Source organism: Mobula hypostoma, chromosome 12 (genome assembly GCF_963921235.1).
Source record: "Mobula hypostoma chromosome 12, sMobHyp1.1, whole genome shotgun sequence".
Classification (NCBI taxonomy): domain Eukaryota; kingdom Metazoa; phylum Chordata; class Chondrichthyes; order Myliobatiformes; family Myliobatidae; genus Mobula; species Mobula hypostoma.
Genome location: NC_086108.1, coordinates 68,370,443 through 68,514,621, shown reverse-complemented (window position 1 = coordinate 68,514,621; position 144,179 = coordinate 68,370,443). Strand labels below are relative to the sequence as shown.

General features: G+C 40.4%; 1 protein-coding gene and 1 pseudogene across 8 annotated transcripts; both read right to left on the bottom strand.

Annotated features, from left to right (window-relative positions):
* Positions 1-465, bottom strand: part of LOC134354532 (calcipressin-1-like) — a 705-nt pseudogene extending 240 nt beyond the window's left edge.
* Positions 466-36,651: 36,186 nt separating this feature from the next.
* Positions 36,652-129,128, bottom strand: elavl4 (ELAV like neuron-specific RNA binding protein 4). Of its 8 annotated transcripts, none has more exons than XM_063064315.1 (8): positions 128,992-129,128; positions 117,516-117,756; positions 82,040-82,057; positions 79,567-79,670; positions 72,897-73,050; positions 59,767-59,992; positions 40,108-40,146; positions 36,652-39,087 (listed from the first exon to the last, which is right to left on the bottom strand). In XM_063064315.1, the coding sequence occupies exons 1-8, from the start codon at positions 129,037-129,039 to the stop codon at positions 38,760-38,762; spliced, it is 1,158 nt and encodes a 385-aa protein (XP_062920385.1). In that variant the 5' UTR covers positions 129,040-129,128; the 3' UTR covers positions 36,652-38,759. The 8 variants fall into 8 exon arrangements, with proteins under 8 accessions (XP_062920385.1, XP_062920388.1, XP_062920387.1 ...); XM_063064318.1 differs by lacking the exon at positions 128,992-129,128 and adding an exon at positions 127,160-127,360; XM_063064317.1 differs by lacking the exon at positions 128,992-129,128 and adding an exon at positions 126,717-126,816.
* Between the last annotated feature and the right edge of the window lie 15,051 nt (positions 129,129-144,179).

Genomic DNA, 144,179 nt, shown 5'->3' with positions numbered 1-144,179 from the left:
GGAGATGCTGGTGTGGAAATGAGGAACTGGATGGGGTGGAGCCGGGTGTGGGATACCTTTACTGAAAACTTTGATCTGGATCTGAGCAATGTACAGCTTAATTTTCTTCCCATTAAACCCAGCTATGGCCTCTGTTGCAGCAATGTGGTTGGTAAAGTTAAACATTACATTCTTGTCATAGACCCTGACTGTCTCAAAGTCATCCTGGTACATGGCATCCATGAACACCCCCTTGTCCGCATTGCAAGTGATAGTGGAGGTAGGCAAGTTATCGAGCTGTGAGTCCTGTTGCCCCTGCCAGCTCTGACCTTTCTGCTTGGGCTCAGTGTCAGCCTGTAGCCCACTGCTGCATTCCCTGTCCACCACCAAATGTACCTCATTCTCCCTCTCCATGTCATTCACATTTACCGGATTACTCTTCTTTCTCTTGCTGTTACTATTATTTTTCTTCTCTGTGGAGTCCATTTATACTTTTCTTTGCAACATGTTCTTTGTATGTGTCCTACTTTGTTGTATTTTCTGCAAGTTTTGCCTTTGAACCTGCATTGGTCTGGTGTATGTGAGACACTACCACAATGGTAACACAATTTGTTGGGCCAGGCAGGTCTCTATCTAGATACAGCAATTTTGTTCTCACTCACTTTCATTCCAGACTGCAAATCACTTGTGTCTCTAGCTGCTGATGCAGAGATGTCAATTGCTCTTTTAAATGTGAGTTGTGCTTCTGTTAGGAGACTTTTTTGAATGCTTTCTTGTAAGATTCCACAAACTAAAAGATCTCTCAGTGCATCATTAATCCCATCACTGAACAGACAATGCTCAGATAACTTCTTCAAGTCAGCCATATAAGTAGTAATGGACTTCCCTTCATTTTGATTCCACTTATGAAATCTAACAGTGGTTTTGGTTCTAAATGCTTCTGCATTATATTCAAAATATTAGTAAAGGTCATTTTGGATGGTTTGGTTGGAGCAGACAAAACTAAACAAACTGCATGCTTTTCCACCTATTCAAAACTGGCACTGGTTTCTCATTGGCTATTTTATTTTCTTCAAAATATTGCTCTATTTGCTCAGTATACATCATCCAGTTATCTGTTGTGCAATCGAACGTGTTTATCTTTCCGATGTATCCAGCCATTTCTGCTTTTCACAAATTCAATTTCATTATCACCCAGTACTGTTCATGAACCCTTGAATTTTGTCCATTTTCTGCCTTTTTTTTAAACTCGCATGTATATTTCCCCTTCCAAAGAAACATGTGCAGCATTTTTTAAAAAAAACTGAAACATAAGACTATAAGACCTTAAGACATAGGAGTAGATTTATGCCATTTGGCCTATCAAGTCTGCTCTGCCATTCAGTCATGGCTGGTCCTTTTATCCCCTCCTCAATCCGATTCCCCAGCCTTCTCTCTGTAACCTTTGATGCTGTGTCAAATCAAGAATCTATTCATCTCTGCTGTTTCATGCTCAAGGAGATCTGTGTTTTTTTTTGTGAGAATGATGTAATGGTCTTTTGAGGGTCACCTGATGTGATTTTCCCATCGATGTGAGGTCACGTGATGACACGTGCACCATGGGTATATAAGGGTCGACCCCGGATGACGCAGTTGGGTTTTAGTTTGTAGATTTCCAGGTAGAATGTGCTGTGTCTCCGTTTCTGTTGTGTGTTTGTTTTTGTGACGCAGTTTCATCTTTAAAACGGAGTATTGCGTTCTGTTGCAAGATACCATATTATTGGACTGGAAATTTTTGCTAGATGTGTTGATTTACCCCATTCCAACAGTAGAAGGGAGAGTGAAGAATTTATCAAAGTGCAGGATCGAAGGATTGAGAGAAGTCGGCATTTTTTGGCAGTTTAATAAAGGATCGACCTTATTGAGTCTTCGTTGGAGGAGTAGCCACCTGTATCGAGGATAACTCTTGCCAAAAAGAGCAAGAAGTTCATGCAAAGTTTTGCTCTCTCTCTAAAACAATTTAAGGTCAGTTATTTTAAACTGTTTATTTTCGGCATCGTGAATCCTGTGAACAGAACCAGCAGGAAAGTCGTGTCTGTGAAGAAATCCTTCTCCAGAGAAGTCTCTCCCAATTGAACGTATAAATCTGTTGGACTTTTGAATTTATCGCTTTAAGAACTATATTTGACTTTATCGCTTTAAGAACTATTTTCGCATTTAATGCTTTAAGAACCAGTGCCGAGTGTCGATTTGTTGAACGGTTGCATATCGGTTAACTTCCGGTTAAAGTTTTCGTTTGTTTTTTTTTACCTTATCATTTATCCGTGTTTAATAAATGTTTGGTTGTTTTTATATAACCTGTCTCGATTGATATTCATTGTTGCCGGTTACATAACATTGCCTTAAATAAACCCAACAACCTACCTTCCACAGCTGCCCGTGGTAATAAATTCCACAAATTCACCACAGTCTGTCTAAAGAAATTTCGAGGCATTGCTGATTTAAATGGGCGCCTCTCTATTCTGAGGCTGTTCCATCTTGTCCTAGACTATCCCACCATGGGAAACATCCTTTCCACATCTACTCTTTTGAGGCCTTTCAACATTTGAAAGGGTTCAATGAGATCCCCCCCTCTGGGTCTGTACTTGCTGGAATTTAGAAATTCCAGCAAGTACAGACCCAGAGCCATCAAACGTTCCTCATAGGATAACCCTTTCATTCCCAGAATCATCCTTGTGAACTGCCTCTGGACCTTCTCCAATGCCAGCACATTTTTTCCTAGATGAGGGGCCCAAAACTGTTCACGATACTCAAGGTGAGGCCTTGTAAAGCTTCAGCATCACATCCTTGCTCTTATATTCAAGACCTCTTGAAATGAATGCTAACATTGCATTTGTCTTCCTTACCACTGATTCAACCTGCAGCTTAACCTTTAGGGTGTTCTACACAAGGATTCCCAAGTCCTTTTGCATCTCAGATTTTTGGATTTTCTCCCCATTTAGAAAATAGTCTGCACATTTATTTCTACTACCAGAATGCATGACCATGCACTTTCCAGCATTGTATTTCATTTGCCATTTTCTAACCCATTCGCCTAATCTGTCTAAGTTCTTCTGCAGCCTACCTGTTTCCTTAACACTACCTGCCACTCCACCAATGTTCGTATCATGCAAACTTGGCAAAAAGCCATCAATTCCATCATTGAAATCATTGATATACAGCATAAAAAAAATGGTCTCAACACCGACTCCTGTGGAAAGCCACGAGTTACTGGCAGGCAACCAGAAAAGGATCCTTTGATTCCCATTTGCTGCCTATTACCAATCAGCCATTGCTCTAGCCATGCCAGTAACTTTCCTGTAATACCATGGACTCTTACTTTGGTAAGCAGCCTCATGTGTGGTACCTGGTCAAAGGCCTTCTGAAAGCCCAAATATACAACATCCACTGCATCCCCTTTATCTATCCTACTTGTAATGTCCTCAAAGAATTCCAGCAGGTTCGTCAGGCAAGATATTCCCTTGAGGAAATCATGCTGACTTTGTACTATCTTGTCCTGTGTCACCAAGTACTCCATAATCTCATCCTGAACAATTGACTCTAACATCTTCCCACCCACTGAGGTCAAATTAACTGGTCTATAAATTCCTTTCTACTGCCTTCCCCTTTTCTTAAAGAGTGGAGTAACATTTGCAATTTTCCAGTCCTCTGGCAACATGTCAGCGTCCAATGATTTTTGGAAGATCATTGCTAATGCCTCCACAATCTCTAATGCTTCCACTTTCAGAACCCTAGGGTGCAGTTCATCTGGCCCGGATGACTTATGTACCCTTAGGTCTTTCAGTTTTTTGAGCACCTTCTCCCTTATAATAGTAACTGCACCCACTTCTCTTCCTTCACACATGACAACATCTGGCACACTGCTGGTGCCTTCTGCGGTGAAGACTGATGCAAAATACTCACTTAGTTGATCTGTCATCTCCAGTCCCCCATTATTATTTCTCCGGCCTCATTTTCTAGCATTCCTATATCCACACCCAGCTTTCTTTTATTTTTTACATTTGAGTATTTCTTCATTTTTGGAATACATCTGTCCTGTACCTTCCTCATTTTTCCCAGAAACTCACGCCATTGCTGCTTTGCTGACATCCCTGCCAACAGCTCCTTCCGATTTACTTTGGCCAAATCTGCTCTCATACCATTGTAATTTCCTTTACTCCACTGATATACTGCTACATCAGTCTTTACTTTCTCCCTATCAAATTTCAAGTTTGTATTCTTGCTCTTCAATCATATTAGGTCGCTGGCTCCTAAGGGCTCTTTTACCTTCAGCTCCCTAGCTGCTTCCAGTTCATTACGTAACACCCAGTCCAGTATAGCTGATCCCTAGTAAGCTCAACGACAAACTGCTTTAAAAAGCCATCTCATACGCATTCAACAGACTCACTCTCTTGGATCCATTACCAACCTGATTTTCTCAATCGACCCGCATGTTAAAATCTCCCATGACTATCATAACATTGCCCTTCTGACATGCCTTTTCTATTTCCTGTTGTAATCTGTGGCCCACATCCCAGCTACTGTTGGGAGGCCTGTAAAAACTGCCTTCAGAGTCCTTTTACCTTTGCAGTTTCTTAACTCAACCCACAAGGATCCACCATCTTCCGATCCTATGTCACATCTTTCCACTGATGCCCCTTCTGCCTACCTTCCTATCCCTCCGATATAACGTGTAACCTTGGACATTTTGCTCCCAACTACAACCATCCTTCAGCCACGATTCAGTGATGGTCACAACTTCATACCTGACAATTTGTAATAGTGCAACAAGATCATCCACCTTATTTCTTATACTCTGTGCAATGAAATCTAACACGTTGAGTGCTGTATTTTCTACCCTATTTTGATTTTGCTTCCCTAAAAGAAGGAGGAGAAGATGACGGCGCGACGCAGTGCACGCGGCTGTTCCGAATGAATATCGATTATGTGTAACTAGGGAGCCATGCACAATCTGGATTTGATGGAGACAGCCGTGAGAAGCGCAGAGGAACATCTGGAGTAACTTCTGAAATGCCCGCTTCACTGCCGCTGCTACTGTGCAATCGAGAATCTCCGGAGACGAAGGCCCCAAATCCTCAGCTTTGCCTATCACCTGTTGCGGGGCTGGGGTCGAAGCGCTCGGCAGAGATGGTGTTCGGTGCTCAGTGTCGAAGAGGTGGTCGGAGGCTCGGAGTTTTTTGGACAGACTCGGAGTTGGACTGTGATCGGATGCTTCCAGGATGCTGCATTGGCAAGTTGGCAGCGCTGGAGGTTTACTGTCTGCGTGAGATGATGGGACTTTCGAGAGACTTTGAAACTTTTACTGTACCATAGTCTGTTCTTAGCAAATTACGGTATTGCTTTGCACTGTTGTAACTATATTTTATAATTATGTGGTTTTTGTTAGTTTTTAAGTTGGTTTGTCACATGTTTTCGTGATATCATTCTGGAAAAACATTGTATCATTTCTTAATGCGTGCATTACTAAATGACAATAAAAGGGGACTGTGTGTCCTCATAATCATAATAATAATAATGCACTGATACTCACCCTGCTGGTTACAATTTTGCCCTATCATCTGCCTGCCCTTCCTGACAGTCTGGACAATCTCTCCCTTTTGAATAAAAACATGTTGCACTTCAGCAGCTAGATAGTCATCTCGGGTTCATTTTACAACTTCCTCATTGCCACCATTATGCTTTGTAATCCTAGAAACTAATCAAAGTAAAACACAAGAGCTGGGAATGTGTGTACTCAGTTTGTCTTCAGTGAGGCGCTCACATGATAGTGGCATAATGATATATGCCATTCATGTACTTCTTATATATAACCTATAATGAATTATGTGAACAAGCAGTGAATGATTAATCAAACAATATATTTACAATAGTACTGAAATGTGAAACACACTACTCTTAATTTACACGTAAGATTATTTAGCCTGTAAGATTCAAGATTCAAGATTCAAAAAACTTTATTGTCATTCTAACCATACATCAGCTCCGCAGGGCAGAATGAGACAGTGTTTCTCAGGGGCAGAGCAATCATAACATAACAAACGCAACACTAAATAATAAACATAACAATAAATAGTAAAACACAACAGCCACATGTCAGTTAAAATCAGTTATAACTGTTCAGTGCAAGTTAAAAGTGTCCAAAGCAGAGTCAGGTGGAGCAGCTATTTAGCAGTCTGACTGCCTGTGGGAGGAAGCTGTTTAATTTTTCTAAATTGCTAATTATTCCACTATTTTTTCAGGAATTGGAAAGTTTTAAATAGATTTTAATATTTTTGAATGTTCCTGAAAGATAGGAATATTTAAAATCATTGTCTTGACAGCTTTGTTAGTCCACTAAACCAGGAGGGATGGCTTAGTCACACAGTTTTACGTGAGGGAACTTACGCAGTTGGTAGAGGTGTATAAGATGATGAGAGGCATTGATCGTGTGAATAGTCAGAGGCTTTTTCTCAGGGTTGAAATGGTTAACATGAGAGGGCGCAGTTTTAAGGTGCTTGGAAGTAGGTACAGAGGAGACATCAGGGGGAAGTTTTTTATGCTGAGAGTGGTGAGTACGTGGAATAGACTGCCGGTGACGGTGGTGGAGGTGGATACAATAGAGTTTTTTAGGAGGCTTCTGGATTGGTACATGGAGCTTAGAAAAATAGAGGGCTATGTGTAACCGTAATTTCTAAAGTCTGTATATGTTTGGCATAGCATTGTGGGCCGAAGGGCCTGTACTGTGCTTTAGGTTTTATATGTTTCTATGTTTCTATCAGCTCTGTTGCAGCCATTCATCCAGTATGCTCTTTTCAAGAGATCTTCATTTGATGCTTTGCACACTGGCAGGGAATACATTTAAGGTAAGTGTGATGTTTTCAAAGAGGAAGCAAGCCGATTGCTACAACCACAAAGTCTGGCCCAATATGTCTTCCAGATTATTTACATATTTTAAATGTTTTAAATATTTCCAACTATAGACTATAGAATTAAGTATTAGCAGAAGAACGTAGTGATTAGCTGTTAGTAAGGTAGAATAAACACTTTAATTCAATGATTATCCTTTATTACAAAGTCAGTTACATGGCTGTGTTCCACTGAAGCTCGATCAGATGGTTAATTTTAGATGTGTTAAGAAGAATGTGTATATATAGAACACTCCATTCAATTTAGTCTACAGCAGCCTGCTGCAAAAGATCTTTTCCTTGTTCTAACAAGATTGTCCTGAAAAATTGTATCTGCAATGCTCATGTTTGAAGTCAGACAGGAAATCTCAACTGTTCTACTATAAATATATCAATGCTTACGGTAAATTGTGATTCCACAGTACGCCTTCTCACTGAATCACTGTATAATTTATATATTTTTGTATCACTTAAGTACACCATCACAGTAAAATAATAGAGGATATGCAAGCTAAACCTGCTTGTTCCTGTTTTCCTACTGCAACTTGTAGTTCAAGCTGAAGATGAGCATCCACTTTCACTTGGAACTCACCTCCTGAAAGATGAGAAAAGGGATGTTTATTTATTTCTTATCAACTTAAACTTCTTGGCACATATGTGAGTACGTTACAGAAAGTCACAATATATACTGTTTCCTAAAAACCAACCCTCCCTATGAGGGGAGTCACCTATGCAATGAATCCGACATGCAGCCAGTTAAACTTTGAACCAATTCTTCACTGAATAAATATGGAATGTATTAGAAACCATGAAATTTATCTGAAAATGGGTTCCAAGTTATTTCAAATTGCGGGTCTTATTAAACCCCTGATGCCCAAGGCACAGCTACTCTGATCAGGAAGCAATTGAAAACAAAATCACATAAGATGATAGTTGGATTGGTCCCCACTGCTCTACTGAGGACTTGGAATTGGGCAGTGAGACAAGATGATGACAGGAACACACCAAGTTTATCCTTTGGAGCCCAGAGGAACAATCTTCCTTCTTCTAGCACAAACTGAAAATTAAAAGATTGAAAAATACCTAATTTCTTTGGCTTCTTCTACCCCAAATTCTCCTTTCCTAGTGCTGGAAAACTCTTGCAGCTTACACTAGCACACCATGACATGAAGGCTAAATGTAAAAAAACTCGAGGAAAAAATGAACACTAAAATCAGTCAGCAGTTTAGGCAGCATCTGTGGAAAGAGAAACAGAGTTAATCTTTCATGTCAAAGACCTTTAATTATAATCAGAAACGTGAGAAAACATATTATTTTTAAGATGTGGAGAGGTGGATAGGCTATAAAGAATATCTGTGATAGGGCGAGGCCCAGATTTGCCTGATGCACATTGTATCTTGGGGCCTGGGGTCTATGTTGAGGATCCCAAGCGATCCCTTCCACCAATGCTGCCACCTCCAGAGGATCTGTTCTGCAAAAGAGAAAGTCACTTTTAGATATTGTGATGGAGGAGTCTGGCATATTATTAGATGTGATTCCTTGAGAACAATTACATCAGGCTGTTGCTTAACCACTCTATGAGACAGTTCTTCCAACTTAAGTACCAAGCCCCGGAGTTTTTGAAGTTATTGCAATGTTGATTGGATAGGGAATATTTTTTTTCCTGTCTGAGTTTGGTGCCCAGTTCAATGCCAGGTGGAGTATCTGATTTTATCTGAGCTCAGAATTAATGTAATGGTGATTGTACAGCTGAGTGAGTCATTTCACAGGGCATTAAAAAGTCGACCAGATTGGGTAGGTTTCAGGTCAGACATGTGCCAGACCAGATAAGGATTGCAATTTTCCTCCTCTGGATACTGATGGGTTTTTATTACATTTTTGTGATCATCTTTATTAAATACTAATTGTTGCTTTTCCAACTTTCTGATTACGTAGCAGTTAGTGCAATGCTTTACAGCACCAGCCGTAAGATTGAGGGTATAATTCCTGCTGCAGTCAGTAAAGAGTTTGTATGTCCTCCCTGTAACCTCATGGGTTTCACCTGGGTGTTCTGGCTTCCTCCCACATCCCAAAGTTGTATAGTTAGAGTACGCAGTCCTGTGTCATGCTCATCACGATCCGATTTTTCATCAACAGCGTGCAGATTAGTTCTCTTTTTAAAACTGAATCTTGACTTTCTATCTTTTTCTTTTCTTTATGCAGTCCATTTATTTTTGTCTGCCTGACATGCTCTTCATATATGACTTACTTTGTTGCATTTTCTGCAAGTTTCACCTTTAAATCTGATTTTTTTCATATATGTTAGCCCCTGCCACACAGTAACACAATATGTTCCACAGGGTGGTTTCTGTTTAGACATTGCAACTTTATTCATGCTCACTTTCATTCCTGACTGCCACTTAATTGCCTCTCTGTCTGTGGTTTCCATTGAAACAGCGATTTTCTACTGTTCTTTTTGAAAGTAAGCTGTGCTTCAGTTAGGTGCCATTTTTGAATACTTTCTTTTAAGATTCCACAAGCTAAACAATCTCTCAGTGTATCATTAAGCCCGTTACCAAACTGACAACGCTCAGACAATCTTTTCAGTTCAGCCACATATGCTGAAATGGACTCCACATCCTTTTGATTCTGCTTATGAAGCCTAAAGTGTTCTGCAATCAGCAATGGCTTTATTTCTAAGTGTTTCTGCATCACTTTTACAATAACTGCAAAGATGATTTCTAATGGTTTGGTTGGAGCAGTCAAACTTCAAAGCAAATTGTATGCCTTTAAACCTAATGCACTTAGCAAAATTGGCACTCACTTCTCTTTGGTTATTTCATTTGCTTCAAAAAACTGTTCCAATAGTTCAGCATACATGAGCCAATTACCTGTTGTGTAATCAAACTCATCAATTTTTCTGATGTAGCCAGCCATTTCTGATTTTTTAAATGATTATAATCACCCAGTACTCACTCTTTAGTCCCTGACTTCTTCCGTTTATGGCCTTTTTAAAAAAAGCTCAATCATGTCTCTTCTTCTGAAGCCTGGCTCTCCAAGTGCTGGGCTGTTTCTTTTAAATTCGACTGTTCCTTGCACCTTTTTTATAGTTTTTATGTCTCGCTCCACTTTAACAGGTTGGTAGCCGTCTTGCACTCATTTTAAAAACACCTCATTGCCAATGTTATGTTTTGTAACTTCAAAACATTAAATTAATTCAAGGAAACATGGAAGTCCGAAAATACGGGTGTAGTTTGAGTTTACTTTAAGTGAGACATGCATATTTCACGTGGTAGCATAATGGTGTATTTTTGTGTACAAACCATAATGAATTATTTAAAAAAAGGAATATTTAATCAAACTATATATATGTATATCACTGATTCTTGAGACCGGTGAAAACATGTCCCACTAAGAAAAGTGCTAATTCCATTGAAAATGAATAACATTTTCTTACTTAAAATAATCAGGGTTGATCATCTGAGGGTCTTTTGCACAAATGCAACATTTTTCACATGTTTGTTTTTAATTTTATAAATTATATGATTATATGATAGCCCAGTACCCACAAAATCAGTTGTTCTCAGACAAGAGATTATCATTTCAAATTGATAAAAAAGTGTGAACAAATCATTTAAAATGTATAATATATATGCCAGATAAAAGAGCAGAGTGAAAAACCTCTTTAAAACTAAAAGCAGTTTCAACAATATTTACTGTTATTTTGTGGTTGCTCAAAATGTATCCCAACTTTTTGTCAACACCATCAGATATTTTAAAAAAAGCAGTAAAATCAGGCAACCACATGGTCAACTATATTCCTGAGGACCCCCTTTCCACCCTCCACATCTGCTCAAGGCAACAAAGTCAAACAAGCTCCTGTAAGTTCCCTATTTTTTCAATGAGTTTTACATATTTATTGATGCTGCTACTGTCACAACCATGATGTGTCAACACTGTCTTTTTTGTATAGAAAGAATTATTTTAAGTTATGATGTAAATTTATGCATTTTAAGTAGAGGCCAGAGGCAGCCAGCAACAGAGGGAAAACAAGATGGCTCCTGTATACCACTCACACATGTCATGTAGAAAAGTGTGTTTTGTCACCACCCTCAGATATCAACACTGTCAGGTTTCCTGTCCGACAGTGGTGACACATAGTGGAGTCTTGAATATAATTTATGATTACAATAAATAGTAATATGGCTTGTAATGTTTCATTAACCTCTTTATTTATAATATACATAATTTCCCCTTTGTTTCTTCCACACACAGACCTACAATATTTCCTTGCTATATGTATCCCCAATGACTAAAACCATAAATGAATTTAGTTGCACCATTTCATAATCATTTTATAAAATGTCACCAAATTAAACATAATTATTTGCTAATGCCCCACCTCCCCCTCATACCCCATCTGTTATTTATTGATATACACACATTCTTTTTCTCCCTCTGTCCCTCTCACTATACCCCTTGCCCATCCTCTGGGTTTCCCCCCCCTCCCCCTTTTCCTTCTCCCTGGGCCTCCTGTCCCATGATCCTCTCGTATCCCTTTTGCCAATCAACTGTCCAGCTCTCGGCTCCATCCCTCCCTCTCCTGTCTTCTCCTATCATTTCGGATCCTCCCCCTCCCCCTCCCCCTCCCATTTTCATATCTCTTACTAGCTCTTCTTTCAGTTAGTCCTGACGAAGGGTCTTGGCCCGAACTGTCGACTGTACCTCTTCCTAGAGATGCTGCCTGGCCTGCTGCGTTCACCAGCAACTTTGATGTGTGTTGCTTGAATTTCCAGCATCTGCAGAATTCCTCGTGTTTGCATAATTAAATTCATAGTAATTTTGCACAATTTCATAGTAATTCCATTAAATTCTGACCTTCCTTTTATGTATTTTAGGAAGTTATGGCTAGGCAGCAGCTATCAGTGGAGGAGTGAAGGAGATGAAACAGGGAATACCAAAAAAAGTGGAGAGAGAAAATATATAGTGAGCCAGAGTTAAAGGAGGAATACCTGAGAAAGGAAAAGCAAAGATGGAAGAAGAGAGTAGAGGATGGGAAGATAAAAACTATCAGTGATGTGAATGAAAGGGAAAAGAGGAGTAAGAGAAAGGCATGGAAATGTAGACAGCAAGAGTCAACAGAGGCTAAGAGAAAAGGCCCAGAACGCCCAGAAACTCCCCCAGATAGTCCATTGGATCAGACTATACAGGAGCCAGCTCGCAGTAGGCAGTCTATAGCAGGGGAAAGGGAAAGAAAGAAAACAAGAGCAAGATACTTGAGAGAGATGAAAGCTTTGAAAAATAAACTTCAAGAGATAATAAAAGATAGGAACAAACTGAAAAAGCGTTGGCGACGAGAGCAAACTAGAAATAAAATGCAAGAATCACCAAGAAAAGAAACAGAGCAGATGCTATGGGGAAACAAACTCAAAACCCCCTCAATCAAGAAAACCCTGCTCTTCCACAACTGTCTCATTCAAGAATTTAATCAAAACAAAAATAATTTACAGTCGCCCTGAAAGTCTGCACAAAAATCAAAGAACTTGACTCTGTCAGGCGAGGTTCTAAAGAAATATCCCTTAGTACACCAGGCAAAGCAGTCCGGGCTGTCATACAACACACTGCGAAAGAGAGGGACTACTGACAAAAAACCCACTTACGTTCAAACAATAACCCCGATGGTTCAAGATTTCTACCATAATGCTGCACGAATAATGACTGACAAACAGGACATGATAATACAGAAGAAAATAAAGCATCACAGAATGATTCTGACTGACACAATATTCAACCTCCACAGGGAGTTCATCAAAAAGGAACCAACTGTAAAACTCAGTTATTCATCCTTCTGTGCTTTATGTCCATTCTATGTCACAGCACCAAAACCATCAGATCGAAAGACATGCCAATGCCAATACCATGAAAATGCAAAGCTGATGTTTGATGTCCTAAGAGCATATGGTATTGTTAAGTCTAGCAAATTGGAGGGTAGTTTTGAACTTGTGTGTTGTTCTCAGACAAGCGAGGCATGTCTTCTGCACTCCTGCACCCGGTGTCTCCACAAGCACACACTTGCCACCCCACAGCAAGAGTAGACCGATGTTGAGTGGCAGCAATAGGAATGAGTTCAGGACCAAACAGCAGATGGAATTCACTACAATACAAGACTTGTGAAGCACAATGGCACACTGGCAGAGCTCATCAAACTGTATGAAGACAAACTAAAGAGTGAAACAACAACATATGTGTGCTTGGTTCAGAACCAGGCCAGGGAATACAGGAGCATGATACAGAACTGCAATGAAAGCACTGTAGTTGTGCATGTGGACTTTTCTGAGACATGGAAATGCAAATATAGTTCTGAGGTACAGTCATGCCATTTTGGTTAGAACCTCCCACAGCTCAATCTGTGCACTGGCATGTACTACACAAAAGAAGAGAAAGCAGGATTTTGTACAATATCAGAATCCAAGCGACAGGATGCTTCTGCCATTTGGACTCACATGGAACCAGTCCTCAGAGATATTCATTTAAAATTTCCAAAAGTTGATACCATTCAATTTTGGTCAGATGGCCCCAGCAAGCAGTACAAAAAGAAAAATAACTTTTCTCTCCTCTGCAATGTCCCTCCAACACTGAGTTTCCAGAGAACAACCTGGAACTTCGCCACTTCACATGGGAAGGGAGCTCCAGATGGCATTGGGGAAAAGGACTGCAGACAGCCTTGTACTACGGGGGAATGACATTGTGGATGGCAAGATCTTCCATGAGAAGACTTTGCAGTACTCAGCTCTATCATATTGCTGAAAGTGACATGCAGACATATGATGCACTCCTTTCTCAACCACTAAAACCTGTATCAGCAACAAGAAAAATCCATCACGTTGTACCTTACGGAAACAGCATCCATTGCAGATCATTGTCATGTTTCTGCAGTGAGCCACAGATGTGCCAGTGTTTCAGCCCAACAACATTTCAGTTGACTGAAAGTACACATGCCAGGGTACAGGCTGAGGAGAATGATGGCTCTACCACAACGGGAAAGAACGGAGGGCCTTTGGCAATGCTGATGGAGAAAATGGGGCAGGAACCCCAGAGTGGTCCTGACGGGACTACGAAAGATATATCTGCTGGTGTCATTAATTGTGGGGATTGGCTTGCAGTCATTTATGACCAAAATTGGTGGTTAGCAAAGGCAGTCACTGTAGATGCTCATCAAGGTGTTCAAGTGGAGTTTTTCCACCCTCATGGGCCCAACACGCACTTCCATCCGAAGCCAGGTGGAAAGGATATGTGCTTCATGCCAGTTGAAGATATTCTGGTCAAACTGATGGAGCCATCATCACCGGGTTGTGCAAGCAGGACGAGGGAGATCTACCACCTGTCTGAAGTCATGGACTTCATAGAGGAGGAGCATATTCATCGTCTACTTCCTGATAAGGCTGACTGAACGTTTTCGAAGATTTTCAAGCCCAGAAATGGATGGAATTTTTTTTTAGTTCCTGGTGTGTTTTCTGATGTTCATGCTTAAACATTTGCAGTTGTACTGTAGTTTTTATTTTGCTGTTTACTGTTGTTAATATTTACAGAAGGATAAAATGTACATGACAACTTGTTATTTGTTGTACCAAATTGTTAAGTAGAGTTGTTAGGCGAGGAAGCATTGACTTGAGTGGTGAAAAAGTTGGAATTGTTTGTTGGAATTAGGCCACTGCCACCACCGTCAGATGGAACTTACTTTGTTTTAAATTAATATGCTTACAACCTGTTCCTCCGAAACAGTTGATTTGTTAAAGTAATTGTCTCTTTAAAATTAAAAATGTGTTTTTATATCCAAATTTGTTATTTTGTATATTTAATGCTAATGATAAAAGTTGCATGATGTAAGAGTTTTTAAAGGAGTACATGTGAAATAGTATAAAAAATGAACAAAAGTGAATATTCAACATTTAGCAGCATGTATGTGTACCTATGGTGTAGACACAATGATTTAAAAGCTCTAAATCTATATAAGGCTAAGTAAATAGGAATAAGACTAAATAAATAGGAATAATGAGTTTTTTAATGTGTATGACTGTGTTGACAAACTAAGTAATGACAGGAAAAACATATTTTATGAAAAAATTACAAAATCAGGAGGTTGCACTGAAATATTGCTTGATTGCTGAGACCTTGTTCTATAAACTTATGTTTAGATTTCTTAACATTTAAAATTTTTTCTTTTCAAAATTAAAATCTGTTTTATCCAAATTCTGAAGAATCAGTGATATATATAATCGCTCAAACATCACTTAAACATTAAATACACAACACTTCTAAATTAGTTTTATTTGCTCCTTAGAACATTTTTCATTCATCCTTGGGTATGGCCATCATTTGTCCTGAGGGAATGTGGTGGTGAGTCACCTTCATAAACTACTAAAGGCTGTAAAACGAAGGAGTCCCATGCCACTAGCATGAAGGGCATTCCAGATTTTTTATCCAACATCTCTGACAGAATGGGGATTTTGGTCCAATTGAACCAGGTATGGAGGGAAACGTGTAGGTGGTAGTATTCTTGTGTAGCTGCTGCCAATGCTGTTCTAGATGATAGAGATTGTAGGTTGCAAGGTGCATTGAAGAAGACATGAGGCATTACTGTGGTATGACTTTAAGATGGTAGATATTGCAGCGATATTGTGCTAGTTGGAGGGTTTCAGTGTTTAAAGTCAAGGATAGGGTGCCAATCAAGTGTGTTGTTTTGTTCTAGATGGTTGATGAATTTAATACAACATAAATTTTTCAAGACTCCCAATATGCCAGCTGTCAGAATGACAACAATAATAAATGCCTGCACTAATACATTAATTCTCCATTCTAGCCTCTTGACAAGTGAAGTTTTAGGTTGGTAGAAAAGCCTGTAAAATATATTCTTGTAGCATTTATTCTCCTTGTCATTCTGAGTGCAGACTGAGCAGACACACGATAAATGCATCAACACTAATGCAAATCTACCCAAATCTAATGTATTTTACATCCAGGCAATAAAATAGGCAGCACAAAATGCACTGTTATTCCCTTGGTATCTTGTAATAGCCATTGAGGATTTATATAAGTATTTGATTTTAATTGCCTACAGTTCTATTGGCACTTGTGTACTACAGACACTCTGGCAGTTGAGTCTTGAGACTGTTCACATGTGCAACACTTTTATTGATGTGCGTATTTCACAAAAATGCTCTATTTTTCTCACTATCTGCCTTAAATATTTTTGCATAGTGTGTCCACAGTGTTCTTTGTTAAGAGTCTATTAGTGGGAAAATTGTTAAATTTTATTGTTGAAAATTTGTTTCTTGTTTTCTACCGTTTTTTTCTTCAATCATTATAACCTCAACACAGTACCACACAAAATTCTGTTTATTTAATATTTCATTTAGGTGAAAATATTATATGGTATATGAATAAATACAAACAAGTTCCATGCTATCCTTTAAATTCATTGACAGCATTTAATTCTTTTCTAGTTTGGTATGTAGTGAAGATATAGTTCGATGATATGATCTATTTCTTATTGTTATTTCAGGAATCTGTAACTAATGGTTGTGCAAAGTTTAATCTGCATTTAGTTTGACAAATGTTACAAAGTAGCAAGTTTTCAATTTCTGCAGTCCAGTTTTCAATAAGCAATATTTTTCTACATGTGTATTTGCCTTTCAACTGTGCAGATGGAGAACTCTAACCCAAACCATTCAGATGTACATTTGAAACCATCCTTCCGAATTACATGATCTATCTTGGAGAAATTTGTTTTGCATGTTGGGTTCCTTTCCCTGTGGTCAGTTTGGTGTTACTGCTAGATGGCACTTGGCCACCTTCACTGGACAACACCCTTAGCTGTTGGAGGTCCGAATTATTCTGATGGTCAGGTGTCTTTGCAAACTTTTTAGTGAGTTGTCATCAGATGTTAGTCTCTGATAGTATCTCCTATTTCCAGTATCCCTACCATTGATTAAAAATACACTTGTATTTCTTTAAACAAGTACATATGTTTTTCTGGTCAGATTCTGTCGTCTAATCATTCAAAGCAAATTATATAAATTAGGGTACCCAAGCTTTTGGAAGCAACAATGAAGAAATTGCCAAGGCTGATGACATGTAGTTATCACAAGCTCTTGGCTTAAGTGCGATCTCATCACACCTTGCTCCTCATTCTATGGTGGGTAAGTCACTTACTCTTGACAGGTGAAGTTTGCTTTGTTCAGTCCACTCTTTGGCAGGTTCATCACTGGTTTTCTTGTATCTGCTCAAGGTCTAACTATTCAGTCAAATAGGAACTTCAGTCACCAATTCCATGAATACTGTGATAGTCTTTGAATTTCCTTAAATGCTGCCAGAAGTTAAAAAAAACTTTTTATTCTACCTGAAATGCAAACATTTTGACTCAATGCCTTTAAATTAAATCTAGAAACATTACCTATTACTAATAACCTTTTCATGTTATCACACACAAAGTATGGATTATTCAGATTTCAATCTAAACTATTGGAGATTTAATAAGTTTGAAAAAAAATGTCAATTTATTGAATGATGCAGGTCAAATATTAGTTTGCAACTGCACTGTTTTTGATGACACCTTACTTTTGACAGTGTGCATAACTGCAATAAATGTGTTTTATCTGATGCAGTGAGGGACGATCTATGAAGCAGCCCAAATCAACAGAAACAAGGTTTTATTCTAGTCATTATTCAGTGAATGATTCATTTCTAAACAGATATATAACAAAATATAGTAGCAGGTAACATTTATAGAATCAGTTCAACAACATTGTTAAGACTATTGAAGACCAAAAACACATAAGGTCGATTGAAACCTCATCAGATGCTGCAATATGGTTGAATTCTTTCATGTTTTTATGGAGCTGATTACCACTTCCATTCTGGAAATGATTCTGGGTCATACTCTGCACCAGGTTGTATCAAGAATCTACTATAGATTTTGTGTAGGCTTGATAAGGCTCCAAGTATGACTTCTAGTCTTTACCTGTGGACTGACCTATTCTGATTCTCGCAGAGCAAAACTATTGCATGAACTGTCTCTTTGTGAAACCACCACTTCTAAGCTGGTTGATGTAAGCAACAGATAAAGTGACAGACAGCCTTTAGAAAACAATATAGCAACTTTATTTCTTTTATTTCCAAGAGCTAACATTATCCACATTTTATTGTTATATCCATTGAGAGAATCCAAGCAATTTTAAACATTCCCTCAAATCCACCCTCCCCCAAGAAGAAATATTCAGCCTCAAGAAAGTCAAAATTTTTTTGGATTATTTATCTATGGAAATTTCCTTACACAACTGGGCAATTTTATAATGCAACACTGGACTCCAGCGGCACTTATTGTTGGGGAGAAATCACAAAGAGACCGATGGAACAGCTTTCAGCAAGTTCAATTGCTGTGTTCAGTAAACTTGGGAGTGCTGAACTTCTTAACACTTATGCATATAAATATTGGCTCAATAGACAATAGACAATAGGTGCAGGAGTAGGCCATTCGGCCCTTCAAGCCAGCTCCGCCATTCACTGTGATCATGGCTGATCGTCCACAATCAGTACCCTTTTCCTGCCTTCTCCCCATATCCCTTGACTCCACTATCATTAAGAGCTCTATCTAACTTTTTCTTGAAAGCATCCAGAGAATTGACCTCTACTGCCTTCTGAGGCAGAGCATTCCATTGATCCACAACTCTCTGGATGAAAAAGTTTTTCCTCAACTCCAAATGGCCTACCCCTTATTCTCAAATTGTGCCCTCTGGTTCAGGACTCCTCCAACATCGGGAACATGTTTCCTGCCTTTAGCGTGTCCAATCCCTTAATAATCTTATATGTTTCAATCAGATCCCCTCTCATCCTTCTAAATTCCAGTGTATACAAGCCCAGTCGCTCCAATCTTTCAACATATGACAGCCCCACCATCCCGGGAATTAATCTCGTGAACCTCCATTGCACTCCCTCAATAGCAAGAATGTCCTTCCTCAAATTTGGAGACCAAAACTGCACACAATACTCCAGGTGTGATCTCACCAGGGCCTGTATAACTGCAGAAGGACCTCTTTGCTCCTATTCTCAACTCTCCTTGTTATGAAGGCCAACATGCCATTAGCTTTCTTCACTACCTGCTGTACCTGTGTGCTTACTTTCAGTGACTGATGAACAAGGGTACCAAGATCTCGTTGTACTTCCCCTTTTCCTAACTTGACACCATTCAAATAGTAATCTGCCTTCCTGTTCTTGCCACTGAAGTGGATAACTTCACAGTTATCCACATTAAACTGCATCTGCCATGCATCTGCCCACTCACCCAACCTGTCCAAGTCATCCTGCGTTATCTCAACATCCTCCGCACATTTCACACTGCCACCCAGCTTTGTGTCATCTGCAAATTTGCTAATGTTACTTTTAATCCCTTCTGGCTGGGGACTTATTGGGGTTGCTGGACCAACCCTGTCCCACAGAGAAGTGACCATTTTATCCAGCGCCTGCCTCACTACCTCCTGCTAGATTCCCCGTAGCAGCACGTTGTCTGTGTAGTGGGTTTAAGACTCAATGGATTCCAACTGTACTCCCTGCAGGTCTTGGGCAATCACACCATGGCACAAGGTGGGACTGTGGACATATCACTGTGGGTGGTGGCAAAAGCTGTACTGCCTACTCTTACAGGTAAAACCGAACAGGTCCTGTGACTCTGGACTTGGGGTTGTTGAGAAGAAGGCAATGTCAAGGTCTGCTGGCATACACCAAGGCTTCCCCTCCCTTTCCCCAGGTCCTCAATAAGGGTCACCGTATCCGGGACAGCCGCTGTGGGGGGCGGTGCGTCTGTCTATAGATGATGGTCATGCGCCATGTGCCGCCCCGCCTTCCGCACAAGCCACATCGGGCTATTGTAGGGTGTTAACTAACTTGGCGGGCAGGATCACCTAAGGCTCCCACTTGGCCAATCCCATCAGTACCTTTGCCTCGGCCATCCTGAATGTAAAACAACCCCTACCCATCTGCAGGGACCTATGCCTCAGCACATTCATGCCCTGAATGCACTCAGGAGAGGCCGCCAGCAAGACAGTTATGGTTCTGGGCTGACCTGGGCAGGTGGTCACCTGCAAGGTAGTCTGCCGGGCAGGCAGAAGTGAGCCCCCTAACTTCTCTGTGGTAGCCCTCTAACGGCCCCCTTGCTTCTCTTTCCCTCCACATGCGATGAAGGGTGGAAGTGGGAACCTCACCTCCCTGCTCCCCTGGGACCCCGGATCTGAGCAATGCCAAAAACATTTCCTTATGGGTCAAGAGGGCCACACAGGTTACGCGGTAGGCTCCACCCACTGGCTGCTTAGAAACATAGAAACCCTACAGCACAATACAGGCCCTTTGACCCACAAAGCCGTGCCGAACATGTCCTTACCTTAGAAATTGCCTAGGGTTACCCATAGCCCTCGATTTTTCTAAGCTCCGTGTACCTGTCCAGGAGTCTCTTAAAAAACCCTATCGTATCCACCTCCACCACCATTTCCAGCAGCCCATTCCACACTCTCACCACTCTCTGCATAAAAAAAAACTTAGCCCTGACATCTCCTCTGTACCTACTTCCAAGTACCTTAAAACTGTGCCCTCTCGTATTAGCCATTTCAGCCCCGGGAAAAAGCCTCTGACTATCCACATGATCAATGCCTCTCATCATCTTGTACACCTCTATCAGGTCACCTCTCATCCTTTGTCGCGCTGAGGAGAAAAGGCTGAGTTCACTCAACCTATTCTCATAAGGTATGCTCCCCAAACCAGGCAACATCCTTGTAAATCTCCTCTGCACCCTTTCTATGGTTTGCACATCCTTCCTGCAGTCTGGCGACCAGAACTGAGCACAGTACTCCAAGGTCCTATATAGCTGCAACATTACCTCTCAGCTCCTAAACTCAATCCCATGATTGATGAAGGCTAATGTACCGTATGCCTTCTTAACCATAGAATCGACCAGCAGACTGCTTGCTGAACTTGTGCTCCTGACTACGGGGTCTTTCACTCATGTACTCTAATCACTCTAATAATCTGATAGTGGCATCCACTGTAACCCCTATCACAGGTCCCAATAAGGGCAACACCACCCCTTTTAAATGGGGAGCTGCTGCTTTAACTAAATATCACACCATGATTGAGATTAGCAATGACCCTCAGGTTGGGTTGTCCCTGTCGTGATACGATCCCTGTGACCAAAGCCCACTAGTGAAGGCTCTGATCCCTTCCTCCACTGTGTTCCCCTCCTCTGATGCTTCAAATCCCACTCCAAGAGCGAGGATACCTGAACTAAACTGTTGCTGTGACAGTTCCATAGCGATTCATCACTCCTGTGAGGGAGTGGGTGGCACCCTCAGGGAGTTGTAAATGATGTGGTGGGACGTCAGCACCCCCCACACAGGACACTCATCTTCCTGTCGGACAAACTCAGTCCGGCACACCCTGTATCCTAGATCCTCGGCACCCACGTGGGCGGAGGCTCCATCTATACCTTCCTCCCAACTCCTCCAATTCCTTAGCAGAGAATTCTGATGATAGTCATCTCAGTAAGACGCTCTGCGTTATCCCCCCTCAGGTCCCTCTCTCTGATGTTCCTCTCCCCTAGCCTGCTGCTTTTTCTCGCCCTGTGCCATGAAGGCTGGAAAGGCCATGGCCTGGGTCATGCCAGGTCTGGGACCTCGTGGCCACTGGTCTGGACTGCACTGGCGTGGCTGCATGGGGGAAGGTGATCACTCAGAGGAGGCTCTCTTCCCCATCCCCCAGTCCAGGTGTCAGGGTCACCTCCCCACAACATCAGGGCTCGGACCCTATGAAGGTCTAGTAGGCAGTTAGCCATGTGGGCAGCCTCTAACTGCTGCACCTTTCCTAGTTGACAGGTAACCTCTGTACTCCTAACTCTTTAGCCTGAGTCTGTGCTGACCCACCAGCCTCCCCATGGAAATAATCGCTGATTTAGCACTTCTACATTATTTCTCAAGCTATCTGTCTTTCTCCTTCTGTGAGATTGTTGCACACTGCTGCTTAACTATGGCTGCCAGCAGCCAGAACACACCCCATCCTCAGGGAGTCGAACTGAACTGAATTGACTTTATTTCTTACATCCTTCATATACGTGAGAAGTAAAAATCTTTACGTTATGTCTCTGTCTAAAGGTGTAAGTCTATAGTAATTTGTTATAAATAGTATGTACAACAGGACAGTCAATATAGCATAGAAATACAATTGTATCAGCATGAATTAATCAGTCTGATGGCCTGGTGGAAGAAGCCTGTTGGTCCTGGCTTTTATGCTGAAGTACCGTTTTCTGGATGGTAGCAGCTGGAACAGTTTGTGGTTGGGGTGAATCACATCCCCAATGATCCTTTGGGCCCTTTTTTATGCACCTGTCTCCATTAGTGTCCTGAATAGTGGGAAGTTCGCATCTATAGATGCGCTGGGCTGTCTGCACCACTCTCTGCAGAGTCCTGCGACTGAGGGAAGTACAGTTCCCATACCAGGCAGTGATGCAGCCAGTCAGCCGAACCCTATTTCATTAAGTACAGACACGATGTGGTGTCCCGTTCTCACCCTGCAGGAGTCCAGCTTGGATTGCTGTACTGTGGCCTGCCAAAAGGTTGGAGAGACTCCCAAATCCAGCACTGTTGTTGGTCCATCCTGGGACTCGGCAATCCTCACACGAGGGGTTCTCTGTCTTATTATGGCCTTTGAACATAATAATTTTCTGTTCAATCACCGAACCTTGTTCGCAGCACCAATTGTTGTGTGAAAGCAACTTTGCAGGTTTGGTGAGTGGGGACTGAGGACACTCACTACCAGTAAGTAAGTTAATTATTTATTTACAGGACAAGACAGACACTAAACATTCAGTAAACCCTTCAAGTTACACCCAGTTACAAATAAGACTATGATTAAAGGCATCTGTTAGTCTTGCGAGACTATGGATCTGCGCCTGGAAAGTCTTCACTCTCCAGGGCGCAGGCCTGGGCAAGGTTGTATGGAAGACCAGCAGTTGCCCATGCTGCAAGTTTCCCCTCTCCACGACACCAATGTTGTCCAAGGGAAGGGCATTAGGACCCATACAGCTTGGCACCAGTGTCATCGCAGAGCAATGTGTGATTAGGTGCCTTGCTCAAGGACACAACATGTTTCCTTGGCTGGGGCTCGAACTCACAACCTTCAGGTCGCTAGTCCAATGCCTTAACCACTTGGCCACATGCATATAGGAGCAGAAGTAGGCCATTCAGCCCACTGAGTCTGCTCCATCATTCAATCACGGGCTGATCCAATTCTTCCAGTCATCCCCACTCCCCTTGCTTTCACCCCATACCCTTTGATGCCCTGGCTAATCAAGAACCTATCTATCTCTGCCTTAAATACACACAGTGACTTGGCCTCCACAGCCACTCGTGGTAACAAATTCCCCAGATTTACCACCCTCTGACTAAATACTTACCTAAAATGTGCATTCAGACCTTCTCTCACTGCAGCACACTTCCACTGTTCCTGAGGCATTGGTTGTGACCTCCAGTCCATCAGCTGAGCCCCTTAAGCAAAAGAAACCATGTGCTTTCAGTGTGCTAGATTTACCAGGGGTGATTGATAAGTTCGTGGCCTAAGGTAGAAGGAGATGAGTTATTAACTTCAAACTTTCTGCATAATCACTCAAAGAGTTGAACTGCACGTGCATGTAACGAGAGCTGTATAACTCATCTCCTTCTACCTTAGGCCACGAACTTATCAATCACCCCTCATATTCTCTACTGGCACTGTGGTGACAAATAGCAGCCAGTGGAAGGGCTGTTAAGCTTCTTAAATGGGCCAATCCTGAGCTAGCATAGGGGAACAGCTTTCAATGAACAGGTAAGACTGGCAACCTACTGCACTGTCTGGGATTGCAAGACCCTGCAGCGGATAGTGAGATCAGCTGAGAAAATCATCGGGGTCTCTCTTCCCGCCATTACAGACATTTACACCACATGCTGCACCCGTAAAGCCAACAGTATTGTGAAGGACCCCACACACCCCTCATACAAACTCTTAACCCTCCTGCCATCTGGCAAAAGGTACTGAAGCATTCGGGCTCTCACGACCAGACTATGTAACAGTTTCTTCCCCCAAGCCATCAGACCCCTTAATACCCCAAGTCTAGACTGACATCTACATCATTTATTATTATATTGTAATTTGTCCTCTACTGTGCCTATTGTCTTGTTTATTATTTATTGTACTGCCCTGCACTGTTTTATGCACTTTATGTAGTCCTGTGTAGGTCTGTAGTCTAGTGTAGTTTTTGTGTTGTTTTACGTAGTCTAGTGTAGCCTTGTGTTGTCTCACTTAGTCTAGTGTAGTTTTGTGCTGTCTCATGTAGCACCATGGTCCTGGAGGAACGTTGTTTCGTTTTTACTGTGTACTGTACCAGCAGTTTATGGTCGAAATGACAATAAAAAGCGACTTGACTTGACATGCCTTATTACTTAGCATAAATATATCAGTCCCTACTGTCCCCCATTGTTTCTTTTGGCTTCATCAGACTTGGGCATTTTAATAATGATCTGTAAATGTTATATCCTCCATGTGAAATACTTGACCTTGCTAAGAAATCCATATACAAATATACTTAATAATTTTCTTCATTTAGCAAACCAGGATTTATTTTAGGGCTTAGACACCAATGCTCTTGAATGGAAAAACTAAAAAAAAAAGTAGTGGATTTGGCCCGGTCCATCACAGGTAAAGCCCTCTCCACCTCTGAGCACATCTAAATGGGGCACTGTCGCGGGAAAGCAGCATCCATCATTAAGAAGCCCCATCATCTAGGCCATGCTTTCTTCTTGCTGCTGCCATCAGGGAGAAGGTACAAGAACCTCAAGGTCCGCACCACCACAGCCAGGAACATTTATTACCCGTCAACCATCAGGTTCTTGAACCAGAGAGGATAACTTCACTTGCCCCATCACTGAACTGTTCCCACAACACTTGGACTCTCTTTCAAGGACTCTTTATCTCATATTCTTGATATTTATTGCTTATCTATTATTATTGTTCTTTTTGTATGTGCGCAGTTTGTTGCCTTTAGCACAATTGCTGTTTGTCCATCCTGCTGGGCGAGGTCTTTCATTAATTCGTTTGTGTTTCTTGTATTTAATGTGCATGCTTGCAAGAAAATGAATTTCAGGGGTATATGATGATGATATATATGTACTTTGGTCATAAATTTACTTGGAATTTTGAACTACTGAAACAAGATGAGAGTCAGTCAGGCCATTCCTATTCTCAGTAATCTATTTAATCTTAAACAATTCTAACTACAAATTATTGTCCAGCATGTATATGAAATAAATAGCTCTAATTAAAAAACAGATCTTTATAGATATTAGGGGAGGGAAAAGCCTCAACTACTTAAAAAACAATAATTAATATCAGTTTTTGCATTCATTTAAAAAACCATGAACAGAAAAGTTCATACCACTCTCTCTCCAGCATCTGCAGTCTCTTGTGTGTCCTTAATAATTACCAAAACAGCAGCCAGCAAATTTCCTAAACTGCTCACATTTTTTAATTGACAGCCTCATGTCAATTATTGTTTGAAATTTTACTTCTGGAGCTATATGGTAAATAGTTGTCAGAACAGAAAATAAATCACAGAAAGTAAGTGTTCAGTGGAAAAAAAGTCACAAAGTTGACTTATTCTTCCAACAAATTTCCCTGTGTGGGTATCTTGACTCTGATTTCAATTATATTCTTCTGTTTTCAAGCTTGTAATTGTTTTTGTTTATTGTGGGGAACTAGTCACATTAAGTTCAGTCTCTACTCTGATTCTGCTTTAATTCTGTCCATACTACACTTCAGCAACTTTTACATAAATAATTTCTACCTCAACTAAACATATCCTGTTTGTTCTCATGCTGCGTATGCTCAGACTTTGATCTATTCTCCCATAGGTATACACAGATGTTAACCTTTTTTGTCCTCTTCCAGCTGCCACTGCCTTCTGCCAGCCCAATGTCTAAGTTCAGCAGAATCTCCCTCTCTACCTTCCCTCAACCCCCCAGACAAGATCAGCTTCCCCAGCCCTGTTCCTAGCTCCAGCTTTCTGGCTCCCATTCTCTCTTAGCAAAATAAGAATCACAACACAGTAACAGGCCCTACAGTTCACCATATCCATGTTGGCCATTAAATCCTATCTATAATAATCATATTTACCTTCGATTTCTCAAACTTCCAGTAATGCCTCCTCCCACCCCTTCACCATTTCCCATCTCTCATGTTATCTCCTTGCCCACCCATTGCCTCCTCTGGTATTTCTTTTTTCCATGTCCTTTTGTCTCTTTCACCAATCAAATTTCTAGCTCTTTGCTTCATCCCTCCCCCCTCCAAGTTTCACCTATCGCCTGGTGTTTCCCTCTCCCCTCCCCCCACCTTTCTAATCTACTCCTCAGCTTTTTTCTCCAGTCCTGCCGAAATGTTTCAGCCTGAAACGTCAACCGTACTTTTTTCCATAGATACTGCCTGACCAGCTGAGTTCCTCTAGTATCTTGTGTGTGTTGCTCGGATTTCCAGCATCTGCAGATTTTCTCTTCTTTCCTATTTACCAGTACTTGGTCCATAGCATACAATGCCTGGGCATTGCAAGGGTCAAAATAGTCTTGTACCCAGTGATACATGCCAGCATTTGTCATATACTTTTCAGTGATCTGAAAATAAGCCCAAGATTTAATCAGCAAAGGAAACTGCTGTAAATGTTAAAAAAGATTAATAGACATACACAAGAGAAGGAAAAGCTACAATAAAGGATGAGACCATTAATGAAAGAAAGCAGTATGTTAACTTAAAATGATGTTCACAATCATTCCAATCAAATTTATATCATTGAGGCTATGCACAAAACAAAAACACATAATTAAGGCTCTTCTTGCAAAAATGCCATCCCCTTCTCGCATCTTGCAAAAATACCATCCCCTTCTCACAACTTGCAAAAATGCCATCCCCTTCTCGCAATTCCTCCGTCTCTGCTGCATCTGCTCTCAGAATGAGGCTTTTCATTCCAGGACAAGGGAGATGTCCTCCTTTTTTAAAGAAAGGGGCTTCCCTTCCTCCACCATCAACTCTGCTCTCAAACGCATCTCCCCCGTTTCACGCACGCAGATCTGCTCTCACTCCATCCTCCCGCCACCCCACTAGGAATAGGGTTCCCCTGGTCCTCACCTACCACCCCACCACCTCCGGGTCCAACATATTATTCTCCGTAACTTCCGCCACCTCCAGCGGGATCCCACCACTAAGCACATCTTTCCTTCCCCCTTTCTGCTTTCTGCAGGGATCGCTCCCTATGTGAATCCCTTGTCCATTCGTCCCCCCATCCCTCCCCACTGATCTCCCTCCTGGCACTTATCCTTGTAAGCGGAACAAGTGCTACACATGCCCTTACACTTCCTCCCTTACCATCATTTCAGGGCCCCAGACAGTCCTTCCAGGTGAGGTGACACTTCACCTGTGAGTTGGCTGGGGTGATATACTGCGTCCGGTGCTCCCAGAGTGGCCTTCTATATATTGGCGAGACCCGACGCAGACAGGGAGATCATTTTGCTGAACACCTATGCTCTGTCCGCCAGAGAAAGCAGGATCTCCCAGTGGCCACACATTTTAATTCCACATCCCATTCCCATTCCGACATGTCTATCCAAGGCCTCCTCTACTGTAAAGATGAAGCCACACTCAGGTTGGAGGAACAACACCTTATATTCCGTCTGGGTAGCCTCCAACCTGATGGCATGAACATTGACTTCTCTAACTTCCGCTAATGCCCCACCTCCCCCTTGTACCCCATCCGTTATTTATTTTTATACACACATTCTTTCTCTCACTCTCCTTTTTCTCCCTCTGTCCCTCTGACTATACCCCTTGCTCATCCTCTGGGTTTTCCCCCCTCCCCCTTTTCCTTCTCCCTAGGCCTCCTGTCCCATGATCCTCTCATATCCCTTTGCCAATCATCTGTCCAGCTCTTGGCTCCATCCCTCCCCCTCCTGTCTTCTCCTGTCATTTCGGATCTCCCCCTCCCCCTCCCACTTTCAAATCTCTTACTAACTCTTCCTTCAGTTAGTCCTGACGAAGGGTCTCGGCCTGAAACGTCGACTGTACCTCTTCCCAGAGAAGCTGCCTGGCCTGCTGCGTTCACCAGCAACTTTGATGTGTGTTAATTAAGGCTCTATATTATATGTAAATTAATGAAGTATTATTCTGAATCTAAAATGCATTTCTCTTTTAGGAAGGAAAATCATTCCTTTTTTCCAGCAACAACATTAGATAATTGTCTCAAATGCTTCAATGTAAAATGCTAATGATTATGCTTGTACTAACCATGTAGATATAGTGATCAAATTCTATTTGGTAGAAACTGAATCTGAAATACTTGGAAGTTGGAGTGATTCGTGCAAAATATACAGGGTTTGCTTCTGCAGTAGATTCAGTTCAGAAGCTGGAAATTCAGGATATGCGTGAAATGCTGTGAGGGCTATCAAGTAAATTGGCACAGTGGCAACTCTTAGCAATTAGCATTCCTATGCTCAGGCTTTAAATGGTAAATTGGTGCAGTGAAAAGCTTGCCTTGCTCATATAGATCAATTCATTCCAACAGTGCACTGAGGTAGTACAAGGTAATACAATAAATTATAATGTTTTAACAACAATAATATCAAATGCCGCAGGTATACTGTATGTGAGGAGATCCTGGTAGGTAATGCATTTTTCCAAGCATATTCCTAGCTTCTGGGGTTTGCCTGAACCCGCCAAGTGTGCTGGAGCAAGTCAAGCTTCACCAATAATAGAGGAACCTTGAGATGCAAGTCTAAAGCTCCCTGAAAATTGTAGATATGGTGGTAGAGAAGGCGTATGGTATACTCATCTTTACTGGTTGGGGCGGTGGTTAGAAAAATTGGGACATCATTTTGCGGCTGTCTAAAGCTTTGGTTAGGCCACAATTTGACTATGTGTGCAGTTCTGGTTGCGACATTTTCAGGAAGGATATAGAGGCTTTGGAGAGAGTGAAAAAGAGGTTCACCAGCACTTAGCCTGGTTTACAGAATGTTAGCTGAGGAGAGTTAAGTCAAACTCTGATTCAATTCTCTCTGGAGTGTCAGAGGCTGAGCAGCGACCTGATAGAAGTGTAATTATTAATTAGGAGCATAAATGCGGTATTTAGTCCACATTTATTCCAACATGGAAATGGTAATATACTAGAGGACCCAGATTTGAGGTGAGACGTGGAAAGTTTAACTGAGATTTGTGAGGCAAAGTTTCTCACACAGTGAACGTTATGCACCGGGAATGCACTTCCATGGTAGGTGATGGAAGGATGTATGATAGCAACATTAAACAGGCATTAACCAGGCACATGAACAGGCAGAGCATTGAGGGAAATTGATCATATGCAGCCAGATGGGTTATTTTAAGTTGGTGTCATGGTGAGTACAGACATCAAGAACTCTGTATGCAACACATTCCAACTATCACTCAAAGGAAGTTTCTTCATTTGCATAAGAAATTATCCCAAACTATGGTTAATTTACAAGCTATCCATTAAATATTGGTTTAACTTTAGAATATCTAACCTGCAAACTATTACTAGAATTTTCTTTTTTTTTTAAATTTCATATATCTGAGTTTATTAGCATTCAGGAAGGTTGTTGAATGAATTTTACACGAGCGATAATTCAAATGTTTATCATTTCCAAAGGCTGCTGGCTTTAGAATCAGACATGATGACACCATCTTTATAATTTATGAAATGTACGGTATTTGTTTTTGTGAATCCTTGATAACAGTAACACCAGAGAAATTCAAAGAATATAATTACATTCTACCTGTAGCCCCTCTTGAGTTTATTTAATAGCTTCCTCAGCACCTCCTGTCAGCTCACGGTGGTTTGAAAATTTTGTTGGAGTCCCCTACTTTCTTACAATACACTGGATTAGAGATTTTTGTCAATTTTTAGTCCACTTGCTGAGGGTTAACTACATGTTAAACTTTATATTTCATTTTTTTTATGGAGATCACTTGCTTCTTGGTAATCTAATGTAGCAATTAGTCTGGGAGACTGACCTCTTCAAATTATTGAGAGTTTTTCCATCAGGAAGTCTGGTGCTGCCCATTCTAAGACGCTGGTACATTTAGCTTGTGCTAAGCATCAGTTCAACACTATCTTCCCTATTTTGTGAAAATTAGTCTTGTGTGCAATACAGCTCTAATTGCACTGATATAATTTAATACAGTATGTGGATTGGTATATTTGTTTTATGTTAGTCATCCATATATTCTTAGATATGGATGCTCCCAAATGGCATTCAGTTTAAGAGATTATTTCTTTTCTTTTTACCTGCATTTTTGCAGTACCACATTGTAACAGGGCAGAAAAATTCAGAATGAAAATCCTGCCAAATTTTCCTTTCTTGGAGAGACTGTTCTTCTTTGCCAGATCCTGTTTCCTAACAACTCAAATGAGATCATCAATTTGACATTTAAGAAAAGATTGAATGCAATTAGCTGCAGTTGAATTGCTCAGAATCTGGTGCTTTATGCCATCTGGCCACCTTTACTTACTTTAAGTTAACAATTGAAAGCTTCTTTGAAAAAATAAACAAAATCCCAAATTAATTGAATTTTTATTCAGTCTTGATGAATGAAGTCTATTTAGATATAGAGTCATAGAAAAGTGCTGCACAGAAACAGGCCCTTTCGCTCATCAAGTCTGAGTCAGATGATTTAAACTGCCTACTCCCATCCACTTGCACCAGGCCCTTCGATACCCTTACCATCCATGTACCTATCCAAACCTTAGTGCTGAAATCGAGCTCACATGCACCACTTGGACTGGCAGCTCGTTCCACACTCTCACCACCCTCTGAGTGAAGAAGTTTCCCCTCATGTTCCCCTTAAACTTTTCACCTTTCACACTTAACCCATGACCTCTGGTTGTAGGTCCACTCAATCTCAGTGGAAAAAGCTTGCATGCATTTACCGTATCTATACCCCTTATAATTTTGTATACCTCTATCAAATCACTTCTCTATCTTCCACATTCCAATGAATAAAGTCTTAGCCTATTCAGTTTTTCCTGATAACTTAAACCTCCAGACCCAGCAACATCTTTGTAAAATTTCTCTATACTCTTTGAACCTTATTAACATCTTTCCTGTGGATAGGTGGCCAAAACTGCACACAATACTCCAAATCAGGCCTCACCAATGTCTTAAAAACGCAAACACGAGGAAATCTGCAGATGCTGGAAATTCAAGCAACACACACAAAATGCTGGTGGAACGCAGCAGGCCAGGCAGCTTCTATAGGAAGAGGTACAGTCAATGTTTCGGGCCGAGACCCTTTGTCAGGACTAACTGAAAGAAGAGATAGTAAGAGATTTGAAAGTGGGAGGGGGAGGGGGAGATCCGAAATGATAGGAGGAGACAGGAGGAGGAGGGCTGGAGCTAAGAGCAGGAAAGTTTATTGGCAAAAGGGATACAAGGCTGCAGAAGGGAGAGGATCATGGGATAGGAGGAGGGGAGCACCAGAGGAAGATGGAGAGCAGGCAAGGAGTTAAAGTGAGAGGGACAGAGGGAGAAAAAAGAGAGCGAGAAAGAAGGGGGTAAAACAATAAATAAGGGATGGGGTAAGAAGGGGAGGAGGGGCATTAACAGAAGTTAGAGAAGTCAATGTTCGTGCCATCAGGTTGGAGCTACAAAGACGGAATATAAGGTGTTCCTCCAACCTGAGTGTGGCTTCATCTTGACAGCAGAGGAGGCCATGGATAGACATATCAGAATGGGAATGGGACGTGGAATTAAAATGTGTGACCACTGGGAGATCCTGCTTTCTCTGGTGCACAGAGCGTAGGTGTTCAGCGAAATGATCTCCCAGTCTGTGTTGGGTCTCACCAATATATAGAGCCACATCACATCACATCCTATCTCCTGTACTTTATAAATCAAAGTCCAATATGACAAAGGGTTTCTTTACAACCCTATCTACCCGTGTTGTTGCTTTTAATTATGGACCTGCCTTCCCAGATCCCTTTGTTCTACTGCACTCATGAGAAATGTAATGAAAATGGCACTACAAGTGGATAGATAATGAAAGAAGGCATTTGGCTGGGCTGTGGATATGAGATAAAAGTCAAAATGTAGTATTGCAGCTGTACAAAACATTGATTAGACTGCACATGAGAGCATTAGATGTAGTTCTGGTCTCCAAAGTACAGGAAAGATGTGGTAGCAATAACGAATACAGGACAGAAGGCTGTAGTAATAAGGAGAGATTGGACAGGTTGGGTTTATTCTCTGTGAAAAATAATATGCTGGGGGATAATAGTACTGAGGTTTGTAAAATTATGAGGGACATATATAGGATAGATGCTCTATGGCAGCAGAACTCCGAGCTCAGGACCCAGGTTTAAGATGGGAAGGAGGAAGTTTGCAGATTTGAGAAGCAAGTTTCTTACAGAGGGTGGTGATTACTTGAAACGAGCTTGCCAGAGGTGGTAAAAACAGATGCAATTACAACACTTACAAGGTATTTGGTCTGTATTTAGCTGGGAAAGGCATAGTTGGATTTGGGCTCATGCATGCATAAAGGATGGGCATTATGGACAGTATGTTTCTACACTACCAATCTAATATTTTATTTTGGTTTCCAGTACTGTGATAGGCCTGATCAATGTTCACATAGTTGGTGGTTTTGTTCATCCCGACACAATGCTCATGCGCTGTCTCATATAATGGAGTGGTTCATAAGTAGCAACTAATCCTCAGACAGCAGACATTCTCTTATGAAAATTAAGGTAAAAATATGAATTAAAATGCAGACAAAAAATCCCATGGAAATTGGCAATCCCAACCAAATTGCTATGAATAAAACTGGGCCCAGGGACAAAGTGGGCTGAGTCCAGCAGCTATTGCATTTGAACTCAAGTGCAACTTATATTTGACACTGAGAATGCAGAAATGTAAGATGTGCTGAATAATACAGTGCAGTAGTTACTGCAAACCTGCTGCTAAGAGAGAAACACAATTCAGCCTATGTCTGCAGATTTATGAAACCATAGTTCATTGAAAAGCTCAACACACCACTGTGGACCAACTATAAATTTGTTGTTTTAATGTTTTCCATTCTAAAGAGTAATGAGAAGGAAATAAAATGCAATTAAAAGTTAGTTAACAACTTTATTTAAAGTCGGTAAAGTTATATCAGATTTCCACATTAAATATTAAACAAGTAACTTTGAAATAATTGCCATACAATAAATGTGTTTTAATTTGTTATTTCTAAATCATCGTCATTGGAGTATTTTTGCAGTGTCAATTTTTAATTTGATAATCTATCACTTGATAATTACTGTCCATATATCACTTTTCCAGATGCCATGCTATATAGTAAAGACATATTGCATAGGCAATATTGGATTAATTTCTTGATAATCAATTTCTAACAAAACTGAGTGCCATTCAGGAACTACTGGAAATCAGAATAATGGTTAATTTAGAAAAAGGAGTTTTAAAAAATATCAATAGCTATTGCTGAAGTGTTCATAAATCATTTTATAAAATAATTCAACAGTGCAGGTAATGTTATGAAAAGCCATGGGGAGCAATGGGAGTATGGGACATCAACTGTAGATCAGTGAAATCAATCTGCAGTGAGTTATTAGTTTGTGGGTAAACCTCCACTTAAGATACTTGAGCAAAATTGTTTGGACTAATAATTCTGTATAACACAAAGGGAGTGTTCTGTTGGGGAATCAGTCGCCTGTTTCAAAGGAGAGCAGTAGAGTAATTCTTCAGTGCTCTGGGCCAATATTTATCAACCAACAGCACTTGAATAGATTATTTGATCATTATTTTGTTTGCTAGAGTTTGCTAAACAGAAATTAGGTGCTGCCAGAATATCTTTTTAAACCCACTCTCTTACTGGCTGCATTTTTTCATTTGAACACACTGAGGCTCTGAATGGTACTCAGTATCACATTTATAATTCTTTATTCCAATTGTGGTTTATTTTTACAGTTCCCAGCTGTGAACAAACTGGAGTACTGTTTTTTTAATTAAAACTTTCAGTTATTCCAAGTGTGATTATTTTTCTAGACATCTTTGTGGTTACTTCTGTGGTTAATATTATCATAAGCATGGCAAATGATAAACTGTAAATGAAAACAATAAATGCAGATTGAGCAGGAAGAGAAAGAGAATTATTAATATTTCACGTCAAAGACCCGTTTGGCAGAAGATTGTCACCGAGTGCTTCAACCATTTTCTGTTTTTATTTCAGATTTCTAGCATCTGCTAGTTTTCAATTACGAAGGTGATTTGCCACAAATCTTGTGATTACTATAATTTATTGTGTCAAATAATGCTGGATATCATTACTTTCCTGAATAAGTCCATTTTGCCATCAAACCATCACAGCACAGTATATGATTGTATTACATACTTGAAATATTGCTTTGTTCTGCAGGTTCAGATTCAATGTTGTAATTTTAAAATATAGGTGTTGTGGTACAATTACATACACTTTTAGAACTACTATATGTAGTAAATTCTGATCACTTGCTATCTGACCATAGGGATATTCTGATGAGTGGGCATCTGGCTCACCACATCATCGTTATGTTTCCCCATTCTCTTACCAAAGCCTCCCTGTCCACTTGCTGGGGCCACAGCTAACATGATTTATTCCACTCATTGATTATAATTCCTTAAATAAACAATTCAAAATACAGTTATTTCTTAATTTACACAAGTGACTAATTCCCAGAAATAATTTGTTAATTTTCTGAATCAAAGACTGGTTGAAGTGCCTATTGGGAATTTTGGTACAACGTACTCCTATAGGGAAAGTGAGAAAATTACCTTGGTAAATCAACAATACTTACCCTATCAAAGAGACGATGATGTTAAGGTGAACATTTTTGTAAATTAAATGTTCACAAATTGAGGGCATCTTTAGATGATTTTAAATATTTTATACATATTTGCCCTTTCACTTTTTGACCTTAATTACAGATGTATGTTCTAACTTTTAACTCAATCTGTAAAAGACTCGATAATAACAGATACAATTTGTACTTTATGCTTCACAGGTTTAAATTTTCCAAGGCAGTAAATACTAAGAAATACAAAATGTGTCAGGAAAAATAAAGCTGTACTCTCATACGTGGATTGCTCTGTCCGTGGAAGTCAAAGTCAGCTTGACTCTCAATTCCACACCAGGTATCTGTAGCAGATCTCAGCAATCTTTCTCAATGGTCACAGCATTCACAAAGAAATCAATTCATATACAGTGGAACTCTGACAATCTGCTACAGTATTTAGAAATAGCCCTCAGGTGCAGACTGATGCGTAGTAGAAGTAAGTGTAGTAGCTTGCAGGGAAATCAATGCAGAATATCACTCGCTGCATTTCCCAACAGAGGAGGAAGGCAGTGACTGCAGTGGCTATAAGTGATAGAGATGATTTATTGCATTCATCAATCACTACAGTACATTAGGGCTTACTTACAGCAATTACCTGACCACCTTACACATCGTGTGAAATCGAATAAACACAAAGCAGTAGGAGGAAGCCCACGTGGTCATAGAAAGCATGTGCAATTTGCACCTAGCATCTTGGAACTGTGAGACAGTAGTGCTAAGCACTGTGTCTATTAATTATAATTATTGTAATTATAGTCCAGACAAAATCTCTGCATTCTAATCCTTAATACAACAGTGTTCCCCAGTAATTGAATGAGTATCCCAGATGACACTAGTGCTCTGTATCTCACTGATGAGGAATGATGTTCTCTCTTAAAGTCAGTAGCATCATGAAGGATCTCACACACCCTGCTCATGGACTGTTTGTCCCACTCCCATCTGGGAGGAGGCTATGTAACATCCACACCAGGACCACTAGACTCAAAAACACTTTCTCCAAGCAGCAAGACTGATCAACACCTCCACCACTACTTTATTATTTATTATGGACATATAATCAATCTTATGTATTTATATTCATTGTGAGCTTTTTATAATCATTATTGTGTTCTTTATCTTTTTTGGGCTATATTGGATCTGGAGAAATAATTATTCTGTTTTCCTTACACTTGTGTACAGGAAATTACATTAAACAGTCTTAAACTTAAACCTGCAGCTATCCCTATCTCACTTAAAGCTTTATTTATTTCCATATTTCTGGTACCTTGCTACATCTTTAAAGTTTGTTGCCCTTCTCAGATAGGTGCACAGAAGCTATGTTCATTTGAAGCTGTGTTCATTCTTGTACTTCTGGAATCTGCGCAAGTACAGTTTTACCACATATTCTAGTTGGTAAACTAATCTAGAATGGTTTATTTTGTCTTCTTGGCAAACCTCATGAACTTTTGTTGGGATTCCTTTTAGGCTTTATTACTGTACACAATTAAAACATACAAAAAAGGGTGAAATCTATTTTCTAAGCATGTGTTTTTTGACGTGTTCCACAGCCATTACTGACTGTAGTGATGGATTCTGAGTAATGATGTCAATTATTTTCCTCTTTAGCTCCTCAGACTAATTCATCGTCATACTTAGATGTTAAGAGCCATGGCAATAATGCCGAACATGTAACAAATCATTTCAGAAAATATCTCTGGGCTTCTGAAAATCCAAAGATCTAGCAGTCAATAAGTCAAGACCATAGAAACATAGCAACTAGGGCACTGTATTATGCACACGTCAGTTTATTGTTTGACATTAAAAGTACAAATAATTCAACACAACAGTTTTATGAAAAAACATTTACAGCTGTTTTCAGAAATAATCTAAATTAGCTATGCTAACATTTAAGTCATTCATAATTAGTGAAATTTTACTGCCTGGTCCTAGAAATATTTTAATAAACAAACACATTGTAGAGAAAAATTTACATGCCTTCCCCACTAATGCTTAGTAAATACAGCAAACTCTCCCAGCAATTCAGCTCATTCACAGCAGTTGTAATATAATATAATCCCTGAATACTGTTTGAGGGTTCTGTTAAAATTTTAGTTTAACATTTTTAAAGTAATGCATTATATGCTTGCACACTTGCTCATTGTAAGTCCATCTTCAATGTAAAAGTATTTCCTCTACATGCAATTAGTGGGTTTAGCATTGAAAAATGCACAAAATAAGCACATTAACCATAACAACGATACTAATAAGACAACTTTATTGAAAAGGTTATTAACAAGACAAAAGCAATAGCAAATTTAACTATCGACTATATTATGCATAGCGAGTTACTTTTCTAGTATCCAGGGAAGAGCATGACCTTTTCACTCTTACAAGCACAACATAACTAAAATTATCAGTGCACTGGACAAAGGAGCGGACTCCCTCAGCCATTTTGTTCCCTTAGCTCTCTGCATAATGGAAAATAAAAGCAATTTGTCCATCCCTAATATTAAAAGATATTCACAACCAACATGACAATATATTAAACAATATTTTGTATTTCTGCACTAGTAAATATTTAGATACTTTAGTTTCACAGTATCATTTGGAACCATTTTGCCATTGTAACAAAACAACCAAGTTCTTATAACCTAGAAATAAAATTAAATCAATCTTTATGTACATAAGAAATAGACACAAATATAGGAAGCATTTTTCTATTAGATATTGTAACCAACTAGCTAAATTTGGTTTGGCAGTATGCATCAGATCAGCAACAAAATAAATAGTTGATAAAATGACACAAATGCTAATCATATGCTGTTTGCCAAAATGGAATACTGAAGGCTAAAATGGAATCAAAGTCATCAACAAATTCAACACAAACAAGTAACATCAGTACGAATAAAACAAGAAATATTTTCATTTGGAGTCAAGATATGTAATCTCATTAGCACCTACCTACTGCTTCAAGGAAGTTTTGGCATTTATTTTAGGAAAAAAAAATCAGCAATTTTATGACATTGCCTCTTACTGATGACTTAAAAAAAATGTCTAGCAACGAATCTCCTTGCTTTTGGGTTTTGACTGTGGGGAACTGTGTGCCTGGGGAGATTACTCCCTGCTATTTTGTTACGAAAGATATGAACATCATCTGTTTTTTTTCCATCGTTCAGAAAAACAATCTACAGCCCAAATTTAAACATACATCTTGATCCTAAAAAGTATCAGTACAGTATGAATGTGACAAAATTGTTCTTTTCCCCTGTATTAGTCAGTCAAAATATTCATTTTCAAATCCAGATCCTGTAAAAATTCCTTTTTTTTTAAATATAAAAATAGATCTTTTGAAACCCATTTTCAGCAAAGAGACCAACTCTTTGGCAACATTGTTTAAGTTATGTCATCAGGTATCCCCCTTTTCCCTTTCCCATCCAGGTAATATTTTACGTTTACATGATACAAAGAAAAGGGAGTAACAAAAACATCTGCAAAAGCGCATCAGCAGATCTGTTTCTTTGAATAATGGGGTGGTGGGGGTGCTGTTTTAGTTAATCAATTTAGATGTATTCTGTTTTGAGATTTACTTTTTGTAAAAATGTCAAATTTTCTTCATATTTTTAAATTGTGGATGGATGACTTAAAAAGATCCACCTTCAAAGAAGGTAGGAAAAGTAGCAGGCTGTGTAAAAATTCCTGCACATGTTATCTATGTATATTTTGAACAACAACAGCTATGAAAGAACATTCAATGCATCGAAGTTTTCTAGCATTATAAAATCATTTCCTGCTTCATCACAGAATATTTTATGTTAATACTCAGGTGACAATGGCTTATTAAGTCCATTTTCAATATAAGCCTTTTAAAGTTCCATTTGTTCTTGATGTGACACTAACTAGGTACTTCAAGATTTGTGGGTTTTGTTGGTTTTAAATGATACTTGCAGAACTCTATCACCCAAGCGGTATCCATTCAGGCTTGCAATTGCCATGGCTGCCTCATCATAGTTTGTCATGGTGACAAACCCAAATCCCTTGCATTTGTTTGTATTAAAATCACGAATGACCTTGACATTGTTTACTGCTCCAAATGGTCCAAAAAGCTGCCAGAGAACACTTTCATCTGAGTCAGGAGAGAGGTTGTAGACGAAGATACACCAACCTGTTCCAGTATGTCCAGGAATATTCATTCCTACAAGACTGGTCATGCCATCGATAGTGATGGGTGAGAATCTGTCAAAATAAATTGTCGCCTTGAGATAAAATAAAACTATATTTGTTGCATTTGTCACATCAGATATATTTTAACATAAAATTTAATCAAGTTTTGACACTTTATGGTTAAGATTCTTTATATTAAATGCTATGATATTTTTATACAATATTAACCCAATAATCTGTTCAAATTTTCTTGCATCCATTTAGGCTGTTAGAATTTTATTTTAATATATATTTGATGTAATTTTTGAGACTGTTTGTAAAAATTCAGAAATCATTGCGAACATTATAGCTTGTCGAGGCTTCAAACTCAGCTTTAATATGTACAGGTATTTGGGTTGAAGTTTGTGGATAGTGGTTATGTAAATTATTGAAAATATGACAAAAATATAATCTAAATTTGTTTTAAATCAATAATTTGTTACTTCTGTTCCAATATCCCTGTCCCATAATATGTATACATCTTGCTTAAACATTAAGGTCTCAGTCTCACCTTAAATTCACTATTCTGTGTTTGAAGCTCTCACAAACCAGAATGCAATTTAATCTTACTGATGAAATAGAAAAAAAACTGGAAAGCACTAAACTGTAAAAACTCCAAACATGGTGATAGAGGTGCATACAGCCTTCTTTATTTAATTGAAAAATGATTGAAAATTCTAACATTTCCAATAAGAAATATCTTTGAAAAGAGATAAATACTTTTTAGAAGATTAATGCACGTTTGTTTCTCTGACTATGAGACATATGGGATCACTGTTTTTCCCCATTAAGCTCTGAAACAGCAGCAGTGGCCAATCTACTTGCTGATCAGTCTTTTCGCAGCTGTTGCACCTGAATCAACTAAATCGAACAACCTGCAAATTAAAGAAGTGTGCAAACAAGAGTTATGGATCTTTTTTAAAGAACCAAATGAATTGAACTCTGAAACAAAAGTTTAACATGCTGGTGGAAAGAAATTAAAATGTTAGTCAAAATAAATTAGCAACATCTGTGCCAATATGGACATCTGGCAGTCTGTGGAGTTCTAATTACCTCTTTACACCATAGGCCATATTAAGCAAATTGTCCAGTCTGAAAAGAGAAGGAGTCCTTGGGTTAATGTTTCACAGATGGCAACTCATTCAATGGAACGCCTGCTAAATGGTCCAGTTTAAGCAAGAAATCTAGAACTACCAAAGCACAACCTATTAACCACTTCTGCCCCAGTCAGATTTTCAATTCTGTGCAGTTGGACCAATTTCTATTTTATAAATAGCACTAAAGCCTAAATACTAGGTACATTTGAAATTTTACAATAAAACACTAATGTTTTCATTTGAACCGGATTGTACTTAAATGATCATTGGCTGATACAAAGTGATCTTTGTCCCATGTTAGATGATCTCAGGAAAGATGCAAGTCAACTTCTCACAAAATAAACTCTGTAAATTCCTACCTATGCCTTTGCAGCCTATTAAAGTTGTTGTAGCAACTCAATTCACATTCATTTTTCCAGTAGCTGCTCGCCTAAATACTTCTAGTCAAATTTTTAGCTTTGTCGCTGTGTTAAACACTTCTGTTCTCCAGTTTGGAAGATTCTTTTCTCTCTCCACAAATGATGCCTGACCTGATGAGCGTTTCTAGCAGGCTCGGTTTTTATTTTAGACTTCCACCACTTGCAGTTATTTGATTTTCTTTTCTATTTAGTTTTAAGCATAGAATCATCTGCAATTGATTCTTCCACTGAAAACTTATTTTTAACTCTGACATCTCCTAATTGCTCTTAAGATAGTAATGGTGAACTATCTTTATGATTGTTGTAGCCCTTTTGATGAAGGTACTCTTACATCAGTATTAAGTTCCAGGGTTTAGACCTGGAAATAGTGAATAAGCTGTGAATGCAGCAGTGCATGCTTAAGGCTTTAGTACTCTTGCATGCCCTTTTATGTTATTCACCTTCTGGCTATGGATTATCAGGCTTTCTGGTATCTGAAACCAAACCAGATTTTTATGTATATATCACTGATGTCACATCCTATTCCAAGACGCCCATTTCCATAGAGCATTGCATGATTCTGCCACTTCATCTTACTTGCAGCTACGCTTTTTCCTTATCTGTTACCTGTATTCCAGCATTTTGTGTGTGTCGCTTTGGATTTCCAGCATCTGCAGACTTCCTCATGTTTATGACCCCCTCATTCCACTTTTCTAAGTACCTTGCAAACAAATTTTGCAAGATCCTGATGAGAAGCAAGTTTTTGCTATGCTAAAAGTATTTTATAAATGCAAGTTATTGTTGAACTGTTGGAACAGTACTTTTAGCACCTAACAAACTTCTAAAGAAGGCAGCTTGTAGGTGGCATAATCAGCATTCATGATGTGTAAGGAAAGTTTGTTTTCTAGAATACTTGCAACCACACCTTTCAGGACCATGATTTGTAAATACTTCTCAAAGTTAACAGAATGGTTTACATTTTGATATTGGCTCTTTTTAACAATTAAAGGGAATATTTTCTTTCCTGGAGGACACAGTCCATTAAGGAGTCTCAGCAAAGAATGTATGAGATTTACATTCAGCACTAATTGGTGTCCCTTTTCCAGTATGCTTTTGACAATATGATTGTTTTTTTTTTGAAATAGAAAAATGCAAGCAGGAATAGGCCATTTAGCCTTTTCAGTCTGCTCCACTATTCAATTTTATCATGGGTGCCTCAACACCACATTGGTACTCTCACCCTATCCACTTGAAAGTGTTTAGTATTTTAAAATCTACCTACCTCCTTAAGTGTATTCTGCAAAGAACATTCAACAAATTGGCTTCCAATACTTTCTGTGGCAGAGAATTACACGAGTTCACCACATGATCCCAGTTCAACTTTGGAAGATTACAATGGATGCGTCCACAATTTTAATGCCTACCACTTTTCTACTCTCAAATGCCCTGGGGATCTATTGGCTTTCTATTCCATTACTTTCTTTATCACATTTTATTTAAAACAAATTTCCTTTAATTCCTTTTAATTATACTCTTGAATCCCCAGTATTTCTAGGAAGTTGTGTCCTCTTGAGAGGATGGAATCAATCTTCCAGTATTATGAATGAGTTCCAGTTTTAGAAACATCCTGAAGCCATTGTTGCCTGCAAGTCAGAAAATATTCAAAAATAACTCGATATGGTAACCACATCTCCACAGTATTATAATAAATGGCATAAAATTTGTAAGAATGATAAGAGAGAACAATTACAAAACATGGAGAGAAGAGACTAGGTCTGCTGCTCATAAGAATAAACGTATAACAGCAGATGCTGTATGCCAAACTTCTGTATTTAGTATTATTATGAGAGTGTGTTCAAATGTACCAGTGTGTGTAAGTCCAGGGATAGTCTGTATTGATTGAGTTGCTCTGCATTTCTTTGTTTCCCATTATAAATTCACCCATTTTTGGCTGCAAGGCACTTACATTTGTCTTCACTAATCTTTTACTTCTTACATACTCGTAGAAGCTTTCACAGTACAGTGAGTGGGAAAAGTGACAACTCGGTTAATATTCAAATAGTTTGTTTTCACAGACAAGATTCACATATGGTACATACTGCAAATGCAACTCAATGCTTATGTTCTATGGCATCCAACTATTCCAATACATGAACTTTCCAGCAACGTTACATGACAATTGCCAGGAAAGGCAAGCTAGAGAACTGAGCAAGAAATGTAGTATCTGTAATCATACTGTAAGACTACTGGTACTGACTTTCAGATGCCTGGAGGCATACTAGCATCATTCCTCCCATCTTGTTTAAAAATAAACACAGAAAACACTTAGTCAGGTTCCATATTAACTACATTGCTGACAATGGAGACTGGAAGCTTTTGTAAAATCAGAGTAGAGACTGAAATGCTAAATTTATTAATAATAATAAATTTAATTGTCTACACTATTCCATTTACCATTTTCTCAATAAGCAAATGAAGTTTCTTTTCTTATAAGCAAATTTCCTAAATTGACTGCTTATCTCCAGTATTAAAAGTTTGGTTTTGCTCAAGCTTACTTTTCATGTGAAGCTGGTACTGACTTTATGTGCTTGACTCACACAGTCCATCTGGAAACCACTGCAGCTTGGCTGCTGTTGCTACAGTCTGATCCAGCTGCCGTCGATAGTCAAAGGCAGGTACTGAAGAGGATGATGAATGAGCAAAGGCTCACTGCATTCATTATTCACTAGGACAGCAGATTGTAGAGAATATGTGACAACTTAAAAGTCCAATTCCAATCAGTCCACCCGTCACCCTAAAGAAATATCAGGTTCCTCAACAGAATCCATAGCCAGAATGGCAAATGGTTAAGTTTTCAATAATTTTACAGAGGCTGGATATTTTTCTGTCAGCTTGCATTCTCTGTTCCTGGAGTTGTCCAAACCCCAAAAGAAGATGGCAGGCTGGAAACCCACTCACCAATCATTTTACTTCAGCAGGTATTAAACCAACTGGTATAATTGCTTCCTTTTCCAGGCGAACTTTTTTCTTTCATGTCTAGGACCATCATCTCTGTCCTGTTCAAAAGAACTGAGAAAAACCTTTATGGAGGGGAATAAACAGTCGACGTTTTGGGCCGAGACCCTTCATCAGGATTGGAAAGAAAGAGAGCAGAAGCTAGAATAAAAAGTTTGGGGGGGGGGAAGGGAAGGAGTACAAGCTGGCAGGTGCTAGGTGAAAACATATGAAGGGAAGATGGCTGCATGGAGGAGGGGGAATGAAGTAAGAATCTGGAAGGGGAAGGTGGAAAAGGTAAAGGGTTAAAGAAGAAGGGATCTAATAGGTGAGGACAGTGGATCATGGAAGGGAAGATAGGGAAGGAGGAGCGGAACTAGAAGGAGTTGATGGCCAGTTGAGGAAACGAGAATAGTTGAGAGGGTAACCAAAATGGGGATGGAAACAGAGAAATGGCGGAGGCAGTGATCATATGATAGAATTCACTCTACAGGTTTGAGAGGGAGAAACTAAAGTCAGATGTATCAGCATTTCTGCAGAGTAGAGGGAATTACAAAGGCATGAGAGATGAGTTGGCTAAAGTTAACTGGAAGGGAACACCAGCAGGGATGACAGCATAAGAGCAATGACTGGAGTGTTTCTGGGATCAATATGGAAGGTGCAAGATAAATACATCCTAAAGATGAAGAAGTATCCTAAAGGGTGGTTAACACAACTGTGGCTGACAAGGGAAATCAACGACAGCATAAAAGCAAATAAGAGGGAATATAATACAGCAAAAATCAGTGGGAAGCTGGAGGATGGAGGAGTTTTTAAAAATCAACAGAAGGCAACTAACAAGGACATAAGGAGATAAAAGCTGAAATATGAAGGTAAGCTAGCTAATAATATAAAAGAGAGTACCAAAAGTGTTTTTCCATATATAAGATAAAAGAGAGGTGAGAGTGGATATCAGTCAGCTGGAAAATGATGCTGAAGAGGCGGTAATAGGTGACAAAGAAATGATGGATGAATTTAGTACGTATTCTGTATCAGTTTTCATTGTGGAAGACACTAGCATTAAGCCAGAATTTCAAGAATGCCAGAGGGCAGAAATGAGTGTAGTTGCCATTACTAAGGAAAAAATGCTTGGGAAGCTGAATGGTTTGAAGCTAGATAAGCCACTGGACCAGATGGACTACACCCCAGGGTTCTGAAAGAGGTAGCTGAAGAGATTGTGGAGACATTAGCAATGATCTTTCAAGAATTGCTAGATTCTGGGAATGTTTCTGGAGGACTGGAAAATAGCAAATTTCACTCTACTCTTAAGAGGGGAGGAAGACAGAAGAAAGGAGATTATAGGCCATTCAGCTTGATCTCTGGTTGGGAAAAGATGTTGGAGTTCATTATTAAGGTTGAGGTTTCAGTGTACTTGGAGGCACATGATGAAACAGGCCAAACTCAGCATGGTTTCCTTTAGGGAAATCTTGCCTTACAAATTTGTTGAAATACTTTGAGGAAATACAAGCAGAATAGACAAACGAGAGTCAGTGAATGTTATGTACTTGGATTTTCTGAAGGCCTTTGACAAACTGACACACATAAGGTTGCTGAACAAGGTAAGAACATATGGGATCACAGGAAATATACTAGAATAGATAGACAAATGGCTGACTGGTAGGAGGCAAAGGGTTGGAATAAAGGGAGCCTTTTCTAGTTGACTGCCGATGACGAGTGAGGTTTCGTAGGTGTCAGTGTTGGAACCACTGCTTTCACATTATAGGCCAATGATTTGGATGACGGAATTGTGGCCAAGTTTGTGGATGATATGAAGATAGGTGGAGGGGCAGATAGTGTTGAGGACACGGAATCCACAGAAAGACTGAGACAGATTAGAAGAATGGGTAAGAAGTGGTCGGTGGAAAACAGTGTAAGGAAGTGTATAGTTATGAATTTTGGTAGAAGAAATGAAGACGTGAACTATTTTCTAAGTGGGAAGAAAACTGAAAAATCAGAAGTGCAAAGGGACTTGGGAGTCCTTGTGTTCCCTAAAAATTAACTTGCAAGTTGAATCGGTAGTGAGGAAAGCAAATACAATGTCAGCATTCATTTTAAGAGGACTAGAATATAAAAGCAAGGATTTAATGCTGCAGATTTATAAGGCATTGACCAGACCACATACATTTGAAGTCAGAAGTTTACATACACCTTAGCCAAATACATTTAAACTCAGTTTTTCACAATTCCTGACACTTAATCCTAGAAAACATTCCCTGTCTTAGGTCAGTTAGGATCACTATTTTAAGAATGTGAAATGTCAGAATAATAGTAGGGAGAATGATTTATTTCAGCTTTTATTTCTTTCACCACTTTCCCAGTGGGTCAGAAGTTTACATACACTTTGTTAGTATTTGGTAGCATTGCCTTTAAATTGTTTAACTTGGATCAAACGTTTTGGGTAGTCTTCCACAAGGGTCTCACAGTAAGTGGCTGGGATTTTGTTCCATTCCTCCGGACAGAACTGGTGTAACTGACTCACGTTTGTAGGCCTCCTTGCTCGCACACGCTTTTTCAGTTCTGCCCACAAATTTTCAATTGGATTGAGGTCAGGGCTTTGTGATGTCAAGTCTGGTTCATCCTTGGGAGCAACTTCCAAATGCCTTAAGGTACCATGCAGCCGTCATACCGCTCAGGAAGGAGACGCATTCTGTCTCCTAGAGATGAATGTACTTTGGTGCGAAAAGTGCAAATCAATCCCAGAACAACAGCGAAGGACCTTGTGAAGATGCTGGAGGAAACAGGTAGACAAGTATCTATATTCTCAGTAAAACGAGTCCTATATCGACATAACCTGAAAGGCTGCCATAAAAAAAGCCAGATTACAGTTTGCAAGTGCACATGGGGACAAAGATCTTACTTTTTGGAGAAATGTCCTCTGGTTTGATGAAACAAAAATTGAGCTGTTTGACCATAACGACCATCCTTATGTTTGGAGGAAAAAGAGCGAGGCTTGCAAGCCAAAGAACACCATCCCAACATGAAGCATGGGGGTGGCAGCATCATGAGGAAGGAAAATTATGTGGATATATTGAAGCAACATCTCAAGACATCAGCCAGGAAGTTAAAGCCTGGTCGCAAATGGGTCTTCTAAATGGACAATGACCCCAAGCATACCTCCAAAGTTGTGGCAAAATTACTTAAGGACAATAAAGTCAAGGTATTGAAGTGGCCATCACAAAGCTCTGACCTCAATCCGATAGAAAATTTGTGGGCAGAACTGAAAAAACATGTGCGAGCAAGGAGGCCTACAAACCTGACTCAGTTACACCAGTTCTGTCTGGAGAAATGGAACAAAATTCCAGCAACTTATTGTGAGACGCTTGTGGAAGGCTATCCAAAACATTTGACCCAAGTTAAACAATTTAAAGGCAATGCTACCAAATACTAACAAAGTGTATGTAAACTTCTGACCAACTGGGAAAGTGATGAAAGAAATAAAAGCTGAAATAAATCATTCTCTCTACTATTATTCTGACGTTTCACATTCTTAAAATAAAGTAGTGATCCTAACTGACCTAAGACTGGGAATATTTTCTAGGATTAAATGTCAGGAATTGTAAAAAACTGAGTTTAAATGTATTTGGCTAAGGTGTATGTAAACTTCTGACGTCAATTGTATAAGAACACATTTGGGCTCCCATATCTATCATGTACTGCCATTGGAGAAGGCCCAGAGGAGATTCATGAGAATGATTCTGGGAATTAACGGGTTAACATATGAGGAGTGTTTGATGGCTCTGGGCCTACACTCACTGTAGTTTAGAAGAACGGCGGGGGTGGTGGTTGCAGAAATCTCATGGAAACCTATTGAATATTGAAAGGCTTAGATAGACTGGACATGGAGAAGATGTTTCCTGGTGGGGGGGGGGGGTCTAGCACAGAGGACACAGCCTCAGAATCCATTTAAAACATAGATGATGAGCAATTTATTGAGCCAGAGGGTAGCCAGCTTGTGAAATTCATTGCCAGAGATGGCTGTGGAGACCAAGTCATTAGGTATATTTAAAGTGGAGGTTGATAGTCTCTTGATTAGTCAGGGCATCAAAGGTTATAGAGGGAAGGCAGGACATTGGGGTTGAAGGAGATAATAATCGAGTCTGCTCCACCATGAAGAAATGGCCGAGAAGACTCAACAGGCTGAATGGCCTAATTCTGGTCCCATGCCTTATGGAATTATGAAAGGTTGGAGAATAGTGCAGAATACCACTCCTGCTGTGAAAGGCCCTGTGCTGCAGCATAGCTTCCTGTAACTGGAAACACAAGCGTACTGCAGGCATTCAGTGATCTGGGAACAGTGGAACATCTGCCTTTTGTGTGGAATGTGATCCAAAAATTTGCTAATTATGCAAATATTACAACGTGTGCAAATGCTCTGCAAAGCCTTATTTAACAATTCCCTATTCTGCTTACATAGGACTACAGTAGCGAGTATCGCCATGCTGCCAGCGGCAACACAGCACGCCCACAACATACTACCGCAAGCTGTGACGTTTTTGGTGATGTGGGAGGAAACTGGAGCACATGGAGGAAATCCATACAGCCATGGAACAATGTACAAACTCCTCAGAGAGAGTGCTGGGAACTGAATTCCCATTACTGGCATTGAAAAGCATCATGCTAACCGCAGCGCTGTTGTGCCACCCCACGGTATATATTTGATCTTATCTTGGGACCGTATCTTAGGATCTAAAGTACTTTAATTGTCTATTGTGGGTGAACACACTGATTCATAACACCAAAATAAAGGAGTTAAAAACAACAAATGAGCTAAGAGCTTAGAATAGACCTTAAAGTTAGACAGAAATATCTTTGCCACAAGGTCCTGGATTGAAGGATATAATTTTTTTCCTCTCTGGTTTGTTGGACATTTTATTCAATTTTCTTCTGCAAAGAGGCACCCTGATGAATCATTTTCATTGACTGTCTTCAAATCAATACGTACATAAATATACAGTATATTGCAGTTAAAATTTAAACTACACTCAGATTTGTTACTATTACATCAATAGAATTCATCTCCTAAAGCAAGGTATTTGTGCAGTATACTCTGTAACCTCATGCCTGAAACAAAAATATGTTTCTTTTACCCCCAGAAACACTTTAAGTGTAATTAGGTAAACTAAGTAGCAAGCTATGGAAAGAAACAGGTGAGCAGAAACTTGATTTGAGAAGAGAAGTGTGGAAGGGAATTCAAGATCATGGGGCCTAGACATACAGTGGTAGAGTAAACACACAGACTTAGAAGTCTGGTGTGGTTTTGATGGGAGAATGTGTGTGGAGGAATTTATAAACGCAAACAGCAGGAATTCTGCAGATGCTGGAAGTTCAAGCAATACACATCTGTGAGTCCTGACGAAGGGCCTCGGCCTGAAACGTCAACTGTACCTCTTCCTAGAGATGCTGCCTGGCCTGCTGCGTTCACCAGCAACTTTGATGTGTGTTGGAGGAATTTATAGAAACATAGAAAATAGGTGCAGGAGTAGGCCATTCGGCCCTTCGAGCCTGCACCACCATTTATTATGATCATGGCTGATCATCCAACTCAGAACCCCGCCCCAGCCTTCCCTCCATACCCGCTGATCCCCATAGCCACAAGGGCCATATCTAACTCCCTCTTAAATATAGCCAATGAACTGGCCTCAACTGTTTCCTGTGGCAGAGAATTCCACAGATTCACCACTCTCTGTGTGAAGAAGTTTTTCCTAATCTCGGTCCTAAAAGGCTTCCCCTTTATCCTCAAACTGTGACCCCTTGTTCTGGACTTCCCCAACATCGGGAACAATCTTCCTGCATCTAGCCTGTCCAATCCCTTTAGGATTTTATACGTTTCAATCAGATCCCCCCTCAATCTTCTAAATTCCAACGAGTATAAGCCCAGTTCATCCAGTCTTTCTTCATATGAAAGTCCTGCCATCCCAGGAATCAATCTGGTGAGCCTTCTTTGTACTCCCTCTATGGCAAGGATGTCTTTCCTCAGATTAGGGGACCAAAACTGCACACAATACTCCAGGTGTGGTCTCACCAAGGCCTTGTACAACTGCAGTAGTACCTCCCTGCTCCTGTACTCGAATCCTCTCGCTATAAATGCCAGCATACCATTCGCCTTTTTCACCGCCTGCTGTACCTGCATGCCCACTTTCAATGACTGGTGTATAATGACACCCAGATCTCGTTGCACCTCCCCTTTTCCTAATCGGCCACCATTCAGATAATAATCTGTTTTCCTATTTTTGCCACCAAAGTGGATAACTTCACATTTATCCACATTAAATTGCATCTGCCATGAATTTGCCCACTCACCCAACCTATCCAAGTCACTCTGCATCCTCTTAGCATCCTCCTCACAGCTAACACTGCCACCCAGCTTCGTGTCATCCGCAAACTTGGAGATGCTGCATTTAATTCCCTCATCCAAGTCATTAATATATATTGTAAACAACTGGGGTCCCAGCACTGAGCCTTGCGGTACCCCACTAGTCACCGCCTGCCATTCTGAAAAGGTCCCGTTTATTCCCACTCTTTGCTTCCTGTCTGCTAACCAATTCTCCATCCACATCAATACCTTACCCCCATACCGTGTGCTTTAAGTTTGCACACTAATCTCCTGTGTGGGACCTTGTCAAAAGCCTTTTGAAAATCCAAATATACCACATCCACTGGTTCTCCCCTATCCACTCTACTAGTTACATCCTCAAAATATTCTATGAGATTCGTCAGACATGATTTTCCTTTCACAAATCCATGCTGACTTTGTCCGATCATTTCACCGCTTTCCAAATGTGCTGTTATCACATCTTTGATAACTGACTCCAGCAGTTTCCCCACCACCGACGTTAGGCTAACCGGTCTATAATTCCCCGGTTTCTCTCTCCCTCCTTTTTTAAAAAGTGGGGTTACATTAGCCACCCTCCAATCCTCAGGAGCTAGTCCAGAATCTAACGAGTTTTGAAAAATTATCACTAATGCATCCACTATTTCTTGGGCTACTTCCTTAAGCACTCTAGGATGCAGACCATCTGGCCCTGGGGATTTATCTGCCTTCAATCCCTTCAATTTACCTAACACCACTTCCCTACTAACATGTATTTCACTCAGTTCCTCCATCTCACTGAACCCTCTGTCCCCTACTATTTCTGGAAGATTATTTATGTCCTCCTTAGTGAAGACAGAACCAAAGTAATTATTCAATTGGTCTGCCATGTCCTTGCTCCCCATAATCAATTCACCTGTTTCTGTCTGTAGGGGACCTACATTTGTCTTTACCAGTCTTCTCCTTTTTACATATCTATAAAAGCTTTTACAGTCAGTTTTTATGTTCCCTGCCAGTTTTCTCTCATAATCTTTTTTCCCCTTCCTAATTAAGCCCTTTGTCCTCCTCTGCTGAACTCTGAATTTCTCCCAGTCCTCAGGTGAGCCACTTTCTCTGGCTAATTTGTATGCTTCTTCTTTGGAATTGATACTATCCCTAATTTCTCTTGTCAGCCACGGGTGCACTACCTTCCTTGATTTATTCTTTTGCCAAACTGGGATGAACAATTGTTGTAGTTCATCCATGCAACCTATAAATGCTTGCCATTGCATATCCACCGTCAATCCTTTAAGTGTCATTTGCCAGTCTATCTTAGCTAATTCACGTCTCATACCTTCAAAGTTACCCCTCTTTAAGTTCAGAACCTTTGTTTCTGAATTAACTATGCCACTCTCCATCTTAATGAAGAATTCCACCATATTATGGTCACTCTTACCCAAGGGGCCTCTCACGACAAGATTGCTAATTAACCCTTCCTCATTGCTCAAAACCCAGTCCAGAATAGCCTGCTCTCTAGTTGGTTCCTCGACATGTTGGTTCAAAAAACCATCCCACATACATTCCAAGAAATCCTCTTCCTCAGCACCTTTACCAATTTGGTTCACCCAATCTACATGTAGATTGAAGTCACCCATTATAACTGCTGTTCCTTTATTGCACACATTTCTAATTTCCTGTTTAATACCATCTCCGACCTCACTACTACTGTTAGGTGGCCTGTACACAACTCCCACCAGCGTCTTCCGCCCCTTAGTGTTACGCAGCTCTACCCATATCGATTCCACATCTTCCCGGCTTATGTCCTTTCTTTCTATTGCATTAATCTCTTCATTAACCAGCAACGCCACCCCACCTCCCCTTCCTTCATGTCTATCCCTCCTGAATATTGAATATCCCTGAACGTTGAGCTCCCATCCTTGGTCACCCTGGAGCCATGTCTCTGTGATCCCAACTATATCATAATCATTAATAACAATCTGCACTTTCAATTCATCCACCTTATTACGAATGCACCTTGCATTGACACACAAAGCCTTCAGGCGCTCTTTTACAACTCTCTTAGCCCTTATACAACTATGTTGAAAAGTGACCCTTTTTAATGCTTGCCCTGGATTTGTCGGCCTGCCACTTTTACTTTTCTCCTTAGTATTTTTTGCTTCTACCCTCACTTTACACCCCTCTGTCTCTCTGCACTGGTTCCCATCCCCCTGTTGTGAACTAACCTCCTCACGCCTAGCCTCTTTAATTTGATTCCCATCCCCCAACCATTCTAGTTTAAAGTCTCCTCAGTAGCCCTCGCTAATCTCCCTGCCAGGATATTGGTCCCCCTAGGATTCAAGTGTAACCCGTCCTTTTTGTACAGGTCACACCTGCGCCAAAAGAGGTCCCAATAATCCAAAAACTTGAATCCCTGCCCCCTGCTCCAATCCCTCAGCCACGCATTTATCCTCCATCTCATCGCATTCCTACTCTCACTGTCGCGTGGCACAGGCAGTAATCCTGAGATTACTACCTTTGTGGTCCTTTTTCTCAACTCCCTTCCTAGCTCCCTATATTTTCCTTTCAGGACCTCATCCCTTTTCCTACCTATGTCATTGGTACCTATATGTACCACGACCTCTGGCTCCTCACCCTCTCACTTCAGGATATCTTGGACATGATCAGAAATATCCCGGACCCTGGCACCAGGGAGGCAAACTACCATCCGGGTCTCCGGACTGCGTCCACAGAATCGCCTATCTGACCCCCTTACTATCGAGTCCCCTATCACAACTGCCCTCCTCTTCCTTGCCCTACCCTTCTGAGCTACAGGGCCAGACTCTGTGCCGGAGGCACGGCCACTGTCGCTTCCCCCGGGTAAGCTGTCCCCCCCAACACTACTCAAACAGGAGTACCTATTGTTAAGGGGCACAGCCACCGGGGTACTCTCTATTACCTGACTCTTCCCCTTCCCCCTCCTAACCGTGACGCACTTATGACATTTTTTCTTTTCTCACTGTTCTTCTAAGTCTGTGGGGCCCTTGGTTATTTAAAGAAACTGTGTAGTGTTGGCCACATAAAAAAATTGGAAGTAAACAGGCTAGGACTGCCTCCAAATTCAAGCAATGTCTTGTTGAATATGGAAACTTGTGTGTGATCTTTTCTGGGCATAGGACAAAGCAGCCAACATCCAATAACAAGTACATGACATGAGATGTGTGATTGGAGACAGGCAGATAGAGGCCTCACCTTTACCTAGTGCAGTCACAGATCACTTTCTACATTGGATGTCAATAATGAATAAAAAGAGATTTTGTTTAAAATAAAAACTTCAAGCATTCTTACCTTCAAAATTCTAATTTACATCTGCAATTTTTCAATATGACTTCACCCATCCTGCAAAATACATGCCTTGAGGAGGTTGAAGAATTTCTTCATGGGAAGTCATTTAAAAAATCCACCATTGAGTGATTTACAGTAGGTCTTCTATAAATTAGCACAGACCCACCAGTGAGGCTGATAAAACATTGGGTGGGGCTGCACATGATGTCTCATACGTCATAAGGAAGCAGGAGCTGATGGAGCAAACTAGAAGAGGGGCTTATAAGCACACAGGGGGGTACAAGAACTTCCAAGCTCAGTCCAGCTGGATGCAGGTGCTGGGGGATGTTGATGACAACATATTGATGCCACACCTGGATCAAACAATAGGATACTACTGAAGACATAGCAAAAAAAAAAAAAATTGTAGGTGATGTGTAGCCACACACAGTGGCCTCCGCAATGAGAATGGTAGAGTTCACTTTGCCTGTGAAGGGCTTTCTCTGCAAATGACTGGCTGTGGAAAGAGTAGGCATGACAATGTCTGCATGTAGGCTTTAGCTGAACGCCTGCACAGAATGAAAGCATTGCTCTGTTGCGATCCTTGAACAATTCACTTCTAGCACATAAGGGCTTATTTACTTTGGTTTAAGAACTAAGTTAGTGCAAATACATGCAACCGCAGCACTGTAGCTGTAGTTGTACAGACCATTAACCTGAGCAATTGTCCTGTAGCTCTGCGGAAACCAACAGACCCAGTGCTACACCTGAGCACCAGGGAGAAGAAGTAGTAAGGAATTCTAGGTGTTAACAGGTTGTGTGTCTCACAATTCCATTGATCATGATTCCATTAGTTTCAAGATAGAAACATAGAAACATAGAAAATAGGTGCAGGAGTAGGCCATTCGGCCCTTCGAGCCTGCACCGCCATTTATTATGATCATGGCTGATCATCCAACTCAGAACCCCGCCCCAGCCTTCCCTCCATACCCCCTGACCCCTGTAGCCACAAGGGCCATATCTAACTCCCTCTTAAACATAGCCAATGAACTGGCCTCAACAGCTTCCTGTGGCAGAGAATTCCACAGATTCACCACTCTCTGTGTGAAGAAGTTTTTCCTAATCTCGGTCCTAAAAGGCTTCCCCTCTATCCTCAAACTGTGACCCCTCGTTCTGGACTTCCCCAACATCGGGAACAATCTTCCTGCATCCAGCCTGTCCAATCCCTTTAGGATCTTATACGTTTCAATCAGATCCCCCCTCAATCTTCTAAATTCCAACGAGTACAAGCCCAGTTCATCCAGTCTTTCTTCATATGAAAGTCCTGCCATCCCAGGAATCAATCTGGTGAACCTTCTTTGTACTCCCTCTATGGCAAAGATGTCTTTCCTCAGATTAGGGGACCAAAACTGCACACAATACTCCAGGTGTGGTCTCACCAAGGCCTTGTACAACTGCAGTAGTACCTCCCTGCTCCTGTACTCGAATCCTCTCGCTATAAATGCCAGCATACCATTCGCCTTTTTCACCGCCTGCTGTACCTGCATGCCCACTTTCAATGACTGGTGTATAATGACACCCAGATCTCGTTGCACCTCCCCTTTTCCTAATCGGCCACCATTCAGATAATAATTCAGATAGTTATGGAGGATGGCTCTAGTCCTTGGGTTGTTACTCTAAATTGGAGAAAGGGCATTCTTGATGTTATCGGAAAGAGATTGACTTGACAGATCGTGGATTGGTGTGGGTTGTTTTCAGCTTGATAAGTGGGAGGCCTTCGAAGGTGAAATTATGAGAGTACAGAGTTGCATGTTGCTGTCAGAGTAAAAGGCAAGACTAACAGGTTAAAGGAATCCTGGTTTCAAGTGATACTGAGGCCTTGGTAAAGAAGGAGGAGGTGCACATCAGGTATAGGCAGCAAGAAACAGATGAGGTACTTGATGAGTACAAGAAATACAAGAGAATATCAGGAGGCTGAAAGAAGGCATGAGGTTGCCATAGCAGACATGATGAAGGGGAATCCCAAGGACTTCAATAGATAAATTAAGAGCAAAATGATAGCAACTTGGTCTTCCTGACGATCAGTGTGGTTGTCTATGCATAGAGTTGAAGGAGATGGGGGGAGGGGAATCTTAAATGGATTTTTGCATATGTATTTACTCGTGAGACGGATAGAGTCTATAGGAGTGAGGCAAAACAGCAGTGCGGGCATGGATTGCTTATGGATCACAGAGGAGGTGCTTCCAGTCTTGAGGCAAATTAGGGTGGATAAACCCCCAGGGATTGATGTTCCCTCGGCTCTTGTGGGAGGCTAGTGCAGAAATTGCAGAGGCCCTAGCAGAGATATTTAATGCCTCCTTCGCAATGGGTGAGGCACCAGAGGATTGGAGAATAAGTAATATTGTTCTGTTGTTCAAGAAAGGCTCTAAAAATAAGTCAGGGAATTATAGGGAGGTGAGCCTGACATTACTAGTGGGCAAGTTATTGAAAGGTATTCTAAAGGACTGGACATACTGTATAAATATTTGGATAAACAGGTACTGATTAGGAATAGTTAACATGGCTTTGTGCATGGTAGGTCCTGTCTTTTAATTTTAATTGGTCTTTTAACCAATCTTTTAATTTTTCAAACAGGTTATCAGGAAAACTGAAGTCAAAGCACTGGATATTGCCTCTGACAAGGTCTCACATGGGAGGTTGGTCAAGACGGTTCATTTGCCTGACATTCAGTTTGAGGTAGTAAATTGAAATAGATATTAGCTATCTGTGGGTTCAATTGTTAACATTTAAGAGAAGTTTGGATAAGTACTTGGATGGGAGGGTATGGAGGGCTATGGCCCAGTTGCAGGTCAATGGACTAGGCAGAATAATAATTTGACACAGATTAGATGGGCTGAAGCACCTGCTGTGCTGTATTTCTCTATGACTCTACAATACATGAAAACCTGCTCATTTTCTAGCCTGAAGTTGTTTTCTGTATGGTCTTTTAATATGTGGAAAGAGGAGACCGTGGATTGATTCTGAGCAGTAGGGGATAGACAAAGAACCTGACAATAATTATTAACTGCTTTGTGTTGATAGAAAGGGGTGAGGTACAAAGCAGTTTCCATCTCAACAAAAGCTGCTGAATGTTAATAATGTCACGGCTATCAGTGCAGCTCAGCACCCCATACAACAACAATTCTGACCTTGCTGAACCTTTGTTTTGGTAGAACTACTCCTAATCAAACAACTCGTGTCTTCACGTGAAACTGTGACCATCACAGTGCTATGATGCGTAGAAGGCCATCAGCGCTCTTTACATCCAAGCTGGTGCCCGTTGAAGCAGTGTTCATGGCACAAAAAAAAAATTCAGCATTGCAAGGCTTTGTTCAGCATCTTGAGTGGGAAGATAGGTTTGCATTCTCATAAACCAGATTTTCAGCTGTTGTTTTAAACTGCCCCAGAACTCCACATTACTCCCTCAACCATCATTTGTATAAATTAAAAGATTGAATGATTTATGATATTTTGCAGACACTTGGAGTAATGTCCCTACATGGATGCAAATCTATAGCACATTAATCAAATAAAATCCTAATTAATGAATGCTGCATTCTGGTATGGAGTGCATTGATTATAATAAAATGCATTCTCTTAGGATTTGATTGCAAAGATCAAGTTTAAGCAGCAGACCACATACCCTCTTGATTTGTGAACATCAGCTTCACCTGTGGTTAACTCTACTTACCTCGTTGTGTACTGATAGCGGAGACATCTTGACCTACAGAATCTTAGAATGACCTTGAAGAGTACAAACTGCATTACTTTGACAGCAACAAGCATTCAGATGTACCAGCTGGCTGCAGGATTTATTGAAGGAAGCGTAGAGTTCTGCTTTCACGATGGTCACACACACACAAGATACTGCTGTTCTAGCATGTTCAAGAACTAAGCTATGGTGAATTTACTACCTGTGCAAGGTAAAGAAGACAGGGAGATACAAGCAACAGACACAAAATGCTGGTGAACGCAGCAGGCCAGGCAGCATCTATTGGAAGAGGTACAGTCGACGTTTCGGGCCGAAACCCTTCGTCAGGCCTAACTGAAAGAAGAGATAGTACGAGATTTGAAAGTGGTAGGGGGAGGGGGAGAGCCGAAATGATAGGAGAAGACAACAGGGAGATACAACCCTCTTTTCAGCCCTCCCTATCTCGAGGCTTCTGTGTTTGCCCACTTTGGTTATCTTCTGGGCCCCATTAGTGCACAAGAAGAAATTACCTTCAGATCATACGAGGAAATGTTAACTGCAGTTGGGAAACAGGCAAAATTGCTTTCTACTTTCTCCAAAGCTGCTACACCTCCTTTTATCCTATGGACTTCGTTCTTGATGCATATTGTACATCAAATACTACTTGGATTTCTATAACACATGAACCCCATTTCCTTCATCAATCCTGCCTGTTACTTCAGCACAGAATTCTGTAGTTTGTTAGAATTAATTTGTTTTTAACAACTTAAATCCAGCCGCCTTTAAACCCACATTAGTCCACAAGATTTCTAATTCTGTCCCTTATCATTGTTTTTATAAATTTTTTAATCACTGAAGTTTAAGACTTTTGATTTGGTTTATCCCTACATACATTTTGAAAAATAAATGCATAATATTTGCAATTTTCCAACCCTCAGAAAGTAATGCCAAATCTATAGATGGCCGAGGCCTCTGCAATTTTCTCATTTACTGTTCTCATCTGCATCAGATGATTTATTCCTTTTCAGTAAAGTTAACTGTTCTGGTCCTTCCTTCTTCATGGAAGAGCAACAAAATGTGTGGGATTTCGAAGACAAAGGTGTAGTGACAAGTAGGAATGACGTTCCTGCTACAATTGAATATGACAGTGGAAACCAGACAAGGGAATTTGACAAAAGCTTGAAGTCTGGTTAATTGGAGAATTAATATTTTCAACCGTGTCAAAGATCTTTGAAAGATTGAGGGTTACAAGAATGGTAATGGTCAAGGTCAAAGAGGATCAGCACTTAATAATTTAATTGGAGTTGTATTAGCATCGGAACAGAATTAGGAACACAGTTGATAAGATTCAAACTCAAGAGATGCAGGAGAAACATGCATGGTTCAGGTGATGACAGGAATTGTACAGCAGAAGGACATTGGAAATGGGCAGCAGTTTACAAGGATTGAACTCTATTTATTTGCAGTAAGGGTAATAGTGGTACTTTGAAAAAGGGCTATGTTCTGTTCCACTTGATGGCAACAGCACCAAAATGCTGGGATCACAGCCATAGAAAGTGTGAAATCTATGCCTGCAAGTACCACTATTTGCTGTTCTTATATCTTTAGGAGATGCTTGTTTCCCAACAAAAACATGAGGTCTGATTAAAACTAAGAGACCTAAAATGTTAATTATTTTCGCAACGATTTTCCATTTTTATTTTAGTCGTTCGTTTGAAACAACAATCCATAACGCATACAATACGAATTTACAATTCATCAAGAATTCACCATAAATCTGAATTTCACACCCTTAAGCCTTTTGTAACCTAACCTTTATATATCAATCATGCCTTGCAATATTCTTATCAGAAAAATACACCTTGGAAGGACTTTGGTCCAGGAAATTTGGTAAACGCATGTATTCGCATGTCTGAAGCTATGACAATAGTTTTGCTATCGATGACTCTCTAAAAGTATTGAAGTTCCCTGAAGCCTTTCGGTCTTTTCCACTTTTTTTGCCCCCCCCCCCACCCCATCCCACCACTTTAATTTGATGAAGAAGATTTTGATGGTTCACCAGCAATGATGGTACATATTTTCCCAGTGAACTGATGACAAAGGGATAGAAGGTCACCTCCTCAATACCTGCAATGCATGGATTGCACTCAGTGAAATCTACAGACAGTTTCACTTCCTAGGAGAGCTAAAGAATCCTGCATTGGTCTTTAGGAGTGATATTACATTCAAGACATAATAATTGCTTGTACACTGAGCTGACAAAAGTTGGTCTTATTACTAGTATTAAATTTGATTTTGATACTTAAACAAGTAAATTAAATACAAAAAAAGTTGAAATTTTAAGGATATATATTCCTGATTCAGTAGATTTAATAATAAGGATAAAATGTCATATAAAAATGTAATTAGAAAGAACGTTTGTCAAATCTGAAACCAAATCCTTATTCAGTGGTCTTAATTTTTGATTTTCAAACTTAAGCTGTATAATAGGCTTTTGGAATTTTCATTTTACTGTTTCCCACTTGAGGTTGGAGTGCACTATGTACCACTCCTCTTCCCAAAGCACATATTTAATCACCACTAAATGAAAATTAGTAATTACAAAAACTTGTAATTACAAAAACCATCTATCTTTCTACACTGGATGCTCTATTGTTGCCAGAAAGTTAAAATTTTATCATAAATCATTCAATCTTTTACTTTGTATAAATTTTACTTGAATGTGATGACTACACAATTAAACTATTAATTTGGTTTCTTGATTTTTTTTAAAACAATATTTTTATCCAAAATGCCAGACCCCCCTTAATGTTAGTTATATTAAGATAGATATTTTGTTGTTACCTGAACCTCTGAGCTTGGTGATGAAGTGGCCCAGGATAACGTCTGCTAGGTGACTGATACAGCTGTGAAAGTAATGCTTGGCTTGTTTTCTGGCTGGGATTATTGGCAAATTTCACAGTTATGGGTTCTGTAGCACTGGAAGGTTTTTGCCCGTTCAGTCCTTTGATTGCTTCCTCTGCTTCTATCCTTTTGTCAAAACGAATAAACCCAACTCCTCTGGAAACACCTGCAATATAGTTCAGATGAAAACATCATTCTAAAGCTGTATTTATATTAATAAGCAAGTATTGTTTAAAATGCACACAAGCATTAAAAAGAACCACCACCATTTCATGCTGGGTTCTTCTCCCCAGAAATCAGAAACCAGGAGCTACTGTACAATTGCTTGTAATTGATTTTAGGAAGTTAAAAACCCTAATTGCCAAACTACTGTTATATTTGAACAGTACAATTAAAAAGACAAGAAAGGTTGAATACAACTTCCTTTATGGAGAATATACAACAGGACATGCCAGTGCTACTCATTGATTTATTATAGGCTGTTTTATTAAATATCTACATCAACACACACAAAATGTTGGAGGAACTCAGCAGGCCAGGCAACATCTATGGAAAAGAGTACAGTCGACATTTTGGGCCGAAACCCTTCATCAGGACTGGAAAAAAAGACAAGGAGTCAGAGTGAGAAATTAGGGGTGGGGAGAAAGAACTGGGGGGGGGGGAGGGGTGAAGTAAGGAGCTGGGAAGTCGATTGGTGAAAGAGATACAGGGCTAGAGAAGGGGGAATCTGCTAGGAGAGGACAGGAGGCCATGGAAGAAAGAAAAGGGGAAGGAGCACCAGAGGGAGGTGATGGGCAGGTAAGGAGATAAGGTGAGAGAGGGAAATGGGAATGGGGGAATGGTGAAGTGGCGGAGGCTATAAGGTGTTGCTCCTCTAACCTGAGTGTGGAGATGTCATCCTTCTTCAAAGAAGGGGCTTCCCTTCCTCCACCATCAATGCTGCCCTTAACAGCATCTCTTCCATTTCGCACATGTCTGCCCTCACCCCATCCTCCCACCACCCCACCAGGGATAGGGATCCTCTTGTTCTCACCTACCACCCTCCGTATCCAGCACCTAATTCTCCGTAACTTCCCTGCCTGTTCACCGCACCCCACTGATCTCCCTTCCAGCACTTATCCTTGAAAGCAGAACAAGTGCTACACCTGCCCCTACACCTCCTCCCTCACTACCATTCAGGGCCCCAAACAATCCTTCCAGGTGAGGTGAAACTTCACTTGTGAGTCTGTTGGGGTCATCTACTGTATCCTGTGCTCCCAGTGTGGCATCCTGTATAGTGGTGAGACCCAACGCAGATTGGGAGACCGCTTTGCCAAGCACCTACGCTCCATCCGTCAGTAAAAGCAGTACCTCCCAGTGGCCACCCATTTTAATTCCACGTCACATTCCCATTCTGACATGTCAGTCTATGGCCTCCTCTACTGTCACGATGAAGCCACAATCAGGTTGGAGGAGCAACACATTATATTCTGTCTGGGTAGCCTCCAACCTGAAAGCGTAAACATTGACTTATTGAACCTATGGCAATGCCCCACACCCCCCCCACCATTCCCATTTCCCTCTCTCACCTTACCTCCTTACCTGCCTATCACCTCCCTCTGGTGCTCCTCCCCTTTTCTTTCTTCCATGGCCTTCCATCCTCTCCTATCCAAATTCCACCTTCCTCAGCCCTGTACCTCTTTCACCACGCAAACACGAGGAAACCTGCAGATGCTGGAATTTCAAGCAACGTACATAAAAAGTGCTGGTGAACGTAGCAGGCCAGGCAGCATCTATAGGAAGAGGTACAGTCAACATTTCGGGCTGAGACCCTTCGTCAGGACCAACTGAAGGAAGAGATGAAATGTCGACTGTACCTCTTCCTATAGATGCTGCCTGGCCTGCTGCGTTCACCAGCATTTTTTATGTGTTATCTCTTTCACCAGATAATTTCCCAGCTCTGTACTCCCCTCCACCAAACAAATTTCTTACTCTCACTCATCTTTTTTTTCCAGTCCCAATGAAGAATCCAGGCCTGAAATGTTGACTGTACTCTTTTCCATAGTTGCTTCCTGGCTAGCTGAGTTCCTTGTGTGCATTGCTTGGATTTCTAGTTATCAGCAGATTTTCTCTTGCTTGAAATATCTTTATCATCCTGCTTTACTTCAGGCACAATTAGCTCAACATCTGAAGGACTCGCTGATCTAGGAATTAAAGCAATACGCTCTAGGATTTGCACAATATTTGTGCAAGGGCATTGCAGTAACATTCTATCACGCAGGGGTCCCAAGGCTATTGACAGCAATGGAACTGATCTTGGGCAATGCAGAAAAGGCTTTGATCAATGAGCTTCAATCATTGTAGATGGTTATGGAGCTTATGGAACAAGCATGTTGTGAATGGTTTGGGGATTAGGGAGAGGATTGGGCAGGAGAAATGCTAGAGAAATATGCCCAACTCTGTCATTATTGCCTGTTTCAAAGGAACAGTGACATCAAAGTGAATATTTCACACCACTTGAAATCACTGAACATACCTAGTGAACTCTGTACAAATACACAATCTACAGGCAAGTATGAATAACAGATCGTATCGTTCCTGGCGAACATATGGCAGCATACCCAAGAGGTCATATACAAAAAATTTTGTTTGGATCATGACATACAGTCCTGCCTCTCAATTCTTTAAACCCAACCCATAAAAAAATACATAATGATTATCTTTACTGCCAAATGAAACAGAATGATTTCTTTTACAACGTGAGAGCAGTGAAATGTTTTCACAGGAAATGTCTCACATTGACTAGGCAGCTGCGAGAAAACATGGCATTGGATGATACGTTTTGAAATCCTGGCAGACTTGGTGTACACGTCAGTATTTGGATAGTAAATGGTTACAATAAAATCTATCTCAGCATGAATATACTTAATAACTCCAGTATCCACAGCTCTCTTGGGTTGAGAAATCCAATAATTCACAACTCTGGGGACTGAAATTTCTCCTCAGATTAGCTTTAAGTTGTTAAATTTGTATCATTAGTCTATGCCCCTAAGTTTTAGAATCCCCACCAGAGGAAACAACCTTACAACATCTATCCTGTTGAAATGTTTAAATAACATCTGTTATATGTTTCAATAACATGACCTCTCATTATTCTGAACTTCAGGAACTTGGGTACATTTAAAGAATAGCGTTATTTGTTTGTCACAAATACATTGAAACATATAGTAAACTTGCTTCTTTAAATAATGAGAACAGCACTATGCCCATTATCCCATCTATCACAGACTGCACTAAGGCTGTGAACTTGCCAAAGCCCAGAATGGTTGCAATAAGATTTCACTTCTCTTTTCTCCATTATCCTCACTTTAAAGACTGAGATTCTGTCTGTCTTCAGAATTGTTTGCTATACCGGCCAGCTAGCTTTCTGTGTTCCTTAAACGAGGATATCCAGATCACTCTGAACATCAATACTTAACCCCCTTACTTAATTCACAGCTTCCCCAGTATTTTGTGCTATCGATATTTTAATTTTCAAGGAGGGGGTCAGTTATAAAAATGAGTAAAAAGGGTTATGCTTAATTGTTTTTATATATGTTAAAGGCTTTATTTTTAGCAGTTAGCTTTTCCAGAATTTGCTATGCACAAAAGTTATGTGAAATCATTTAAGAACTTAATGGCTACAACAGCTAGAATAAAGAATAGGGTCATATTCATTATATTATTACAATATTTGTGAAAGTAAGCTTGTAAGACCATAGACATAGGAACAGAATTAGGCCAGCTGGCCAATTGAGTCCATTTCATTTTCTAACACCAAGATACAAAATTAAAGAAAAAGACAGACGCCTAAGAGATGCAAGTCTTAATTTGTTTTTACTATTAAGGGAGGTACACACATATCATGTGGTAGTGTGATGACGTATGCAAATCACGTAATTTGGATATAACTAGTAATAAGTTATTTAAACAAGTGCTTAATCAAACAATATATTTACAATATTATTCAAACATTACTGAAATATTAAATACACAACACTCCTCCCTGCTCAGCTTAAAAACGTCAACTCAATAGAGAATGCATCTCAACTATATATACAGTATTCAATATAATACAACCAGATAGTAACCTTTAAATTGTCCCATTCAGGCCTAAAGCTTTAATTACTGTGGAGTCTTTCTTACTTTTGTGGGATAATGTGTTTTCTGACAAGGGCAAATATTCTGCTTGGCAGGTGAGACTTGTGGCTGTGAAACAATTTCAAGTTCTGGGGCCCCCTCCATGGTTGTAGGGGTCGCCTCTGGGACAGCAGGAAGTAGTTCTGACAGCTCCGGACATCTTTCTTCTCCTTTCCTCAGCTTTTCTCTCTGGATCTATTTCAACCCTTGCTCCTCTTCCGGACCCAACTTCTTTGTCTCTCTTTATCCTGCTCTTTTTCGTATTTCTAGGATGTGCATCTTGATCTTGGGAAGGTGCATTTAGTTCACTGGAATATTCTCTTATTAATCCTTCTATTGCTCTTTTTACGATCTGATCTCTCCTCTTGGTTTCCACATCAATATCATCTGATGAAGCCTGTTTTTGTATCTCCTTTCTTTTTGGCCTTCCACTCATCCAGCTGGGCTATGGTCTTTGTATCCATGGTACTCTAACAAGCAGCTTTTTGTCTCCCACTTGAAATTCATGCAATAATCTTAACGTACACATAGTAGATTTCAGTTCTTTATATTCACAAAAGCCGAATGCTTGCAATTTTCCTAAAGCTCCTAGAACACTCTCCCAGCTTAAAACCAAGCCACATTTCAAAATTAACTGCCCGGTTAACATATCAGAAGCTTTCTCAGGTATGTTGCCTACAAACCTTTTGTAGTCGGACCACTGCTTACGTCACTTTCCCGATTACTCCTGGCAGCAAGGTCCTTGCTTGGTCCAATATGCCTTCAACCCAGAGGCACAGAAGTTGGTGCAACACCCGTTTCCCCTCTGTTGAGCAATGGTTCATGGCGTACAGCATGGAGACAATTGTGTCATCAACCAGTACCTTTTTCAAATTCGCTTTTGGTTGACTCTATTATAGAGGACATGGCATGCAAACTGTGGATGGATCTCCAATTAATTTGTAGCTAGCTGTCTCAGCTACTCTGGAGCCCACAATGCTGGCCTTCTTGTTCTTTTTAATACAGACAGACCCAATGTGGGTTGCTGAGTGTTGTATTTCACTGGTGTAAATGCCATTCCCACAGGGGTCATCTTTTCTCCAGTATAATTTCTTAGTTGGATATCTGTAGGCTTCAGTTTAGTATCTTTGAAATGCCATTGAAACTCATTTTATGGAATGACCGAATCAGCTAAGCCAGTGTCCAATTCCATTTTAATTAATTTGCCATTCACTTCTAGTGTAAGCCAAATTGCTTGTCCATTGTTAATTTCACATTTTGAATCTCAAGGCTACCTAGACCTGTGTCACTCTCATCAGATTTTTCATCAACAGCATGTAAGTTAGTGCTTTTCTGAAACTGTAACTTGACTTTTTAGCTTTTCCTTTTCCCTGTGCAATCCATTTTTTTGTCTGCTTGACATATGAGGGGTGATTGATAAGTTTATGGCCTAAGGTAGAAGGAGTCAATTTTAGAAAACCTAGCACATTTATTTTTCAACATGGTTCCCTCCAACATTTACACACTTAGTCCAGCGGTCGTGGAGCATACGGATCTTGGACCTCCAGAAAGTGCCCACAGCAGGGGTGATTGATAAGTAGAAAGAGATGAGTTATTAACTTCAAACTTTCTGCATAATCACGCAAAGAGCTGAACTGCATGCACATGTAACGAGAGCTGTATCACTCATCTTTTTCTACCATAGGCCACGAACTTATCAATCACCCCTGCCATTCACGTAATTTCTATATAAACCGTAATGAATTATTTAAATGAACAAGAATGCCTAATCAAGCAATATATTTACAATATTATTCAAATACTACTGAAGTATTAAATATACAACAGAGTCTGCTCTACCATTCTGTCATGGCTGATTTCTTATCCATCAACTCCATCCTCCTGCCTTTACCCCATAACCCTTGACACACTAACTAATCAAGAACCTATCAACCTCCACCTTAAAAATACCCGATAACTTGGCCTCCACAGCTGTGGCAATAAATTCCACAAATTTATTACCTTCTTGCTAAAGAAATTCCTCCTAATCCCTGTTGTAAATGGACGTCCCTCTATTCTGAGGCTGTGCCCTTCCAGTCACAGATTCACCCACTATGATAAACATCCTCCCCACATCCATTCCATCCAGACATCTCAATGTTCGATAGTTTTCAATGAGATCCCCTCTCATTCTTCTAAAACTCAGCGAGTACAGGTTCAGAGCCACCAAACGCTCCTCATATGTTAACTCTTTCATTCCTGGAATCATTCTCACAAACACCCTCTGCACCCTCTCCAATGCCAGCATATCTTTTTTTTTTAAGTTTAAAAGCTCAAAACTGCTCACAATACCCCAAATATGGTCTAACCAATGCCTCAGCAACACATTCTTTCTCTTATATACTAGACCTCTCAAAATGAATGATAACATTGCATTTACCTTCCTTACCACTGACTCAACTTTAGAGTCAGTAGTAAGGACTCAACCCAAGTTCCTTTGCACCTTTTGTTTTTGAACTTTCTCCATGTTTAGAAAATACTCAATGCCTTTATCTTTCTACCAAAGTGCCAGAACATATATTTCCCAACACTATATTCCATCTGCTACTTCTTTGTCCATTCTCCCAACCCAACTAAGTCCTTCTGCAGACTCCCTGCTTCCTCAGCACTACTTGCCCCTTCACCTATCTTTGTATAGTCTGCAAACATGACCACAAAGGCACCAATTTTGTCATCAAAATCGTTGACATATGATTCTGTCATGAAAAGGAGCAATCTCAACATTGACCCCTGTGGAATGCCACTAGTCACTGGCAGCCAACCAGAAAAGGCTCCCCTTTACCCAATCACAAACAAGAGAAAATCAGCAGATACTGGAAATCCAAAACAAACACACAAAATGCTAGGGGCAGCATCTACAGAAAAGAGTAAACAGTTGATGCTTCAGCTGAGTTCCTTCAGCTTGAGTAAGGTACCTTCTTACTCTGACTTCTCATCCTTTTATTCCAGTCCCGATGAAAGGCCTTGGCTCGAAATATTGACTGTTTACCCTTTACCCTTTTTGACAAAGGCCTTCTGAAACTCCTAGTAAACACCATTCACTAACTCTCTTTTGTCTACCTTGTCCATTATTTCCTCAATGAATTCCAATAGGTTTGTCAGGCAAGATTTCCCCTCAAGGAAATCATGTTGACTTTGGCCTATTTTATCACGCACTCTAAGTATCCCGAAACCTCATCCTTAATAACGGACTCCAGTATCTTCCCAACCACTGATGTCAAGCTAACTGGCCTATAATTTCCTTTCTTCTGCCTCCCTCCACCTTAAAGAATGGAGTGACATTTGCAATTTTACAGTCTTCCATAAACATTCTAGGATCTAGTGATTCTTGAAAGATCATTACTAATGCCTCCATAATCTCTTCAGCTACCTACTTCAGAACCCTGGAGAGTAGCCCATCTGGTCCAGGTGACTTATCTACCTTCAGACCTTGTCTCGTATCGGACCGCAAAGCACTCCAGCGTGTGGTGAAAACTGCCCAGAGGATTATTGGCATCCAATTGCCCACCACTCAGAACATCTACCATAAACGCTGCCTGGGCAGGGTGAAAAGCATTATCAAGGATACATTTCACCCTAACCATGGACTTTTTACTCTCCTCCCATCTGGTAGGTGCTACAGGAGCCTCCGTTCCCGCACCAGCAGGCACAGGAAGAGCTTCTTCCCTGAGGCTGTGACTCTGCTGAACCTCACATCACAGCGCTAAGCAGTATTGCACCCATATTGTACTGTCTCAGTACTTTTATATTTGTGTGCTGTAGCACTTACTTTTTATTCGCAGTTATTTTGCAAATAACACTATTCTTTGCATTTCTGGTTAGATGCTAACTGCATTTCATTGGCTTTGTATCTGTACTCAGCACAATGACAATAAAGTTGAATCTAATCTAATCTATCTGTGCCTTCTGAAAATGCCCACAGAAACTCTAGCCATTGATGTTCTGCCATCATCCCTGCTAGTGTTCCCTTCCAATCAACTCTGGCCAGATCCTCTCTCCCTTTACTCCACTGTAATACTAATACATCTGTTTTTATCTTCTCCCTCTCAAACTGCAGGCTGATTCTATCCTGTCTTGATCAGCGTCTCCTAAAGGTTCCTTTGCCTTAAACCCCCCATTCAAATGTGGGTCATTGCACAACACCCGATCCAGAACTGCCTTTCCTCTAGTGTACTCAACCACAAGCTGCTCTAAAATGTTATCTCATAAGCATTCTACAAATTGCCTCTTTTGGGATTTACCAACTTGATTTTTCCAATTTACTTATTGAAATCCCCCTTTTTACATGCCTTTTCCATCCCGTTTTAATTTGTCTTCCGCATTCTGGCTACTATTTAGAGGCCTGTATATAACTCCCATCAGGGTCTTCTGAGTTTCTTAATTCTATGTACACTGATTCTACATCTTCCGATCTTATGTCACCAGTTTCTGATGACTTGACTTCACTTCTTATCAACTGAACCACTCAACCCCCTCTACCTACCTGCCTGTCCTTTCGATACAATGTGTATACAGCGAAGCTCTCAACTATGATCTTCTTTCAGATATGACTCAGTGATGCCCACAACGTCTTATCTGCCAATCCCTAAATGCGTTACAGGATAATCTTATTCTATATACTGTGTACATTCTAATCTGAGAGCTTCAGTCATGTATTCATCACCCTTTTTGATTTTGCCAAGTTACAGTTCAACTTCTCCCATTGACTGCAATTTTGGTTTATCATCTGCCTCTCCTTCCTGACAGTCTCACTACATCTACTTGTATACCCATTGCCCCATCCTCAGCCATATCATTCCAGTTCACATTCCCCACCAAAGTAGTTTAAACCCTCCCCAACAGTTCTAACAAACTTGCCCACAAAGATATTGGTCCCCTTTGGGTTCAGGTGTAACACCTCCTTTTTGCACAGGTCATACCTTCTCCAGATGAGACTTCAATGATCCAGAAATCTGAAATCCTGTCCCCTGCACCAATTCCTCAGCAATTCATTCATCTGCCAGATCATCCTATTCTTCCTCTCACTGATGTGTGGCACAGGCAGCAATCTAGAAATTACTACCCTGGATTGTCAAGAGTAGATGGAACTTGATACCAGAGGAGTCAACAAGTTTTTGGTACACTGAACAAATGAGTGAGTTGATGCGAACCAACTGAAAGTAACCTTATTTCCATGGTTAGAAGTTGGTATTTGTGCTGATGAACAATGTTTAATCTCACTTACATTTCCTTACAAAATGAATCAATCCATGCCAGTGGCAACAGACCTGGATAAGATTTAGTCAATAAACAATCATTAACATGCCACACAAAACCCAAATTCTAACAGGAGAGTTTATTCACCAATATTTTTTGCTATTCAACAGTATTACCATCTCTGACATTCTACACATCATCAATGGCTAGAAACTTAACAGGGTCAGATACTAAGACCACAAGAAGACAGACTGGAAATCTCATATCAAGTGACTCACTTCCTGGTTTCCAAAACCCATTCACCAGTTACAGGCATAAGTCAGGAGTGTGAAGTACGTTTGTATATCTTTCTACTTCCTTTAGTTTGCTTTCGTTTACGAATGGACTGCGTAGCCTCCAACCTGATGCCATGAACACTAACTTCTCCAAAGTCTGGTAATTTCTCACCCCTCCCCCGACTTTCCTTTTCTATTCCCCATTCAGGCTGTCCCTTCTCCTCTGCACATCATCTCCCTCTGGTTCACCATCGCCTTCACTTTCTCCCATAGTCCACTCTCTGCTCATACCAGATTCCTTCTTCTTTCTGAGCCCTTCTTTATCTTTTTCACTTGTCACCTCCCAGGTTCTCGCTTCATCTTCCCTCGCCCACTGACTTAGCTTCCTCCTCACCTGGCTTCACCAATCACCTTCCAAGTTGTACTCATTCCCATCCCTCAGCTTCTTATTCTGACCCCTTTCTTTCAAGTCCTGATGAAGGGCCTTGGCTTGAAACATCAACTTTTTATAGCTCCTATACAAGTTTTTTTTTTAATAACTTTTTATAGATTTTGTCTGCCCTGCTGAGTTCTTCCAGCAGTTTGCATGTGTTACTCTGGATTTCTAGTATCTGCAGAATGTCAGGGCTAGCAAGAGGACTGGGGAGAAGAAATGCTATCAAAACTGCCAAAGCTGGCTTTCAACCCTTTACTTATTGCTGCTTCATGGGCACAGTGACATCAAACTGAATGTTTCACATCATTTGAAATCACTGAACATGTCGGGTGACCTCGGTGTGTGTTCTGAACACCGCTTTCCTAAGAACTGATTGCAATTGCTTTTGGAAAGTTAGTTCTTAAACAATGAAAACTATAAGAAAGTCTTGAACCTAACGCTGCAGGGGTAAATGCAATAAGTGGAATCTGCTAATTTGCATTTTTCTCTCCTGACATCGTGTGAGGTCAACAATTCTGGGGTAAAGTTTTAGGAATTAAAGAAGGGGAAGGAAAATGTGTAGTGAGATCAGATCTTAAATATCTATTATTTAGATTACAACAATTCAAATCACTTCCAGTAATTTCAGTCCACTTGTACTTGTGATAGACTACATTGGACAACAAAGATTTTGCTTTCTGAATACTTTTGGGTGTAACTTATGGATTTTGGACTGCTGATCATGAAAATAACCATGCAATTTCCTTGTCATGCACCATCTTTTTGAAACTGCCTAAATTTGTTATTTCAATTCATAATTCAAGTCAGAATAACTGACGCAAAAATTAGGGAAGGCATTTTTGTTGGTCTACAAATCAAACAGGCAATTTGAAGAACTTCTAGTGGGACTGGAGAAAAAGGCATGGAAGGTATTAAAGGATGTTGCTGAAAATTTTCTTGGCAACTACAGAACACCGAACTACAAGCGGCTGGTTGAGAAATTGCCTCAAACATACAAAACCATGAAGTACAACATGCCACTAAAGATTCATTTTCTGCATTCCCATTTAGACTTCTTCCCTGCAAATCTTGGCGCAGTCAGTGACGAGCATGGTGAAAGGTTTTACCAGGACCTTGTGGTCACGGAGAAACAGTATCAGGGCAACTGGAATCCATCAGTGCTGGCTGATCATTGTTGGACACAAGTGAGAAGCCTCAGATACTGAGTACAAACAAAAATCATCACCAAAACATGTTTAGCTTAGATGAACTATTGCAAAGTGTCAACACTGATATGCAATTAAACACAATATATTCAATAAAAGTTAATTTGTTTCTCCAAATTCCTATGTGATACAAGTAGTCTGAAATTATATGTGTGTTCAGCTTTAAGCAGTCTATCATATAATAATTCTGGGGAAGCAACACTTTTGGAAAAAAAAACAAAATGCTCGAGGAACTTAGCAGGCCAGGCAGCGTATATGGAAAAGAGTAACCAGTCGAAGTATCAGACTGAGACCCATCAAGATAGTCCTAATGAAGGGTCTCAGCCCGAAACGTCAACTGTTTACTCTTTTCCATAGATGCTGCCTGGCCTGCTGAGTTCCTCCAGCATTTTGTGTGTGTTGCTTGGATTTCCAGCATCTGCAGATTTTCTTATCCTTGTTGTCCAGTGCGATGAGTCCTACTGGCCTAAGCAAATGTTGAAGTTTGGGATTAAAATAAAATAGTTTCTACTTGTTCTGTTTGTCAAATACTCAAAGCACTGAACCATGGACAATGCTCTAGACTTTCAGCTATTCTTGTTGTTGATAATTATTTGGACCTACAGTAGGTGCTTGCATTTTATGAAAACACAAAGACACTGCAAACGCTGGAATCTACAGCAACCAATAATCCGCTAGAAGAATACAGCATATCAATTAGCATCTGTGGGAGGAAAGAAATTAGAGTCATAGACCAATACAATGAGTCCATGCTAACTAAAAACAGGGTTTTTGATCCTAATGCAGTTTCAAACTGAAGCACTGACAATTCCCTTCTTCCTACAGATGCTGATCAACCTATTATTTTCCTCAATCAGATTATGTGTTACTAGCATTTTAAAATGTGTACTTACTTACTGAGTGGTAGGGCAGAATATGTACCGTAAATAAGTCCTCAGTCATACTGAGGGCATACTACACAGGTTCAAACTGTAAAAACATGATCAATTTAAACTTGCCATTTTGTCATTCTGCATGGAGGATACTAACATCCTGTACTGGTTCCCTACAAAAGTGTGTAGAGTTTTGAGTACTAGGAAGTTGTGTGTGTGGTGGGGGGGGGGGTGAGGGTGGGTTGGGTTGGCTCCTGAGATCAAGAAGGGTATCTCCAATATCATGATGATCTCAAAGACCAAAACAATGGTCAGATAAATGCATGCCACTTTGGTGATTAGATATCTCTTCTCCCTCATCCACTTGGAAGCACGTCTCAATAAAAATGGCAAGGAGGAATGACTTAGCTGTAACGTTTAAATTTTTTTTATATGCGATTCGACATACTGAATAGTCAGCTATGCTGATTAACAGGACTTAACCAAATACAGCCCTCACTGAAAAAATAAGGAAGAATTCAAAGCAACTAGCAAAGCATAACAAATGATAAATCGTGTCATTTTTAATTGCAGATGCTGGGGCTGGAGCTCGAAAAAAAATCAAGCAGCTGGAGGAACTCTGTGGGTCAGGCAGCATGTGTGGACAAAAGTGGAATCAGACACCAATCCTGATGTAAAGTCTCGACCTGAAACACTGACTGGTCCCTTTGTCTCCACTGACGCTATCTGATTCTCTGAGTTCTCCCAGCAGCTTTTTTTTCCTGCAGTGAAATATAAAGACCCCTGTTGCACTCAAAACACATTTGAAACTTTCACCACTTGAAATGTTCGCATGGTTAAAAGAATGGTGATTCTCATTTGAAAAAAAAGTAGGATCATTGGCACTTACCAGTGACTTGATCAACTAAAATTCTGGAAGTGATGATTCGGCCATATTGTGAAAACATCTGCTCTAATTCTTTTTGAGTCATAGATTTAGGAAGGCCACTAACATACAGATTAGCATCACGGATTGATGCAGAGCTTGGACGAGCATAGGAAACCTAAGGAAAAGATAAAAGCAATAAATTTTGATCTGCTATAAAACACTGGATGCACTGATTCAAAAACAGTTCCTTCTTATTAATTTGTATCATTTTTGTGTGGTAACGTATCTATCCATTTACAAAATTAGTAAATTCATAACGTCAATCTTATTTAGGACTCCGTACATATGCTTTATAAATAAATGGATATCCATATCAAAAATAAAAAATAAAACTTGCTTTTTGAAAGCAGAAATAGTTTTGTTATATTTAAACTGAGCTCTATACGAAAGTAAAAAAGTAAAATCTTTGGTTTAGGTGGTAGTCACTTTTTAGGCTACAGCAACTCCTTAAGCTTCAAGTGGAAGGCTTGGCTCAGTACTTAGTTTGTCTGAGGTGTAGTAAATCATCATTAAACATTTGATATACATTGGAGAAACCTGCAACAAAGGCACAAATCAGATGCATGTCTTTGCCCAGCTTTGGCCTTCGGTACATTTAATGCATATAAAAAAGATATGATTATCTCTAAACTGGATTTCATCCACTTTTGGTGTATTGTATTTTGCCTTCATATCCATCGGGTGCTAAACCAAAACAAAATTCCCAAAGTAGGACTTTTAGCTGCTTTAAAAGAAATAATAATTCTGATTTCCTCCATTTCAGAAACAACAAAATCTGATCTGAGCAATTAAGGATGCAGCTAGTGTAACACTCGGAAAATGACTTGTGGGATGTGAGTCAGTGCTTTTAAAGATATCTCTCTATGTTAGTCGCAGATGGGAGATGATGGAAAATGAAGAGCAGTGAATCACAGGTATCAAGATCCCTTATGGATGATTGGGTGTCATCCTTTGACCAACAGCAGGTTTGGGGTTATAAATCCTGGTATTTGTAATACGGGTCGACCTTCACTAATCCGACTACCTGTAATCCGGTTCCTTCGATAATCTGGCACTGATTATGCTTAATGTAATCCTTCTGTAATTCGGCATTTTCACTAATCCGACACTCCTCAGGTCCCAATGGTGCTGGATTAGTGAAGGTTAGCTATTGCTTCATGTGATCCTTCTGTAATTCGGCATTTTCACTAATCTGGCACTCCTCAGGACCCAAGGGTGCTGGATTAGTGAAGGTCGACCTGTACTTCAATTTGTGCTTTGGACTACTGATAATCAAATTTTCATACCCATCCACTGTACCATTATATAAAAAGGGGTCCCATCTATACTTTCATATAAATTTAAATATGATTATCAGGTCTCCCCTTAGCCTCCTATGCTCCAGGGAGAACACCACAAATTTTTCCAAACCTATCCTTATAGCTCAAACTCTCTAATCCGGGCAGCATCCTGGTAAATCTCTTCTGCACCTACCCACAGTCTTCACATCCTCCCTATAATGGGGTGAGCAGAACTGCATGCAATACTCCAAATTTGGTTTGACTAAGGTTTTACATAACTGCAGTGTGACTTCCTTACTCTTCTACTCAATATCCCTACCGTTGAAGGCAAGCATGCCATAACCCTTAAGCATTGAAACATAGAAGACCTACAGCACAATACAGGCCCTTCGGTCCACAATGCTGTGCTGAACATGTATTTACTTTAGAAATTACCTAGGGTTACTCATAGCCCCCTATTTTTCTAAGCTTCATGTACCTATCCAGAAGCCTCTTAAAAGACCCTATTGAATCTGCCTCCACCAGTCACCAGCAGCCCATTCCATGCACTCACCACTCTCTGTGTAAAACACTTACCCCTGACATCCCCTCTGTACCTACTTCCAAGCACCTTAAAAATGTGCCCACTTGTGCTGGCCACTTCAGCCCTGGGAAAAATCCTCTGACTATCCACACGACCAATGCCTCTCATCATCTTATACACCTCTATCAGGTCACCTCTCATCCTTCATCGCTCCAAGGAGAAAAGGCCAAGTTCACTCAACCTATTCTCATAAGGCATGCTTCCCAATCCAGGCAACGTCCTTGTAAATCTCCTCGGCACCCTTTCTATAGTTTCCACATCCTTTCTGTAGTGAGGTGACCAGATCTGAGCACAGTACTCCAAGTGGGGTCTGACTAGGGTCCTATACAGCTGTAACATTACCTCTAGGCTCTTGAACTCAATCTCTTGGTTGATGAAGGCCAATGCACCGTATGCCTTCTTAACCACACATCAACCTGCACAGCACCTTTGAGTCTCCTATGGAATTGGACCCCAAGATCCCTCTAAGCTTCCCCACTGCCTAGTCTTACCATTAATACTATATACTGCCATCATATTTGACGTAACAAATTGAAGCACCTCACACTTATCTGGGTTGAACTCCATAAAAAGAACTCCTTCTTTACCGTCTTAACCACTTGGGCAGTCCCTTTCAGAAAATTATGAACTTTTTACCTCAATATTATAAAGGGGTCCACCTTTAACTGCATACTTTTCTCCTTCATTTGATCACCTAAAGTGCAACACCTCACATTTGCCTAGATTAAACTCCATCTGCCATTTAATGTCCATATCTGTAAGTGATCTATATCCCATGGTTTTCTTTGATAGTCCTTTACAACTCCACCAATTTTGGTGTCACCCACAAACTTGATAATCAGCCCATCTACATTTTCATCCAAATCATTGTTAAATATCACAAACAGAGGTTCCAGCACGAAACTCTGCAGAAGACCTCCAGGCAGCATAACAGCCTTGGCTCCTTGTCTTTCTTGGGTAAGCCAGTTCTGAATGTAAACTCTCAATTCACCCGAAATCCCATGCATCATTATCATTTGAGGAGTCTTAACAAATGTCATGAAACTACGTAGATAATGGCCACTGCCTTACCCTCAAAATGTTCCTTTTCCACTTGCTCAACGAACTTGATCAGGTTTGTAAAGCATAACCTGTTTGCACGAAGCCAAGCTGACTGTTGCTAAGTAGACCAGGCTTTTTGAAATATACATGAATCTTTTCCCTCAGTGTCCTCTCCGATTGTTTTCCTAGCACTAAGGTGGATTATCCCTATTTCCTATTTTGAACAAAGGCATAACATTTGCTATTTACCAGGCCTCACCTGCTTCTTTCAACATTCTAGAATATAGGCCAATGGAGCATGGGGACTTATCCACCTTAATGCTTTTTAGAAGACAGCACAACTTCCTCCTTAATTTCAAACTGGCCCAATACATTAACATTCCCTCCAAATCATTCTCCTTGGTAAATACTGAAATAAAATACTTAGGTAATACCTCAGCTACTTGTTCTGACTGCAAGCACAAACTCCCTCCTTTATCCTTGAGTAGAACTACCCGCTCCTGAGTTATTCTCATTTTCTTAACACAAGACCATAAAGTATAGAAGCAGAATTAGGCTATTTGACCCACCAAGTCTGCTCACCAATTTTGTCATGGCTGGTCCATTTTCTTCTCTCTGCCCCAATCTCCTGCCTTCTCCCCATATCCCTTCATGCCCTGACTAATCAAGAAGCTACCAACCGCACTTTAAATATACACAACGACTTGACCTCCACAGCTGCATATGGCAATGAATTCCAGATTCACCATTCTCTGGCGAAAGAAATTCCTCCTCATCTCCATTCTAAAAGGACCCCCCCTCTATTCTGAGGCTGTGCCCTCTGGCCTTGGACTCTCCCACCATAGAAAACATCCTCTCCACATCCACTCTATCAAGGCCTGTCATCATTCGATAGGTTTCAATGACGATACCCCTCATTCTTCTGAATTCTAGTCACTATAGACCCAGAGTTATCAAACACAATGTATTGTGGAACGATTTGATCTGTTTGATCAGTATGTGAAACCAAATTTTCACTGTATCTTGGATTAAGACAGAAGACATTGGAGCAGAATTAGGCCATTTGGCCCATGGAGTCTGTTCCTCCATTTCATCATGGATGATCCAATTTTTCTCTCAGCCCCAATCTCCTGCCTTCTCCCCTATCCCTTCATGCCTTGACCAATCAAGAATCTATCAACCTCACCTTAAACATACACAACAACTTGATCCCCACAGCTGCATATCTCTGGTGAAAGGAATTCCTCCTCATCTCCGTTCTAAAAGGGCACCCTTTATTCTGAGGCTGTGTCCTCTGATCTTAGACTCCCTCACCATAGGAAACACCCTCTTCACATCCACTCTGTTGAGGCTTTTCAACATTCGATAAGTTTCAGTGAGTTCACCCCTCATTCTTCTGAATTCTGGTGAGCAGAGGCCCAGAGCCATCAAAAGCTCCTCGTATGTCAAGCCTTTCAATCCCAATATCGTTTTCATGAACCTCCTTTGAACCCTCTCCAATGTCAGCATATCCTTTCTTAGATAAGGAACCAAATTTGGTCACAATACTCTGAGGCCTCACCAATGCTTTATAAAGCCTCATCATTACGTCCTTGTTTGTCTTGGGGTTTATCTTGATCCTGTGCACTATGGGCATTTCATGGCCACTTCGGTCTTCCTAGTCGCCTGGTTGAGAACTTATCTGCGATCGTTATGTTCCACAAAGATGAGGTCTAATTTTACCTATGTAAACTTTAGTTATGCTTCCTTTACTTTTCTGGCTAAATTTTGGATCTTTGAGGTCATCAAGAGCATTCTGACTGGCTGCATCACTGTCTGGTATGGGTGGGGGGTGCTATTGCACAGGATTGAAGTGAGCTGCAGAGAATTGTAAAATCAGTCAGCTCCATCATTTGTACTAGCCTCCATAGCATGCAAGAAATCTTCAAGGAATGGTGCCTCAGAAAAGCGACTTCCATCATCAAGGACCCTCACCACCCAGGATATGTCCTCTTCTCATTGTTACCATCAGGAAGGAGGTACAGAAGCCTGAACACACTCAGCAATTCAGAAACTGCTTCTTCCCCTCTGCCATCCAATTTCCAAATGGATATTGAACCCATGAACATCACACACTACTTTAAAATTTCTGTTTTCGCATTACTTATCTTAATTTAACAGTTTAATATACATATACATACATACTGTAATACAGTTTTTTCTATATTTATCATGTATTGCATTGTACTACTGCTGTGAAGTTAACAAATATCACAACATATGCCAGTGATATTAAACCTGATTCTGATCAGCCGGTCTTTAATTAATTCCCACTGGAAATTAAAGTTCTCCACTATGACAACCCTGTTATTTCTGCACCTTCCCGTAATGTGTTTACAGATCTATTCTTCTATACTATAATCCCATCAGTGTAATTGCACCTAACTTGTTTTAAGCTCCACCCCAAACTGCCTTCTATTATATCTTTTGATCACTGCTGTGACCTTCTCCTTTATCAGTGGCGCTACCACTCCACCTCCTTTACCCCTCTCTCTATCACATCCAAAACAACAAAACCCAGGAACATTGAGTTACCAGTCCTGTCCCTCATGCAACCAGGTCTTTGGAATGGCACTAAGATCTTATCATAATGAACAACACACACAAAATGCCGGAGGAACTCAGCAAGTCAGGCAGCATCTATGGAGGGGAATGAATAGTTGATCGTTCTCTCCTCCTTCCCTTTCTTCCATGGCACCTCCCACTGGTTCCCAACCTCCTTTCCTTTCTTCCATGGTCCACTGACCTCTCAGATTCCTTCAGCTTCAGCCCTTTACCTCTTCCCAGCTTACTTCATCACCTGCCTGCTTGTAGGTATTCCTCCCCCCCTTTCACTTCCACCTTCTCATTCTGCCTTCTGCTCCTTTCCAGTCCTGTTGATATGTTTTTTTCCGCTTCATAAATGTTGCCTGAGTTGGCGAGTTCCTCCAGCATTTTGTGTCTTATGTTGCTCAATACTTTCAGCATATGGAGAATCCCTTGTGTTTCTTGTAGCATAATGTTCTAATGAATGGTCTTAATTGTTAACTGGTTCTCTTTTCACAGATACTGCCTGATCTGCTGAGTAATGGAAATCTCAATCTCCGATTCCTCGATTTGACTGTCGACATGTCAATTCTGAACTCAAATCCCCACTAGGCTGGCCGTATTCTAGTTCAATTCCATCCACTAAACAGGCCTAATTGGGAAAATGGAGGATAGTCGCAGATGGAGACAACTTCAGGGAGTGTGTTTGGATTTCTAAGCATAAGCTGAAGAAAATCACTGAGTAAAGATTAGATAGTGAAAATGTCTTAAGTAGATGCATTTTTTAACTAAGCAGATATTAATTTAACAAACAGACTGGAGACTGCATTGCTCAAATCAATTGTATCAGGTAATAAAAAAAGCCTGAGGTTAAGAAATCTGAGGAACAGCTCTCTGTGCATACCACTTGCTGTAGGAGAGTTTCTGACCTTAGATGACAGCATTATGTGGGTGGTATTGATTCAGTTGCCTGTTATACATTACTTACAACTTTTATTTCTACTGAGGTGTATAATATGAGCTGAATCAATACCAGCCATTTCATTCTGCAACCCCAAGTTAAAATTATCCTGTGTGATTTAACATTAGGCAAGGCATGCTTTTCTTCTGCTTAATCAAAAATGTACTTGAAAAATCAATGGTTAGAAAACTTGCTTCTTACCTTGATGGTTTTGGTCTGAAGTCTAAGTCCATTTAAAGTGTTAATTGCTTTTTCTGCATCTTTTGGATCGACATAGTTCACGAAACCATATCCCAAACTTTGTCCTATTTAAGAGGAATTGTAGATGGCCGAGCGTTAGTTTCTGAAAAATTAAGTATTAAAACACTGCAATTCATCAAGAACAAATTTTGCTCTCTGAAAGGAGTGAAACATTAAAATAATGTGCTTCCTACCATCATCCTGAACCCCAACTATGAACCTCCTCGAAACAGGACCAACCCTGTACTGACTGACAAAACTAATGGGAAAAGTCAAAGACCTAAGAATTTCTTTATCGTTATGAATATTATTTCACGGAATCAAAACTAAACTTGTATCAAAATATCCAATACATCAAAAATATTAATTAAGATAAAGCTAAAAACTAAAACTCTTAAAAGTCAAAACATATAGATTACTTAGATTATCAATTAATATTTTGGTTTATTGATAATTTTAAAACATTTACATCATGATTATACCATAAGAAACAGGAATAGAAAAGTTAACAGAGTGAATTTTAACGAGCTAATAAATTTAAATGGGTAATATTAATCCTGAAGATGCTGGGTTTACCAGCCTACTCCTTATTTGCACATCACATTTCCTGAGCTGTATCATTTAGTACGTGGACGTAAGATTGCTATGGTATGAATAGGACCACAATGCATCTTATTGGTATGTTTGCTTCTCGTAGTATTAGACAAAGCATAAAGGGCTCAAACAAAAACACAGAGGAACTGGCACAGCTTGAAGTCTGACCGGTATCGAACCGGCTTACAGCCAGAGGGTAGTACTGAACACTGAGGTATGCATTCTGCTGACAATACCATGATATCTACAATTCAAAACTCATGGTTTCATTTCATTATAGGTGGCTGAACATCCTGCAAGTAAAATCATTAAATTACATCATATCAAAGAAGACTCAGTGTCTAATCATGCCTGTGATGCCGTAATAGAGCTAATGACTTGGACATGCTACCCGGCCCTTTTCCCATTGACCTTCCTGTACAAGTAAATATATAATAGTCTTCTGAAATTAGAACTTAATGCATTATATAAAAAAAACTTTTCCTTTGTTCTTTTGGAAGTTCTCTTAAATTAAACTGACCCTGTTATCATATTCAGCTTATTAACATAAAGCTGTATTTTTATGAAATGTATAGAAACATAGTTTATCTAGCAATTCACCAAATTGTGCTCTCTATTCACATAGTTCTGGCAGGGTGGATCAACTTCTAACAAGTGTTTAAGGTTTTCAAAGCCCTGTGGTAATACAAACATTTCGATGACCAATTTTAACATATATGAATCAACTTTTGTATCATGCTTTAAACAACCCAAGGTACTGAGAAATCATAAATCAAATATTAAAGAAGCATTTTGGATAGCTGTAAACTGGAACTAATTTCTAATTTGTTATTTAGCATTCCAGATATAAAGTGCCATATTTTGAGTAAAGTTTGATACAAAAGTTTGCAGCTTTATAGGACCCTGGTCAGACCCCACTTGGAGTACTGTGCTCAGTTCTGGTCGCCTCACTACAGGAAGGATGTGGAAACCATAGAATGGGTGCAGAGGAGATTTACAAGGGATGTTGCCTGGATTGGGGAGCATGCCTTATGAGAATAGTTTAAGTGAACTTGGCCTTTTCTCCTTGGAGCGACGGAGGATGAGGGGTGACCTTATAGAGGTGTATGAGATGATGAGAGGCATTGATCATGTGGGTAGTCAGAGGCTTTTTCCCAGGGCTGAAGTGGTTAGCACGAGAGGGCACAGTTTTAAGGTGCTTGGAAGCAGGTACAGAGGAGATGTCGGGGTAAGTTTTTTTTAAAACACAGAGAGTGGTGAGTGCGTGGAATGGGCTGCCAGCAATAGTGGTGGAGGCAGATACGATAGGGTCTTTTAAGAGGGTCCTGGATAGGTACATGGAGCTTAGAAAAATAGAGGGCTATGGGAAACCCTAGGTAATTTCTTAGGTAAGGACATGTTCAGCACAGCTTTGTGGGTCGAAGGGCCTGTACTGTGCTGTAGATTTTCTGTGTTTCTATTCTAAAATACCACTGGATTACTATAGGTACAAGCCATCTATAGTTTTGCTCCTAATTCAATATTTTATACACACTATATTATTAAGATTGTTTCATGTCTTATCAGATGACTGATGAATCATGACACTATGCACGGTAAAGGACTCATGCAAAGAAAATGGCCTAACACTAGTTGCCATTTATAATTTTAATACTAGATTTATTAATTCAGTACTAATTAATGAAAATTGTTGCAAGATTTTTCAACAAATCAACTTTAGATATTTATAGTTAAATGTTATGTTAAACATATTATGGTTATAGTGAATAGACAGTAATTGAATAATTATGTAGTTTTTAGAATTCCAAAAACAGTTTTGAAATACATTTTCCAAACCTACCAGCTCTTTTTGTATCATCTGTAGTCAGTACCAATGAAATGCATGGAGACAGAAACAGGAAGTAAAACAGAGCAGATTTACTCGTAACAACTGTCTGTAAGTTTTTAAAGAATGAAGGTTACCTAATATTGAGCTTTTCAACACTTTTAATATGTTAGAGAAATTCTTTGTGAATAATTTCCAAAACACGTACAGATATTAAAACCTAATTTTACCTCTTTCTTGTCAGAAGTTAACATGCTGATATAGCATGCAATTAGGAAGAGAAATGTTACGTTGGCCTTATGTGAGTGCATGAGATAATTATTCCAGCTTGATAGGGCTATGACTCAAACCACATATGGGATATCATGAAGTATTCCAGTCTCCCTACCTAAAGAAGGGCAACCTTGCAATTGATGGTGCAGTGAAGATTCACCTGATAGCTTTCTGGGATGGTAGATGTATCATATGAACACAAGTTAAGCAGACCAGGTCTCTATTGAGCTTAAAACATTAAATGCGTGTTCATATTGAAACATTTATTCATCATCTTTACTTTATACGTGCAGTGCATTCTTAAAATAGTGAGGGAAATTTTTAAGCAGTTTTTTAATATAAGGTGACATTTTCTCCTTGTATGTTACAAAGGCAGATTTAAGAAAAGATGTCAAAAAAACTCCACGTACAGTGGTAAAATGTAAAAAAAGGTCATTAGTGGAGATAATTGGGTAGCTCTTAGTTTGTTAGCATAGCCATATTAGACTGCATGATCTCTGTTTGCTGTATGATTTCATGTCCACTAACATCCTGTGGTTGCAGTGTGTGTACTTAATTTTGCTACGGGAAGTACTGCAGCTATGTAATACTATGTAAATTTTCCACTTCAAGGTTCTATCACCAGAATGAAGAATTAACAAATAGTGAACTTACAAATGTGCATGCAGAAAAGGCATACAATTCAATACTGCTAAGAAATACACAAACCATTAAAATTGGAAGCTTTGAGCACAGGTCCATGCTTTAAAGTAAGCATTTTACAAGAGTTATTTCATAGTTTCATGTAGCACAGAAAATTTATATGCTGTATTATGTAACAAAACTGTTAAGATTAAAACACATTAAATCGGTGTAGGTAAGTGTTTGAAGGAAATAATAGGGTGGAATAACATTCTTTTACACAGAAGGATAAGGAGAAATAGGAGCAGGAGAAGGCCATCTGGCCCCATCAAGCCTACTCTGTCATTCAATATGATCATGGCTGATCTGGCAGTGGACTCAGCTGCCTTTCCCCTGTAACCCTCAATTAATCTGCTATGCAAGAATATTTCTAGCTGTGTCTTAAATATATATTTAATGAGATAGCACCAACTGCTTCCCTGGGCAGAGAATCCCTGGGAAAATTTACTTCTCTCTGGGAAAAGCAGTTTCTCCTCATTCTTTTCCTAAATCTATTTCCCTGAATCTTGAGGCATTATGCCTAGTTCTAGTCTCACAAATGAGTAATGACAATAACTATTTTAAATTGTTATTAAATAGAATAATCTCACATCTAATGATATTGGTAGAAACAAAATCTGATAAATATTCAAATCAAATTTATTAACCCTTGAGAATGAAGTGATTAAAACAATGAACAAGGATTACCTTCAAAAATTAAATGCTTTGATCAGTATTTGATTTAACTCCAGTGCTCACCAGCAAAACAGACAATAAAGGTGAATTTCTTTTAAGGTTAATCCAATATTTTTGTTTTGCAGTTTCATTGTATTTAGCTACATTTCAAATATTTTCAATATAGAATCATCAAGCTACATATTATTGTGCATGAAAGAAAGCTAAAATCATACTGTGCAGTATACAAATGTTTTGGGGCTTTTGTCATAGCTATAAACTGAACATCTGACTTTCAAATTTACACATAAAGCCCAAACTCATCCACATGATTAAAGAGTATGAAATGCCACCACTGCTGGAGTTCTCAAATCCCAAATTTCAACTGAAACTATTGCTAGATATAATATAATACCATGTGTAATATAATAGATATCAGCTAGATATAATGGGCTCAGCTGATCTGAAGGGTGCTAGAACTACCTCACCTTATTTGACATTGTTGAGACAGAGTTGGGAGGGAGAAATACCCCTGCCAAAAGGAGCCCAAAGGAAAAATGCTGAGGAAGCTGGTACAATGTAGCATCAGGACTGAATTCATTGTTGTTTTCTTAAGTGGAGAGTTGAACAATGGAGCGGGGAAGGTTTATACTTTCAAGGGGCAAGTTTCCTTCTGCTTAGGGCATGCTTCCTTGGTGAAGGCCTGCACTATTTCCTGACTTTGTATCTGAGGCACTACAGCTGCAGTGATGTTAAACATTTGTCATCCATGTGCAGGTGTGTCATCTGCAGTATGGTTCACAATCAGCTGAGCTAAAGCTGACTGCATTCAATGTCGGACTGTACATTTTAACTGAGTATATAAAGTGCTAGGCAATTGAATTCCAGGTTGATTCACAACAAAATTTCAGGCATAATTCACACTATTGATACATGCTGAACAGTCTGTGCTGCAGGAAAGCAGCAGGATGACTGAGCTGACCTAGGTGGTATGTATAAAGTAACACACACACAAAATGCTGGGGGAACTCAGCAGATCAGGTAGCATCTGTGGAAAGGAATAAAGAGTCAATGTTTTGAGTCGAGACTCTTCATTGGGATCTGCTGAAGGGTCTCTGCCCGAAACATCAACTCTTTATTCCTTTCCAATGATGCTGCCTGACCTGCTGAGTTCCTCCAGCATTTAGTGTGTCTTACTCTGGATTTCCAGCAACCGATGAATCTCGTGTTCATGGCATGTACAAACTTAGCATTCATAGATTTACTGGTATCCATATGCTTTTAAGTGCTATCTTGATCCTAAGTGAGTGTGGCTGTGCGTGGCAGAAGAGCCTTATGCAGTGATAACATCCTGCAAGTGGAGAGGAAAAGCAAGAGTAAATCTTTCCCACAATACGTTGGAAATAAAGCTGACAACTGAGTGCTGACCTTATCAAGAATGTTTCCAAATACTCCTAAATAATATTGGTGGTAATTAGGAAAGTTAACAGAATGTTGTATTTTTTTTAAACACAAGGATTTGAGTGCAAGAGCTGGGACTTCTTTTTCCAATTACATACGGCTCTGCTGTGACTGCACTTGGAATGTTGAATCTATTTACCCAAGGAAGAATCTATTTGTGATTGAGGGAGTCCAGTGAGATTTCATCAAATTGATACCTGGGTTAACATACAAGGAGAGATAAAGCAGATTGGGCTTTGATAAAGGAATACAGTATTGGTGCAACAAAATGACACCAGGGTAGAAGATCAGCCACAATCTTAACATTTGGTAAAGCAGGCAGAATGGGGTGAGTGACCTTCTCCTGCTTCTATATCTTGAGTTCTATTGAAGCTAGTGTCAGTATACTCTAAGATTTTTATCTAACTTTTAACATTTTTAGGTGACTTCTATCTTGTCAGTTAATTGTGTTACCTGTCTACACTTCTCGCTGCCTTGGTAAAACAGTCGACATAATCAAAGATTCATCCCACCCTGAACATCATCACTTCACCACATTCCCATCACACAGAAGATACAAAAGCCTGAAGGTATATACTACCATGTTCAAGGACTGATTTTATCCCACTGGTAGAAAACTACTGGATGGACCTTGTGTACTCTTGACTCACAATCTATCTTGTTCTGGCCTTGCACCTTACTGTTTACCTGATCTACATTTTCTCTGCAACTGCAACACTTCATTCTGTATTCTAGCATTGTTTTTCCTGATAGTACTTTTGTTCCTTAAGGTTGTCTTAGCTTTGGGGGGGGGGGGGGAGATAAGCTCCCATTCCCTATTAAATGCTCCTAATGGTATGCAACTCAAATAACCTCTGATAAGCAAAATCAGCTCCTAATCTTCACATGTGGCTGAGCTACTAAGCTTGGTGGAACCGTTTCTACTGGCCGAAGAAGGGCAAAGGTGGGTCATTGTTGCCTTAAAACCAGTCACTCCAGCAGATGGGGCTCAGCCAGGGTTGGCAGTTTACCTGGAAGAAAAATTCTGATCCAATCTTCCACTGTCTTGCGGCTATACCACTGTCATGGGGAAGGATCTAGGAGTAAACTCCGAGGAAAAATCTGAAGCTGGAGTCCCTAAGGCAGTCCAACGTTGAGTTCAATGCTGACTGGAATCTTGTGACATGCTGGTGGCCAAATTGTATGGTCTCTGCCGTTCCTTGGGATTTATCAGCTACCTGCAGAGTGGGAGCCTGCTGCATAAGAAACAGACTGCTCTCCATATCGTACTACCCTGGTTTGCAGTATAAAACAGACAGCTAAGACGCAACATCCATGGTCAACCCTGATCAATGGAGGGCCTCCCTGACCTACTGTCCTTAAGCTGCCTAGTGAAGTGATCTGTAGAAGTGGCATGCAAAACAAAGATTTTCACTGTACCTCCAGTACATGTGATAAATATAAACTGATTTACCAGGTTATCCTTTTCTATAGATAATCTCATCAATCTTCAATATAATTGCTACTCTACCAATTCAGTACTTGATCACATATTGCTCACTTCGCACAACATTTCTTTATAGCTAAACTTTCTCTGGTGCATCCATCAATTCTTCACCTAACTAATTTAGAAGCCTGCTTGAGTCCTCACAGTCTTTAAATTGGACTGGGTTTTGCCTCTTTTTTATTATAGATACAGTATATTAAAACATTTTCATCTTGTTAAGATGAGCACTAAAGGCCAATCACACACTTAGCCCATCATACTCTTGGGAGCCATAAATGGACTTTTTAGGTTAATCCTGCTTCCCAGCTCTTGGTCCATTACTACATTGGCAATGGCAACACAGATGCTCCTCCAGCAGCTTTCTAAGAACACAAGTAAATCTATTGTCAGAAATCTGATTCACTTAAAGTTCTTTCTTTCTTTTTAAATCTTTTTATTAATTTTCAAAATTATAAACTCAATAACAAAGTTGATACAAAGAGATTGGATTAAAGTTTTAAAGTTAATCTTTAAAAGTTCAAGGTAAATTTATTAGCATATACAACCCTGAGCTTTATTTAAATCTTTGCTTGCAAAGTCTTCAGTGCTTCTGAACAGGTCGTAAAATCTTATACAAAATGAAGAACTCAAGTGCACTGCATTGAAAATAGACAACACAAGCATACAAGGGTTATGTGGTTAGTGGTCAGAAACTGCCTTGAGGTTGGATTATTGTTCTTCATATAGTTGATCTTCAGAAATGTTTCCAGTGTCATATGTGTAAAGATACTGATAAAAGAGATACCAAAGATCCATGTTTCTTAGGGTGAGCTAATACTTGGTAACAATTCAGGATGATCCACTCAAAGTTTGTAGATGTGGTAAAGATATGGTGACAAATAGCTCTTTGGGTCTGAGGAGTTCTTAATCAGCTTCTGAAATGTAACAATTCTTTCAGATCTTGGGTAAACAATCTGACCTCTAGTAGGTACTGAATACTCTCAATCTGACCTCTAACAGGTACTGAATTCTCTCAGCAGCCAGTCCTTTTTTTATTGTTCCAGTAACAGACATTTGTTACTGTAGTCTGCAATAAGATGATAAGAAACACCCATGGCGAATGCATTACAAACACAAGAGATTCTGAAGATGTTGGAAATCCAGAATAACACACACAAACTGGTGAAGGAACTAAACAGGTCAGTCAGATTCCTCACTCTAACCCCCCTACCTCTTCTCACCCTGGCGCATCTCCTCTTTCCCTTTGTTCCAGGGTCCACTCTCCTCTCCTATCAGATTCCTTCTTCTCCAGCTCTTTACATTTGCTGGCTATCATCTCCCAGCTTCTCACTTCATCCCATCCCCTCCCCTCCCTCACCCACCTGGCTTTATCTAGCACCTTCTTTCCCTCCCTCTCCCTTCTTATTCTGGCATCATTCCCCTTCATTTCTTGTGATGAAAGTTCTCGGCCTAAAACGTCGTCTGTTTATTCACTTCCATAGATGGTGCCTGACCTGCTGAGTTCCTCCAGCATTTTGTGTATATTGCTCTGATAAATATGTTATTAAGGATTCTTTGTGCTAAGAGGCCAATTTCTATTCTACATTCCTATTTGTCTTTGAGGTTAATGAGGAGTTCGCAACTACCAATTAAGTAATCATGATAAGGAAGCTCTAGCAATGTTGCTTTGGGATGAATGAGTCAGTACACAGGAATAGGAAAATATTAAGATTGTGTATAATCAGAGATCATCTTACATGTTTAATAGTACGCTGACAGCTGCTCTTGCTCCTCTGAGCCAGTAAGCATTGTACTAGCAAAATGGTCCCTTTCTATGCCTTAATGAAGCTACAATTCAAGAGAACAGGCCCGATACCTATCATAGCTCTATAAATTCTGAGACAGAGTCCTTTTACTGAAAATATAACACAAATCTCAAATGAAGAGGAGAGTATTATCTTTGATGAGGATTCAGTTAACCAATCATTGTTATTTTCTGAGCAGCGCTGGTACTGGAAATATTTCTTACATCAAGAAACAGCATCATAGACTGATGTTTCCTTGAGGGAAACATTTCCCTTAGCAGTTGCTCACTCTGTTTGGAAATCTAGGAATTATTTTACTTAGTTATTTTATTTAACCGTATGCCACACGCATACTTTGAAGAAAGGAATATTGAATATCAGTTGTGAACTTAAATTATTAGAAAATCTGAAGCCAATTACAGAAGCCTCCTTCTAATCTTCAATGAAATAAGTTAGCACAGACTGGGATTTAAACTTTGCAAAAATTTGTTCTGAGTAACTCAAGTTCGAGTTGGTCTTCACCAAATGAACTTAAAAGAGTTTGCAAACAATGACGAGAAATAGCAGGAAGCAAATATTACACCAGAGCTTATTAAGAGTTATTCTATAAAGAAATTTTCAAAATTATCTAACCAGTACTTTGCAGTAACTACAAAGAACTCAGAACTATGGTTCCTGGAAGATTCAACTGTACTTAATGATCTATCAATGTGCTATGGTACAGAGGAGAATATTCACCATTCTAAGTCAACGCTCCCTTTTTTGGAAGTGTTCCTGTCCTTCATCCTTCCCCTTTACAGGAATGGGGAATTCCAAATGTTATAGTGTAATTATTTCCTTTAGACTATCAAACAATAAAATTGGCATTTTCTACAGATATAGCTAATAAAGGATGATCAAGGAGACGACCCACCCAGCTAACACACTTTTCGCCCCGGTTCCCTCCGGGAGAAGGCTCAGGAGCTTAAGACTCGTACGGCCAGATTTGGGAACAGCTTCTTTCCAACTGTGATAAGACTGCTGAACAGATCCTGACCTGGATCTGGGCCGTACCCTCCAAATATCAGGACCTGCCTTTCAGTTTTTTTGCACTACTTTACTTTCCCTTTTCTATTTATGATTTATAATTTAAATTTTTACTATTTACTATTGATTTGTACTCCAGCGAGCGCAAAGGTATCGCTGTGATGATTACAAGCACTAGTATCAATTGTTTGGTGACAATAAAGTAAAGTAAACTAAGAGAGAAAAAAGGCATCTAGATCAGATGGCTAAAAATTTAATTCCTTAAAAATTTTCTTCTGAAGACACCTGCGTAAATATAGGATTTTGCCCTTTTTGCTGCATTAAATAGGCTGCTTTTCATATTAGTGCCCAGCTGGTTCTCATGCAGAAATGAACACTAAATAGAATTATGGTAGTACAAAAGTTATCATTTCTACTTGACATGGTATAGTGCTATAGTCCATTCCCTCACAAACAATATCCCGGAGATCATACTGGCTATCAACTGACATGGATCTGGTGGATATTTACCATGGTAATCACATATCTGAGGCAATGTATACTTTAGAGCAGATCTCAACATTCAACTACACAAAGAATATCTACTAGGCCTGAGAGGATGTGACAGAAGTTCAGTATAAGTGACATTTAGAGGTATTCTTTATTTACCTGTAGGTCCAAAGAGATCAAACCTGCACTCAGTCTACTCAAAGGACACAAATGCGTTGCCACCTCCACGAACTACCCTAAAGTTTGCTGTGTGACATTAGCATTTCTATGGACAATGGTTTGGATAGAAAAAGCTTGATGGCTGGTTCTTAGTTACATCAATGGTTCCTAGATTAACCATATATATTTTGACTATCACTCTCAACCTCTAAAAGTTTTGAAATGGGTGAGTCCGTGTTAGTGTTTAATAGAAACATACAATAATTTCTATACTGAGGTTTAAGAAAGTTCATATTCTAATACAGAAAGCAGAGCTTTTGAAGACTCGCAAGCTGTGATCTGAATATCACTGATCTGCATTATATTATTTCATATTCCCTGCTGTAGTAAATTTCATCTGCCACGTGTTCCCGTTCTACAGACCCTATATTTTACCATTATAAGAATTTAGTCTTGACCTTTCACAAATTACAATTTGTTGTAATCAACATTTAATTTTTTTCAGTACTTGTTACGAACCCACAGGTTTCATTTACTGTGGACTGTTACTTTAAGAGTGCCTAAGTGAGGCGGGACTATGATGTCAGTCACAGGCTGCTGTGAACTTAAACTCATATACAGAGAGCGACCTTCGGGGGGCGGGGTGGTGGAAAGAGAGAGTGAGAGACCCCCCAAAAGATTGGGTTAAACATCAGCATGGAGTGCATATAATGTGTGGCTGTCACTTCGTATAATCCAAAAGAGTGGATTGAGATATCCTGTGGAGACCACTTATGTGTTAACCCTTGCCTGGGTATGTTGTGTGGTAATCACTTGAAGACGATATCCCTGTGACAAGTCATTTTCGGTGATAACTCCTATGTGGATTTGGAACAAAACGACGGGCAAGGTCTTCAACGACAATACTTTTGCTTAGTTGTGGAATTCGACGTAACCACCTTTTCCCTACGTTTTACCCTGGATTACAAATATCTCTCTCCTATCACTTATTCTGTGAATGACTGAACTTTCCCTTTTTTATCATCTTGAGACTTTAAGCTTTATTTTCCCCAGGCTCGATATAGTTTGGGTGCTATATGTGTGTGTGTGTGTATATATATATATATATATATATATATATATATATATATACACACACACACACACCCACACAACACTGCTAACATTTGTTTATCTTGGTTAAGTTATGATATTATAAGCAGATACTAATAAAGATAGTGGTTTTAACATCAAAACCCGACTCAGTGTGAAATCTCTTGTTGCTGTTTTATTTCTAAAACATTATAGTTCATAACATACTGAACGTCCATATTTAATTCATTAATATGCATAATAAGTTATCATAACAGAGACACTCCAGAGAGCACTATTTTCCACAAATCTCTAAGAAAATAAACAATTACAGTGGAACCTGTGCTATAGTTGTTCGGGTTAAGGAAATTCATTCTTAAAAGAATTTGCAAATCACCACCAAAAAATTTGAGATACAGAACAAAATATAATCTCACAGTATTTGTGTGAAAGAAAGTAATTAAATTGACACAAAATGTATAGTGTTTCTTGACATGATTTTATGTTATGGAGAACTGTGATACAGCCTATTTTCTAAGAAAGCAATATGCACCAGCCTCCCACCGTAATGTCTGTATTACAGTGGTTCTGTTTTCTGTTATAAGCTAATCCTTTGTCCACCTTTTACTGACTTTTATGTTTCACAATGCTCATTTTTGCTGACCAGCCATTTCTGTGGGGTGCCTCTGAAAATTGATGTTTAAAATGTCGTATACTGCATTCCTGACATCAGACTTCATCTTTTCGTCATAAAAAATTCAAGCAGAATTAGTTTTTAAAAATTCCACAATGGTTCTCCTTTACTGACTCAAATACCTTCAGATACCAAATATTTTTTCTCCCAATCATGAACAAAGTGGATGAGCTTACAGCCTGGATCAGTACTTGGAGCTATGATGCTGTGGCCATTACAGAGACTTAGATGCCTCAGGGGCAGGAATGGTTACCTAGAGTGCCAGGCTTTAGATGTTTCAGAAAGGACAGGGAGGGAGGCAAAAGAGGTGGGACATGGCACTGCTGATCAGAGATAGTGCCACGGCTGCAGAAAAGGAGGAAGTCATGGAGGATTGTCTACTGGGTCTCTGTGGGTGGAAGTTAGGAACAGGAAGGGGTCAATAACTCTACTGGGTGTTGTTTTTTTTATATACAGACCACCCAATAGTAACAGGGACATCGAGAAGCAGACAACGAGACAGATTTTGGAGAGCTGCAATAATAACAGGGTTGTCATGGTGGGAGATTTTAACTTCCCCAATATTGATTGGCATCTCCCTTGAGCAAGGGTTTTAGATGGGGTGGAGTTTGTTAGGTGTGTTCAGGAAAGTATCCTGACACAATAGGTAGATAAGCCTACAGGCGGACAGGCTGTACTTGATCTGGTATTGGGAAATGAACCTGGTCAGGTGTCAGGTCTCTCAGCGGGAGAGCATTTTGGAAATAGTGATCACAATTTTATCTCCTTTACCACAGCATTGGAGAGGGACAGGAACAGACAAGTTAGGAAAGCGTTCAATTGGAGTAAGGGGAAATATGAAGCTATCAGGCAGGAACTTGGAAACATAGATTGGGAACAGATGTACTCAGGGAGATGTACGGCGAAATGTGGCAACTATTCAGGGGATATTTGCATGGCGTTCTGCATAGGTACGTTCCAATGAGACAGGGAAAGGATGGTAGGGTACAGGAACTGTGGTGTACAAAGGCTGTTGTAAATCTAGTCAAGAAGAAAAGAAGAGCTTACGAAAGGTTCAGAAAAAAGCAGGAAATGATAGAGGTCTAGATGGTTATAAAGCTAGCAGGAAGGAGCTTAAGAATGAAATTAGGAGAGCCAGAAGGGGCCATGAGAAGGCCTTGGTGAGCAGGATTAAAGAAAACCCCAAGGCATTCTACAAGCATGTGAAGAGCAAGAGAATAGGACCAATCAAGTGTGACAGCGGAAAAGTGTCTACGGAACCGGAGGAGATAGCAGAGGTACTTAATGAATACTTTGCTTCAGTATTCACTACAGAAAATGGATCTTGGCGACTATAGAGATGGCACAGCTGATTGAAAAGCTTGAGCATATAGACATTAAGAAGGAGGATGTGCTGGAGCTTTTGGAAAGCATCAAGTTGGATAAGTTTCCGAGACCAAACGAGATGTACCCCAGGCTACTGTGGAAGGCAAGGGAGGAGATTGCTGAGCCTCTGGCAATTATCTTTACATCATCAATGGGGATGGGAGAGGTTCCAGAGTATAGGAGGGTTGCAGATGTTGTTCCCTTATTCAAGGAAGGGAGTAGAGATAGCCCAGGAAATTACAGACCAGTGAGTCTTATTCAGGTGTGAGTAAGTTGATGGAAAATCCTGAGAGGCAGGATTTATGAATATTTGGAGAGGTGTAATATGATTAGGAATAGTCAGTATGGCAGGTCGTGCCTTACGAGCCTGACTGAATTTTTTGAGGATATAACTAAACACGTTGATGAAGGTAGACCAGTAGATGTATTTAGTGTATATGGATTTCAGCAAGGCATTTGATAAGGTACCCCATGCAAGGCTTAATGAGAAAGTAAGGAGGCATGGGATCCAAGGGGACATTGCTTTTTGTGGATCCAGAACTGGCTTGCCCACAGAGGCAAAGAGTGGTTGTAGACGGGTCATATTCTGTATGGAGGTTGGTAACCAGTGGTGTGCCCCAGGGATCTGTTCTGGGACCCCTTTTCTTCATGATATTTATAAATGACCTGGATGAGGAAGTGGAGGGATGAGTCAGTAAATTTGCTGATGACACAAAGGTGGGGGGGGGCGTGTTGGAAAGTGTGGAGGGCTGTCAGAGGTTACAGGGGGACATCGATAGGATGCAAAACTGGGCTGAGAAGTGGCAGATGGAATTCAACCCAGATAAGTGTGAGGAGGTTCATTTTGGTAGGTCAAATATGTTGGCAGAATATAGTGTTCATGGTAAGACTCTTGGCAGTGTGGAGGATCAGAGGGACCTTAGGGCCCTGAGTCCACAGGACACTCAAAGCTGCTATGCAGGTTGACTGTGTGGTTATGAAGGCATACAGTGTATTGGCCTTCATCAACCCTGTGATTGAGTTCAAGAGCCGAAAGGTAATGTTGCAGCTGTATAGGACCCTGGTCAGTCCCCACTTGGAATACTGTGCGCAGTTCTGGTCACCTCACTACAGGAAGGATGTGGAAACTATAGAAAGGGTGCAGAGGAGATTTACAAGGATGTTGCCTGGATTGGGGAGCATGCCTTATGAGAATAGGTTGAGTGAACTCAGCCTTTTTTCCTTGGAGTAGCAGAGGATGAGAGGTGACCTGATAGAGGTGTATAAGATGATGGGAGGAATTGATCGTGTGGATAGTCAGAAGCTTTTTCCCAGGGCGGAAATGGTTAACACGAGAGGGCACAGTTTTAAGGTGCTTGGAAGTAGGTACAGAGGAGATGTCAGGGGTAAGTTTTTTTTATGCAGCGAGTGGTGAGTGCTTGGAATGGGCTGTCAACGATGGTGGTGGAGGCGGATACGATAGGGTCTTTTAAGAGACTCCTGGATAGCTACATGGAGCTCTGAAAAATAGAGGGCTATGGGTAACCCTAGGTGACTTCTAAAGTAAGTACGTGTTTGGCAAGCATTGTGGGCCGAAGGACCTGTATTGTGCTGTAGGTTTTCTATGTTTCTAATCATCACCAGAGTTAAAATGACTGATCTGTAGTTGTTAGCATTGATTTAGTACTCATTTTTGATAAAGAATTCCTATTTGTCGCTTTCCATTCCTATTGACAGCCTCTGGTATCTTTAGAGGATAGGCTGCCCTCTGGCAATCTCTACCCCCACTCTATCAATAGCTTCGGATATAATCAATCTGACCAAGTGACTTACTAATTTTAAACACCGCTAATCTTCTAATAACTCTTAATAATAAATTTTCATCAATCCTATAAATCTACAACCTTCATTTCTGCTGAGTTTTTGACATCATCCTCTATATTAATTACCCAGCCTTCTTTTCTATCAGTGTACAAAGACGAGTCACTAATCAGTCCTGTCTCTTTTCTTTGTAAGATCCAAGTTCCCCTTTTGGTAAACTGCCATTCCCTTGTATTCTGACATTGGGAGTTGTCTGTCAGGGAATGCTGTAAACTGGCCCACTACAGGCTGCAGAAGTACGTGCTGAGGGATGCATTGCAGCCTTGTCCAACCAATGCACATTCTAACACAGCTCTCCGGGGAAAGAGCAGATTCTAGGGACACTCTGCTGCCGGACATGCAGGGGCTGAGTCTGGTACTGCAGCCCCTTAAACAATAAAACCGTGTATTGTCCCTAGGGCACACATGCACAGCAATGATGCCATGTTCAAAAAGACATGTTAACACTACTGAACGTATTGACCAAATGGCACTAAGAATGCAAAGAGTTTTGCGCTGTTTTTCTTTTGTATTTTATTCTGAATAAAGTTTAGCTTTGAAATAAAAATAATCTTATTCTCATTCGTGCGGCATATTTGCCTCAGCGTATTATACTCAGTCTGGCTCTCATTTCAATTATTCAGATGATTGCCAGTCTTTGGTTTCAACTTGCCTTGGTTAGAACCTTCTTCATCTCATCGATTTTTAGCCCTCTCCTAATTAAGGTGTTTTACTTCATACGAAAATAAAAAGTGCTGCAATTGCACAAGGTAGGCAGCATCCATGGAGAGATAGAGAGTCAACATTTCAGGTCATTGCCTCTTCATCAAAGCATTGTAATGAATACACATTGACCCTGTTGTTCTCTACGCAGACGCTGTCTGACTTGCAGAGTATTTTCTGCACTTTATTTGCATTCCAACTGTTGAGTATATATCATTTTTTGCTCGTCATCCTACTTTAGATTGTTTTTTTATCGTTCTCCATGACCAATCTAAAGATTAGTACACAGAACATAGAACAGTACAGTACAGGAATAGGCCCTTTGGCCCATAACGTTGTGCTCAACCAAATGGCCAACTAAACCAATCCCTTATGCCTACCATTTTCCTCATATTCATGTGCCTATCTAAACGTCTCTTAGAAGTCCCTCATACATCTACCTCAACCACAAATCCAGGCAGTGCATTCCAGGCACCCACCACTCTCTGAGTAAAAATCTTGCCTTGAACCTTAAATGCCTTCCCTCTGGTATGAGCTACTTCAACCCTAGAAAAAAGATATTTTTGCCTACTCTATACAATATTGCCTCACACAATATTATAAACCTTTATGAGACCTCCCCTCAGCCTCCACTGCTCCAGAGAAAACAACACAGGTTTGTCCCAACTCTTATTATAGCACATATCCTCTGATCCAGGCAGCATTCTAGTAAACCTCTTCTGCACCATCTCCAAAGCCTTGACACCCTTCCTCTGATCAGGCGACCAATTTACTGTGCTATCCACAAGACCAGCAGTCTTCGCATCATCTGCAAACTTACTAAACCACTCACCCGCATGTTCATCCATGTCATTTATATGCAGTACATCACAACAGCAGAAGTTCCAGTACAGATCCCTGCGGAACATCACTAATGACAGTCTTTCAGAAAGAATAGGTCCCTTCGACCACTACCTCTGCCTTCTTTGGACGAGCCAGTTGTGAATCCAAGCAGCCAATTTACCAGGGATTCGTGCATTTTAATCTTCTGGATGAGCCTTGGAGATGTGGAGAAATTTCTTTAGCCAGAGGGTGGTGAATTTGTGGAATTTGTTATCACAGACAGCTGTGGAAGCCAGGTCATTATGTGTATTTAAGGTGGAGATTGATATGTCCTTGATTTGCCACGGAAACAAAGGTTATGGGAAGAAGGGTTACTGACATTGGAGAGGGTTCAGAGAAGGTTCACGAGAATGATTCCAGGAATGAAAGGGACATCTGAGGGACGTCTGGCAGCTCTTGGGCTGTATTTCCTGGAGTTCAGGAGAATGAGGGGGGGATCTCATAGAAACATTCCAAATGATGAAAGGCCTGAACAGATTAGATATAGCATAGTTATTTCCCATGGTAGGGGATTCTAGGACAAGAGGGCACAACTTCAGGGTTGAAGGACGTCCTTTTCGAACTAAGATGTGGAGAAATTACTTCAGTCAGAGGGTGGTAAATCTGTGGAATTTGTTGCCACAAGCAGCTGTGGAGGCCAAGTCATTGGGTATATTAAAGGCAGAGATAGATAGGTTCTTACTTTAGCCAGGGCATCAAAGGATATGGGGTGAAAGCAGGGGAGTGGGGATGTGATTGGCCTACTTCTGCTCCTATATCTTATGGTCTATAAGGCTGGGGAGTGGGGCTGAGGAGGGAAAAAAATAGATCAGCCATGATTGAATAGCACAGCTCAATGGGTCAAATGGCCTAATTCTGCTCCTATGTCTTATCATCTCCCAGGAGGGACCTCGTCAAACACCTTACTAAAATCCATGTAGACAACATCTATACACATACCTTTATCAATCACCCTTCTAAACTGGTCAAAAAACTCTATCAAGTTACTAATACATGACTTGCCCCACACAATGCCACATGCTGGTTCTCCCTAATTAGGCCATGGTTTTCTGAATGCTCAAAAATCATGTCCCTAAGAATTCACTCATGTAACCTGCCTACCACTGACATGACTCACCTATCTATAATTTCCAGGATTATCTCTGGTTCTCTTCTTGAATAATGGAACAACATCAGCTCCTGCTAGTCTGCTGGGACCGTGCCTGTGTCACCAAAATACTGGCCAAGGCCCCAGCAATCTCTTCTCTTGCATCTCTCAATAATCTAGAGTACATCTCATCGGGCCCTGGAGACTTTAATGTTCTTTAAGAGACACAATACTATCTCTTTCTATACTGTGAAATGCCCAAGCATATCAATATTCTCAGCACTGATCTCCCTATCATCCACGTCCTTCTTGGTAAATACTGAAGTAACATACTCAGTAAGCACCTCACCCACCTCCTTCATATTCAAGCAAATTTCCCCCTTAATCCTTGAGTAATCCCATCCTCTAGTTATCCTCTTGCTCCTGATGTACCTATGTGGAGAACTGGGATCTGCTTTAATCCTACTTGCCAAGGACTTTTCACGGTCCTTGGTTTTCCTAGTTCCCTTAAGTACTTTTCTGGTTTCTTTATAATCCTCAAGGGCTCTGTTTGATTCTAGCTTCCTTTTTTCCTTCACTAAATTCATCACCTCCCTTGAAATCCAAGGTTCTCTTACCTTGCCATCCTTGTGACTGGAATTCTTTCCTGTCCTGTACTCTTTGCAGTCGGTCTTTAAACACCCTCCACATGTCAGATGTATACTTGCCCAAAAACAGTTGTTCCTAATTAACTCTCTCTGGTTACTGCCAAATGCTCTTGTAATTTGCCCTGCTCCAGTTTAATACTCTACCGCAAGATCCATACTTATCCCTATCTATAGCTAACCTAAAACTTAAGGAGCTGTGGTCACTGTTCCCTAACTGCTCACTCAGTTGTCTGACTAGGCTCATTACCCAATACTAGATTCAGTATAGCTGCCCCTCAGCTATATATTGATTTAACAAACTAACCCAACAAACTTTGTCCCATCTTGCACTAAGAAAGTTGGGGTCCTCCATGACAACAACCCTATTGGTTTTACACCTTTATTTGATCTGTGTGGGTGGGAGGATGGGGAGAGGGTATGCAGGTCAATCCTATCAGAGTGATTGCACCCATCCTATTTTTGAGTTCTGCCCACACAGACTCAGTAGACGAGTTCTCCATTATGTCCCCTTCTGAATGCAGCTGTGATATTGTCGCTGATTTATAGCTCCACTCCCCCACCCTTCTTTTACTTCCCTCTTAATCTTTCCCAAAACATTGACACCCTGGGGCATTAAGCACCATTCCTCTCCAAGTCTTTGTAATAGGCACAACATCATAGTTCCCTGTACTGATCCAGGCTCTGAGTTCATCACCTTTACCCTAGCATTAAAATACACAAATTTCAAATTATCCATCCTATTGCATTAACTACTTTGTTCCTGCAAGTTTTTACTGGCCCTGATATCTACCTTCCTCTTCAGCACTTTCTGAGCTGGTGCTCTGGTTCACACCTATCACACCCCCGCTTACCCCTCGCCAAACTAGTTTAAACCTTCCCAAGTAGCACTCGTGAACCACCTGGCCAGGATATTGGTTCCCCTCCAGTTTACATGCAACCCGTCCCTCTGATACAGATCATCTTGCTCCAGAAGACGTTCCAATGATCCAGAACCCGAAACTCCGCCTCATGCACCAGTTCCTCAGCCACTCATTCATGTGCACTACTTTCCTGCCCTGACGAGCACATGACACTGGGAGTATCTAAAGATGACTGCTTCGTAGGTCCTACTCTTCAGCCTCTTTCCTAACTCCCTATGCTCTCTGCGAGGACCTCTTCCCCCATTTTACCCATGTCATTATTGTAATGTGCACCACCTCTGGCTGCTCAACACCACCGCCACCACCCCCCCCGCCCCTGAGAATATTCTGCTGCTGCTCCGAGACATCCTAGACCCGAGCACTTGGAAGGTTCCACATTGTCTTTTTTGTACCCAAAGGATCTCGTCTGTTCCCCTAACTATGGAGTCTCCTATCACTATCGATTTGCCTGACTTGAACCTTCCCTGCCACAATGCCGCTGGCCTGGCTGCTGCTGCTGTGCCCTGATAGGTCACCCCCCCCCCCCCCCAAATGGGTATCGCTGTCACTGAGGGCAATGGCCACAGGAGAACCCTGCACTGACTGCCAACCCCCCTTACTTCTCCTGGTGTTACCTATCTATTACCTGAACCCTGCACTCTGGGTGTGACCACCTCAGTAAAAGTTTCATCTATGAGATTTTCAGCATCCCAAACGGTCCTGAGTACTTCCAGTTCCAAATCCAGTTCCTTGACCTTTCCAGCCAGGAAGCTGACATTGGGTGCACTTCCTGTGCCATGTAGTCATCAGGGAGACTGTTAGGTACCCTCAAATTCCGCATCACACAGGAAGAGAATTCCAATGTCTTAACCATTCTGCCGACACTGAACTAAGGACTGAGGGTTTACAGACAATAAAAGAAAAGCTTACTTGTTATTAAGCTTATTACAGACAATAAAAGAAAAGCTTACTTGTTATCTCTGTAATCTCTGAGTTTCACTCTTACCTAGGTCACTTACTAAGCCTCTTCTTCCTGATCTTGTTATACCTTTGGTTCTAACTTCTCAAACCCAAGTTTCAACAGTCAAAAACAAATGATAACAAATAACTCAGCACCCTTAGCCTCTGCCTGTTCTCTAACACTGGTCCACTTGCATAATGGCTGCTCTGCTTACTCTTTTTATCAGCTCAAATAAAACTCACTCCTGATGACACTTGTCCTTTTCAAATAATTCAGTTTCAAATTATGATTCAGATTTATCAAATGTGCATTGAAACATACAGTGAAATGCACTGTTTATGCCGAAGATATGCTGGGGGCAGCCTACAAGTGTCACCACACATTCTGGCACAAACAAAGCATTCCCATGATGCTGGCAGAACAACAAAGAATACAACACAATGCTCATTACAGGCAACAAAACAACAACAAGAACAAGTCCCTTTCCTCTCTCCCACCCGTACACATGTACAGTGCTTCAACTCCAGGGCAGGCCTCCAGTTTTCAGATATCAGGCTTCAACTTTCAATCGACCTTTAAGCCTTGATCTTCAGTATCGACCCCTGGAGTAGATGATGACAAGACCCTGAATTCCAAATCCGAACTCTGGGTACATCGACACATTGTCTCTGATGTCTTCTGCTCCCAGTGACATCTAATCCTGCGATTCACTGACCTGGAACAGTCTGACATCCACAGATGTCCTTTGTCACCTGTCCACGTAGTGGCCTTAAAGTGTGGAGCAGAGGCCTGGACTCCGGATGTCTTTCATCCCATGTCCACATTGTTGGCCTTTGAGTGCAGAGTGGAGGCCTGGACTCTGGATGTCTTTCATCATCTGTCCATATCGCTGAAATTCTATATGATGATTACCATTCAAGCATGAACTAAGTACTATCTAATTGAATTTAACTACTCCATTTCCATTTTTGCAAATATCAGTATCACTGATATTATTGATTGGCATTTATTATGATGACTTACAGGATGCTTATGACAGCAATTAGGGAAGGACAATAAAGAGTGGTCTTGTCAGCAGTACCCAGTTCTTCAAAAATAAATAAATGTAAACAAAAACTTTCTGGTATTATGGCATGTGATTATTTCTTCCTCAGCAGATTTACATTGTACAAAGTAAATTTTATTATCAATGTACGTACATGTCATCATGTACAACCCTGAGATTTTCTTGTGGGAAAACTCAGCAAATCTAGAATAGTTACTATGACAGGATCAATGAAAGATCAACCAGAGTGCAGAAGGCAATCAACTGTGTAAATGCAAATATAAAGGAGGAAGGGGGCGGAGCAAAGTTACGATGGCTCTAAACGGCGACTCCTTTGCTCGCATCTTCCGAAACAGCTCTATTTCTATCTTTGACATTTCTTTTGCAGGATGAGAAGATGGCGGCGCGATGCAGCTCACAGCGGCCACTCCGGTGGTGATATCTGTTATCATAACATAGAACATAGAACAGTACAGCACAGTACAGACCCTTGGGCCCACAATGTTGTGCCGACCCTCAAACCCTACCTCCCATATAACCCCCCACCTTAAATTCCTCCATATACCTGTCTAGTAGTCTCTTAAACTTCACTAGTGTATCTGCCTCCACCACTGACTCAGGCAGTGCATTCCATGCACCAGCCACTCTCTGAGTAAAAAAACCTTCCTCTAATACCCCCCTTGAACTTCCCACCCCTTATCTTAAAGCCATGTCCTCTTGTATTGAGCAGTGGTGCCCTGGTGAAGAGGTGCTGGCTATCCACTCTATCTATTCCTCTTATTATCTTGTACACCTCTATCATGTCTCCTCTCATCCTCCTTCTCTCCAAAGAGTAAAGCCCTAGCTCCCTTAATCTCTGATCATAATGCATACTCTCTAAACCAGGCAGCATCCTGGTAAATCTCCTCTGTACCCTTTTCAATGCTTTCACATCCTTCCTATAGTGAGGCAACCAGAACTGGACACAGTACTCCAAGTGTGGCCTAACCAGACTTCTATAGAGCTGCATCATTACATCGCGACTCTTAAACTCTATCCCTCGACTTATGAAAGCTAACACCCCATAAGCTTTCTTAACTACCCTATCCACCTGTGAGGCAACGTTCAGGGATCTGTGGACATGTACCGCCAGATCCCTCTGCTCCTCCACACTATCAAGTATCCTGCCATTTACTTTGTACTCTGCCTTGGGGTTTGTCCTTCCAAAGTGTACCACCTCACACTTCTCCGGGTTGAACTCCATCTGCCATTTCTCAGCCCACTTCTGCATCCTATCAATGTCTCTCTGCAATCTTCGACAATCCTCTACACTATCTACAACACCACCAACCTTTGTGTCATCTGCAAACTTGCCAACCCACCCTTCTACCCCCACATCCAGGTCATTAATAAAAATCACGAAAAGTAGAGGTCTCAGAACAGATCCTTGTGGGTCACCACTAGTCACAATCCTCCAATCTGAATGTACTCCCTCCACCACGACCCTCTGCCTTCTGCAGGCAAGCCAATTCTGAATCCACCTGGCCAAACTTCCCTGGATCCCATGCCTTCTGACTTTCTGAATAAGCCTACCATGTGGAACCTTGTCAAATGCCTTACTAATATCCATGTAGATCACATCCACTGCACTACCCTCATCTATATGCCTGGTCACCTCTTCAAAGAACTCTATCAGGCTTGTTAGACACGATCTGCCCTTCACAAAGCCATGCTGACTGTCCCTGATCAGATCATGATTCTTTAAGTGCCCAGAGATCCTATCTCTAAGAATCTTTTCCAACAGCTTTCCCACCACAGACGTAAGACTCACTGGTCTATAATTACCCGGACTATCCCTACTTCCTTTTTTGAACAAGGGGGCAGCATTCGCCTCCCTCCAATCCTCCGGTACCATTCCCGTGGACAATGAGGACATAAAGATCCTAGCCAGAGGCTCAGCAATCTCTTCTCTTGCCTCGTGGAGCAGCCTGGGGAATATTCCGTCAGGCCCTGGGGACTTATCCGTCCTAATGTATTTTAACAACTCCAACACCTCCTCTCCCTTAATATCAACATACTCCAGAACATCAACCTCACTCATATTGTTGTCACCATCATCTGTCAAGTAGGGTGCCGTGCACAATCCTGATTTGATGGAGACAGACGTGAGAGCACAGAGGAATATCTGGTGAAACTTCCGAAATGCCTGATCCGCTGCCGCTGCTACTGTGTGATAAAGAATCTCTGGAGGGGAAGGCCCCGAGTCCTCGGCTTTGTTGCTTGGCGGCTGGGGCGGGGTCGAAGTGCTTGACAGAAGATGGTGCTCGGTGTCAGAGGGCTGGTCGGAAGCTCGAAGTTTTCGGACAGACTCAGAGTCGGCTGTGGTCTAGTGCTTCCAATGCATTAGCAAGTTTGCGGCGCTTGGAAGTTCATGGCAGAGGGAGTTTCTCCCTTCTACCGTCTGCGTGAAATGATGGGGCTATCGGGACTTGAGACTTATTTTTTACCGTGCCCATGGTCTGCTCTTTATCAAATTACGGTATTGCTTTGCATTGTTGTAACTATATGTTATAATTATGTGGTTTTGTCAGTCTTAGTCTTGGTTTGTCCTGTGTTTCTGTGATATCTTTCTGGAGGAACATTGTATCATTTTTTAATGCAGGCATTTCTAAATGACAATAAATGAGGACTGAGTGTCCTCATAACCTAATCTAATCTTTTGAAGACCCTGGCCTGGAGTTACACTCTGACTTCTGTTCTTAGCAGGAATGGGACCCACTCTCAGGGCTTCACAACCGGCCATTCTTTGATATCCCAAGGACGTGGCCTGGAAGATTAGTGTGCCTTCAGGGTGCCAGATTCTCCTGGCTCTGGAGATGTGCAGATTCTAGGCTGGTGCCCCTGACTGAAATGTCACGGGAAAATACGGAACGTCGGGAGCAGCGGGTTAGTTGCTGTGGGTTGTGTGCCCAGAGATCTGAGCCTTTCTGGGGCTGATTCTCTGGGTCCAGAGCTCGGAAAAAGCGACGCAACAGACTTTTAACATCATAAATCAGCCAGTTGTTTATGTCTCCCCTCTTGCTGTGAAACGGGGACACCCCTTTTTCCCTTATTAGGGAAAGAGAGAGCCTGTGGTATATCGAATTACCGGGTGAACTAGTAGTCTTGGGGTACTGCAAGTCTATGTCTTTACTGATGCTTTGCTGCAGGCTTGAGTATTTGGTGGAGAGTGCTGATGCTTTTTTGCTGGTGGGGGTGGGGGGGGTCACTGCCTTGCTGCTGCTTGTGCTGGGAGGGGGAGCTGAGAGGGGGCTTTGGGGTTCTAACCTTAATTGCCATTCATTCTTTGGGGCGCTCCTCGGTTTTTGTGGATGCTTGCGAAGAAAAAGAATTTCAGGATGTATATTGTTTCTATTTCTCTGACATTAATTGTACCCATTGAACCTAAATAAATAGCAATAAATACTGAGAACATGAGATAAAGAGTCCTCAAAGTCAGATCATTGGTTGTGGGAACACTTCAATGATGGGCAAGTGAAGGTGAGGGTAGTTATCCTTTTTTATTCAAGTGCCTGATGGTTAAAGGGTAGTAACTATTCTTGAACCTGGTAATGAGAGTCTTGAGGCTCTTGTATCTTCAATTGGATGGCAGCAGTGAGAAGAAAGCATGACGTGGGTAGTGGGGATCTCCGATGATGAATGCTGCTTTCCTAAGATAGTATTTCATGTAGATGTGCTCAAGGGCTGAGAGGGCTTTATCCGTGATGTACTGGGCCGAATCCACTACCTTTAGCACATTGTAGTGGGGCGGCATGGTGACCTGGGTTCAATTCCTGATGCTGCCTGTAAGGAGTTTGAATGTTTTCCCCGTGACCGCGTGGGTTTCCTCTGGGTGCTCCAGTTTCCTCCCACAGTCCAACGACATACTCGTTGGTAGATTAATTGGTCATTGTAAATTGTCCCGTGATTAGGCTCAGATTAAATCGAGGGATTGCAAGGCGGTGCCCCTGACTGAAGATGTGTTCATTTTGAACATGATTTCATATGTATTTGACTGGGCTGCTTTTGATCCATCCTAACACCCTCACTCATTCCTCAGGTCACACTAGTTTTTTGTCGTGGATGGTTGGCTGTAACCTTAAGGTTGTTATAGCCGGGCTGGTAATGGAACAAGCTCCCACTACCCATTAAGTGCTCCCAGTGGTGTGCATCTCAAATAACCAACTCCAGCACCTGGCCTTCACATGTGGCTTAGCTGTTAAGCCCAGCAGAACCATTCCTACTGACAGGACAAGGTGCAAAGGCAGGTTACTGGCACCTTACAACCAGTCACTTTGGGCAGATGGGGCTCATCAGCAGTGGTTAGCAGCTCATCTAGAAGGAAAACTATGATCTCAAACTTCTGCTACCTTGTGGCTACACCCACTAACGGGGAACGTTTCAGGAGTAAACCCCGAGGGAACAATCTGGAGCTCCAGTCCCTAAGTTAGTCCTACATTCAGTTCAATGTTGACTGGCAACTCCTGTAACGTTGCTTGTACCAAACTGTATCGGACTCTGCCGTTCCTTTGGGTTCATCAAGTATGTGGAAAGGGGGAGCTTACTACATGGCAACAGCTTGCTCTCCATATTGTACTGCCCAGGCTTGCATATCTATACAGCCAGGGCACAACATCCATGATCAACTCTGACCGATGGAGGCCTCAGGCAGGCAGTGACCTCAAAATCTCCAAGCCCTCCACAGGGCCACCCTGATTGTTTTGACAGCTTGCATTAAATAACGTGACAGTCACTGTTTATAAATGTTTCAGATTAAAAACTATCAAAATTGATTGAAAGACTATTAAAAGAAAATGTAAAACAAAATTGAACATATTAAACTAATTAGAAGCTATACAGTAAAACAAATAACATTTACAACTACCTTAGTAATTAAGTCTGTATTGCTATCTGTGCTTTCCTTTTCACTCACATGTGGAATGACTGCCCTTAAAATGAATGGGCCTTAAGTAATCTACAGAGAGCACAGTAATCTGGCATGATCGGTTGTTGCTGGTTTTAGCTTTGATAACCATTCCTCAATTTAGGATTAGCCAACAAAAAAATGGAACTAACCAGCAATAACCATCCCTCTAAGGCTGTGTTTTTGTTTTGAACAAGGTGGTTTGTGACTCCAGACGTCAGGCAGCCAGGTACATGGCAACACTGCAAGCCTGGTTTTTCCAAGTTAATACTTCAGGCAAAGGTCAACAAGGTGGAAAGGAAGAAAGCTGTCATTTTTGTAGGGTTTTGAGAACTGGTGCGTTTATGAAGAGACCTTTAGGCTTATTGTTAAGTGTCAATGAGAGGACTTTGCAACGCAAGTCAATGACAGAGTCTAACTCTGGAGCTGGTGCACACTTACAGGTATATCTAAGTAATGAATGGTCATATTTAGTAATGCTCTTCATCTCTGTTTCTCCAAATGCAAAATTACTGTCATCCACTCCTCAATGCAGTAAATTCCCATCATTCATCCAACACTAAAATAATTCATTGTCCTTTATATGTTCCCTATTGCTCTCATACATTAACCAACCAACGTGGAAAATAGCCAAAATGACTCCTTGTTCAAAAATGAAGATAGATGGGGTGAACTACAGGGCAGTTAATATAATACTGATTGTTCACAAGATTTTAGTTCATAATCAAAGAGAAAATAACTTGTCATGTAGTAAAGCTGGGTATCATCAAACCTTGACAGCAAGGAGGAATACAGGAGAGAGATAGAGAACCAGCTTGAGCAGGGTAGCACACGGGAGGTGTGGAGAGGCATGAGGAACATCACTGGCTTCAATTGCCTGGCTGCAGAGCCTTGGAATGAAGCCGTGAATGGGCTAATCAGTTAAACCAATTTTTCAAAGTTTGAAAACTTCCCTCCTGTTTACACACCGCAGCTGCTGAGACACCCAATGGTCCCTCAGCAACAACATCTCCTCTCCTCCCTCGTGCAGTTCAACTCGTGGACAAACAACATAGGCTACCACTGTCTACACCCTTTCCTTCCCCTGCACCTACCATCCACACCTCTATATATGAACTGCTCTTCACCTCCCCTAGATCCCACCTGCCACCAACTCCCAAGTCTTTGTGGACTCATCTTCATAACTGAGCAGGTGAGAAGGGCTCTGGGGAAACTCAGACATGGCGAAGCATTGGGACTGGATAGTCTGAACTGCAAGGAGCTAGAAGCAGTGTGCTGAGCAGTTGTGTGGAGTTCTCCCGCACACTTTCAATCTGAGTCTCAAGCCTGGAAAGGGTCCTGTGTGGGAAATATCACATGTGGTCGCAGTACCCAAGAACGGCCGACCAAAAGTCTTGAATGACTTTTGTCCACACGTCATGAAGACCCTAGAGAGGCTGATCCTGGCTCGTCTCTGACCTCTGCAGTTTGCCTACCAGGAGCACACTGTAGTCAAAGATGGTATCATCTACCTGCTGACCAGAGCCTACTCACATTTGTATAGGCAGGGAAGCACTCAGAGCATTATGCTTTTTTAAAATTTTTCTAGTGCCTTTGATACCATACAACCCTCTTTGCTGGGGGAAATATTCCAGTCAATACAGGCTGGCACTTCCAGTGTATCCTGGATAATGGATTATCTGACTAGCATACCACAGTTTGTGTAGCTTCAGAGCTGTGTGTCTGCCATGGCTATAAGTAACACTGGTGCCCCACTGGGCACCGTATTGGCTCTCTTCCTGTTTGCCCTGTATACTTCAGACTTTAGATACAACATGGAGTCATGTCATATGCAGAAATTCTCTGATGACTCAGCAATAGCTGGGTGAAGAAAGGGAGGACAGGAGAATGAACACAGGGCCCTGGTGGAGGACTTTGTCGAATGGTACAAGCTGAATCATCTGCAGCTCAACATCAGTAAGACAAAGGAGATGATGATGGACTTTAGGAAGACCAAGCCTGCACTGCTCCTTGTTACTATTGATGGTGAGGACGTGGATGTGGTGAAGACCTGCAAAGCACCTGGGGGTGAACCTGGACGACAGACTTGAGTGCAGTACCAACACAGAGGCTGTGTACAAGAAGGAGCCGAGTCACTCTACTTCCTGAGGAGACTGAGGCCCTTTGTACGCAGGCCTCTCCTTTACATGTTCTACCAGTCTGTTGTCGCCAGTACAATGCTCTATATAGTGGCGTGCTGGGGTAATGGCATCAACATGGGTGATGCCAACAGGCTCAATAAACTGATTAGAAAGGCTGGCTCTGTTATAAGAGTCAAACTGGACATACTGGAGATTGTGGTAGAACAAAGGACCCTCTGGAAAATCCTGGCAACCTGGAAAATATTTCTCACCCTCTGCATGCCACCTTGGCTGAACAGAGGAGCACTTTCAGTTATAGACTAAACCAACTGTGCTGCTCCAAAGAGCCCTATATGAGGTCATTCTTACCCTCGGTCATTAGGCTCTATGAGTCAACCTATAGCCGGGGAAGTGATGACCCTCTCCTGTTAGACTGTTATTAACCTCTGTTTGTCACGCTCTGCTATTGTGGACCCCCTGTGCAACACCACCATCACTCCTTATCTGGACGGTGTGAATGTGCACCCATTACTGTATAATATTACAGGAATTCCTCCACTACCATCTCATCAGTGTGAACTTGTAAATCTTGTAATCTTTGACTTGTAAATCTTGTACATCTTATTTTTAATGTTGTTTTTATTCTTTCTTAGTTCTCTTCTAATATTTATATATCTGTGCACTTGTAATGCTACTGTGAGACTGTAATTTCCTTTGAGATCAATAAAGTACCTATCTATCTGTGGTTTTATACAAGGTAAATGACTTTTGACAAATTTGCTCAATTCTTTGATGATGTGACAAGGGAAGTTGACAGAGGGGAGCTTGTGAATTTCGCAAGCTTTTCAAATGTATATAACTAATAAATAAAATTAGAGTGCAAAGTATCGAAGGAAGTGTGGACTGAAAATTACCTGTCCCATAAAAAATAAAGACTTGGAATAAATTCATGCACTATAACACCTAGATTCCTTTGATCTTATTTCTTTGCAGTTTCCTTCTATTAAGATAGTAATATGCCTTTTGATTGCTGAACAGATCTAACCTGTGGTGTAAACCCGGGGTTCATGGCTCTCAATTGTTTACTATTCATATAAATGGTCTAGAAAAGGGAAAAAAATTTAAGGTTTACAACTTTGCCAATAATTTGAAAAAAAGGTGGAAGGGCATATTATTCTGAGGACATTATGATTTTGCAATGGAATATAAATAGGTTCAGTGAGCAGGCAAAAAACTTGACAATTGGAATTAATGTAAGGAAAGTGTGAGGTTAAAACATTTTGGTATGAAGAATCAAAACACATAATGTTAGTATAATGGAAAGAAATTGCAAATGAATAAAGTTCAAAGGGATTTAGGTGTTCAATGTATGAATCATAAAATGTTATTAGGCAGCTCTAACAAGCAGTAGAGAAGACATATGGCATATTGGCCATTTTTACAAGGGAGTTAGTATTTAAAAATTGGTTGATTTTGACACAGTTGCACAGGGCATTTGTAAGGCCACACCTGGAATACTGTGCATAGTTTTGGAACCATAACGTAACAAGGAAAATATTGGAGGCAGTTCAAAGATAGCACTCACATTCACTGTGATAAGATGATTTGAGAGGTTAGTCATGGCTGCAACTAACATGTGCCTGACCAAGGACTTGGACCTACTGCAACTGCAACCTCACTGGTTCTTCACTTGGCTTTGACATCAGCAAAACATCTGTAGGCTGCTGTTGATCAATTACAACTCAGTGTTCAACACCATCATCTCCACATTGCTAATCAACAAGCTTCAAAACCTGGGCCCTGGTACCTCCCTCTGAAACTGGATCCCGGGGAGATCAGAGTCAGTGTGGATTACAAATAACATCTCCTCATTGACAATCAACATTGCCACACCTCAAGGATATGCTCAGCCCACTGCTCTAAGCTCCCTACACTCATGACATTGTGGGTAGGCACAACTCAAATGCAACCTATAAATTTGGCAGTGCCACCACTGTTGTTGCCAGAATCTCAGATGGCGACAAGGAGGTATAAAGGAGTGAGATAAATTGGCTGGTTGAGTGGTAGCTCAGTAACAACTTCGCACTCAATATCAGCAAGACAAAGGACATGACTGAGGACCTCAGCAAGAGGAAGAAATCGGGAAAGCATATAACCAGTACTCAATGAGGGGTTAAAAGTGGAAAGGGGGAGCAGCGTCAAGCTTCTGTGTGCCAAAATCTCAGAGGATCCATTCTGGGCCTAATACATTGCTGCAACCACAAGGAAGGCACACTGGCGGCTTTACTTTGTTAGGGGTTTGAAGAGATTTGGTACAGAAGAGAAGTACAGTAAAGAGCATTTTGATTGGCTCCTTCACTGCCTGGTAAGGAGATTACGATGTACAGGATGGAAAGAGGCTGCAGAGACTCCATCATGAGCACAATCTTCTCCTCTGTCGAAGATGTCTTCAAGAGATGGTGCTTCAAGAAGGCAGCCAGCTCCATCATGGACACTAGCCTCCTCACCACAGAGACATCTTTAAAAAGTCATGCCTCAAGAAAACGGGATCTGTCATTGAGGATTTTCACCATCCAGTACATGCCATATTCTTATTACTACCATTGAGGAGGTGGTACAGGAACATGAAGACCCTCACTCAACATTTTATGAACAGCTTTTTATGCTGTGCCATCAGAATTCTGAATGGTCAATGAACTTTACCTCATTATACTGGTGAACGCAGCAGGCCAAGCAGCATCTGGACTGACGAAGGGTCTCGGCCTGAAACGTCGACTGCACCTCTTCCTACAGATGCTGCTTAGCCTGCTGCGTTCACCAGCAACTTTGATGTGTCTTGCTTGAATTTCCAGCATCTGCAGAATTCCTGTTGTTTACCTCATTATTCCTCTTTTGCACGAGCAATTTGTAACTTATAGCAAGTCCTGCATTGTACTCTGCTGCAAAACAACACATTTCACAACGTATATCAGTGATGATAAACCTGATTGCGAAAATCACTATTCCTGGGTTGTTCTATCAAAAGAGCTTCAAAAGTTTGGGCCTGTATTTCGTGGAGTTTACTAACATATAAGATCCTAAGGGTACTTGACAAAAGCAGATGTTGAGATGTTTTCACAAGTGAAAAGTCATGAACAAAGAGCACCTGACTTACAAAATATGGAGACCATCATTTAAAACTGAGGTATGAATAAATTTCTTCTCTCATAATGTAAGCAATCTCTGAAATTCTCTGCTCTTAGGGTTGCAGGAGGTCAGATCATAGAGAAGTATTAAGGATGACATTTGAAAGATTGAGGAATTGAGCATTATGGGGAACTGGGACAGAACAGTTAAAGATGCCAGCATCAATTGGCCATGATCAGACCGATGGCAGTGCAGGCTTGAGGGGACTTACTCCACCTCCTTTTATCTTGCTTTCATATTCATGCTCACACCATTTCTAAAAAAGACTATGAACATTCATCCGTAGCAGACAGATCTCAGTTGAGGTATTTGCTGACTCCTTTTCTCCTGCAGTTCACAATCACTGCAACTACAACAAATGGGAGGGATTATATTGCATCTCAGGAACTCACCACTCTAGAGGAAAGAATGCTAGCATAACTAACAAAGCCAGGTGATGCCATGGTCATTGAAGATGGTCAGAGGTTTATGCTGAATCCTTCTGGCCACAATCCACTTCCCCTTTATCTAACAATCACAATTTCTTCTCCTGACTTGTATATGGTCAAAGAACCATTTCCACCGTTCTCAACCAACCTTCCCAACTTTGTTCTCAAAGCATTTTTACCATAAACCTGCCTTCGTTCATTTCTCTTTTGGCAACTTGTTAATCTAATTTATGCAGCTATGATTTTAAATAATGGTATTCAATTTTCTAAAGATTAGTAGCAGTTTTGCAGCAACAAGCTATGACAAAGACGACAATGGAGGTGTCTTAGCAGTAAGATTATGTATGCACAATGAAAAGCAAGGCACTCTGAAAGCCTGAGAGCAACTACAGGGAGCAGAGGGATGTCCAGGTTCAATTTTGCAGATGTCTTTGCATAGAACTAACACTATCCTGTCCAGCCAGTTCCACTTCAACATAGGCCAATCCAATCAACAATTGCACTTGATTGTCAGTGTCTCAATTTCTACTGTAGTACAAGGTAAAGCTACTGAACATTGGAATGTTGCAATGGAAGTTTAGGCTACTACTCATGCTTTGGGTGGTGGGTTGGAAATACGTCTCTACCAAAGGAGGTATAAGGCTCTCCTTTCCTCCATTAGCCTGCACGTCATCCTAGGGCAAGGCTTAGCACTTGCTTAGACACCCCCCAACCACCCACGATCAAGATCACATGAAACCATGGGTGCAAATGATGGATAGTCATATGTGCAGCAGGTGCATATCGTAAGTACTCGTTATGCAATCAGTGACGCCAGGCAATCTGTGAAGAATATTGATAATGGTTGGGGTCACCCATCTTGTAAAGACACCACCCAGAAGATAGATAGATATACTTTATTAATCCCAAGGGAAATTTGGTTTCATTACCAAATTTACCAAAGAAGGCAAACACATCTGTAGAAAAATTTGCCAAGAACAATCACGGTCATGGAAAGACCATGATCGCACGTCAAAATGACAGGGCATATAATGAACGAACTACTCATAGTTGAAAGCTGTCTTCCGGTCTTAGGGCTGCATGAGGTTGTTTGTAAGGTGATCAACTTAAATTCATTCAGCAAAAGGAAAAAGCACAATGTGATCAGTGATGTTGCAAGATCTGATGGATATGTTACAATGGATGGAAATATAAATGGATGGTTTTCTGTGTTTTAGATTAAAATGAGGAGCTGCAGTGAAAGGTTAAAACAAATATTGATTTAGGGAGAATCTCCATTAGATCTTGACTGTCTGGCCAGAATTCAGTTGTCTCCTTCACCTTCCATCTTCAATTTATCCTCTCTTGTTACTGCTCCTCTTATTGCCCAGCAACCAGCAGTAACTCAGCTTAAATTAGATGACAAACTGTAACACGATCCTCAGGACTTCATTAGACAGAATCCCGTTTAATGTTAAGGAGTTCAAGCATTGCTTCAGAACACAATGGCAGGAGGCTCACCTTTGATCCATGCACTATATGCATGCTATAATGATAATAGTGCTTTTGGAAATTCATTGCTTTACATCAAAAGTGCTACATTATGAAGCCAAAATTCAAAAAACTGATTCTAATAGTGCATTTAGAATCACTGAGGACATTTTCAAAAGGTGATGATTCAAGGTGGCGGTATCCATCATGAAGGATCTTCACCATCCAGGACACGCCCTCTTCTCATTACTACCATCATTGAGGACACACAGGAGCCTGAAGATGCACACTCAATGTTTAAGGAACAGCTTCTTCCCCTCCACTATCACATTTCAAAATAGTTAATGAACCCATGAAAACTACCTCGCTATTTTGCCCTCTTTTTGCATTATTTATTTTTAAAAAATATATTCTTTTTGTTATTTATAGCAATTTTTATATATTGCTCTGTACAGTTGTTGCAAAAGAACAAATTTCATGACAAATGTCAATGATTATAAACTTGAATCTGACAAAAAGATCACGATAAGTTTTGTGCAACTATGTGATGGAACAATATTCTATGTTACGGCACACCTCTTTCATGATTACTCATTTCTGGTATGGGAATAATGCAGCAGTGATGGTAATCAGTTCCTTAGAGTTTAGCCTCATCATAAAGCTGCCACCAGCTTGTTTGGTGTGATAGAGCAAAAAATGCAGGCACAAAACAGGGTAAAAATCTTATAACTGCCTCCTTCATACCTTGAATTTACCAGGATTTTCAGACTCGTCACAGATCAGTTGCATCCCTTAAAGAAATGTCAATGCTTGTGTGATATAGTACCCTCAAGTGGATTGCATGCAGTGGATTGCTCCCCAGACCATAAGGAAGTCTGCAATTCCAGCAAGGTCTCACACATGCTATTTCAAAGTACATATACTATAACAACCTTGAGATTCATCTGTTTACAGGCAGCCACAAAACAAAGAAATCCAACAGAACCCATTAAAAGAAACCGTCAAACAGCCAGTCAACAGAAAAAAAAAACAAATCATTCAAACAATAGAAGCAAGTAATATTCAGAACTAAAGTTCCCACAAATGAGTTCATGAACACGAAGTCAGTTGCACCCAATCCAGAACACTGTTAGTTGCAGACCACAGTGTCAATGGAGTGCAGAGATGGCTAACTATCGTGAGCACTGGCTCTGATAAGGTGACCTTTTCAATTTGCCTGGTGCTTAAACCGGCAAAATAGCATAGTGTTCCTCTCAGGCTCAGGCCCAGGCCCTACTGCTTCAATTTGGCCCATACCCAAACTTTCTAATCTGGCCCGGTGCTTTAATCGGTCAAATATTGGCTTGTTTCTCACTCTCAGGCTCAACACAGGTCCCACTGCCTTGACTTTGCCTCACTTCAGATTTGATGTTTCGATTCACCTCCAAGTCCGTCTCAGCAGCCAAATATTCACTTGTTCCCTTTTCTCAGGCCTGGGGCCCACCTCCTTGATTCAGCCTAAACATGCCACAACACAACTGCCCTGCACCTTCAAGACTTCATTTCACACCACAAAAATGCCAAGTTTTACAGGTGATTCATAAGCTCATTTCTGAAAGGGAAGTTATAGACTAGTGATTGCAGTGATCGCTTACCAGAAAAAATGTGATAAATAAAGTAGTTAATGGTTGTGTTTGCTGCCAGCAAGTTGTCGCTGTGCTTCACCAGTGCTATCTTATACCAGAATTCTTGGAAGGATGCATGGTTCCCCTGCTACCACCCTGTGCAATTGGATCCTTAATTTCCTCACTTGCAGACTGCAGTCAGTTTGCATTGGCAACATCTTCTCCACAATCTCCATCAACTCAGACTGTGTGCTTAGATCTCTGTTCCACTCATTTTATACTTATGACTGGGAGGCTAAGCACAGCTCCAATGCCACATTCAAATTTGCTGAATAGTTCAAGTTTGTTGGCCAAATCAAAGATGGTGATGGACCAGCATACCATAGGGAAAATGAAAATTTGGCTAAGTGGTGCCACAACAACAACCTCTCACTCAAGGTCAACAAGACCGAGGAGCTAATTATTGATTTCAGGAGGAAGAAACCAGAGGTCCATAAGCCAGTCCTCACCAGGGGATCAGAGGTGGAGAGGATCAGCAACTTTAAATTCCTTTATGTTATCATTTCAGAGGACTTGTCCTGGGTCCAGCGTGCAAGTGCAATTACGAAGAAAGCACTGCAGTGCCTCTACTTCCTTAGATGTTTGCGAAGATTTGGCAGACACCTGAAACTCTGACAAATTTCTATAGATGTGTGGTGCAGAGTATATTGACTGGTTGCATCATGGCCTGGTATGAACACACCACTGCCCTTGAATGGAAAGTCCTACAAAAAGTAGTGGATACAGCCTAGTCCATTGTGGGTTAAGCCACCATTAAGCATATCTACATAGAGAGCTGTCACAGCAAAGCAACATGGAAATCAGGGACCCGATCACCCAAGTCATGTTCTCTTCTTGCTGCAGCCATCAGGAAGAAGGTGCAGAAACCTCAGGACTCACACCACCAGGTTCAGGAACAGTTATTATTCCTCATCTATCTGGTTCTTGAACCGATGGAATAACTTCATTCAACCTTACTATTATCTTATTTATATTATTTTTCTTTACTATTTGCAGTTTGTTGGCTTTTGCACATTGGTTGCTTGTCCATATTGTTGGGTGTGGTCCTTCATTGATTCTATTATAGCTCTTGGATTTACTGAATATACTTGCAAGAAAAGGAATCTCAGGGTTGCATATAGTAACATACATATATGTACTTTGATAATAAATTTACTTTGAACATCTCATGTTCCATTTAGTTATGATACAACCGTTGGGAATCTTTAATCTCAGATAATCAGTATTCAAAGTTCAAAGTAAATTTAGCTTCCATTATGTGCCAAAATTAACCTACAAAATTAACTCAGCTTTACTCTCACCACAGATGATCATTTCAGATTCCAAGCAACTGCTATGTTCAGATTCTCCAAGTTTCAATTTTCCCTTTCCCTCCATTGTCCTCATTTAGCTCATTCTACTTACTTTCTTCCAAGCAGATCAATGCAAAACTTCATCACACACTCTGTTAACAGCAATAGTCTTCACACTATTGTAGTAGATCCCTGTTCTCTCCAACCATCCAAATTCTCAAAACTTAAGACTTGCTTGCTTACTGTCTTTTCCTAATTTGATGAAACCCTAACTCTGTTTCTTGCTCTACAGATGCTGCCTGATGATTTGAAAATTTCCATTTCAGATAATAATGCCAAATGCTACATCATGGAATGAAGAATCTAAGATTCTTACAGAAATTAGTTGAATTGTGGTTCTTTCCCAAAGTTAAAATCAAATAATAAGACATATTGTTTATGAAACTTCTCTTCAAAATATTTAGACTTAAAACATGTAATATTTTAGCAATAGTATATGATGTTAAATATCTGTCAAATGTATTAGAAGGCCACAGCAGTTGATGCATTTGTTTAGACAAAAGGTAGTACATATAATGCAACTTCATTGGCTCAATAACTTATACGTTTACTCAGAAAGATGATGGATAACTCTGCAGCAATGATCTTTACAATAGTACTGTGGAGCGCTATGGTAGCTTAGTGGCTAGTGCGACACTATTACAGCTTGGGGCGTCGGAGTTTGGAGTTCAATTCCAGTGTCCTGTGAAAGCAAGTTTGTATGTTCTTTGTTCTGTGCACATGGGTTTCCTCCAGGTGCTCTGGTTTCTTCCCACAGGCCAAAGATATACCATCTGGTAGGATAATTGGTCATTGTAAATTGCCCCACGATTAGGCCAAGGTTAAATCGGAGTGTTGCTGGGTGGTATAGCTCAAGGGCTGAAATGGTCTGTTCTGTGCTGTATCTCTAATTAAACAAAATAAAATCTGCCTGGACTGCTAACACAGAAGCAGCAAGCAAACATTTGCTGCAGGATAATCAGGACGTTCCTATTTGGAAGTAAAGCATATAAAATCATTTAATTTTTTGGTACACTGAACTAAATTTGACAAATTGAAAAATGTTGCTTGGACCGTTCTCAAGAGAAATGCAGTGGCACTTTATGCTCATGGCCCAAACTAACCTGTTATTTTATCCCGAACAAGTTTGCATGATTCAATTTCGCCAATGCTCCCAAACAAACTTCTGAATTCTTCTTGTGTCATATTTTGAGGAAGATAGTTGACTATGAGGTTGGTTTTGCTGTCATCTGTTGGAGCCCCTGTCTGCATCGGTGAAGAGCAGTTCCTACTGTTGCTTGATGGACCATTGGGTGTGTTGGACGTAGGGCCATTTGACACCTGAGGTTCCATGGTGCTAATTATCTAAGATAAGATATGAAGTAAATATCTATGAGTAAAAAAAAAATCAAAGCTTGATTCAACTGTTTTAAACATCACAAACAGTAAATATAAAAATAATACTGCTGCATTCTAGCACTGTATTCAATTACATACTTGACTCAAGTCTGCTTTGTGACTACTTTTGTTAGGCTCAGACAAGTTCTTAGAATCCTTGATGTAACATAAATATACAGTGCCTTAAGAAATGTAGAGAATTATCAAAGAGAGTTGATATATATTTGTTAATCGTGAGATCTGTTTAACATACTTGGGGCTTGAGGAAAATTTGGATGAAATGAAGCAGGTACTTGGTACATGGACTCTCAGAGGGTTTCAATATGGTGTCTTCAATTTAGGCACATAATACAAGAAAGGTAGTTGAGAAATAGGAAAAACATTCAGTATAAGAATGTTTCTTGGAATGGAGGAACTACAGAATTGTTCCTAAGGGTCAATGTTTACTCCATTTTTGCTCCTTGTATTAAACAGATAACTGGAACCTGGACTTGGGGATCAGCTTTCTAAATTTTGAAGGCAGTAAGGTTAGAGTCATAGAATCATAAGCAATACAACACAGATATCAATCCTTCAGCCTAACCTGTCTAAACTGAACATGGTGCCCATCCAGCTGGTCCCAATTTCCAACATTCAGTCCATTTCCCTCTAAACCCCACCCCTCCAGGTATCTAACCAAATGTTTCTAAAATGATACTACTGTACCGGCCTCAGATGCTTATTCTGCTAGCTCACTGTATATACACACCACACCCTGAGTGAAGAAGTTATCTCTCAGGACCACTTTCAATCTTTCTCTTCTCACCCTCAATCCAAGCCCCCTAGTTTTGCTCCACCTTACCCTGCAGAAAAGACTGTTACCATCCACCTTATGACTCACATAGTTGTAAACATTTATAGAACATAGAATAGTACAGCACAGTACAGGTCCTTCGTCCCACAATGTTGTGCTGACCCTCAAACCCTGCCTCCCATATAACCCCCCCACCTTAAATTCCTCCATATACCTGTCTAGTAGTCTCTTAAATTTCACTAGTGTATCTGTCTCCACCACTGACTCAGGCAGTGCATTCCACGCACCAACCACTCCCTGAGTAAAAACCCTTCCTCTAATATCCCCCTTGAACTTCCCACCCCTTACCTTAAAGCCATGTCCTCTTGTATTCAGCAGTGGTGCCCTGGGGAAGAGGCGCTGGCTATCCACTGTATCAATTCCTCTTAATATCTTGTATACCTCTATCATGTCTCCTCTCATCCTCCTTCTCCCCAAAGAGTAAAGCCCTAGCTCCCTTAATCTCTGATCATAATGCATACTCTCTAAACCAGGCAGCATCCTGGTAAATCTCCTCTGTACCCTTTCCAATGCTTCCACATCCTTCCTATAGTGAGGCGACCAGAACTGGACACAGTATTCCAAGTGTGGCCTAACCAGAGTTCTATAGAACTGCATCATTACCTCGCGGCTCTTAAACTCTATCCCTCGACTTATAAAAGCTAACACCCCATAAGCTTTCTTAACTACCCTATCTACCTGCGAGGCAACTTTCAGGGATCTGTGGACATGTATCCCCAGATCCCTCCGCTTCTCCACACTACCAAATATCCTGCCAATTACTTTGTATTCTGCCTTGGAGTTTGTCCTTCCAAAGTGTACCACCTCACACTTCTCCGGGTTGAACTCCATCCCTTATAGTCCACCTTATATGGGCACCATGGTAGAGTAGTGGTTAATAACAGAACAACATAAACCATCTTCCAGTCTACAGGAACTTCACCAGTGATGAATGATGAAGCAAATATCTTTGCAGTGCACTCCACAATTTCTTCACTAACCTCCCACAAAGTCCAAGGATGCACTCAGGGAGGGTCTGGTAATCTATCCACCTCAATATGCAGTAAAGCTGCAAATACTTCCTCTCTGGAAATATGAATGTACTCCAAAGTTCTCCACTAGTTTCCCTTATCTTTTGAGTGACCATAGTTTCTCTGCAGAAGACACCTAGGAGAAATATTTATTAAAAAATTCCACCCATCTCCTGAGGCACAAGTCATAGGTAGGTAGCCCTGCAGAACTCTAAGGAACAGAAATTCTCCCCCCAGCCACCCTTTTACTCTTAATACAGCTGGAGAATCTCTTGGAATTTTGCCTGACTATTATATCTTTACTTGGCCCTCCTGATTTCTCTCTTAGGAGAATTCATTATCTTTTTATAGCCATCAAGGGATTTGCTCAATCCCAGCCTTCTTAATCAAATGTATGTTTTCTTCTTTTCCTTGACCAGAGCCTCAATATTTTACATCAGTCAAGGTTCCCTAAACCTGATAAAGGGTCTCAGCCCAAAACTTTGACTGATCAATCCCATCCATAGATGCTGCCTGCCCTGCTGAGCTCCTCCAGCACATTGTGTCTATTGCTCTAGAGTTCCAACATCTGCCAGTACCTCTTGTATCTATGTTCTCTAATCCTGCCTGGCTAAATTTCCTAAACCAGCAATTTTCTTAAATCTTACTGTCTACTGGTTAGTCAAATAGGCAGAAAGCAATGTAATAGGGCCACAAACAGTCCTTCCAGGTGAGGTGACACTTCACCTGTGAGTCTGTTGGGGTTATCTACTGTATCCAATGCTCCAGGTGTGGCCTCCTATATATCGGTGAGACCCGACGCAGATTGGGAGACTCCTTCGCTGAGTCCACCAGAAAAAGCGGGATCTCCCAGTGGCCACCCATTTTAATTCCAGTTCCCATTCCCACATGCCAGTCCTTGGCCTCCTCAACTATTGTGATGAGGCCACACTCAGGTTGGAAGAACAACACCTTACATACCCTCTGGCTAGCCTTCTTCCTGATGCCATGAACACTGATTTCTCAAACTTCCAGTACGGTCCCATGCCTCCCTTCACCATTCCCATTTCCTTCTTTCACCTTATCACATCCCTCTGGTGCTCCTCCCACTTTTCTTTCACCCTTGGCCTTCTGTCCTCTCCTATAAGATAAGCCCTTCTCCAGCCCTGTATCTCTTTCACCAATTAACTTCCAAACTCTTTACTTCACCCCTCCCCTCCCTGTTTCACCTATCACCTTGTAGTTCTTTCTCCCCCCCCACCCACTTTCTCACTCTGACTCATCTTTTTTTTTCCAGTCCCGATGAAGTGTCTCAGCCCGAAATGTCGACTGTACTCTTTTCCGTAGATGCTGCCTGGCCTGCTGAGTTCCTCCAGCATTTTGTGTGTGTTGCTTGGATTTCCAGTACCTGCAGATTTTCTCTTGAATATGTCATGTTTAACTACCAAGTTACACATTTTGCAGAGGAACAGGGAGATTTAAAAAGGAGGTTGTTGTCAGTAGGAAGTCAGTGAAGGGTGTAGAAATATTCCAATATGTATGTGAGGAACTTTCTCAGGGTTCTGACATTCAGCAATGGAAATTCTAGATGCATGTATAAATGGTGTTTCTGTTGATTTTCACTGAAGTTTCAGCGGCTCTATGTGAATACAGAACTATTATCAATGTTATTTTCATACATGAGTGAATGCAAGCCGTTAACATCAAAAGTGACATCATAAATGATGAGTAATACACAAGCTTGTACAAATAATTAAAGATCCATACAAAATTTCTGTTGGACCACAGCTGAAGCATTTTACCAAAATTGGGGCATCCCATTAACAAAAAATACATTTCGGATTATTAAGACAGTCCAGATTATATTCATCATGATACTATCAGGGTGGGAAGATCAAACTACTTAGCTGATTTGAGAAACCAATACTATCGTTGCTTTACAAAGATGGCCAAGAAGCAATTGCCGGTTTAAAAAAAAACTGCAAAATTTATTATTGTCACATATACTGAAGTACAGTGAAAAAACGTGTTTTGCATGTCATCTATACAGATCATTTCATCACATCAGTGCATTAAAAATATACAAAAGAAAAATAATAATGCAGAATGAAGTATTACAGTTACACAGAAAGTGCAATGTAGGCAGTCAATAAGGTACAAGACCATAAAGAGGTGAATTGTGAGGTCAGGAGCCCCTCTTAATGTACTAGAGGACTAGTCAATTGTGTTATAAGAAACATAGAAAATAGGTGCAGGAGTAGGCCATTCGGCCCTTCGAGCCTGCACCGCCATTCAGTATGACCATGGCTGATCATCCAACTCAGAATCCTGTACCTGCCTTCTCTCCATACTCCCTGATCCCTTTAGCCACAAGGGCCATATCTAACTCCCCCTTAGATATAGCCAATGAACTGGCCTCAACTGTTTCCTGTGGCAGAGAATTCCACAGCTTCACCACTTTCTGTGTGAAGAAGTTTTTCCTCATCTTGGTCCTAAAAGGCTTCCCTTTTATCCTCAAACTGTGACCTCTCATTCTGGACTTCCCCAACATCGGGAACAATCTTCCTGCATCTTGCCTGCCTATAAGAGTGGAATAGAAGTCTGGTGATACGTACTTTCAGGCTTCTGTACCTTTTGTCTGATGGAGGGGGGAAGAGAATGACTCGGTGGGTAGGGTCTTTGATTGTGTTTGCTGCTTTACCAAGACTGCAAGTAGTGGGGACAGAGTATGGGAGACTTTCATAAAATTCTTTCCACTGGTCTTGAAGTTACTCATTAATAAAGAAAACGCGCCACTCCTTCGGGATCAGAATGGTACACGATTTAAATTCCAGTGCTTAAAATGTTAATGTTCTCAGGAAGGACTAGTAAGAATGTAAAATAAATGTCCTCTTGTCAGAACTCATGGAGCACAGCTGTTTCTGGTTAGTGGTTTTGATGATGGAACATTCAGTGATGCACTAACAAACAACACAAAAGAGCACAATATGACCTAAGTGCTGCAAACCTTAAACATTTTTAAAAATATCATGCATTGGTGGTAATTTTAACATTGGGAAATGGTACTGCTCAAGGGTATTTGGGTCTGCCATAAATTATGGAAAGGAAACTTTCAGGTTGAACTACGGATGATTAACCTGCTATCTCAATGAACCAAATCTCAATGACCAGTGCTGACGTTTCTTATTGTAGATACCTTGTCAAATATCAATGTAAAATTAAAACAAAGATCGCCACAGATTAATGAGATGAAATTCACCCTGAACAGAATCTCAGAAAGGCTAGAGTATTGTTCATGGGGTCTGTGCCAGCTCTAGAAATGTGAAATTCAGTTTGCTTTCCACCCTCTCCAGAAAACTCTGCAATATTTTTCCAGAAAGCACTTATCCAATTCCCCTTTGAATGCTGCAAATGAATCTCCACTCCAGATTCTAACCACTTATTGAAATACAAGTTTTCCTTATGTCACTTCTGACTTTTTTGCCAATCATCCTCATTCTGCAATCTCTAGTTTATAACTTTCCTTCAATGGGCATAGATTCTCTTTATCTGCTGTGTCTAGACTCATCATGATTTTACATATATTCTCAATCCTCCTTCAAGCTCCTCTGTTCTCAGCCTCTCTACACTATTCACATAACTAATAATACTCACCCTTCTATCACATAGTTCACTATGAAGAAATCTTTTACACTCTTATTTCCCAGATAACTATCGACACTTAGAGAAACAGATAGCATTGTAAATTGATTTATATATCAATAACTGAACCGGGATTATGTATTTAGACATATAGTAAAATGTGATGCATTTAGTCATGCAAAATGAAGAGCAATATAAAGGTAAAAATTAATGCTACTTTTTTTCTTTAATGTTAAAACCAGCAAAGATTACGATCCTCTTTTAATTATTCTTGCTTTTAGATACCCATTTATGCAAGTTCACAATTTAAATTTCCTTGAAACTGATGGTTAGATGCACCAGACGTTACACAGCTGTGGTATAAGTAGCAAGGCTATTATTGTTTAGTCACAAGCACAGCAAGAAAAGGCTCTTTTTTAATGTGATAACTGGAGAAGTCGGCTTGATTCACTAAACCGGCACTTAGTTTGTGGATCCTCCACTAGTACTGCCGGATTTCATACTAAAAACATATAATTTTTTGAATAAAATGCATCTTCCCTGGCATTTTTGCCCCTTTATGCTGACCAGAATCTATTTTAAAATAAAATAACAGTTTCATGTACTTCATTGATTTTGTTCCTTTGCCTAATTATTTTGAGACATCATGGAAAACTAACCTCCCCTTTAAATATTCTTATAAAACCATGTATGGTTCAACATTTAGATATCAGAAAATAGATTAATTATAAACAACTAGAAATAATGTTAATCATCTGTTTTTACTTATTATCTGTGGCATTTAATGCCATATTTTCTGAGTTTTTGAAATGTCAGCCTAATCAAACTTGCTAAAGATTCAAAGTACATTTATTATCAAAGAAATTAGGGAATGTCATTTCAACACATGGTGACATACTATTATCTAAATTAGAAAATGTCATTACATTATTTTAAAAATACTTCGAAGTGTAAAAAAAAGTACCATTGCTAAATCAAAAGCAATCATTAATTACATCCTGAAGAAAAAGTGTGAGAAAAAAGCACCATGATTGATATGTGCAAAAATATGGTAGAAGTATTTAAATATTTTCCTTCCTAACTTTCCAACCACAAGTAATGGAAAGTAGATTTGGAAGGAAGAAAACCATGATGTACATTTATTACGAAGAACCCCGTAGCACTAACACTGTGAATAATTTGTTGTGCAATGTAATTTCTCTCCCACATTCCATTGCTGGTAATACTTCATACTCAAAATCCCACTGACCAGGGGAACAAAATCTTATTTTGGTGAAAAAGGAAAATGTCATGCAATAATTAATGGCATGACTGATCAAAAGGACATCAGTCTGCATTTCCAATTACAGCTGCATTTTTTAAACAAATGTTGTACTGCTACCATTATCATTTAGATTAGAGCTTTTAAATGTGACTTACTTTTAAACAGCACTGGATATGTTAAACTGCCAATATTTAAGTTACTGATCAAATCACCATAATGGATTCCAAAATATCATAATTTGTACAATTCTTTACAGTACTCTACGAAGTCACTGACTTAAAAAAAGGTCTGGGAAATCCAGTTGAAATAGTAACAAAGATAAAGTTCAGCATTAACCGAAACTGCAAACTTAAAAGTTGGTTTGTGTAGCTGATAAAAGGCTACAACTGTTTAACTTATTTATGTTTGCTAGAGATTAGGTTCTACACTACTTCTCACATTCATCAGTTAAAATATGATTGTTAAGATTATCAGGTATAAACTGTAAATATTTGTAATTTTTGGATCAATTATGTCTGAATCACACAATTCATTTCTGGTATGCTTTTATGTTTTCATGCAGTAAGCTACACTATTAAATGCCATGTTAAATTTTTTAGCTGTTACTGATTTGTCATCATAAATGCTAAAGGATTAAAATAATAAAATAGCTGCAAAATTATGATGTTTGCTTAGTGAAGTAGTGGTTTTCCAATTGTACTTAATGACTTTTATATTTAACTTACATTTAAACCTTTACAATTTAAACTCAATCTTCACAAATGTCTTTTTACGTAATATACACAATAACTTAAACAATTTATTAATATGCTGTAAAACTGCTTTAGTTAAAATAACACTGAAAATTTTCCTGATTGTAGATTTATTTAGAATCGTATTAGAAATATATTATTGAATTGTTTAGTGTGCAATGGATAATTTTTAGATATTTCAAGAACATGTTACATTATAGGAAACAATTATATTGAATAGGTATAGAAATAAATATCTTACAATACACTGTATAGATGTGTGACCCGGAACACATATTTTCATTTCACTTCGTATCTTCAAATAATATTCTGCACAGTGAAAATTTGTTGTGCAATGTATTTGCTAAGACACAGGCCTTATTAATGTTGTTCATGACCTTACATTATTTTGTACTATGATCTTTTCAGGTCATTAAATTAGTTTTTCTTTTAAGCTAATGTCTTAATTCATAAAGGATAAAATTTAACACATCCCATAATTTGTAGATGCAAAGTATTATTCTGCTTAATTTCCATTAGCTCAAATTGGGAACATTCATACTAGAGGTTTAGCCAGGCATCTGTGCTCTCCCCAGTTCTGCAAATGGAGTGCATCATTGCTTTTGATTTCAATTCAGGAATTAATTAATTTATTTTTGCTAAGACACATTCACTCAATTATTATAATTGGGTTAACTATTACAATCTTCAACAAATCCAAATTATTGTATTGGTAGACCATGCAGAATATTCTGGTATAAAATTTAAGCAGCCATCATCAGTGTAGTCTCATTGGAGTGCAGTGATTCACTGGTTTAGATTTTATATACCAAATTAAATTTACTCATTTGCTCATATAATTTCTGTTCCTTTGACAAGTAGGTTTCTACAGAAAGAAAACCCAATAAAATGTTATTTACTTTTAAAGCACAGATGTCTAATAATAGCTTGAACTGAGGTAGCCTCCAACTGAAATATAATTAACACCTTTTGAAACAATTAAAGTTGTGGCTCTTGTAGAATGGTGGAGACAATCACAGTGCCTTTCTACTGTTTGCTTCATGGTATTCCCATATGACTGCCACCTGCTCTCAGTTCAGCTTCCTTTAGCTTGTTTCCCTGGCAACCTTTCACAGGCTTTTCCTTCTAGCTATCACTTTCAGTTCAGCTGTTCAATCTAATCTTATTTATATTACACCCATCAAAACAAGTAGCTGATGAAAAAAAGCCTGCAGAACACTATGAATAGTAAAGAAATGAATAATTCTATTTACCTCTTAAAATAGTCACATAGAATATAAGCTTGATATCCACAGATCTCAAAAATATGGTTAAAAAGCCAAATGTCATTCCTCCACAAAGACAAAGGGCCTATGTTTTCAAACATCATAATAAACAAAGACATGTTACTGGTACCAAGGAAAACAGCACATATTATAGAGACCTACCATTTTTAAACCACCCCACTCCATTTTTGATTAGCAAGAAATTTCTGGTCTTCAGTGAATCAAAACCAAAAGGGCGTTACGTAGAAGCAGGCATGCCCTCTCTACAACATTCATATAATCAAGTGACAACAATTCAACATATACTACACAGAACAGCAGAGAAGCCTCCTCCTCCCCGATGAGGTCACGATGGCAAACTCTTTGAAATACAATGTGCAGTTGTACGGGTGCTCACATAAATCACATTCTTTAATCATTGTTAACCATTTTAGGGTACTTTCGGCCCCTCACTCACAAGCCTGATGTTAAAAACGATTTTTAGATTTAGTTATTTTCTTACAAATAGATATTCATCACTGCATAAATAATGAAATACACAATAAAATGAACCATTCTGGTATATTTCCAAGCAGAATAAAATTAAACCAAGCCCTAGTACCTACCATAACCATTCTCACTGCAAAGGATTAGGTCTTTTTGAACTTGAAATCTTCAGAAGACTCTTGATATTGCAATTCCTTTGTTAAGATCCAAAAGAAACAGTGGAAGTATTTACACAAAATAAAATCATAAAGCAATAATGAATTGAAGTTGCCGGAGACAACAAACCAGTACAGAGAATTGGGTGGCTGCTTTACCCTTTTACTCCCATTTATGGGACCATCTGTCACGACTGTTCATATCCGATTGGCTAGAAAAATAAAAGGCTGTCATGACATCAGCTCCTATTGAAATTAGCTTTTACAAGATTGACGATGTTAATGATGCAGTGACCTCTATCCATAACAGAGAAAAGCTTTTGAACTGCAACATGTCCCTGGTAATTAGGCCAGAATTAAGAAACCCAACACACACACAAATACCAAATTTTGCTTACTATAAATTTGCAAGTCACATCAATAATTTGCAATCTGCAGAAGTCAAGATGTCATATTTCGACCATGCTTCTATGCCTGCATCTCATATCCATTGTCAGGCAAACCGAGCTTTTAAAATTCTTCCATCTTATCTATTCTGACAGTTGCTTCTCAAGATGTGCATAATTAATGCAAAATCTTCAGCTTGCAGACTATTTTGTGTGTGTATGTGTGTATTATATATAAAAATTACACAGATACTGACATTTATTTTAGGAATCTGTGCCTTCAATCGATTTCTTCCCCTGAAACGATTATTTTGTATTGTTTATTATCCAAAATGAAAATGCTCCGACATGTTACTTTCTCAGAACTATTCCAATAAGGATACACTGGCATTGTGTTTAACTTGAAACAAATTTTTATTCTATTTTTTTTTCAAGTGCTATTGTTTCAAGTTAAATTGGCTTTTAACCATGTGGATTATACATAGGTCCTTCAAAACACTAGCCATCAATGGTTAACAAAAATCCTCAATAAAACTCACGTAAAAATGATGTGAAGCAGTAGCTGCAGATTTTAAGGCAATATTTATAAGAGTAAAATAGACCAGACATTTAACTTCTCTTAATACAAACAGTTGAACGAACATAACTTATAAACAGAAATCCACTTCTGAGAAAAAAACGTAGCATAGCATACCTTTATGAAATCTAAAAGATACATTTTCAGCCCATTAATTAAGAAATAAGCCCTGATAAATTTATGACCCTGTGTGAGTTTGGCTTGCAAACCACACTAGAATGCCATATTTGAAGTAGTCAAGCCAATGAAATGTTTCCAGAAGTGAAACCCAAACATGCTTTGGCAACAGTATAAATGATATAAGGTAGTTTCAATTTGTGTCAAACGAAAACTTTGTCTTGGTACCCTGCCTTAGGCGGTGGAATATAGATTTGCCATTAAAACCTTTTCCCTGAATTTAAAGAACAATCACTTCCACTTATTAAGTTGATGCAGACCACCTTCTATGAAAAATGATCAGGTAATGATAAACTTAGAGGCCTTCATGACAGTTATCTACATTCACCAAAATCTCCTAATAGTCTCTGATTAACAAGCAGCTCATTCCTAAGGTTATGGGTACCTTAGGATCATTAGCTGTCAAGCTCATGATAGACCACATTCCAACCACTTTAGCTTTCATCAGCATCTGTTCCTCTGCATTTTGACGCAATAAACTCAATCATTCTTCAGGCTTCAAAATAGACCATAAATGAATCTACTGAATAAAGATTTTACGCATCACATTAATGTATGACTTTTTAAATACATTACCCACTTAAACTATTTTGTTTATTTCAAAATAGCTATGCTCTAAATGTGGAAACATTTATCAAAAAACAAGCATACCATACCTCCTTACTCAATAAAGCAGCATTTAGCGTCCTGCCAATTTCAAACATTTCACTGACAGTTCAGTTTTACACAATCAGAAGATTTCTTTTGAAGCACATTTAACTAAAACATTTACACAAGAGTCTTTCTTGTTTTCAAGAGATTATACTATGCGATGTTTTGGTTATTTCTTCTTTGGTCTTACTCTGCACTAACCTAACAGACAGCAGTACAAATTCTCCCCTTATCTAATTCACATTAAGACGGTGTTAGACGTATTGCTCAGTCAGATTATGTTACTCCAACATGGCTGTTGAGCAAATATTCCTCTCCAGTTACAGTTCTCTGAATTACCACAAGGTGAGCAGTGTGCACAAACCAAAGATTTTTATATTTTGCTACATCTTTTAAAGTATACTTCTTTTCAATTACATGAATTTAGGTGTATATTGATAAAGGAGAAAAAAATTACTATTTAAAATTAAGAATTCATAAACTTATTTGTCAGATGTGACACCAACATCTTAACAAAAAACTTGAAAATCATGAGAAGAGGCTTTTTAATAATTCATTGATGATGTTGATCCCATAATTAAACACAATTCATTTAGAAATGTGTGAAAAACAGTAAAATCAGCTAATATCATAAACCACTTTATAAAATGATCTTTCAAGCCCATTTCTTTGGTCAGCAGTCTTCACCCACAAACTGCGGATGTTTCTCCTGTCTTCAGAATTCCTATTTCTTTGAACCAGTCTCCCTGGCCTTTTACACTCTCTAGATCACGTAATTACCAACTGTCATTATGACAATAATTACTTCAGCTTTTTCCACAGACCTTACTCAGCCTAACCTTTCTCCCTCTGAACCAACAGCATTCCATGCATTAAAGGACCAACAGAACACTCTTATCAAACCTCCTGAGAAGAACAGTGCTGTTATTGTTTGGCAAAAGAAGCTCTGTGGTAAAGATTATCAGCTTTCTGACAACTCCTCTATAATAGGACCCACCACTGAACATCAGACCATTATCTCCCAGTCTCAAGAAATCTTCCTTCTACTGCCTTCACATTCAAAGTTTCACAACACTGCACAAGACAGTACACCCCTCTCCTTTGTGATTGTTATCTAATTTTTCCTCAGTTCTGGAGAAAAGCCATTAACATAAAACATTAACTCTGTTTCAACAAACACAAAATACTGGAGGAACTCAGCAGGCCAGGCAGCATCTATGGAAAATAGTAAATAGTCGACATTTCGGGCTGAGACCCAAATCCAAGAAGGGTCTCAGCCTGAAAAGTTGACTGTTCACTCTTTTCCATAGATGCTGCCTGGAGTTCCTCCAGCATTTTGTGTGTGTTGCTTTGGATTTCCAGCATCTGCAGATTTTCTTATGTTTGTCATTAACTCTGTTTCTTGTTCCTGACCTGAGCGTTTCCAGCATTTTGTGCGTTTATTCTATCTTTCAGCACTCGCCATTCAATTATAGGTAAGAGAGGGCATTTAAGGTACAAATTTTTTTTACTCCAGTCAAGTCTGTAACTCTCAAAAGGTAGCTAAAGAAAATCTAAATTAAGCTTTAATTTATTCTCAGTTCAGAATTCAGAATAATTATGTTTATTTTGCCAAATTAACTCAAAAGTAGTATTTTTGTGGAGACTGTATCTAGGTCTGCAAGGATCTTATTTCTCTACTTGAACAATCATCATGCACTAAGTATCATATTTAATAGACAACTTTCTTGAATATTCTGTTTCTCTTCACTCAAAAACAATTCACAAAGTGAAATGCTGGAGCAATAAAAAACACAAATTAACTGTAATTGACTAATTCTGAGAATAACCTAGCAAGGTATATCTTCCTACAATGAGCAAGCTTCTGATAACTTGCCCTTGAGGGTACAGACAAGCCTGAGTTATTGCAGTTTGGGAAACAGGAATTTGCCCTTATGGAATTCACAAATTACTTCCAAAAAAATTCTGGTATAGTAATAAAAATTTACTCTCAAGAAATTTATCTGAAAAACAGTAATTAAATAAACATTTAATTTATATTTCTTCTACTTGCATTTCTCAATGCAAGCGCAGGTAACATGGATGTCCATTATGGAACACTACCTGCTCCCCTGTAACAGGGATCACCAGTTTTGTGCATTTTTGTCAGCCTCCTTAAATAGCCTCAAACAGGAAATCCACGCACTCACATCACCAATAACAATACAATTTGGTTCCAATGCCCCAGTTAAGCAGATAATGGTGAGAGGCAGGCAGACAAATTCACCGTTTTATATTCAATGTACATGAAGATATTCTGAGGTCAACCAGGTTGCTAGAGCAGAACTTAGAAACATTGCGATTCTTGAGAAGGCACTGTTGCCCTAATACAATACCGGTTACAATTCAGGTTTCATTAACTTTTCCCAAGTTAATGAAACATATTGATCATTTTGTGGCATAAAGAATTTTACTTGCACCCAGAATTGCAAAACAGAATTTATTTTCTGACTGCTCCACAGAGACTGCACATCTATGGGTTATAAATTCTTGTAATAGGGTGGCAATTTCATATTATAATTTCAACATTTGTACTCTGAGGAATAAGTAACAGAACAATTCAGTCATTGGTTAAGGAATATTAATGCAGCATATTTGTACAATTTATTAAATTTATGGTTGTTTCTTATATAGACAAGACTGGTCTTTAAATGAGTACACTGTCTATATAAAATTGTTTTGGAGAAAGGCACAAACCATAAAACAAATACAAGAGATTTGTAAGCCATTAATGAGAGAGAAAATAAAAAAATTTTTTTAAATTGCTATTGGAATTAATTATTTCTTAGAATTCAATCACAGCTTTTCATTTTTGCTTGAACTGGAGACTGTAAAGAAATTTAAAAACAACTTAAAATGGTGCTGTCCTAAGGCAAATATATCCAATCAATACTGACTTATTGATGTGCCACCATCTGTGGTACTGCTTAGCAGTGCTTATTACAGTATAATAAACAGTAGTGGCTGTGTCATTTTCAGTCTATTAGCGAATCACTAGAGCTTTCATGTGCAAGAGTATTATGAAACCCCTCAAAAACAGACTTTATACTGGTATCTTGATGGCTGCACCTGTGTTTCATTTCCTATTTCATGCTCAGCAAAGCAAGCAAACCTATTGGGAAGAAAGTGCCCAATAGTTTTAGCTTTATTGTTCTTTAATCATGAAAACCAACTAACACAAGTTCTTCAGAGTACGTCCTCTGGAAATGCAGACCCACAGCCCTTACATTCTGATATTACAGGGAAGGTATAAAGCTAAAACAAGTACTGGAGGTCTAAAAGTGATCAACTGGTTTTCAGCCAAATGTAAATCCAACTCAAAGCCTCTCAGAAGTGAGGAAGGGTGTAGGTGCACCTGACAAGTGGACAGTTATATAACTGATTAATTTAAGAGGACTTCTTCAGTCTATTCTTAGGCCATGTTTGTCTCAGCATTAGAAGGGGAAAACATGGAAGATCGGGTTCCTTGTGTAAATATTCAGCTTTCAAGAGGTTCAGCCTCCAAATATCAGTCCTCATTAAAAGCCATGTTGTCCTCTCTTAGAAAATACATATTCTTGTACAATGAAAACTCTACTGGTTCTCCGACAGACTAATGATAGCACTACTGCTACTATTTATACTTGTTCACCCATTCCTGCATTCATTGTCTATCCCTAATCAATCTGGCTGTTGTGAACCAATGTCATTTTATGGTATTTGCAGTAACAACACTCTGAAAAAAATATTGCAAGCTTAGTTTTGTATTCATTACTTCGCTTTTTAAAAACCAGTATTTTGGTCATCTTTTGATTTTACTCAAAAAATCTGCTCCCAATACTCAATGGCGACAAAAAAAAATCACAATCAGAAATAAATTAAGGATGTGCAGTTTGTTTCAAGAACTTGATGGTTGTAGGAAAATAGTTTCTTTTTATATCTAAATGAACTTCATTCATAATAAAAATATTTATAAGAATAAACTGCAATGTCTTTTCATTCACACATTTATAGTCAAGTCTTTAAGTTGTGTTCTATCACATTCCTTAAAACCCAAGAGGGCTGTTGTTACTCATGTGGCCCCCAGGGGTGATACACTACTACAATAAATGAGGGTCTTCCCTACTCAGCCTGGCTCCTCTGTCCAGTAGCAGAAGAACCCGATATTATGGCCCTTCCCCACTAAGCCTCAGCACATGCTCCTGCAGCCTGGAACATGCCAGTCTGCAGCATTTCCCTACGGACATTTTGATGTGCTAGCTCACCTGGGAAAATAGTTATTCCTGAACCTGAACCGGGTGGTGTGGGACTTCAGGCTTCCATGCTTCCTAGTTGATGGTAGCAATTATTCATTGACTGATTCCACTTTTTTTTTATTGTTCTAAGAAGCTGTTTTGAACTCATCCTTTGGGCTAGTAATTCGAATTCATTTTTCACAATGCGTGCCACTAATTCTACAATCTTGACATGAATACTAATTGCATTGAGATAAAGTACTTCCGTCTCTGACCTTTTACCATTTTTCTCTGCTTCGATCGTTTATGCTGACACATTGTTATTACTAAATTCTTTGTCCATCCTAAAATAATCTGATCGTTTTTCCCTAAATCTATCACAGCACTATGATTTTACCATGATATTTCTTTTATTAAGTGTCCACTTATCCAGAACCTACCCCAGCCATGGCCTCTCTTTTAACTTAAAGCTCATTCTACAGGTTTAGATGTTTACATTCTGTGACACCTCACACCTACTGTATCTCCACCACCAGTTTTTGATCATATGTTTAACTCTCTGAACCGAATATTCCCATTCTATTTTCTGTATAACTTGGATAACAAGAATCAGAAACATCTCATAACATCAAAGAATTGTTTACATCTATCCTGCAATACACTGCAGTGGAGTCTCCACAGCACTCCTGGGTAGAGAATGGCAAAAAAAAAATCACTACCCTCTGGGTAGATAAATTTCTTTTCACTTCTGAATGGCTAAACACTTATTTTGAGGCTGTGATCCGCAATTATAGTGACCCCCCAGCTAGGGAAGACATTGGCTTTGCATCCACCTGTCAACTGTTATAAGAATGTTCAATGAGATCACTTTTCTTCTAAACTCAAGAGAGTATAGGCTCTGTGTGCTTAATCCTACCATTGTCGGAATCAATTGGTGAAATTTTGCTGCATTTTAAAATCATGTATATCCTGCTAGATAGGGAGTCTCTGGAAGGCATACCATTCTGGTTAACATTGTATCAAGTGAAATTTTGCAAAACAAAAGGCGAGGTGAAATACTTTCGGAAATTCAAGTACGGTGTATTCCTACGTGCACCAATGCCGCACTATTTGTTATAGGGAAAAATAATTTTGCACATCAAAGACATGTATCCGAAGCAGTTACAGTCAATACAGGAAAATCTCAATCTGGATGCTTGCAAACTGATGGAAGGGTCTCAGTCTAAATGTCGACTCTTTATTCCTTGCCATATTCCTGCCAGATCTGCCGAGGTCCTCCAGCATTTTGTGTGTGTTACTCTGGACTTCTAGCATCTGCGGAATCTCTTGTGCTTGTAATTATTAAATGCAGATGTCATTTCACCAGTGTTCTAAATAATTGAGCATTATGTCCCTACTAATGCAGACAAAGCTTTGAGATTCTGCTTTGTTATTTGGTCCACAGATCGTCAGATTCTTTCATTTTTAGTTCAATTTTCATCACAAGTTTCTTTACGGACTACGTTTCTTCCCTCCCACTTCATGTTCTTTTTCAGTTCTGAGAATACATACTTAAGCCTGGCACAAGGCATTGACTGTGTCCCTGATCATACTGCAGACAGGAACCAATCCCTTTCACAGTTCTCTCTGTTCCATTCTTTAAACTCCTCCCACTTTATGGCCTCATAGAGCTTAAGGCAGTTGTCACAGGCACAGATCCTTTGACCTACAACGTCTGTGCTAACCATGATGTCTAATTCCATCTGCCTGAATATATCTCCCTCCATCCCCTGCATGTTCATGTGACTGCTAAATGCCTCTTAAATGCTGGTATTGTATCTACTTCCACTGGCCCACTGGCAGCGTGCTCCAGGCATTTACTTGTCTGAGTAAAAAAAGAAAGCCTCCCCTTTAAACATCCCCCCTCAAAGACATGCCCACTAGTATTTGACATTTCCAGCCAAGAGAAAGACTGACCATCTACCCTTTCTATGCCTTGAGGGGCAGGGGGAGAATCAGGTTGCCCCCTCAGCCTCCATAGAAAACAACTGAAGTTTGTCCAACCCTTCCTTATAGCTAATATCTAATCTAGGCAACATTCTGGCGATAAACTTCAGCACCCTTTTCAAAACCTCCTTCTCATTCCTGTAATGTGGCTACCAAAACTATACACAATACTTCAAAGGAGGCCAAACTAAAGCTTTATACAGCTTCAGTATGACCTCCTGATGTGTATACTCAACATCTTGACTAGTGAAGGCAAGTACGCTGAATGTTTTCTTTACTAACCTATCTACTTACAGTATGTTGTCACTTTCAGGGAGTTATGGACTTGCACTCCTAGATCTTTCTGTACATCGAAGATTCCTGCCATTTACTGTACAAGTCCTGTCATATACAGTTAATTCTTCAGGAAATCTTTGTTTTCCTGCATTCAAGTAGCAGTTATCTCAGAGACGAAGAGATTCCACAGTACCATTCTCTGGTCTGCTCATCCCTTCCCATTCACCACTCCCTGCCTTAACCCTGCAATCACAGGAAGTGGAACACTTGTTCTTACACCTCCTCCATAATCACCTTCCAGTGTCCTTAATAGTCTTTTCAGGTGAGGCTAAGATTCACTTGCACCTGTTACAACCTTATTAATGCATTCTACGCTTCCAACATGGCCTCCTCCATATCAACAAGACCAATTGTAGACTTGCCAAACAAATTACATTGTACCTGCACTGGTCATCCTAAGCTTCCAGTTGCATGTATTTCAATTCTTTTTCCCATTCTCACACTGACTTGTTAATCCTCGGCCTTCTCCACTGACAGGCTGAGGCCCAAATAAAACTGAAGAAATAACAACTCATATTTGGGTAGTCTACAGCCCAATCCTACAACTTCAAAATCTTACAATTCCTACAACTTCGGGTAACCCACACCTCCGGCGTGTTCCCTCCATCCTTTCTTTCCAATCCAACTCCAGTCATCCCATTTTTGTCCACTTTCCCCATAACCTTCCTCCAGCCCCACCTTACATGTCCTTGTCCCTATCTCCCAGTTCCATGGATGCATTTCCTGCAGATTTCTCACACAGATGGTTCTGGTTCCATCGTTCTTCATCCCTTTTCTAATAGTTCCCATTATCATTTTCATTACTCATCAGATTCCAGCACTGGTAATTTTCATGTTCTGTCTTATCATCCTCCGAACAGTTTCTACCTTCATTCTCTCCTTCTCGCATCTGGCTCCACCTGCTTCAATACCCACAAATTGCAGAAGGAACTCAGCAAGTCAGGCAGAAACTAGGAAGTGTAATGAACAGTTGACATTTCATGCTAAGACCCTTCATCAAGACTGGAAACTAGAATGACAGATACCAGAATAAAAAGGTAGTGGAAGCATTACAAATTGGCAGTTAATAGGTGAGTCAAGGTGAGGGGGGGAACGGATGAGTAATGGATCGAGGAAGGCAGCTGAAAGGGATTGAAGCCAGGAGGTAATGAAAGTGGCAAAGGGCTAAGGAAGAAAACCATCTGATAGGGGAGGCCAGTGGAATAAAGTGAAGGAGGTGGGGAAACAGAAGGAGGTAAGGACGAGGAAGGGGTGTGGAGGCCATATGACTGAGAGCAAACAAAAGGGGAAGGAAGGGAAGAAAGAAAACAAAGGGAAGTAGTTACTGGAAGTTAGAGAAATCAAAGTTGATGCCATTAGGTTAGGGACTACCAAGATGGAATATTTCCTCCACATTGCTCCTTCACCTGTGTCTGTTGCGCAGTAGAGATGGCCATGGACTCTATCCAGCTGTCCCTTGTTTTTGTCTGCCTGCATCTATTATCCATGTGACTCTGTCAAACATCTCCACCCCTTCCTCTCCCCATTTGGCTTGATCTGCCCATCATCTTTCACCTGCTTCCCCTCCCCCCATCCACTAACCACTATTAGCCCTCATCTAACTGCTCCTTCTATCCTCTTTATACTAGCTATTTTCTCTCTACTCATAGTCCTGAGGTAGAGTTTTGACCTGAAACATCGACAATCCCATAAGCCATTGGAGAACAGGCGATTCGGCCCATCCAGTCTACTCCGCCATTTCATCATGGCTGATCCATTTCCCTCTCAACTCTATTCTCCTGCCTTCTACCCCCTAACCTTTCACACCCTGACTAATAAAGAACCTATCAACTTCTGCCTTAAATACACCCAATGACCTGGCCTCCCCAGCTACCTGTGGCAACAAATTCCACAGATTCATCACCCTCTGGCTAAAGAAATTCTTCCTCATCTCCATTCTAAATGGACATCTTTACACTTTGGATTTTTAAATTTTCTAGTGGCATCAGTGCTGGACTTTGGGACGGAAGGTCCCGAGTTCAAACTCACCCGGCAGAAGGCAATGGCAAACCACTGCTGTAACTTGCCTCGTATGTGATCCCCCACTACATCAGAGAGGCGTCGAAGGAAATCGTCTGCTAACCGGAGAAACTCTGGATGCTATGTACCTTTCCTTTCCTATGCTTTTATTCTTTCTACCAAAGTGCATGACCATATACTTCCCAACACTGTATTCCGTCTACTAATTCTTTGCCCATTCTCCTAATCTGTCTAAGTCCTTCTACAGCCTCCCTGCTTCCTCAACACTACCTGCCCCTCCACCTACCATCTTATTGTTTGCAATCTTGGCCACAAAGTCATCAATTCCATTATCCAAATCAACGAAATACATCGCAAGAAGCAATCCCAACACCGACCCCTGCAGAACACCACTAGCAACTGACAGCCAATCAGAAAAGGTTCACTTTATTCCCACTGTTTGCCCCCTGCCAATCAGCCAATGCTTTATCTATGCTGGTATTTTTTGTAAGACTATAAGATGCAAGGACAGAATTAGGCCACTTGGCTCATCAAGTCAGCTCTGCCATTTCATCATGGCTGATCCATTTCCCGCTCAGCCTCAATCTTTTGTCTTCTCCCTGTATCCCTTCATTCCCTGACTAATCAAACTCTGCCTTAAACATACCCAATGACTTGGCCTCCACAGCCACCTGTGGCAATGGATTCCATGGATTCACCAGCCTCTGGCTAAAGAAATTCCTCCTCATCTCTGTTCTAAATGGATATCCCTCTCATCTGAGGCTGTGTCCACTGGTCTTAGACTCCACTACCATAGACAATATTCTCTCCACATCCTTTCTATTGAGGCCTTTCAACATTCAATAGGTTTCAATGAGATCCCCCCTCATTCTTCTGAATTCAGTAAGTACAGGGTCAGAGCCATCAAATGCCCTCATAAAATAAGCCTTTCAAACCCAGAATCATTTTCGTGAATCACCGCAAGGCCATCAATTCTGTCATCCAAATCACTGACATGTAACATGAAAAGAGGTGGTCCCGATTTTCTGTAATATTACAGGCTTTTATCATGTCAAGCAGTCTCATTTGTGGCACCTTGTCAAAGGCCTTCTGAAAATCCAAGTACACAACATCCACTGATTCTCCTTTGTCTCTTCTACTTGTTACTTCCTCAAAGAATTGGAAAAGGGAGGAAGTCCTGAAGAAAGAAATTAGAGAGCCAGGTAGAAAGCTGTAAAGCAGAACCTCAATGATAGCAATCTCTGGATTGCTGTCTGTGCCACTCACCAGTGAGAGTAACGGTCTCCTGCCCCAATTAAGCAGCTCAGTGCCCCGAATAAACTAAGGGAATCACAGCTATCTTCTCGATTTAGTTTTTGTTCTTTAAGAATTGTCCCAAATAAACAGCTGTCCCAATAAACCAATGGCCCGATTAATCAGAATCTAATATACATTATCTTACTAGAAAGACGAGAAAATCCAAGCAACACACACAAAATGCTGGAGGAACCCAGCAGGCCAGGGAGCATCTATGGGCTCATCAGAATAGTTTTAGTCATTTGTTTAAAGAAAATAAATAAATGGAGTCTGGAATAAACCAAATATATGAAGCATTTTATTTTCCCTAGCTGATGAAAATACTGAGTTTTATAGTAAATAAAGCTTAAATACTACCTGATGACTCACAGTCACACCCTTACATTTGACTACTGACTAATTTCAAAATTTTAATGTAAGGGGTAAATCTGTCAACTGATATAAATTCTTATCCTTTCTGATACATCACAATATCTTCACTTCAGATATTTGCTCAACAGCTCCAAGCTAAACTTCATCACACAACTAAAATTCAAAAAATACAAATGCTGAACATTTGTATTAAAAACAGAAAATGCTGAAAACACTGAACAAGTCAGATAGCATCCAGAGATGTTGCCTGTTATTCTGAATGCTTCTAGTGTTTTCTGTTATTGTTACATGAATGATGGTAACAGAACATTCCACATAAGTGGCGATAGCTCACCAGTTCTGCTACCCCGAAAGAAATTATTGCATTTATTCTTTTGAACTTTTATTCACTTGATAATTAGTTTAATTATTAAACTATTTAGTTTACCTTCTGGAAATAAATCTGTAGTTTTTTTGTATCTTACAGCCTACTTTCATCTTTATTTGAAAAGAAAACCTTAAACTAGTAATAAGAACAGTAAACAATTTTTTTCATACAATGGCCTGATGTTTTCACCACCCACAACATCTGAGGCACAAAACAGTACTTCATCCCATTATGTACTGGATTACCATACTGGCCAAATTTCAATGGCAGAACTTTGGCATGAGATTACTTCAATTATTAATTTTGTCTCACCATATCCACTGCTCAGTTAAGATCACCAAATACTGAAGAGGACTCTTGTCATTATTTAACTATTCAACTAGCAGATTCCAACATTTTCCTCAATTCCAAGGAAAGCCACATCCATCATCAAGCACCTCCACCATCCAAGCCATGCTCTCTTCTCACTGCTGCCATCAGGAAGAAGGTAATACTGTACAGGCGCCTTGGGACTCACACCACCAGGTTCAGCAACAATCATTACCCCTCAACCATCAGGCTCTGGTGCCAAAGGGGATAACTTCACTTGCCCCATCACTGAAATGTTCCCACAGTCTAGGGACTCACTTTCAAGGGCTCTTCATCTCATGTTCTCAACATTTGTTTATTTATTATTATTTCTTTTTTTCTGTATTTACACAGTTTGTTGTCTTTTGTACACTGGTTGAATGCCCAAAATTGGTGTGGTCTTTCATTGATTCTATTTGGGTTATCCTTTTACGGATTTATTGAGTATGCCTCCAAGAAGATGAATCTCAGGGTTATATACGGTGAGATATATGTATTTTGAAATAAATTTACTTTGAACTTTTCCAGCTCCTTTACAGCATGGGAGTTTTCAGTCAATATAAGGAAAGTTAAAATCACTTACTATCACAACCTTATTGTTCTTGGAATGGTCTCAATCTCTACAAATTCGCTTCCCTAAATCCCATTGACTACTGAGTGCTCTATAAAGTATCCTGTTTGAGCACTGTTGTGATATATTTCCAAACTAGTAATGCCACCCGGCCTACTCTATCAAGTCCAAAGCAATGGAACCCTGGAATACCGAGTTGCACATCCTGCCCCTCCAGTTACCAAATCTCAGTAATACTACGATGTCATAATTCCATGTGTTTATCCATGCCCTATGCTCATCCTCAATTCCTACAATACTCTTTGCATTGAAATGTACACAATTCAGAACATTGATCCCAGCATGCTCAACCTTTCTATTCCTGACATTGTATATAGGCTGAACATCTTTCCCCACAATCACTTCACTATTATGCTTGGGCAGCATCCCCTGCAACTCTTGTTTAAACCCCTGTGTACAGCAACAGCAATATTTCCACAAAGATATCAATTCCGGTGCAAATTGTCCCATAGGCAGAGGTCTCACATTCCCTGGAGGAATGCCGAATGATCTAAAAATCTGAAGTTCTTCCGCCTGCACCATCACCTTAGCCATTTGTTAAACAGTATTATCTTCCTATTTCTGGCCCCACTAGCAAGTGGCAGGGTTAGCAATCCTGAAATCCCAACCCTTGAGGTCCTGTACTGAGTCCCCCGAACTCACTCTGCAGGACCTCGTCACCTTTCCTACCCATGACATTGGTACTGAAATAGACCACGATCCCTGGTTGCTCATCTCTCACATCCAAGATGTCCCTCACTCTAGCACCCGGGAGGCAACATACCATCTGGGAATCTTGTTCTCTTCTACAGAATCTCCTGTCTATTTCTTTAACTATTGAATCACCTATCACTATAGCCCACCTCTTCTCCCCTTCCCTTCTAAGCCATAGAACCAGACCCATGCCAGAGACCAGAATGCTCTGGCTTTCCTCTGATAGGTCACCCTCTCCAATAATATCCAAACCTGTTATCGAGGGGAAGCAACCACAGGGTTACCCTGTACTGTCTGCCTATCCCCTTTCTCCCTTCTGATGGTCATTCAGTTATCTGCGTCTTGCACCTTCCGTGTAACTACCTCCCTAAATCACCTGTCAATCAACCCCTCAGCATTCCAAATGATCCGGAGTTCATCCAGCTCCAGTGCCTATTTCTTAACACAGTCTATAAAAAGTTGCAGCTTCTTGTAGGGGTAGGTGCAGTAGTCATGGACATTGGAGGTCTCCCTACCCTCCCACATAACACAAGAGACTCATTCCCCTAACCTGCCTGGCATTTCCACTGCTCTAACTGTGCAATAAGAAATAAAGAGAGTTACAGGTTTCCTCTGCCATCTTAAGGTAGAGCGTTCCTATGAAACGGTTCGTAAGCCGGAATGTCGTAAAGTGAAGAAACAATTACCATTTATTTATATGGAAAAAATTTGTGAGCGTTCACAGACCCAAAAAATAACCTACCAAATCATGCCAAATAACACATAAAACCTAAAATAACAGTAACATATAGTAAAAGCAAGAATGATATGATATGATAAATACACAGCCTATATAAAGTAGAAATACTTTTCTATATCATTGCAGCACTGTCCACCGTAGCGAAAGTCTCACGCAAGCGCTCTCGGCAGAAACACTCTCTCCAGTAACCTTTAAGCTATGAAGCTGCCAAATCATACCAAATAACGCATAAAAATAAACAGCCTATATAAAGTAGAAATAATGTATGTACAGTGTAGTATCACTTACCGGAATCGGGAAGACAGCGCCGAGCACACTGATGATGGTGTGTTAGGCTGAGTCGTCGGAGGATGGGGTGGTGCAGTGGTCCCCAACCTCCAGGCAGTGAACTGATACCGATCCACGAAGAATGTAGCAGTGCAACGGTAGCCGGGATGCACCCAGCACGTCTTTAAGAAAAAAGCCGAAATAAACAAGCTAACAACAGGAATTCTGCAGATGCTGGAAATTCAAGCAACACACATCAAAGTTGCTGGTGAATGCAGCAGGCCAAGCAGCATCTATAGGAAGAGGTGCAGTCGACGTTTCAGGCCGAGACCCTTCGTCAGGACTAACTGAAGGAAGAGTGAGTAAGGGATTTGAAAGCTGGAGGGGGAGGGGGAGATGCAAAATGATAGGAGAAGACAGGAGGGGGAGGGATGGAGCCGAGAGCTGGACAGGTGATAGGCTAAAGGGGATACAAGAGGATCATGGGACAGGAGGTTCCGGAAGAAAGACAAGGTGGGGGGGGGGGAACCCAGAGGATGGGCAAGAGGTATATTCAGAGGGACAGAGGGAGAAAAAGGAGAGTGAGAGAAAGAATGTGTGCATAAAAATAAATAACCAGATGGGGTACGAGGGGGAGGTGGGGCCTAGCGGAAGTTAAAGAAGTCAATGTTCATGCCATCAGGTTGGAGGCTACCCAGACGGAATATAAGGTGTTGTTCCTCCAACCTGAGTGTGGCTTCATCTTTACAGTAGAGGAGGCCGTGGATAGACATGTCAGAATGGGAATGGGATGTGGAATTAAAATGTGTGGCCACTGGGAGATCCTGCTTTCTCTGGCGGACAGAGTGTAGATGTTCAGCAAAGTGGTCTCCCAGTCTGCGTCGGGTCTCGCCAATATATGAGGCCACATCGGGAGCACCGGACGCAGTATATCACCCCAGTCGACTCACATGTGAAGTGTTGCCTCACCTGGAAGGACTGTTTGGGGCCCTGAATGGTGGTAAGGGAGGAAGTGTAAGGGCATGTGTAGCACTTGTTCCGCTTACACGGATAAGTGCCAGGAGGGAGATCAGTGGGGAGGGATGGGGGGGACGAATGGACAAGGGAGTTGCGTAGGGAGCGATCCCTGCGGAATGCAGAGAGAGGGGGGGAGGGAAAGATGTGCTTAGCGGTGGGATCCCGTTGGAGGTGGCGGAAGTTACGGAGAATAATATGTTGGACCCGGAGGCTGGTGGGGTGGTAGGTGAGGACCAGGGGAACCCTATTCCTAGTGGGGTGGCGGGAGGATGGAGTGAGAGCAGATGTACGTGAAATGGGGGAGAATGCGTTTAAGAGCAGAGTTGATAGTGGAGGAAGGGAAGCCCCTTTCTTTAAAAAAGGAAGACATCTCCCTCGTCCTAGAATGAAAAGCCTCATCCTGAGCAGATGCGGCGGAGACGGAGGAATTGCGAGAAGGGGATGGCGTTTTTGCAAGAGACAGGGTGAGAAGAGGAATAGTCCAGATAGCTGTGAGAGTCAGTAGGCTTATAGTAGACATCAGTGGATCAACTGTCTCCAGAGACAGAGACAGAAAGATCTAGAAAGGGGAGGGTGGTGTCGGAAATGGACCAGGTAAACTTGAGGGCAGGGTGAAAGTTGGAGGCAAAGATAATAAAGTCAACGAGCTCAGCATGCGTGCAGGAAGCAGCGCCAATGCAGTCATCGATGTAGCGAAGGAAAAGTGGGGGACAGATACCAGAATAGGCACGGAACATAGATTGTTCCACAAAGCCAACAAAAAGGCAGGCATAGCTAGGACCCATACGGGTGCCCATAGCTACACCTTTAGTTTGGAGGAAGTAGGAGGAGCCAAAGGAGAAATTATTAAGAGTAAGGACTAATTCCGC

Bases quoted from the DNA above. Each gene is read 5' to 3' on its own strand.
- elavl4 (XM_063064315.1), bottom strand. From the start codon at position 129,039: ATGTTTGAAATTGGCAGGACGCTAAATGCTGCTTTATTGAGTAAGGAG. The intron at 73,051-79,566 runs GTAAGAAGCAAG...TCTTTTCCTTAG, and splicing joins TTCAGACCAAAACCATCAAG to GTTTCCTATGCTCGTCCAAG. The intron at 40,147-59,766 runs GTAACAACAAAA...TTCTCTTTTCAG, and splicing joins CACCAAGCTCAGAGGTTCAG to ACTGGACAATTTGCTTAATA.